This window comes from Bombus bifarius, unplaced genomic scaffold, assembly GCF_011952205.1.
Source record: "Bombus bifarius isolate JDL3187 unplaced genomic scaffold, Bbif_JDL3187 scf7180000008366, whole genome shotgun sequence".
Taxonomy (NCBI): domain Eukaryota; kingdom Metazoa; phylum Arthropoda; class Insecta; order Hymenoptera; family Apidae; genus Bombus; species Bombus bifarius.
The window spans coordinates 176,164-320,342 of NW_022884618.1; the positions used below are offsets into that span (position 1 = coordinate 176,164).

At 34.4% G+C, this 144,179-nt stretch overlaps 1 protein-coding gene and 2 non-coding genes across 3 annotated transcripts; all 3 read left to right on the plus strand.

The window, feature by feature from the left end:
- The first annotated feature begins 638 nt into the window (after window positions 1-638).
- Window positions 639-107,318, plus strand: LOC117212753. The gene is made up of 21 exons (XM_033457780.1): window positions 639-840; window positions 4,835-4,960; window positions 15,074-15,085; window positions 17,844-18,125; window positions 22,537-22,902; window positions 48,618-48,848; window positions 66,714-66,878; window positions 75,644-75,940; window positions 81,013-81,123; window positions 82,098-82,322; window positions 82,795-82,949; window positions 92,798-93,574; window positions 95,149-97,220; window positions 97,789-98,077; window positions 99,073-99,300; window positions 101,198-101,512; window positions 102,566-102,973; window positions 103,055-103,283; window positions 104,066-104,480; window positions 105,420-106,014; window positions 106,973-107,318. The coding sequence occupies exons 1-21, from the start codon at window positions 639-641 to the stop codon at window positions 107,183-107,185; spliced, it is 7,713 nt and encodes a 2,570-aa protein (XP_033313671.1). The 3' UTR covers window positions 107,186-107,318.
- Trnaf-gaa lies at window positions 2,904-2,976 on the plus strand. The gene has a single exon. It is a non-coding gene; the product is annotated as a tRNA-Phe (tRNA).
- On the plus strand, window positions 3,057-3,129 carry Trnaf-gaa. The gene has a single exon. It is a non-coding gene; the product is annotated as a tRNA-Phe (tRNA).
- Window positions 107,319-144,179: the final 36,861 nt, after the last annotated feature.

Sequence of the window (144,179 nt, forward strand, 5' to 3'; positions counted from 1 at the left end):
TGAAAAGTCGGTGTCAACTATTACGTTAATTAATTAAAAAAGGGTATTAAAGGTTATATAAAAAGTCGCAATGAAAATGAGTAGCATTGCGATCGTTATTTTTTAGCACTTGGAATCTACCTTCTAATTGCAATATAATTCTAATTTTCAATGAGTTCAAAATGGTTTTGTCGATGTACCATAGCTTTCCATAAAACTAGAAAATTTTCTTTAAAATGTATCGTTGCACTAACTTTATCACCACTTAAAAATATTCACAAAGGAAGAATTGGGCGAAGATTATTATAATAATTCTGCTCTATACCTTAGTAGAAATTTCTTAAAAAATTTCACAAGAAAATTTTGTCTACTTTCAAATTTCTATCTATTCGAATCTCTTGCTTCCAATGTTCTTCATATTTTCTATGAATATAATTTTACAAGAAATATCTAATCACGTTCTAAATATAAGCCATCTTCTCTTATAACTTTAGAACACCAATGTAATCCTAAGAAGCTATAATTTTTATAATTTTGGTAATATTACAATCCTTAAATTTTTTGTAAAACATTCATCGAATGTAATGTGACAGTTTACAAATATTTTAATCGCCAAATTCTGTTCGTGTTATTTTTCAGCCTCGGGAGGGGGAGGTTCGATGTTGGTCCCTCCCGTGGCCCAAAGTGGGACTGGGGATCGTCCCGTGGGCGACACGGGTGCCCGGGCCCAACAGACGTCCGGCCCTGCCGCGGCAGCAACCCTATGGCCCTTAGCACCTGCACAGTCCAATCAGGTTCCGAACCAGCAGTCTCAGGCTATTCCACCCCTGGCCGCCACCCCCGCGCCGACTCACAACCAAGGTACGCCATTCACCTTGTATTAATCATTAAACAATTATTTTTTACTTTTTTATCCAAACGACTGGGAAACACTTTGAAATATATGCCACTTTATAGAACGATAATCAGTTTGGGTTTGATGGACGTTAATGATCTGAAATTTTTTGTTGACGAATCATTTATCAAAGAAAAAAATTCAGATTTAAGAAAAAAGATTGTCATAAATATTGTATAATACGATAACGATGAGGATATTTTAGAATAAACATTTTTATGAGTAAAATATACCGCAATATAAGGTAGGTAGATCAAATGATATAATTGAAAATTTTGCGAGTAGTTGTATAAAGTTTTATAAAGTAATACTTTCCACCCTTGAAATTCATATACGTTTGAACGTAATAAGGTTGTTTAGACTGTAAAAGAAGCGTCTCATACGGAAGTAAAATTTCAAACTGTAGAATGAGATAATATATAAAATTTCTCGAGAAAAAGAAATTCTTCTGTTTGTTACACGAATTCTTCTGGCAATATCTCGATTTGCAATGTTCCTATAAAGTTAAATCGTCCTTATTTCCTTTATGCAAATTAATTACTTCTAAGTAATAAAAATATTGCAACTTTAGATGGAAAAATATTTATTTTGTAGTATTTAATCATAAAGTATGCAATATATTTATTTAATTTAATATTTGATACGAATGATGTAATATTCTCTGTTATAAAATATCTTTATTTGATTTAATATTTAATATTAATAATTTGATATTATAGAAATTAAATGTTCTGCTTTTTTAATTGAATTTTTAATATCTGCCTGTGAATCATTTGTTCTGAGATTTCCAAAAATGAAAAAAGAATCGATATGAAAAAATAAGATATTTTCTAACAAAAAGAATAAAGTATCTATAAAATTTATTTAATAAGGCGTGGCAATATCTATCATACCTCCACGTAAATACATATATACGCAAATACAGCTCTTTCTCGATAGTACAGAATCTTATCTGTAAGGTGCGTCTTCCTTCTTATAAATTAAATTGGTTTTGAAGCAACTGTTAAATCTAGTTTTCATTATCTTATTATTGTCCAGTGTGATATAAATATCAGTATTTTAATAAACGGCTTAGCGTATTAATTGACAAACAAGCGTTGATAAATGACTGTTTTCCAGTTAAAAAGTAGATTTCCAGCTAAAAAGTAGATTTCTTATTAAGTTTATCGTCAAGTATATATGTATTTACGAATGTCGATCTTATCATCGAGAGAAATACTTTTAACAATCAACCAACGTAGCTAGAATATTAGATTACTTACTCAACAAAAATCGGAAATAATTATAAGTCATAATTTGAATTATTTATTCCGATATGGTTTGTCATTCATACTTAAACTGTAATGTAATTTTATATAATATTACGAAATTGCAGGTAACGTTAAAGATTATCCTCGTAAATGATTGAAATTATTGGATTATAGAAATTGTCATTATATTGCAAAATATATATTTGCCGAATTTAAAAAGCCTGAAATATTAATGTAATAAATAAATTTCGAGCACCAGCATCGCGGTAAATCACGGAAAGCTTGCTACACAAAGTACAAATTATAATCCCAAATTCGATAATAACACAAAATGTCTGATTCGATGTATCGTAAAGTTTTTAATCTATAAAACTTATTATTACATTTTCATACTGGCAATGTGCAATTCATTCATGTACGTATTATTACATAATTCATGTTTTTGCGAATGAAAAATTAAAGAAGGAAGAAAAAAAAAATAATTTCCCGTAAATAACATTTGCAAATCGTATTTAAATCATTTCCGTTTAAAATATCACGATATTCGAGTTATTTTCCAATCAGAAAATTTACAACGAATCATTAATTAAAGATTAACTGCAATTTCATATTGACTTGCCTGATACATTTTTATTACACATTGCAGAAAAAAAATTAGCACCTTCAAAATGTAATATTTATTTAAAGTAAACAAAATTTTATCCTTTCTCCTTTAACCCGATTTTCTTAATTTCATAATCGAATCTCCAGTTATAACTGCATCGCAGTGGTTGGTACGAGCCGAAATAGCTCAGTTGGGAAAGCGTTAGACTGAAGATCTAAATGTCCCCGGTTCAATCCCGGGTTTCGGCAAGTGGTTTTTTTTTCTTGTAGTTACGTAATTTTACGGGCAGGGCGGAATAAGTTGAGTCTAGAAGGCAAGATTCCCAAGAGCCGAAATAGCTCAGTTGGGAGAGCGTTAGACTGAAGATCTAAATGTCCCCGGTTCAATCCCGGGTTTCGGCAATGTGGAATTTTTTTTTCAATAATTTTATATTTTAACGTTTATTATGACGAGCTCTATCTATATTTTAATTTAATGATTGTACTTTTTTATTACAACATTTTTTATTATTTAATTTTTACTCCGAATGATATATGTGTTTATCAATTTCCCGATTGCGTTACAGAAGTGTATATGGTTAATCCTCAATTCTTAGGAAGCAAATATCTTATTTCTATAAATTCATTTATTGTACGAGAATAGCACAAATAACAATAAATACTAAGGTAAATTAAAAAAATTATGTTCGTAACATCATCAGTTTCCTCTACATTTCAATTTATGGAGTCGATCAATATTGCTCCTGAACGATTCATATATTTTCTGTTAAATCTTTTGGATCCTTCTGTTGAACTAATTTATTTGTTTACCTATAATTTGATTGTTCGTTGGATGATTGAAAACCGTAGCAAAATTAAAGCATTCTGCACAATACACAGAGAATTTGTTTTACGAGTTTGTTTAACTCTTCCGTGAATAAAATTTTATTTGTTTAAGGCAGAAGAAATGAAGACCGATTATACTTTTTCATTTTGCCACGAAAATTAGATATCAATGATTATTATTAGTAGTCTGCTTGGTATTAACATATTGTTGATTGGATATTATTCTGTGCAAAAAATTTTATTTTAACGCGTATCGTCGACTATTCTATGCAAAAGTTTTATTTTATTTTGTGACGTGTCACCGGTTATTGTATGCAAAAAAATTTTTTATTTTATTTTTAGTCCTATCACCAGCTATTTTATGCAGAAATTAATATGTGCCACCGGCAACAACGCCTGCGCATGAATGCATGATTTTACTCGTGATCTATCAACAATGTATTAATACAATCACTTGTTAATAAAACGCAATATAACAATTTTATTTATAGAAATTTTCGTTATGGACATTGTATACAAATATGAAATATTTCATTATGAGTAACCTTGATGATATGTACTTTTTAGAATTTTACAACTTACGATAAGGCATTTACATATATTTTGTTACTATGTATTTTGGTATTATAAATTACACACACATATACATATATATATATATATCACAACTTATTATTATAATTATACAACTTACAGCCTACAACTTCCTACTACTATTTATAATAAACCATTACAACTATAACTAACTATATAAACTACTTATAATAAACCATTTGCAATTTACAATGTACAAGTTACAATATATTATTACGATTGTTACTACTACATATTAAGATTAGCGCCTTACGACTTACGATTTCTTATAAAACTGCCTCTATCGGAAAGCTCTTAATACGAACACGAATGTTAAAATGAAATGAACACGAATATTTTTACACGTTCAAATTTCCCAATATGTCAGATCCTAGTTGAATTGCAACTTCGTTAAACCATCCCTATTTCCAATTAAGAATGTTCCGCTACCTCTACATTGTATTCCTTCTTTATTCCACTCATCCGTGCAATCCATCAAATTTTGCTTAACCTCTGAATAAGATTGATAAAATTCACAACTCTTCCTAAAGCGACAATTATCAATGGAGAAACTCGACTATTTACAACGATGTAGCTAAACCGTTAAAAGTAATTCTCTTCCGCTTATCGAATCGAGATGCACGGTTGTCGTGCAACGACCACAATCCATGCTTTAAAAAATAAATTCTCCGTCTGAATGGTGTTACAGGTGTGAGTCGTTACGGGCTATACTCGTTATTCCCAGGGGGTGGCGGGGGCAGTTACGTCGCTGCCACTCCCACCACCCCTGGACCACCCACACCTGCGCGAGCTTACCACGCGACAACACACAAGGGTAAGTTTACAACGATTTCTACTTTATTTTACTTCCCCTCTCCCTTTCTGTCTGTCTCTTTTTATTCTACCTTTTGTCGCGAGTCGAGTCTTCCCGCCTATCATTTACTCTCGCGATTGATCTCCTTATAACTTGCTCCGCGAGATTTATTTTCAGCTCGTAGCAACCCTTTCGATACATGATAGCCGATATATTATCGCGTGCGGTTCGATTGGAATAGGATGAAAATAGCTCGGATGGGATATTTCAGTGAGGCAATGCTTTATCACTTTTGTTTAAATTTAGCAGATGGGAAAGTTACAGAAGTTGTAAGAAGTTTTCGCTGATTTCGCGGTGGGTGGCTGTCGTGCTCCGTTGGCTTATTGTTAATGGGAGAAAGTAGTCTAATTTCGAATTCTGATGGATGGATCGAATGATCGGAGGAATATAAATAATCAAATTTCTTTTTTATTTCTTTCGTAATCGCAACTGCGTTTGTGCTAGTGGCGGGCGAGTATCGTGCTGTTGACACGTTGTTGTAATGCGTTTGACGTGGTAGAAAAAACTAATATAATTAGAAATTCTGATATTTTAATCGAAAAAGTTATAATATTGACACTTTCTAATTCTCTTTGTAATTATGGCTATTGTTTGGGAATATCCTGTATAGAAACTTCAATTGGAATTTTACTACGCTTAGTATAAAGTATTTATTCCATTTTAGTCATTAAATTGATATTGGAAATATTATCAGATTCTAAAGTTGTTTAATTGTGCGATAAATGATATTGCGATTAGTGTATTTCGACTCTATACTCTTAATTTTCAATTTTTCATCTTTCAATTTTTTCTTATAAATAATATATACATTGCGTATTATGAAAACATTTCATTGTTACGATACTGAGAGGATTCCAGATGTAACAAATATTTGGCAAATATGATCATTGTAATTCTTAGCGTGATATTTTGTCTTAAATATATGAATATAATATGATGAATGATAATATAAAATAATAATATAATCATCGATAACAATATAAATTTCCATTAAATTATATGCATGCAATGCACTATGTTCTAATCAGAATCCATTACCCTAATGATGTATTACCTGTATTATATTACGTTACCCGATATTCTGTGGTTTATAAACACATAATATTCAGATACATATTCCAGTACCCTAAATAATAATAAAGCAATATCGTAGTTAAATCAAAATATCATTTTTCTTTCTTTTTCAAATAAAATAATCCTATACAGTAGAAATTACGATAAAGATGATATTTAGTCTTCTGTAATCAGGATGTATCTTGCTTCTCATCTTTTAGTTGCATTAACCACTGACACATGTTATTGAGTACATAAAATTAAATATTTAAAATTATTTAAAGTATTTTCAATAATTTAATAACCCTTACATAAGGTTATTAATATTATTACTAACGACAATGATTCTTATTTGAAGAAGCAAGAGTTGCCGATATTTTTATTTTTCTGTAAATGTTTTAGTAATTATACATTTCCAGGTTGCTACCAAATTTTACCAATATAATCACGATCGTCGTTTTTATCATAGTGCCAATGAAATTTCAAAAGTATTTTCCTACATCCGTAAAAGTTTCCTACGATAAGAATTCAAATACTTTTGCGACTGTGTGTGCATTTACTAATTTCTAAATTATAATGCAATTACATAGCGAGTTAATAAATAATAAGGAAATTAAATAAAAGCATGCGCGAGAAGAATATTTTGGCTAATGAAGCTACATACCACGTTGATTGCCTGTGCCTCTTGTCCATCAAAATATTTATGGGATTATTCTGATTCACCAATGTTTTTCTTTGTCTATCTTTCTTTCCCTTAATTTGTACCTTTCCGAGAACTGCTCCTCATACTACGCTTCCCAGAATACTGGCCCTACTATCGTCTGCTAGGATAGTACGTGTATCGTAGTTGCGTAAACTTGTCGTGAAAATTCGGATATTTACGGAATTCATCGGCCTAGACCGTCGACACTTTGTTCATTGTTCGTGATCAGTCGGACTCACGCGTCTGCTGTGATTGGTTGTCTGATGTCTGTGCTCTTGTGTTTATGCTGCTAGGGAACTGTGCTTCCGGTAGACGCGCTCCACGAGCATCCCCTTTTCGTGATCTATCGTATGTGTAATTTTACTTTGATTTGTTCACTGTTTACGTCGCCTTTGTAATTCTATTGATTTGTTAATCGTGTTTTTAAATTGTAATATAAGGAGGATATACTTTATTATTTAGGCAAACCAGCAAAATGTTATTTTTCGGGTACTTTAAGCTACTCTAATGTACAGTGGCTACAAAAATATTGACGCGTACCTTTTTTTTATCAGGTTTTATGTATACATATCGCTTCCATAGTATACAATTTTGTGGTTGTATGGAAGTACTGCTAAACGATACGAAATTTAACATTATTTGAATCTAATTAATTAGTACGTAAATACCACAATGAAGTGTATGAAAGTGTATAAAACAATACATTTTATAGCCACTGTACGTAACAGAGAATGTTTTCAACTAATATTTCCTAGTAAACAATATTAAGATTATCGATGATATCGACACTAGAGTAATTTGTTAATATCGATGCTACTGCGAATATTGACAATATCGATGTTAGAGTAATGGAATCATTAATTAATATTACTGAAACAGTAATATATTAATTAGAAGTCATCAAAATCGAATCTGTTTCCGTCTAATAAAATATCAATATTTAATCAAATTTTAATATTTGAGGCTCTTAAAGCAGCGAAATAGAAGGCTTGCGATTTTTCAAACGATCCCTACGTGTCTTTTACCATACCATATCTTCAATCGAGCGTAGAACAAGAAAGATACCATTCATTAAGTGCTAAAATCATGCGTGTAAGACGAAAAATTCAACGCTACTGATATACATATACAATAGAACTCCATTTATCTCGGATTTGTGCAAAGTAAATTTTAGTCTGTCTCTGATTAAATGAACTCCTACTTATCTAAACATGGTCTTTATATCGATACGAATTCCAGTTGTATCAACTGTTTGCCTCGCAATAAGATCACATAAATAGAATTGTATCTTTAAATATAACTCGTTAGCATGTTAAAGGCATCAATACGTTAATTCATCTTTTACGTAATATGCAAAAATTAACGAATTATTTTCACCATTAGATATCCAATAGCATGATATGCGTTAATTTGAAATACTACGAAAGAAACAGTAAGACATAGAGTTTTATTTTAATTTCTCTACATTTTTTCAGATACTTCGATACAATCGTCAAATCGTTGATAGATAATTCACTGCCTTAAACGCGTATTTTGTTAAAAGAAAAACGAACGTTTCGACTCGAATGCTGAAATCAAATAAAAGGCCAATCGATTAATATTTATCTGAAAAATTCTTCGTCTATGAGTCGAACCGATCTAGATTCATCCATGTCATTGGAAGTCATTGCAAAGGTTAAGATTTAAATAAAAAAACACGAGGTTCTCTATAATCAAAATGTGCATTATGTGTCTCTATTTTATCTGTGAAAACATTTATACGTATATATATGTAAAAATGTACTTACGGACTTCATGAGCATAACATGAATCTAATATGATAACTTGACATAAGAAGAGGGAACATAGTATTCAACAACAACGTCTGGTATTTAGGAAAAGTAATAAGTCTCTGTCTACGATTGGTTTCTTTAGTTGCATTCAGTTTGAATTTCCACGTACATCGGCGTTCATTTTCCAGCACTGAAAATTTCCATAATAATTGACTTCCTCAAATCATTGCGATAGAATTCGTACGTATATCACTCGTTATTATTGACTTTCATCGTTCGTAAAATTTTGAAATTACGCAACTCGCGTAAAGTTTATGGTCGTTCAACCAGTTTATGCGAAACGCTGCTCCCGCCATATTTGCGCGCATGTTTTTCTGAACGCGCAAATACATATTTTTCTCCTCGGATACGTGTGTTCCCCGCGACTTGCTTCTGTTTCGGACAGCTTCTCAAACCTTACGAAAATTTCTCTTCGTTTGTGTTCTTTGCGCCGCCTCCGCCGAAACCAACGTCGTTTGCATTATACATTTTTATTCTTCTTTTTGCCCAATGCTTTTCCGTTTCACGTGAACATTCAGCGTCGATTTACAACGCGTGATTCGCCTGAGCTTAAATAACCGGTATTTAGTGCCTCGTGCCGAAAATTTTGCATCGAATTAGAGAATTATTGATGATGCGGTATATTAAGAGCTTTTGAGAACAATGGATGCAAATAAATGGTTTCATTAGTCTCGTAAAATAGATGGAAAGGTATTAATAAACATAAGCTTGCGGGTTGTTTATTTATGGGGTAATTTGATATGGTGGAGTGGTTTTAGTTTGGTTTGGTATAATTGCAGATATTTTAGAATACTTGTTCCTAAGAGCTTGATAAGTTAACGAAGTATTACAAACGGAAGAAGATCGTAAAAATATGTAGGAAATGCGAGAATGAGAAATGCACAGTTTTTAACGTTTAATAAGTTGTCGAAATATTTATATGTATATTATTTTCTAGCTATGCGTTAATTTCGTTTATTACGCGTATGCATTGATTATTTTAATTAGCATTTTTAATGGCGCAAAATGGTATCTGCATACAGATTAAAAAAAGGAAAAACTGTACATTGCGGAAATTGTATTATGGTTTCAGGTTTTGCAATGTTTTCTATTCCTTAATGTGTTTTATTAATTAATTAAATTCTACGCGGGTTTATATGTATATTAGGTTGTCCGGAAAAGTTCTTTCGTTTTATAAGGAAATAATAGACGCACAATGTTTTTTGTTTTATATTAGTTTATGGAATTATGCACGAACATAATAATAGAAATAGAACGAAATGGATCATACCTAATTCAATAAAATAATGTAAAACAAAAATTGTTGTTCATCTATTATCACCTTATGAAACGAAAGACACTTTTAGGACAACCTATACGTATTCAATTTCCGAAGAAGCTGTATTTTTCTCCCAATATTTTTAAAAGCGTTTTTAGGTATTCTTTGAAAATATATTTGCAATATAATTCTTCGTCTCGAAGAAACTCATCTACGTTATAATTAAGAAATTTGAAGAAACGTGAACATGAAGCAGAAATGAGAAAGACATCAGACAGGTTAAAAGAGGAACATATGCGTGTGTTACACATAACGTGTAACTGTAATAACTTTCAAAGTATTTTTCAATTTTATGTAGAATGAACAATTCTTATAAATCTGAAATAATAAAATTAATCATTGAGAAAGTGCATCGAACCTTGCAGAAATTATTTCAATCTAGCACATGTTAGTTATTATGAAACTATTTATGAACGTATCAAGTACTTTTCATGCGTTATGCTGAAAAAAGTCACCATGTTTAGACATAAAGTCCTTACATTATAAATGTATTATTTTTCGAGATACACGAGATTCTGACCGCCATTTGCTGAACGCTCAAATTTGGAAATTACGTCTTTCAAGAAAACCACATACATGAAAACACGTTTCAATATCTGATTCATAAAGTGAAGATCTTATGTTCATTGATGACTATCGTTCGTATCGTGTGCACCTTATAATACCGTACGTGCACGAAGCATTTGAAATCTCATTAACACTGTAAAACTTGGCATTACAAGAAAATTAAAAAAAAAAAAAGAAAAAGAACGTTCAATTATTTTAAACTGAAAATTTCCAATCTTTTCAACGTTACTGTATATCGTAACCATACTAGAACCTAGCAATACAATCATGTTGAACCAAAAACACGCAATGTCTGAAATACTACGTCGTTTGAGATGCCCCGAGAAAACCGATAATTATCAAGCGAATGCGGGCGTCGTGCCGGTATCGAACCGAGAAACGAAGGAGTCGATGGTTTCCGGGGAAATAAATTCGAGACGCGAGGCCAGCTGTGTTCCGGTCGCGACGCCTGCTATGGCAGCCTCGATACGTCGATGCTCGAGGAAGCTCGAGAGAGTCTTCAAACACGTGCGTGGCAATAATTTGTCCGTTGAGATGCGATCTAAATGAAATAATACGCGCGGGGCATTAATGATTGTCGGACGCGGACTACGCATCACCTGCTGCAGCTGCATACGAATAATGGGAAATTTCGACGAGGAAATTAAGGCTGACCGAGGGAAACGCTCTCGATTGTACGAACGTACAAATTCGCCTGGTCATTTGTATTGGTTTTTGTTCGCTTTGCATTTGAAGCTGGGAAGATTTTTTGTGATAATTGTGTTCGACTTTAGGCCAGTTAGAGATAATACGTTTATCGTATGTGTAGCATCGTATACATCTATTTTTGAAATTTTTTAATTTCGGTCAATTATAAAATTTTATTAAAATGTAAAAAATTCGTGATGTATTTTTGTTAGGTAGATACAAAAAGAATTGTTAATTATATTAATGCATATATTCATGAATAATAATTTCAAATTATTCCCATTTCTTATTGAAACAATGATTTGAAATATTTTTTCTAGAAACTCAAGAAATTCGGAAATTCCTTATTTTCATTACGCAAAATATTTATTTTTAATCAGCAAATAAATTAAAATAATAATTTTGTAGCGTGGCAAGTTGGAAATAAATTACTGTGCGTGCACCAACAACATAATTACACAATTGATAAAGAAAAAATGAATTATGAAAATGGTTATTCTCGCGAGTGATGGTAGAATTAATTAAATTTTGGTAAACGAGGTCAGTTACATTTAAATAAAACGCGCTGCTATTTCATTTACATCTATATTGTCTTTCGTTTTTATTTTGAATTATGAAGAAGCAGTAAAGGATTCCATTTTTGCGGTGAGGCAATTAATATACGAAAAAGAAGAGACAAGTATACCTAGATTGTCTGAAACAGGCAGCTAATTTATTAAACTTGACTAACAAATGCAAGGTAATGATTTTTCTTACATTTTCTTGCGACGAAGAGAAAAATATCAGGAAACAAATGTCATTTTAATTTCAATTTAATTTTTGATATTTCAACATTTGCTTCTATAGATACGGTTCATTTAAAATTTCCTGTGTTTTTGCGTTTGCAGTTGCGTTTCATGTTTGTTTTCCATTAATTTTCCAATTATATATTTTATTTGAAAACGAAATTACATTCAAATATATTGCATTGAAAAGGTAAACTTTGGTAATTAAAATTTTTATGACACAGTAGCGTTATTTTATTACGAGAGTAAGACCAACTGAATTTTCATCTCTATATAATTATTTTATTTTGATGATTTTCGGAATTTTAGACGAGTGCCTTCTAGATTCGAGATCCTCGTATCATTTAAAATAAACATTAAATTTATTTTTCTTTAATCTATATACATAAATTGGTTTGTCGTATCGAAGGAAAGTAACTTCGATAGTAAACTTAAATTGCTTTGTTTCTATTAGTCACATATCCGGAATGTTCTTGCACGATTGATCTAACATCGTTAGTGAAATCTTACAAATTCGAAATTTTAAGTTACAAGTTACAAAATACTGCTACTAATAAATTCTATTACATAAATTGATAATTATACAAATGAAATTTTGCTCGTAAATTTTACAAATAAGGGTTATTAATTTTTCTAAACGATGTAACATGAAATTAGAAAAGAGAAATCTACAACTTACTACTTCTAACTCCCCGCATGACGCACCTAGGATTATAAAACTAAGAAATTTACAAACAGCGGTTGATCGATTAACCTGTTAATCAATTCTTTAACCAGCAACTTGTATAATTATCTACAGAAGTAAATGCTGACGAACACAATTTCAAGACGATATATTTCCAACAGACATGAATCAACGAGTCGATTATTAACAAATAAGATACTTGCGAATAAAAAGATTTTCAAAGTCGAAGGATTGAAAATCCAAGTGACCAGTTGACTCGTCTCCGTCTGGTTCGTTTTTCAGAATCTCCACCTCGCAATTATCCAAAAACCGACTAGAAAAATATCGCTCTGCGACCCGAAAACGTGTCTCGAATCGCCTAATTAAAACTCTATTAATTAGATCAGAGAGCAATGGCGAGTCGCGAGCGAAAAATCGTAATCGTACCGTGGCTGGCTACCTGGCGGAGTCGTTTTGTGGAGGGGGCCCCTCGGCATTTTTTCTCACCTCGAAAGCTGCCCCCGTCGACGGGACTGGCCTTTCACGGGGCCCCCTCCTTGCTCGCACAATGGCGCAATTATGCAATTAAAGCGGGTGAATGAGGTGGGCCCGGTGGTGGGCAGGACGCGGGGAGGACGAAAAAGTCTCGACCAAATAGAATTCCATCGTAACGTGCACGTTCTCTGTGTATCCTGGCCGGTTCATCGTGCTGCGCGAGCGAGAAAGATCGCGAATTCTACGCGAGAATAGCGAAGGAAAAAGACAGAAAGACCGAAAAGAAGTGGACAGAAGAGCGAGCGAAGAAGGGGAAGGGGGTGGAGAGGTGGTAAGGGTGGCGAGCCGCGTCTTTCTACTTTCTACCTCCTTCGCTCGCCCCTAACGACCTCATTGTTCGAGGTGTAATCCAAAACGCCGTTCGCGAGGACCGTGCGTCCGCGCGAGTGAAAGAAAGCAAAAGAAATTAAAGACGAACTTTTTGGAGGCAGTGAGAGAAAGAGAAGAAGCAGAGACGCTTGGTTGGGGGAGAAAAAGAAAAAGAGAGGGATGAGCTGGTACGTAGAACGTACCGGCAGAAACACCTTAGACGCCGATCGATTCCTCTTTAACGCCGTGGCCGCTTGTCTAAAATCGAATCTCGAGCCGCGGGCGAGATTTCGATTATCCCCGCCCGCCATGCAAATCCACGCGAACAAGCTGGCCCGCCTCGCGTGGCGCGAACGCGCCCGAGTCCGCGCCACGCTTTCCGCCCGCGCCGATCGCTCGAATCCCAAATGAATACGCGAATTTAGTCGAGGGTGGATGGTATCGGGGCTGGCCTTTGGGTTATGGGTAGTTGATGATCTTTTGGGATGGGTTGGAAAGGCTATAGTTACGGCGAATTCGTGTTATGACGAAATGTCATTCCGATGATTACGTCGGAATAATCAGATATGGAAATTACAGAGGAGGAATATGATAAAGTGGTAATTTGCTGTTTTTTTACGGATGAACAGTTTCAAAATTGTGCACATTGTCGATTAATTCCAATTCATTAAACATGTATTGCTTCAGCCTCCTCGTGACTTTTCTAAAAGGCTTATGTATATCGGAGATTTTTGGATTTAATAAATTACTTTTAACGATATCGAAAGAAATTTATAAAACGTGCAAAGGGAATTAGATATTTTATGAATATAAATTTAAGGACTGCCTGTATTTTCGAAACGTTGTTTTATTAAATAGACGACTGACTAACGTACAGCTTGACTTGGAAATTCCTTTCGTAACGTTTTAGTTCATAGAAATGAATATTTAGTAATCGTTTTTCAAATATTCTGAAAGTTATATGAAACTACATACCTAATCTCTAAAAGAACTTAGATATTTAAAATTCTTATGCTTTTCATACGTATACATCTAAGATTTAAATATTTCAAGTTTCAATTCTCAATTTCAAATTCAGTTGAAAATAAACCCTTACTCTCCGTAATCACATGCTACGATATTCCGAAAAAAATCATTTCTCGTTCGTTTTATGCAAGCGGTAGAACTGCAAGTTCAGCGAAAAAAAATTGCAAATTTATGTGAAACAAGTGCAATTTATGTGCAACATATCGGAAGCTCATATTACTTGTACTTCTTTTTCATCGATTAAGATTTGAACGACAATCAATAATGCAATATTGGAAACATATTTAATTTTTCTCTTTAATTAAAACGCTTCAAACACTTTCTACCACGTCATAAATTAAATAAAGGCAACTCTCTAGTACTTTATTCGTCTCGAAATGTCGCTCCACTTGTTTCACTTACCCTAATTGAAGAGTAGGTGATATAAATTACGGCTTTCTTTTTCGATTATACGAGAGACAGATAATCAAAGGTTTCGATTTCCATCTGTGCCTTGTAAGTTGTAAGTCTACGGCAAAGAGTTGTTCATTAATAATTCGTACGTTTCGTTTTTCTTTCATGCTGCGGATGGTCAGCAGAACGAACAGGTGAGTGCAATATTCAGAAGTATCATCACCCAGAATTGCTAGGGTGAGATATCTGCTTGACAACTGGTACAATGGAATAGATTAATTTGCAGATTAGTATTGTTATTGTACATAACATGGTATACTAGATAATACATTTATATAAATCAAATATAGTTACTCCAAATACAGCGTAACATTAAGCAAACTAGGTCATACGATGGATGTTTCCAACATTGATAAGTGAAATATTATACGTGTCGTTTCATTCATATTACCCTGTTTTCTAAGAGACGTGCAACGAAAATGAAATAAATTAACTGTATCGTATACTCGAAACGGTTCAAAGGTTACATCGAAACACAGAAGGATACAATAGCCGATGAACGATCGGAATTATTTCAACTCCATTCATCCACGAAGAAGTTGAAACTCTTAAAAGAGCAGTATCGCTCGTTCGAAACGCACTCTGTCACCTGACGATTTCCAATTGTTCAAAGGTCTCTCAGACCAATAACCGGAAGATCGTCAGAGGATTCCATCGTCATCGGGACAAAACAGCGAATCGAGACAATTTGTTCCAAAGTGTCGCTGTATCATCCCCAAAGCAAAAATACTGCCCGGCACAAGGGTAAAAAGCAAATCGGTGCACTTCCCTTCGCCCTGCTCGCTTTTCGCCCTCTCTCCCCAGTTCTCTGGCCACTGTCTGTCTTTCTTCCGTTCACGGCGGCGAGTGTCGCGTCCGATTTAAATGAATTTGCATAGATTTTCCATTTATCCGTCTGGCCGGTCGTTTATTGCATATTTATCGAAAGTGGCGAAGAACTAATGCGATAAATTTCAATAAGCCCATCGGGTAACGCGTCACACGCCGACTTTAATATTCATACGCGGGTACACAGAGGCTTTGGACGATCGTTCGCGAAATCAGGAAATGCAACAAACCGTCTACAGGCGAAGCAGCACTGGCAGAGAGAGCGTTTCGAAACGTGGAGGCGCGAACGATCCTCGTCGTGAGAGGACTCGATGCCTGATTTACGATCCAAGTCACAAGTCGAGCTGCTAGACGTTTTGCGCTCGCTGGACTGCGTTCCTTCGTGATTTTTCATTCTGCGTATACCACGCCTCGCGCTTCTTTGCTTATTGCTGGAAACGACGAGAGAGATTCTGCCTCGATGGAATTTCGTTGATGAATTGGTTTGAGAATTAACGACTCGTTCGGCTCTTTTTTATATCGATAAGATGCAATGGAATTGATACGATGTTGATTCGGGGTGTCGTATAAGGATTCGGTTCAAACGCCTTCAATGCTTTATATTTTAATTCCAATTGTGTAACGACGTGGCTTGACGCTGCGAATCTTTTCAAAATTACAATTTTTAGTTCCCTCTTTTTTTGCAATTACTAAGTACAGTGTAGATGCCAGTGTAGACATTTGTAGAATTGCAAAATGGAGGATACATATTTATATTGAATATTCTACTTTGAATATTTTGTATATTTTTGCACATGATGTGCATTCCGTACATTTTTGCATATTTAAATTTCTATTGAATATAGAAAGATACACGATCTATTAATAGTAGATATGTATATCCTCCATCATTAATTATTTATGTTTTGCTTTACATTATTACGACATTTTAATAATAAGGATAATCTCTATATTTTAGTGCTTATTGTACAGATTAAAAATTACAAGTGAACCAGTGAGAAGTTATAAATAGCGAAATGTGCTAGATTTTACAGTCGGAATTAATTTAAGAAATAGTTCTCGATAACAATTTCACTGCTTCTGATCTATCGAAACGAAAAATTCGAGAAATCCGCGTAAATTATAAAATGTTTCAAATAGACTACCCATTTTTACCCTTTTGAGATCGAATCTTTCTTTTTGCCTTTGAGAAGAATAGTTTTTTTCGTATCAATTATTAATAATAAAGAAACATCTCGGATGATCTTGTAAAGAGTGCATTATATAAAAAAAATTTGAAACCACTTTTATCAAAAGCGAATAAATTCATCGTTCAGTTAATTGATAACTTGTTAACGCGTGCACGTAACATCGATCGTGCGAGGATCAAATATGTAGACGTATCCAAAATGCGTATAATATGCACAAATATATAAAACATGGAAAACAGAACGCTCTTTATAACGTTTAATACGCGAAACAACTATCTACTTCGATTGCATTTCTGAATATTCATAAAAATCTGAATCTGTATATAAATATTCGGAGCCTACTTGCAAATGATACTCGAAACGGTTGCTGCAATAAGGCACAGCCAGGCACTTCCACTTTACAGCAATTTCAACGAACCAATAAAAAATTAAACCGAAAATCAAGTACTTTTTAAATGATGCTATAAAGCCATAATCAATTGATTGAATCGATTGATTGATCGTAATAATAAACTTTCGCACTTTTTGAATGTGAAACTTTCCAATACGAAACTTCTTTCTCTCTTAATAAATACGATTTGAATATTTGGAACTGCCACTTTGTTGTCGGTGCGAATCCTTTATTCATCAAATTTTTCACTTTGATCCTTCTTATTTCCCTGAGAGATTACAATATATGAATTTTCCACGAGACTGGACGCAGATATGCTATTATGTCTGTGGAAACAATTCGCAATTTGTGCACGTTCTATGTACAATCGTATCGGGAAAATAATTGACTGGGATCAAAGTGACTATTGTGACTCTGAAAGCGGCCCAGTTCCGATTAGGGAGCCAGAGAAGGAGTAAATCGATTAATCGTCGGATTCTGTAGTTTCAGAGAGCGTGTTTTCCGCGGCCGTTGGAGTTGGGGTGGGTGGCTACACCTGGGGTGCTCCCACGCCACCCCCTGGCTCACCCTACAGTCCCGTGCCCGTGACGCAGCTCGAGTTGCTGGCCAAAAATTTGGCTAGTTTGGCTCCTCCGGGACAACAAGCGCTTAGTCTTCAAGGTGTTGGTGTGAACGTAGGCAGCTTGCATCATGCTCAGCACACACAGCATACCCAGCACACGCAACATACGCTAAATCTGACTGGTCTTCATCATCTTCATCATGGTGAGTGTTTTTTTTCTTTTAGTATAAATTATAGAAGAGATATATTGTTTGGAATTAAATTAGTATCAACAAGTTGTTAATTTCAAATGAATAACGTGATGGATGAATTTTCTGGTTTTCATAATTTTTATTATGGTGAGTTTTTTTATATATTATAAAGTACGAAAAGATCTTCTTTTTCTCGTCGTTTGGAACTGAATTAGCAATTAGATTAGTTGTAAGTTGTAAGAAACAAATAATATGATTGATAAGTTTTTCGTTAGGATTATTCTGGATTGCTCTTTGTGAAGCAACTAAGGAATGTTTAGGTACTTTTTTGGTAGAAAAGGAATAAACTTGCAATTAATAACGATACACTTATAATAATTTGTTAAAAAATACCAGGTGCTCTAGAAAAGGTTATTATGTCGCGTGCAAATCTACTTTGAAAATATAAGATATGTATGAATTATGCTAGATACAGCCGTATATTATTTTATATATCGAATTAAAAATCTTAAATGTTTTCGACTCGTTAACCTTTAAACCATCGAGATCATGCTCGTTTGCGCAAAGTTACTTTTAATCCAACTGTGAGAAACATTAATGGTCTCGTGATGCAATTTGATTTTAATCTTAATTTCACGTTTTTAGAATTAAATGTTGTTAAGGGCAAGTAATACACAGAGCACTTTATTTATCTCGACTACTTTATCATCGTTTATCATTGTTACTGTTAAAAATGAAAAATAGAAGGGGATGAACATGACAGTTAGTAATTTTCCTTCCACAATACATTTTCTCTCCAAATTTTAGAGTTATCACTCATCTAGAGTTATTTTCTCATACGCCGTTGTAAAACATGACGAATAACAAGGTTGAATACAATAAAGAAAGTAATTTGTATTAGTATATTATCAGTAAATATTAATTAAAAAGAGATAGAACTTTAGAAAGTAGTAGGGAGTAATCTAGCAAGTAGTTCTAGAAATATGTGGTGCTTCTTCAAAAAGTCGACCAGGAAGTTTTCTAACAGGAAGTTTTTACATTTTGTAAAAATACCACCATAAAATCATTCAATGTAATTCAATACTAATTAACTATTTTTATAACCTCGTCTATTATTCTATTACGTAACTTTATCCAATATTCTATTACGTAACAATATAGGTATCTTGAAAAAGGAGTAATATTTGATGAGAATGAATATAAATGATATAAATCCCATAAATATCTACATAAATATGCAGTGTATTTGTTAATCAAAGAGTTGAAATGTTATGAAATTTTTACTTCTTTCGTAAATGTAAGATAATCGGTATTCTTTAGGACTCCTAATTATTAATTCAAACGTAGCTGACTTAAGAATTATATTTTCCATTATTATTGTTTCCTCATTTTTGCAAATTATTATTCTTAATTTCATTGTTATTTCTACATCGTCTTTCTATGACTAATTATTCAATCTACTAGAAACTTTCCAAGTCTTCATTCTGCCTTGCCAGCCATTTTTCCAGAAACTTCTTTAATTATTCTTCTGGAAGGATAATTTGCATATCTCGGTCAACTGTGCAAATATAATAATGGACATGCTAATGCATATTTAATACGATAAAAAATGACGAAAATTACCTGTCCCACCCAACGCAAACGATAGATTCAAATGACGAAAAACAAACGGAGCAACTTGTTTTGATTTATCGAAACATGATCTCGAAGATATCGAGAAGGAAGTCGTGAAAGTTTTCTCGTTTAACTTTATCGATCGTGTTACCGTAATAAACGACGGAACGAAAAGTTACGCATTCAACAAGTTCGGAAAGAGTTTAATCGGCGCTCGATTGCCGACTAATTCGACGCGAATGCTGGAATAATCTTCGATCACCGCGGAAGTTGACACAGGGTTATTCAACGTTCTCTCGAGTACTTTTAAGGCTGTATCTATGCCGACGAATCGCTCTCCAAGTTCGACGTCGATTCGCCCGTTAAGCAGCTTACAATGTCGGAAAATAAGATGGTCGTGAGAAAGAGTTTCCAAGTTGGAATTCCTATGTATGTTCCTCTGTGTATGTAATTGAAATTGTTTCATAAATCACCTCGAGTTGCTCCCTCGCAGCCTTTGATCCCGCGATTGATGTAATCTATTGGTAATTATTTCTACGTGCATGGTTCGGTTTTATTTCTTATTCGGTATATTTGATAAAAATTAAATTGTAATTGTAGCGATTGGTAGACTGAATTTTTATTCTGTGACGTTCAAGTTAATTCTTAACGTACATAGAAGTTTGATAAACTTTAATTTCAATAAAATTAATGATTTTTTCCCTAAGTCTTTTACAGATAGTTTTCAAGCATTTTTTGTATTATTTATTTCAATACATTTTTACTTTATCAGATTTTTCTTTATATCCTGAAAGTGTCAGAAGTAAATATAGAAATTTTTTCCTCTAGGACATATATTATCGTTTTCTTTTTTTAATTGGTCCTCCGTAGTCGTATCAATACCTCTGATACGTTGTTGGTAAAACATTTGTAATTTTTGGAAAAGATCAGTTTGATTTTACAAAATTCAGCAGCTCTAACAACGAAAAATTTGTCGCAGTATAGAATGTGATTAGTAATTTTTCTGTCGTATAACATTTATATCATTATATCATATTTCTCCGTGTTTTTCTGTATTATCTGAATATGTTTCCTTTTGCTTTACGTATGAAACACAGAGTACAAAATAATCTTAAACAATTTACAATATGTTTTCCTAATACATATCTCTATAATGTATTAATAACAATGATATAATTATTTTGAAAACAACCTCGTTCCGCAAAATTGTTTGATATATTCGACGCTATTATGAATTAAAATATGCAAGAGGGAATGAATCAAATATTTGCATAAAGTTTTTATTATACAAATAACGTATGAACCATGTGAAACGTTTGTCACAAAAGTATAGGTAATCGTACAAAATCGGTTTATCGAGTAGAAGTTTGAAACTGGTCGAAGTTGTGGTTTCATTGCGTTTACCACATTGTATTAATAATTGGCCACATATTTCGTGGCCAGTAGCTTAATTAATGTTATCCGAATCGCGAGGATCTTACTCGCCGATTTTATTGTCTACTTCCTTTTACTATTACTAGCATTAATTATTTCAAAAACGGTTTAAAATTCGTTTATTCATTCGGATTTCGTTTCCTCCTTTATGAAATTACTTTTTTTTTTTTTTTTTGTAGAAATAATATTTTATAACCCAATTAACAATCAATTAATCGTAATTGATAAAGTAAATTGAGAAATTAAAAAGTTGTTACTTTACGGTTTAAATTACTAGACAGAATTAAGCCATTGTTATTGAATAATTCATTAATATTTTAAAAATAGAAGTATATCTACATGTTGGAAAATATTCAAGAATAAAGACGATGTTTACTACAATGAATAATGCATTTTTACTTATTAGTTTGCAGTGAATTTTAATCGATTACGCTTCTTTGAATAATATCATGTACATACTAGTTAACACCATTTTATGTACTTCGTTTCAATTTGAAAATTGAAACGTATATGATTTTTTGTAGAACGAATAAACTTTATCCCTAAATTAAGCGAGAATATATGATCTATTCCATAATTGTTAATTAAACATATATCTGTTGGTAACATTAAAGGTTTATCATCCTATATATACCAACATTTCACACACACATATATATCAACCTCGAACATTTCACGACAAGTAATATTTACTATGATTAACGTATTAACTGAATAATATATAATCATATAACGAATACATAATCCTACTTTAGATGAAACTCGCCAATACTTCAAATTTATCTCGTTTCAAACAGTTTACACACTTTATGCAATATTGCTGCGATTCAAACTCGATAACACCTAAAATTCGTTTCACCGTAAACCGAGCAGTTTTTCCCCTTATTCATCATTCTCGTCATCACTTCCTCAATAATATAACTATATAATCTTGAATAGTAAAATTTAAACGTTTCACCAATACCATAAATCAACCGATCGCAACTTATTACACGCTATAATAAGATCATTCACATCTTTTTCTCAGAGTTCATTCTTACGGCCCATTCAAAATATTTCTTTATGCGTTTTCTAACATTTGATTTAGGGTAGTATCATAGGGTTAGTGTATTAGGGTAGTAGGCTAGGATAGTACATAAGTACAAGAATTTATAAACTAAGAAAAATGAAAAACGAGTGGCAAAGAGAATATCTCAAGATTCGTTTCTATGTAAGTAACATCATATGGAAATGTTCCTCAAGAATGTTTTCAACGGCTCACGAAAATATCTCTAAACGCTAGCTATACCACTCATTTATTACACTAACTGATATTTCACACAGCCAAATGTGGAATCACTGATAGTACTGACATGATAATGTTCTCTGTGAACAGGAGGCTTGCACCAGAACACTTTTTCCCCTCAATTGTCTCTGGTGACCGGGAACGCGCCAACGCTGACGATCAACAGCTTCTCGTCACCGAATTCGACAGGGAATGTGGTACCAACGACGGGAGTATTGCTCCAGGAGTATCAGTCACCGACAGGTTCGACTACCGGATGCTCGGTCGCTGTGAACGGCACTTCGTGCCCTACGAGCTCGACCTCGAGCGCGATGGTGGTGCAGGGTGGCCAGAATGGCAACCAGGTTGTCCAGGCCACTGGCAAGAAACGAGAGGCCTTCCTATCGAGTCAAGGTCAGCCGGTGAAACTGGAGAACAAATCGACGAGGCAGCCGTGTGTTTGCAGAAACAGCAACGGTACGTGTAGCCCTAGCTGATTTACCTTTTTTCTTTTTTCTTCTTCTCTTTATTTCTCTTCTTTTCTCTTCTGCCTATCTGCGCTAAGAACGTTCAGTTCTGTCGCCCATCGACAAGAACTCGTAACCTGTTTACCGAATCGTTTATCGAGCAGAGAATTCTATAATTAGGCAATTAAATCTTTGATAATAATCTGTTAAATAATTGGTGAAACATAAACGAATATCGGTTACAGATTGAAAATTTAGATAGAGTGGTCGTCGGAAGTTTTCGGACCAAACGTACTCTTATTATATTCTTGCAATGAAAAGTTGTGGAAAATTAAAATTACTCACGCAAGTACGGTATATAATGCATCTTATAAACAATACTAATATTGACAAAATTTCTCCAAGAAGGATTATATTAATACGTAATTTAATACATAATTTAAGGCAATAGAACCTTTGTTCGAATACCTTCTTGTTTGGTGATAATAATAGTGATAATTAACATGTTGCAATAAATATGAATAAATAAAGAGGATTATTAAATCCCTGAAAGATGAGTATCGGGAGAAAAATATCAGACTGAATTTTAATATATTTCAGTTGTCAGTCTATTTTTTTATAATTTACAGTTTCATTGTTACGTAGCTACACGAGTATTACATGATTTTGTTTTCTTTCGCGTTATACAAAGATTAACTGCCACGTGGTTCTTCTCTCGCATCGCTACATCCAGTAATAAACATTATCGTCCCAATTCAGAGGGATCTTTACTTAATTACATCTTTGCTGGTTAATACTTGAACGATCCAAAGCGAGGTTGATTGTCGGATCTCGAACTATACGGAATGGTCACGCCTCTATAAGAGGAATTCGAAAGTAGATCGGTTAGGATGATCCTGTGGAACGGGATTCGTTTTTTGACACTTGTCGTTTTTCGTTTAATTGCCGAGTATCGGACAGTTCGCTAGTTGCGAAAGACGAGATCGTTGGTTTCTGGGTTAGCTAGGCCGTTGATCGGCGGACGTAGATCTTTGGATATTGTGAAACACCATTTTTCTACGATACGTGTAGTTTTCAAGCAACGACAGTTTGAGATCAATGTCGCTTGAATGTAATTTTCGATACTTCTAGTAAAAAATAAAGGCGTAAAGTCTTGTTAGAAAATATATCTAAATATGTAAAATTATTTATATTTCCGGTATTTGACAATGATAACTCAAGACTCTTTTGGTCATCAGCTTTGAATTTCTAGAAATATCGAAATAATTCAATGGCGTTGAAAAATGTGATTTTTAATATGTTCTCTATGAAGAAGTAGTATCTTTCATAAATAAGAAATAATATATCAGCGTTTGAAATTAGCTGTACTTCGAAGTTTTTATAATAGATGACCCAATCAATTTTTCTGAACGACGGATTAAAGCTTCCAAGAATCTTCAGTCAACTGAATTTCTAGACCTCCGATATTTCACATTAAGAATGTTGTTATTTCTACCGTCCTGAGCCAAAAAACCTTTATTGCACGCGCTTACAAAAAACTAGGAATAAAAACAAAAAGGCATCTTAAGCCTATCGATTAAATCTATCGATTGTAATTAGGATCATCCTCTAGTTACTATTTCTTATAACTAACGCATCTGCATATGGATGGCGGGCACGAACTCACGTTGTCATTTTCAACAAAGAACGTCTAAATTCTTCGGCCATAAATTTTGAATTTTCAAAAGTATTCCAGTAAATTGATAGAATTTCCACGAAACTCTAGATATTTCCTTCTAACATTTTACCTGAATAAAAATAGAAAGATCTTGAAATTAATTATATTTCCAATGTTTCACAATGAAAGCACGAGTTTAAAGCTAAACAAATTTCTAAATTTTCTCATCTACGAATTTTAAATTTCGAATAGCATCCAGAGAATTTCAATAATTCCTAATATATTGCTTTAAACTTTAAGATCAATTTTATTTCAGAGCAAAATTTTCCTGTGTACCATATACCGCGATACTAAAAAATCTTTCATTAGATGAAGTTGTATATTTTTGATACTTCATATTGAAAGACTCCAAAAATGTTGTTATTTTATTTATTTAAATGCCGTAAATTAGTAACTTTCGAAAGCATCGAAATGGACTAACAAAGTTTCCAGGCGATTCTCAATATTTTACGACGAAGGTCCGAACACGTTCAGAGACACTTCGATTCTAGGCCGGCGTCCAATTAATCCTTGCACAGATTGGTCACAGTGTAGCTCTATCGAAACGTTTCTGGCCGTGGACAAAGATTAACATAAATCACGACACGCTGTTCGTTGCCAAATTTAAGGCCAGGTTTGTCGTGTGCAGTTAGCCTGTCTTGGCCGAAGGAACGCATTAAGGGTCTACATGTACGTGGAAATCCAGTAGATACGTACATCAATCTCCTAGACATTTTTGTGACCAAAGTAAATTTGTCTTGCAAACTAAGTAACTACGTTAAATGAGTGGAGCGGCTAAATTATTATGAGACGCAAGACATATAAAAATTTGATGAATAAATTATTCTGTAACAAAGTGCATCTTAGGTGAAGTTAAAAGTGATAAAAAAAAATGAGATGCAATTAAGATGGTTGCACTTTGTACTTACGAGCGTTAGATAGAAAAATTGTATCTTCTACAGCAGTTTTTAAATAAAGTGGTAGCTTGTTTGAGTGTTTATGAAACTTCAAGAAAACTCGCTGAAGTAATATTTTAGTAATAAAAATGAAAAATTTAACAACACCGGGGCACATGTGAATCACCTGTAGACGCGGTAACAGTGAATTTTATATCGAAGACTAACTGATAATAATTTCAATGTTTTATCGAACAGACGGTTCAATGTTTTCTTGCTTTTCTTTTACCGAGAAAAAGAAATTGATCCTTTAAGAAGATCTTTGGCGTAGTATCGAGGGAAGAAATCAGTAATAACTAGATTGCAGATTTTTATGCATGTACGGGAAATTGCGCGAACAATGTGGAAAAATATCTAAAATATCCAAAGTAGAGTAGCTGTAAAAATATTTACTAGGTGAAACAAATTTCTGCGTAAGTTCCATCTCTTTAATTCTGTTCATAGAGCTACAAATTTGCATAAATATCCGCTCTCCATCAACGACGATTCGTTCTAATTTTTCACAAATTAAGAAACATTGCAAGGATAACGAAACGTAAATTTCAATCGAAAATAATGCAAAGAACGTAGCAGATCTACAATTGACAATTAATTTCTTTCCTCTCAAAGAACAAAAACGACGGAATCTCCCGATCAATTTGATATTTATTTGCCATTACGAGACTCTAAATGTAGTCGATATAGAAATTCTGCGTTATATTGTATATAGTCTTTTAAGTTCTCTCCAGTCCAGTCACTAGAAGGCCTGCTTCCTTTGTAAAAGACGCCATTCAATTCTATTCTACGCGATTCGACCCTGGTAATTTGTCCCTGACACGAAAGAACGATTTCTTAGAAGTCCTTGCGATTTCCTTTTACTTGTTATCGGGATTAGCGAAGCTGGCAGAAGATTTTAAGAGAGATGCCCTCGTATCAAAGCTTCGAACAGGTCGGAGATACGATTGCTGACCTTGCTGAAAGTCCTCTTGCATCTGCATTATTGTCAGGGGGTGAGCTAGAGCGTCCTTTGTTCGAAGGGCTTCTTCGATGGCAACTTTAATTACGAATGGTGATTTTAATGCTTCGTCCTTAGGGGTAAAACGTGATTCCGTTGCGGAAACGTTGAGATGAGAATTCTACAGGAAATGTTATTAAGTCATATATTGACGATTGAAATAGTGGAATATTCCGAGGACGTACTTTTTTACAATTTTTTTCCTAATGGCGTAGCAATTGTGCTTTGATTCAAAACGTATCAACGAATTTGAAGGAAGATAAACGTAGTACGTTTCGATTTAAAGTCATTGTTTTATTAGAAATAATTTTTGTTCACTTTTCGTCGCCTTATTTTATTTGATGCATCCGTAAGGAGAGAAAGAATCTGTTTTATGAAAATGTATATTGCTTCATTTATGTTTGAGCGCGAAGCTTAACACGATGAAAGCACAAGTTTAATACGATACGAGTTTTCAGAATTCGAGTAAAATTTTACAATATAGCTAGGTTAATGCATATTAGGCATGATAATTGATGCGTGAAATGAACGAAGCGGATCACTTAAAATATAATAGGTCAATTATGTTCAAAGCGATATATTTGAAAATTTGTACAACGTTATATTTAAATAAATATTCGTGAAATCTCCACGTTACATCTTTCCTATATCTTTAATTCACTTATATTCGTGTATAATACTGGAATTATAAACGAAATGTAATATAAATGTTAAGAAATGCAAATCCTATAAATGCATTATTACTTTTAACATGACAAGAATTTTACATCAAATTTAGCTTAAGCTAGTTACAAAGCTAGTTAGCTAGTTAAATTTGACTTTGCTACGTTTCTCTTATTAATTCTTGTAGCTATTTTAATCAAATGACAGAAATAAAATTTAATTTCAAATTACACAAATTTTAAGTAATTAAAAAATATATTTTATAATGAACGAACAAAGTATTACGAAATTTGTATTCATAAATTTGATTTAAAAAATCTATTTATCAAATTATTTTGGTTTCTTAATCTTTAAAGGTCCACGGTCTAAAATCTTACGGAATTCGTTTTATTTTATGAGATTCTCTTTATATTTGCTTGAAATAGTTACGATCTAAGAATTTGGAGTATTCTGACTGGAGTATTCTACACTTGCAATTAGTGCAGTTCACTTGTAGAAGCTAGAGATTTATTTTATCGAATCGACGTCTCTTCGACGTCTTTAAGAGGCTAATCACAGGTTGGAATAATTGATCGATTTATAATCAACTAGTGCTCTTTTGTATTTTCTATTGAAAAAACTCGTATTAGAATTCGAAAAACGATGGAAACGTTATCTACGTTAATTAAAATTTTAGCGATTTAGTGAAATTTTTGTACAAAATATTTACCAACGGTATTGAGTTTCTTTTAGACAAAAATGTTTTGACGAGGTTTTAAAAAAATAACGGAAAGAACATAACAATTGAAAAACGATGAATGACGAGTGATAAATGAGGGAACGGAAAGAAGTAAAATTTGAGTGGAAGATTAATTACGTATAAGTGATTCATCTTTTATTATAAATATTCCCTGAACCGACTTCCTTTCTGTCAGAATACTTTATTAATATTTGTAAATGGTCCATTTGAAATCGTAAAGAATATTTAAGATATTATTCGTGGTAATTTATCAAGCACAGATATTATCGAGTCATGGACCATTCATGCGCATTCATTGGAAATAATTAAAAAATCAACAATATTAAAACGAATAGTTGCAGGATAATTTAGATGGAAGAATAATTTTAAGAAAAATATCATCCCTAATAGGAAGAGAGAATCGATTTACCTATGGATCATCATAATTATTTGAGGCACGCGTACAAAGAAAAGAAAATGTTTCATTTTGGTAGCATCGAGATATACATCATTTGTCTTTCGTTCCTTTATTATCGTCTCCTCGCATGTGCACCAAAAAACCGCATGCACGCAAACGGGACATAAGAGTAATTTAAGCGAGAAAAAACAGAATAGAAAGTATTGTACGGTACGTGAACGTTATTTAGATTATTCTACATAATTCACTAATTTTAGACCTTTCACGAATTCCAACAAATTATATTCGTTATATTTATATCGTCGTCAAAGTTATCCTTAAGCAAGGATTTTGTTCTACACTTAGAGCTTCCATTTATATTCAGATTCTACTTCTTAGCAGCTTGTGATTGAATGAGCTGCTGTTAGATTAAAGGAAGTTGCATTCGCCACATTGGACTGTCGATTCGTTGCAATTAGAATGATCAATTCTACTGCGTAAAATGGCTACTTGATCTATCTACGTACTTAAGCAGTGCAGTAATCAATTTATAGTTGTTAAAAAAATTTACTCGAAAGACTCTTCGCTCGTTTTTAAAATTATCGATACAATTACGATTACGATCGTCATCGAGACATTCGATCTTGACACGATTCTGTATTGACATGTATTGACGTAGCATCGTGCAGCAGTGATCGCATCTAATATTTATTAGACCAAGCAGCGCAAGGTTTTGTATATTTAAACGCCTTGTGACGCGTAAAAGTCAGAACGGACGGGATTCCGTGGAAATTCCTTGCCACTTTGGAGCAAACATCGCGGAACTAAGAAGAAGATAAAATCTGAGGATCGGTCGACTGGCTGCATTGAAGTGCAAAGCAGGAAACCTCGAAGCTTTACTGCCGCTTATGCAATTGACGACGTTACTGCCGACTTCCTTGTAGGGTGCACGGTTGCTAAACTTCGACGTAAACTTCATGGTTGCCGTCCCAGACGTGACGTTTTTCATCGGCTCGACGAATCACGTTTCGTTACGTAAGGTCTGTTCGCGTTCGATGGCTGTTCTCTCTCGTCGACTTCTTAGCGAATGCTTATTTGTATCGAATTCCATGCTACGATAACGGATATACGAGAATTCACGGATTTAGAGGATTTTACTCAACTGTGAATGTAGAATGAGAAACGTAGAAGTTACATAGGGCGTTCCATGTGACTAGGACAAGCTGTAAGTACGAAACGATAGAAGATTGAAGAAAATTTCATAAGGAAAAATGAAATAGTTTCGAATAATACACGACCTGATGTAATTTGCAAGCGTTGGCAAGATGTTTTAAAGATTAGATTGCCACTTGTGCGTCATTTAGCATCGTCGAATCACCACATCGTTTGGAACCGTTCAATTTTGCTTAATGAAATTCTTTTCTATCCTTCGCCGTTTCAGGATTATAGTTTGATCCAGTTACGCGAGCCACCCTATATAGCCGAATAAAAGAAAGCTCGAGCGAATTTGCTAAGAACCGGATTCGCGATTTGAACCTTGCTCAATCCATCAGGTGTCACTATTGACGCAACATTTCATTTGCAGTTTCTTTTTTAGGCTGTTTACGTTATTGAATCTTATTCACTAAGGTAACGATTACGAAAGCGAAGTGCAAGATTTCCTAATACTTTTCTCGTTACGCACTCTTCTTCTACTTTGAATTCTGTATCATGAAACTTGAAGAAATCGAAGCACATAAATATTTACAGGATTGTGATAAATTATTCTTTTTCAAATTATGGAAATCTCTTTTGCGTCCCTGATTTACCGTATCACGAACTTTTTTAAAATATCTATCATTCCAAGAGATGTTACTGTGTCAATATTTATGCCAAAACGATATATAAATTAGTTTCTTTTTACGATTTTCAATAATATTTGTATGCTATTTTATTGCTTATATCGTATCTTTCGGTGACTTTTCATTTCACTGTCTAAAATTTAAGGGTTACTGATTTTCATTGTAATTCTTTTTGAAGAAATTATTCGTCATCCTCGGCAATAAATTTACCACACGCGTTGCTATAAACATCTAGTTTCTTCAATTTCTTGCGGTTAAAAATATTTTGCAAATGTTGCAATGAACAACAATCAGATAGCATTCCGTTGGGTAAATTGGACGAATCCGATAATTTCTGTACACTCTTCACTGACAGATTGAAGATTAGTATCAACTTGTTAAAAAATAAATTATTGACCAGTTCCAAATATTTCTCTTTAATTGCTGCATTTAATCGATTCGACTGAGAACAGCATTTATGTAAATTAAGAGTTTTGTTATTTAATTGAAATTTATCATAAACAAGTCACTTCCAATTTCCGATACACAATAGAGCTCAATTACGATAGGAATCTTTCGAATAATATTCGAATAATCAGTTATAGAAAAAATGATACTTAATTTCAGATGTGAATTTTGTCTGTGTATGTGAAAATTATTTTCGATTTATAGCAGCTTAAATTGAAGCGCGAATGTTATTATCGAAGAGCGATGGATGTAGAGAAGAAACAATGATTTGATTATAATATTCGTAAACAAAGATGGTTCACGAAACTACTTTACCATTTAATAGATAGATAATAGAAGTTTCGAATAGCATTATAACACTGAACGGAAGCCATTAATTCCAAGTCCAACATGAACACATAGACTGCAACATGAAACTGCAACTGAACTTATATGACTATTAAAGTTCCGTATAACTTTCTACAGAAATTTAAGGCGTTTAAATCAAATCCACCAGCAATGAACTCCAAGTGATCGATAACAGTATTTTCAGCTCGAGTGAACATGAACAAATTGTTGCTGCTGAATTGAAGTTCCGTTAGAATATCTTATTTGAACATTTTAATTATCCATCTAATGAAATTGGTAGATCGATAAGTAAAACGTTTAAACAGGAGATTTCAATTGGAAACATTTAAAATATTGTTAGTTGTTAGTTGTTAAAATATTGGCAAAATTAATCTGTAAAAGGTATCGAAGGTGAAATTCCATCACACGTAAATACTATCCCGATGTTATTTTGTAACCATCGCAAACAACGATCTTTCTATTTTTTATTTAATATCGCATAGCGATGAAACATTTAAATATACATAGCGTTTGTTTAATTCTATTCATCTTTATTGATCTAAAGTGAAAAGGATTAGTTAAATTTTACCGGTAATAGGATAAATCTAATTTTCTTTGACGATAGCTTTCAAGAGTTAATCTAGCAGCTAGTTGCTTATTTTCTAATATTAAAGCTTTACGTAAATTTAGTTTAGAATATCGAATATGTAAATTGATCGTGTCGAAAAGGTTGGTAACTAGATCTTTAACCGCGATAAAGAGCTACTTTACAAAATACCACCACCGAACTGTTAATAGCTTAAATGCACAAAGCTTCGTATGTGCTCCTACCGTAGTTTAGGGTATCTAAGTTAAATCCAGAAGCAATTAATCCAGACTAATAACGGCCACTTTGCAAAATGTGATCATCTAACTATCAATAAACCGATCATCACGTGTCAAACTTTACGTCCAACTTGAAGCATCCATATCAAATTCCTCAATGAGTTTCGATCCTTAATTGTTATTTATACGGTGCAATTTCAGTTGTACACCTTCGCAACGTCAAATGACAATTTCTTACTCGCGTTTCTTTTAGCTGCATTTACCAATTTTTAGCATTTGAAGAAGAAGTGAAATCCTTTAATAATAGAAAAGCACGATCGAGTGAAAAACGACCTAAAGAATGCTGTAAGGTAAAGTTGCAAGTTTTTGAACTGCGCGAAGTAATTAAAATTGAAAATCACATTTATAACAAAGACTTTCAACTCCACTTGTAAGAGACACCGATAATTTCTGATTGATTCAAGTATATGTGTTCTGTGATTCATATATTCTCGCATAGTCATGTATTTAAAAGCACGTACATATTCTCTCTCTTTCTTGGCTTCTTATAGAAAAATAAATGTTAAGATCTGTGTTACGTGCAGTGGCATTTAAGACGTGAAATTTGTAGTATTATGCCATCTTATTTTTGGAACACGCTGTTTAAAGATTCCAAATTTAAACGATAAACAAATCCTTATTCAAACTCACATTTCACGCAAACTATTCAAACCACATTGAAGAGGTTGCTGCAATAACTCGAGTAAATCAACGGAAAGCATCTCAAAATCGTCAAGTCACTGTTTCAACCTCCCTATAAATTCGTAGTCAAATAACGTTCCTAATAACAAACATTTGCGCTCTTGAATACCAAACCTATACCTCTCTTTTTTCTTCCAATAAATATAATGCAATTGAAATATCGAACCTGTCTGGTCTTATCTCTATGAACTTTTCAATTTCTCAACGTCTGAATTCAGACAACCGAACTTCTTAATCAAATCAATCGATCGCAATCCTCGAATCTACCTCGTTCTACCCTACCACTCAAACCACCATCGATCATCACCCGACAAATTACTCATCAGAATAACGCCTCAAAAAAAAAAAAAAGGAAGAAAAGTAAACTCTCTGCTTAACTTAAAAATCTTCGTTTTCAATTAACCCATTTCCAACCATCGACGATAAGTCGTTTACCCAATCCACGCAAACATCACTAGATCAATTAACTTGCTCTAGCTCGGAACATCACCTCAGAACAACTATAAAATACCGCAACCGTCCAACAGGTCATGACATCTTCTCCTATTGAGCATCGAAAGCACGAGTGTTTCGACGAGGTTTGCGCGGTTGGTTGCCTAAATAGAATCGACTGGAACAAACTGGAAATCGGTTGGTCGTCGTCGAACACAGTCCGCGAGCGATGTAGCGCACGGACAAGAACAAATCATGATATCTACTCGTACGAAGCATCGAAAGCACGAATGTTTCGTTCAGATTTTCGCGGTTGGCCGTCTAAATAGAGTGGACTGGAACGAACTGGAAATCGGTTGGTCGTTGTCGAACACGATCCGTGAGCGGTGTGGCGCGCGGGCAAGAAGAGAAGCAGGAAGCGTGCAGAGCTACCGTCGCTGATGCAATTGACGACCTTGCAGCGACTCCCTCCGGGCGTTCCGCAACACGAAGTCGTGTTTGGAGTCGGCAGCAGGGGAAAGAGGCGGTTACGGGTTGGTCGGACGCGACAGAGAGAGGGCAAAAGCGTCGGAGAACGACAGGCTGAAACAGACACACGAACCACACGGAGAAGCAAGGAGGGAATGGTCGTGAGTTGGAAAGGCAAGTTGAAGGAGTAAAGAAGTAAAATAGGGAGAAAAAGAGGGAGACGGGACGAGAGAATACAGGGTGTCGCAAAATATGTAGGAAAATTTCGAGGGTACAGGAACGAATCGGTGTATGTCAGTGTTACGTTAAAAATGTCTTATACCGTGCAAATGGGGATATTTATTTGTTCGTTGCCAAAGGTTTCAGTTGTCGAAACGGTTTATTGATCACGACATAGTCGTTTTGATATAGCTACAGGAGCTACGAATCCTGAATTAGATAGGATCATGGCACGTCGGTTGAAGGATTTGGCAATGAAAAGCTATTTGCGATCCACATAAATCATTCTTAACGAATGACTGACTTGTACTTATTGGCTTTTAAGCTCTCAATTTATAAGATCGATTGTAGGTACCGAAAGCATGAGAAATGTCCATTAACAAGAATGTCGTTTAAGGCTTATTTTTCAAATTATGTGCAACGCTGTTTTTCGTTAGAAATATATTAGCATAAGAAAAGAATCCTTCTTCGATCTTATTCATATTCTTCGTGTTTCTCATTTTAATGTAACAGTCGAAATCCTACCTATATTCTACATCGGTCAACGAAAGTATCATTTGAACACTTACCATAAGAAACTCTAATATATTGGTGTATTGTGTGTCCTCTATAAAACATCTTGAAATTTCATTGACACTATGACGAGATACAACTATCATAATTGTATATATTGGTAAATTCTGAAAACACTCTGGAACCGCCCCTATTCGTAAGTATCAAGACACAGAAAAATATGGTAAAACCTGTGACAGACTATTAGGAAATCGTCGTCAATCCTCGTTTAGCTCAGACTGTAATGAATCTATAAGTTCAATGTTGCAGTAAAAATGCCAAAATCATGTAATAAATTGAAATATGTCGGTTTTGTTTATATTCGTATCTACGTATTAGGTATCTGATTATAGGTGTACCTGTTAGATATTCTGTTATTGCGTTATAAACGTTGTGAATGCTGTAAACAATTCCATACGTCGGATTCAAACTTTAGGGTATTTGATTCATCTCAAATTCTTTCAACGTGATTCAGATCGAAGAGTTGTATAGATGCTAACATATTATCAATTCATTAGTTACCTTCAAAATTCTTATAAACAGTTTTCACAATCTCATGTTATGTAGTTTCAAGTGTTATCCCGTACTAAATCAACATACGGATGTCCTAATATTAATGGCCAGGGATGTACACATATAGTAATTACAATACATTTTCTACAAATGTATGTTTAACAAAAATATATCATGCACATAAATATTAAGGATGGTTCCACTGAATATTCAAGCTTACTAATATAATGAATAATTAACTATACATGTACCTTTATGACCTCTGTCTGAAATATGTACATCCGCTAAATATCTTGTTTTTTCTATGTAACGTACATTTTCAGATATGTTTCAAACTTGATCAATGTAATCGTCATAGCCGAATCTCATTACGACGTTAATGAAATTCCAGAATGTTTCGTACAAGACACGTACGTGACATGTTCATAAAATATCTCTACAAGTAAGCAACTGTATATGATTTGTTTCGGTTGGTGGATCTCAAAGTCAGAAACCTGAAGCGTGAATGAGACGGAGAGAAAGGTTCAGTCGCTGATTCATTGATGCCAGCACATTTCTACCGTAAAGTAGTAGAGTAGAGTTTTCCATCGTTTTCTGATTTCGAATCAACCCCATAAACGTTACCCACACATTCTGTGACACCCTGTATAAGAAGGGGTAGGGGTCGAGGAAGAAAAGGACGAAATCGAAGTAGTAGAAAAGGATAAATAGAAGGGACGAAGAGGATGAAGGAGAAGGAAGAGGGGGATGAGTAAAAAACGAAGGGACGAAAGAAAAAAGAAGTGGAGGAGGAGGAGGAGGCGAAGGAGGAGGAGTCAAAAAAGAGGAGGCAAAAAAGCGTGGAGAGGTAGAGAGACGGATGAACGGAGAAGGTTGAAAGAGGGTTGCATGTTAGTTAAAGAAGGAAACGACGAGGTGAGACAGGAAAATGAGGAAAGAGAGAGAAAGAGAGGGACGAGCTTACGCAAGATTCTCCCGCTTCTATATTTACTGTAAGAACCGACTGGTCTCTCCGGCAGTTTCTCTTTGGTATCCCCCGACGAGCCAGTTTTACGCTTCGTTTTCATGATTCATTCCTGTCCACCACGTGGCCCAGTCGACGACGCTTCCCACGACGGGCTACTTGTTCGAAGAACGACCGCGACGACTTTGTAGGCCAAAACTCGTTACCCGCGCGTTGAGTAAATTGCACGAAATACCGAGAAACTGATGAGCTCTCCCAATGGGAGGCTTCGACCAGCGATCTAGCCAATTTTTCGTAACATGATCGACGGACATCGCGGAGACAGGCTTCGTCCTCGTTATTGACGCTAATCAGTAATCTAAATTTTCGTGATTGATTGGTAGTTTGCGCGAATTTATTTTGATTACCTTTTACATAGGTTTTATGTGATAGTTATGAATATAACTATGGTAATAGGTTTGTTTATAGAGAGCATTATGGAGTACGTATTTTAAAGGGAATTATAGTTGTAATATTTTTAAAAGAAACTTTAACTTTGCGAGCGTCATACAAGTATTTACTAAATTTATGTTTTTTCAAATTTGTTAATTTGATTGTTTATGCTTCGGGCGACTTTGTAAAAACAATTTTAGACTTGTTTTCTGTTGTGGTTTCATCTAAAAAATTGAAGGTATTGTGCAGCAATTAATCTTGTAGGACATTTTCCGTTCTGCAAATTTAATTACTTCAGCTAAATAATTGAAAACAAGTTTATCCAGGAATAAATTGTAAATCGAGGTCTGGAGATTTTTATGAAATTAAAAAAAAATTATTTACTAAATAGAAATATATTTTACGAAGATCGTATAGAATTATGAAAGAAATAAATCTCGATGAGATATCATAATAATAATTAGATATATTAACTGTCGATGCTGAGATGTTTTAGAATTAATAATTGTTCGTAAATTTTTCAAACTTTTATGTCATTATCTTTTCTATAACAAATGTTTTGCCTTTCACAAATCTCGGTATAAAATTTGATATACGCAATATGGGTAATAAATATTAACCAACGTATATTGCAAGATATACATTAGCTTGATACGTATGCTTTTAATCAAATTAAAATTTTCATATCTTGCCAGAGCGCAGAAAACACGATGCAAAACAATATTTACCTTAATAATTCAAGAAACACGAAAGCTACACGAAGAATACAGCTTAAAATAACTGGAAAATTTCTTTCTCTAGTAAAATAATTAATACTTTGTGAGTAAGTTTCATACCGTGCCAACAATATATTAAAAAGAATTTTACATAATTATATATCTATGCAAATAGGTAATTCGTAGCCATGGCGAACTATAAATAAACAACAAAAGCATTTGCAAAGTTCAAGACAGCTATTAAAACAGTGTGTTTTAACCGGGTTTATTCCTAAGTGATTATCATGCATTTGCATATGGAGGAATTCTTAATAATCGCTTTAGGTACCATTAAATTTTTCAGTTATGCATATCATCTAGGTTAAGCAATGTGGAAAAGAAATGAGAGCAAGTAATAAAACTTCATGTACTCGTTCGTTAACCGTGCAATTTTAAAACCGAGCCAGATATTGTTTTTAATTATCCGGCTAACATAAGCAAAGAAATATGATTATACAATATATCGGAGAATGCGAATAAAAAGCCGACTCGAAGAGACGTTCATAATTACGCGAAATGTTATCAAAAATAACTTTAATTGCTTTGACTCGATGAAACAAGTGCATAATTATTTTGAACCGTAATCGTACTAATGAAAGAACAATGATATAGATAAAAAGAGAAAAACAGAATAAAGAATATGCAGATAAATATATGTTGGAAGAAATCCCGAGCAAAATTTGATTTTCTACAAATATATTATGGAACTCTAAATAATTCATTTTTCATTTCTGCTATCGGAAAGTAGTTTTAAATCGAAAATCATAAATTCGTACTATGTTGCTTTTGAAGTTCCTAAAATTTTTCAAATTGTTCAACATATAAATGACGTTGTTCTTGATTTAATTATTATTTTATTAATACGATCATTTACTTATTTCGAATAATAATGGCAGGAATACAGTTATTAGTTAGTATTAGTTTTAGTTAGTTATGTGATAATTAACATTCGTGTATTTAGTGTTCATAATAAATAGGTCAACGTAAACATTTATGCGGAACTACGGGATTATTACTTTCCCATTCAATTGATTCATTCATCAAACATTTAATTGAAATTCATATATCAAACTCTGAATTTCTTGATAATTTCGACTTCAAATGCCAAACTGTACAAACAAATTCATCCAACGCTTATACCGCGTTGAGTGTATCCTCGTTCTCGTTCCATCACGAACTAAATTCAACAAATCAAAATTATTTTAATAAGACTTTTTTCGATCGTAAAAGTGCAATTTTCATTGATTTCTCTTCTCGGTTTTTAAATAAAATTAATCTAGTTATAAATAACCTGGTATCTTCGATTTCCAATCTCCAATCACATAATCAAATTCAACAATAATTAAAAAATTAAAATTATCTCAACAAGACACTTTACAATCACTCTTCCATTACTTCAAACAGAACTTTACGTTATTTCTATTCCCCGTTTTCACACTTTATACATCAAACTCTAGATTTCTTGATCTCCTCAATTTTCTATTTGCAACCACGCAATCAAACTCATAAACAAATCCGATTTAATTTAAAATTCTTCTCAATAGCAAAAACAAAACTTTCCCCGTTTCCAAACAAAATTTACCATCAGCCCTCGAATTTCTTGGTTTCTGCGATTCGCAATATTCAACTATACAAACGCATCAACAATGGATCCGAACAAGAGTTTCGAATCAAACATTGTTTTCCTTCGATCACGAAAAATGAAACTTTGATTATTTCAGATAAAACCTTCCTTTCTTTCTGCCGATTTTCAAACAAAATTCACCATACTTAATCATGTTAATCTCTTTGGAACGCAAAATTCATCCCCCCTTGAAAATTCGACAAAAAATTACGGGATAATTTTCCATCGTTGATTTTCCGAGACAAGCGAAGAGGTAGGTAAACGTTCTATCGCGAGTGACTTTAACAATCGATCGAAATTAATTCAACTGGCGATCGATTCGCGAACAGGTCGATGTCGCGGCGTGAAATCGCACGGGAACTCGTCTTAATAAGTTTTTAATTCGCGGAGTATTAGCATCGGTCGGCCGGTTTTATGGTCGGTAAATTATGGTTTCATTTATTCAAAAGGTTGAACGCGTGAAAGGCCGCCGGCTCGGTACTTAAACGAGCTATCCATATTCCGGTGCACGTATATTTTAAATACCTGTATAATTTTCGTAGTTTCGGCGTGGTTCGCCACAGAACGCTGAATTAATTTCAACGGAACGAAATTTCCGCGTCGACTTTCGTCCCTTTTTCCTCGATGAAACACACGCGTCGCCTGCAGAGGTATGATTTTCCCGATTTTTTCTCGCAGAAATCGTCGAGCAGCACGCGTTACGCATTTTTTCCTCGATCGTAGTTTCCCTTGGTTTTTTCTTTTCGATTTTTCTAATCCCTGCTGTTTACGGAACAGTTGAGTTAGGAAGAATTGCTCGGCAAAGATCTAACTGCTGTAAATATCGACCGTAAGCGACAGATGATGTTAAACAGATTCAGATTTACATGTGCACATTTAATTCTAAATCTGATCCAACAACAACTTCCGATATTTGCAATTGCCGAATTACCGTTAAACGCGTTCCTTTCAGTTGCCCTAAATATAAAGAGTCCCGTTGCAAATTCCACATCAGAGAAATTCTAAATGGAAATTTCAGTAACGGAAAACAAATGTCAATTTCGTCGTGTCATTTTAAATGACACGGTGTTGTATAACAGGATTTAATCCCCGTAATATTTTCAATCTTCATTGTCGTCTAATAACCACACGTGCGTGGCTAATGCGACGTTAAAATCTACGAAAAAAGAAAGATCTCCGAGCTTTCTTCTTTTTCTCTAATTATAGTTGCATCAACCGTTCGCGCGAATTATTATATGACGACGCAAGAAATGAAAAGTTAGGATTGTACTAAGTTGGCTGGAATGTAATGTCGGCTTTTGATTAAATTAAGAAAACCAGTCTGAAGTAATTAATACGTCACGGTTTACGACGAAATTATTTTATAATTTAACATTAATTAATAATAAATTAAATGATATTAATGTTTATAAAACACTTGATTCACGTTCGAACTTAACAGTCCGTGTAGTTCGAGCAATTTTATTTGTATTTTAGCAAAATTAGACATGGAAAATGACGAAGCCTGTTCTTAGCTTAATCATGTTACACGTATTTGAAAAATGTGTAAATGTAATTACCTGGAATTCTCTTTCATCTTCTCTGTTCTACAGATACGACACCATGACATTATAATTATTATCAGTCACTGCAAAATTATTCAACTAAGGGAAAAAGGGAAATATAAGGTATTGGTTCCATCTTTTCACGTAATTTAATAATCCTCATGTTGATTTATCATATATTTATCTTCTAAATTCTCCTCAACAGCGCTTTTTATATCGAATTGCTATCGGTAGACTCTTTCATTGGAGAATAAAATTTTCTATCGTTAATGTGATATTGCATACATAATTCATATGTGATTTTCTCTTGAGAAAATGAACTAATTTTATGCCTCGACTCTCCTCAAGTCTCTTAGGTCCCAATTCTGCAAATTACAATTTGATCGTGTCTTATCGCAATATATGGTATCTACATTGGTTTTATAGAAATTATTCTACATCGTCTAACGTTGGTTGCTTTTTGTCATTTTTTTTTTTTTTTTCTTAAATATTTTCTTGTCTCTTTGAGAGTTTGAAAATTTTAACTCGAATCGTTCGAATTGTCGTATATGTTTTCTTTCGAGAGGATGTAATAGGATGACTGGGAAAACGGAGAGGATAACGGCAGGTGCTTTCCACCGGCGAACTGTTCGCCGAGGACGCGTTTGTTTGGGAAACGTCGATGAAGACGACGTGCACGGCTGAAAGGATTAGCTCGTGATCCGACGGTTGCCAGATGAGAAGTTGCGAGCGAGCGTCGCGGCCCGACGGTCTTTCGTCCTTTGTATTTTGTCGACCATGAACTCAGTGATAGTATCTTTCATCTTCTTTCTTTTTCAAATGTCTTCATCTATTTAACATCGTTCGCCATTTATTGGTGTTCATTGTAGATTCTTTGAACGCAGTATGATTTTTGTGCGCAATTTTTCTGTGGTTAGGTTTTACAGTTATGCGCTGTGATATTGATCGGATATTAATTTTATTTTTATTGAAGTAATTTAAATATCTGTGATGACGTTATTTTCAGTACACTCTTATTTATAACTAGGAAAACAGCTGATAATTAGTTTTATTTATTTTAGACAGACAGTAGTCTTAAGAAATTTTACAAAATGATAATTAGATACATAATAGTAATGATTTCTTTGAATTTTGGTGATGATGTTTATTACTGGATGTAGGAGAAATGCGGAGTCGGAATTGAGGAAAATATAAGCTAACGAATGAAACGTACGAAGTATAGTCTGTTATTAGGCTTCTTTCGACAATAATTTTCACGTCAATTTTAGATATTGAATTTTTATATTGAGTAGTATAGTCTTATCTCTTTGAAAAAATTAATGGGGAATTATTTGAAAGGCAAATTAAGAACTTACTAATAGTTTCTTTTTAGGAAGTATATTTTTCAGGAAAACATACCATCATTTTCGAAGTTCATGCTTTTATTGTAAATTTCATATTGTTAAGTATTTAGTTTTTGAAATATTGAAATTATAAGTCGATTATTAATCCCTTGTATTACTTTAACGGGTAATTTAACATTTAACGTCATTTTCTTGCAAACGATGATTTCAATAAATTATTTCATCGAAGTCAACTTAATTTCCATGGAGAGCATATCGAATCCACAAATTTTGCATGTAAGCTTATCAAGTTTAGCATACGATGTTTCGTCTGCCTTTTCGATATTCTATAAAACCTTGAAATAATCTAATGTTTAATAATTAATTATTCGTTCTAACAATCTCTTCATTTGTTTATTCTAAAAAATTCATACCTCTAAAAATTTCTAAAAAAAGAATTATCTTCGTGTGTGACTATATTTTTCATAAAGGGAACGACAATAATTGTGTACGTCTTATTGCAAAAAGAGGAAATTCGAATAAGTGATCGATAATCGTATTATGAGATTGAAAATCAGTTTAGCTGTAAAATACCGGTGTAAACCGATGAATAATTGAGGATTGCAGTTTGGCGTGAAAATCAATTCTAGTTGAATAGACTGTTTTGCCTTCGTTTCTATGCTGTTCCGTTCGATGCATACAGATTATTTTATCAATATTATTCATCGAAGAGGATTAAACTAGCGAGCGAAGGTGGAAAGGAAAAAAATAAATAAATAGCTTTGCTTTTACTTCATTTAACGCTTATCAATTGGCAGCGTTTGTCGAGGGAATTTTCGAAGGGCGGCGTTGAATAAAATTTTCAATTTCAACTGATGAATTGAATTGGAAAACGAGACAATAAAGGAAGTTTAATTTTTTGTGAAAAAGTTCATTGATAATACCGCGATTGAAATTTCCAAGTTATTCATTTATTGGATAACGTATCATACACCTATCGATGACTTTTTAATTTAATTGAAGTTCAATATGTTGCGGCACGTAAAAAAAGATATTCCACGGTATGGAGAATGATTTTTATGCCCCTTCTTTTTGATTGGGTCAACATTTTTTTACTCAAAAGTTTATTACGTTATTAATCAGCAATCGCTTCTTTGCATAAGAAAATGGAAAATGGTAATTATACATTTATCCATAAAATACAAGATATGATATAAATCTCTGTCATAAAATTTAATTCTCCATGGTGTAATGTTCACTTACGCGTAGTTAATTCTGCATTGATAGAAAAAACATTCGACGAAATAAAAAAATAAAATTCATTTATAAAGTGGATTAAGTAATACGTGATAAACACTCGTCAATTATATTTATTCGAAAAAGGTATGCGATACAAATGGATCGAAATATCTGACTCGTTGAAGAATACGATGTTATCAAGTGGAATTACAGCGTTAATAAATTAATACAATTCTCGTATCTGAAAACAAAAGCAGTTTATTTATATTAAAATGTATAATAACATGAAATACATTGAAAGTACACATCGTGTGTTTCCTCATTCAAGAAATTTACGATCTACATAAATTTAAAAAATTCCTCTTTCATTACGAAATATGATATTATCGATTAAAATATCTAGGAGTCTCATTGTAAACTCGTATTGGAAAACAATTATTGTAAATATATGTACTTTAGTAAATTTTCCAAACAAGACTAAGATTTAAATGCGCGCCCAAATAATTTCTCATTCGTTGTAAAATATTAATGTAACGACCCATAAAATTTTAAACAATTCGAGAAATTTATACAATTTATTTGTATTAAATAAATTCCAAGTAAAAATATCTACCATCTTATTTGCTAAATTCATGATTTTATATACTGCGATTACAATAATTTAGATTATTTGTTGCAAGCATAATTTAATTTAACTCGGGTAAAATATTAATTTTACCGTAGATGAGATGATAGTATCGATTAAAACGACATTTCGAAAATTAAGCTTCGACGAGGGAAATTTTTCTCCTATAAATATCTTTCTTTTGAATCTTTAATTTTTATTGAAAAAGCTTTCGAGTATTTAACGAACAGTTGTATGATGCATAACAGTAGAAATAATTAATAAGTATCAGAGAACTGTTTCAAATCTTTTGAAACTCTAGAATAATAAATAAATTAGGTTTGACATAGAATTAAATATTAGACTTACTACAGATAGACTTAAAGATTAGACTTAAAAAACATACAACCGATTTTCTCGCTGACATACACACCATCCACAATTGGCGAGCTGAATATTACACTTGTGCAAGTGGAGATATTAAACATTTGAATTTAATCACTGTGTTTCTATTCAGAAAAATCGATCCTAAATAAAAGTTGATCTCATCTTGTATATATTATAATAGATCTTATGGATTGTACGCAGTCTGTTCATCTTTGTATATTAAAATTTACAAATCTTATAAATGCATAAATATTCGCAGTTCGGTTATGACTTCACTCTCGTTTTCGTGACTTGAAAAAAATACAATAAATTCTTTACAGCAACAAACGTAAAATTCATTATTTATTATTATGGGATTTTATGAATTAGTTTATGAGAAATATCAATGAACTACCTCACTATCATTACGATTCTCACCGAGTCAGTTAATGACAATTATTTACGATTAAATCGATTCAACGAATTTCTTTACGATTTTTTTGAAAAACGCGCTATATTTTATCGAATGATCGCTATTGGGTTGGCAACTAAGTGATTGCGGATTTTGTCAATATCACCTAATGACAAAATCTGCAATCACTTAGTTGCCAAGCCAATATAATGAGAAACCTAAAAAAAACCCTCTTGCAGGGAAAAATAAATAAATTGGAAATTTTCTAACTTCTACAACCTCGAAATCGACGAATCGGCGAAAATCCTCTGATTTCGAAGCGAAGCACGATCGCTTTAAATACTTAACATCGCGTTTGACGGAGAGTTAAATCGCTCTCCCGGCAAATCCTTCAATTGTCGAATTAACGCGGCACCGAGTACCTTGCGGCCGGGTTTAAGTTACGCTCGTCCTCCGCCTCGACGCATCACGAGTAACGAGATTACCGACAAACAGGTAAACGCGTTCTGGATTCTAGTTAACGCGTAAATAGGTTACAGCTTCGTGGCAGTGCTGCCTTGTTTTATCCTTTCCTCCTTCTTCTCCTTCCAACACGCGTAAACACCACTGTCTAAAATTATTGGACTCTGAACTAAGTCTTTGGGTTTATCACGTTAAAGGAACTCCTTGCATTCTCCTTTAACTCAAATCTGTCTATTAACCTTCCAAAGGGATGAATGGTGGAAGGTAATATTACACTCGAAGATCATAGAGGAAAAATACGTCGAACGAACAAGAATTTAAAAATCGTTCAAAAAGTTCACTGAGATACATCACACGTCATATAGCATCACACAGATCACGTGTTACATTTTCTCATTACACAATTTAATTTATTAATTAACGATTAAATACTCTATCGAGCATCCCCAAAGCCACTGACACCGAAGTCCACGATAGCGTTGCCTAATCTAAATCCCAACAGGTTCGAATTAAACGGAACCTCAATTCGCTTCAATCGTTAAGCAATGTTGCACGAAAGCTGGCCAAATCGCGGATCTGGGCCATAAAAGTCTCGTTCCAGCCGAGAAGTTATTGGTCGTGTTGTTCGGGTCGTCGCGAGGTGAGCACAAAGAGCGCGGCGCGGAACGACACGACGAAGCTCCTCGGAAACAATAGCGGAAAGAACGCGCTCGCCGGCCATAATTCCCTTTACTTTGTGTTGTGTCACAAAGTGCTGGACGATATAAATGTTTTCATAGGCGGTGAACGAGCCGAGCTGAACGTCTGTACGACGTTCACGCGAACTTTACGCGGACGTCGCGCGTCCAGCCCCTATAAACATTGATATCACGACATGACATTTCAGCGATTCAACGGGACAAAATTATTTTACCCGAGAAATATTAATTTTTGTTAGTTTTATTGGATTTTCTGCTCTTTGGTTTTACTATATATTTTATTCTAGTTTTGCTCTCAATTTTTATATCTTTCGGTTGAGTATTAACCAGTTGTCTGGTTGAGATGGCTGTCTGGTTGAGAACAGCTCATAATTTTTATCATTCCACACTATTTCGTTTTGTTTTCTAAGTTTCTACATTTTTAAGGAACTACAAATCGAATTGCGATTTATTCGTAACGATTGTTTAAATGGAACGTCTTAAAGAGTACAGTTTAATAATGCTGATTTCTAATTTAATGTTCCTTATGGTTGTGGAAAATGACGTTTAAACCGTGTTTGCGCATTATAGATTTTGTACAGTGTTCGTGGATTGGAAAATTAAATTACAGAGAAGACTGCACGACGCAGCGTCTGATTTTCACAGAAACCATAGGATTAAATTATATAAAATCATATAAAATTATATAAAATAGCAGTGAAACTTTTACCAATTCGCAGCAATCCATATAGTTTGGTTTGAAACGGCTAGATTACATTCGTTCAAAAATTGATTATTCTTTACTGTTTCGATCATCAAGAGCCATCAAATATTTACAATTTTTCGGTACAAAACTTGCTGGACCAAATATTGTTCGTCGGTTTGCAGTTTACACGAACCTTGCAAGCCGCATCGTCCAGCTTTGATCACCAGCTTAAAGCCTGATTCATACTAACGGCCAAACGTACGGTCAGATCGCGATCAATCAAAATCGAGGATTTCACCGAGGCGTTCACACCGAAACCACCAGAAACAATCAAATCTCGTCGCAATGTCTCTCATTTTTATTCGTTCGCTCGAAGAAGGAACAATATCGTTTTTCGACTGTACTTTAATAAAAGTCGCGTTAATTTTAATCCAGCAGGATATTGCGTTACAAATTATTACAAAGAAACGATGGTCCTCGATATATCGAATTAAACGCTCGTCCTTCATGTTCCTTTTCGAATGTTGACCACGGCCTTTTGATCGCTAACAAACCGACGCCACGGTCAACAGATTTTCATTTGACTTATTACTGCGTATGTTCTCATTGGATTACGCGTACGTGTAAGCGATTTGGATCGATGGCTGATTCGCCGAGATCTGACCGTATCGTGGTCGCTAGTGTGAATCCAGCTTTAATCAAACGATAAAATCAAGATCGTCCTTTTTTCCCCCGTTGGGCCCCGCGATAGAGACCGTTGCCCGTGGAATTAATGTCGGCGTTACTCACGCAGCTATTGACCTCGTTGCGAATCCCTTTTGTCTCGACGATCGCGAGACGCGAGAGGATCGGCCGAGTGTTTTTTAAACGCGGCGCCCGCTGGAAATTCGACGGAACGGAAGTGGATGGCGCGAGGAAAGGGACGCTGGTGTGCGTTGAATATTATTGTGACGGTTGAATTGTGCTTTGCGCGGAACGAGTGTTGTGTGGGTAATGGTTGTTAAATTGTGAGGCTGGAATTTTTGTTTTTTTTTCTTCTGCTTCTTTCTTTTTTTTTTTTTTTTTGATTCGTGGATGGATGCGTTTGAATCGAAGTGAATGGAGTCAGGGAGGGGACGTTAACGCGCAGTTTAAGTATCTATTGTGTTGTGTTAATAGGAAGATACGAAATGTGTTATTAATGGTGACGTTAATAGGAGGTAATGCGTTGGGTTGAATAATAAGTTCGTTTGCATTTACTTAAAAGAGCATTTAATATCATTATTTTTAGATATCAAAAATTCACAATCAAGAATGTATATATTATTTTGTTTATATTGTTTTCCGTAAACTTGTTAAATGGTCTATTTACTCCGTCGCTGTATAGCTCTTTATTTTTTTTATTATAACTTTTTTTTTCAATTGTTTAATAATTTCTTGTGGAGAGAATTCTCTCAAAATTCAATTAAAAGCTAAAAGTTTTCTTTGAACATTCGAAAGTTGCTTTTATTTATTTAGTATAATTAATCGTTCGAAAGAAATGGATTTCAAAAGACAAAATTCTGTTAATTCAGCAAATGTTTCTCAGTTAATTTATGCGAGTTTGAAATATTGCACATGGTTTTCGTTTTGTTTTAAATGCGAAGAAATTTAACTTCGTTAAAGCTATTTGAAATCCTAGCATTTCTCCTCTCGGATTTTTCTGTATATGCTTCATATTTTTGTAATATATTTAATATTATTATTAATTTTCGAACTAATATTTTCATATTTCCTCGATACACCACTGACGGTTCAACGAACTTATTATTCAATATAATACTTGTTTCTGAACAGATATTTTTATAAGGTTGTTTCAGGAGTTGTGAAACTTTCAATTGATATTAATAAATAGTATTAATAAAAATAAAATCACGTGCCTTTCGTTCTATTGTAGTTAAGACCATTTGAATTTTACTCTGCAAGTTGTGAAATTACTTCTTAAAAGAAATATTTCTTAAATATATAATGATGTACGCGTTAACGCGTATATCAGTGCAGGGTTGTAACATAGCAGCGAAATATCTATAATCTGACATTTTACCTGCGAGATTTCTCAATTCGATAGAGATTGAATTAGCAAAATGTATTTTAAATGGTCGTCAGCAGAGTAGAAAGATTCGTGATAAGTGGACTGCGGATGTTTCAAACAAAAAAAAATGTACAAACTACGTTATAATATGTAAAAGAATCTGCAAGTATCTGAAAGTAGAATACTCGTGATAACGTTTAATAAGTGAAACAAATCTCTATTTAAATGATGCAACTTCAACTTACAGTAGATTTATCGTAACAGCGAGGGTAATACAGTTTTAAATAATCGTAATCGCTATACACAATGTCCCAGTAATTATGGTACAATTGAGAAAGGGGTGATTGCATGTGAAAAAATGAATAAAATTATTACGTGAAAATATAGAGGAAAAATAATTGAGAGATACGTAGAGTAAAATTATCCATTTCATAGGACGTTTCCAAGAAAATCAAGTTTGTAACATTTTTTCTTTCACGGTTTCGTTTCCAAGACATTCGACTCGTTTAATCAAAAAGTTGCACGATACATCGATACACGCAAACTTGAGAAATTTTCAAATTCGATATTCTCGGAAACGCGACTTCAAATGAAAGAATATTGTTCCATGTCTTTTCTATTTTTTCATGTAGAATCACCGCGAATGAGTATCGACGATATAAATTTACATTCGTGATACATTTTTTCCTCGATGTAGCTTCTTATATTTATACAAAAGTTTTTTCTGAAATGTAAAGTGAGAAGATACGACTATAGTCGACTCGTTTTACAAATTTTAGGAAAGACGAAGGCGGTGCATTCCGACGCAGGCTGCAGCAGAACGTTGCCAGTCGCCTCGTCTTGGAACGGACAGGATGTGAACTGCAATGGCAATAATAATGGGGGTAACAACTTGGTAAAGAGGGAACCTTTGGCTTCGGTGCCTTGTCAGGTTGCCGAAGTTTCAACTTCTCTTCATGCTACCACCACTTCCGTGAAAATCGAACCTGTCCCACCGAAATCAGAAAATGGTAAGTTTTTATCATTGGCAATTAGTGTCAATTAGTATACAGTCGCCTGGAAAAGTCTCGGTACATTTTTATCGCAAAAGGGACATTTTTATCGAAGTAAATTATATGTGGTATAATAACATTTAACGTATATTTTATTTTCTAAGGAGGAATAAACAATGTGTTGCAAAAAACCATCTTTTTACAGAGATTAAAATTGAGATTAAAAGAAATAATTGAATAAAATAAATCTTATAGTTTGTCGTTTGTCGTTATATTAAATGCATTAATATTGCAATGAATTTTTCTGGTATTTTATTTTAAAAAAAATAGCTTTTATATAAGGTGTATAAAGACTTTTGAGGATGGCTGAGAGATATCTCGTCTTTTGGGATTTTTTAAGGGCATATTTTTATGTGGTACATGAAATAACAGAATGAAGCGTTACGATAATGGTTTGAATGATAATATGTATTTAACAAAATGCGTGTACGAATTCTCGTGTGTGGATAGAGAGGTATTTCTGAACTTTGTTCGTGTAAGATTTGAAAGCGATGAAAGTGAAAAAGGGAACAAGTTATGAGAAATGTGTGAGTGACATTCGCTGAATATACGCAGGGGAGTACGAATAGGTTTGACTACACGAATATAGAAGAATTTACATACTTGGTTGGACAAAGCATAATTTTCATAGTCATCTCAATTTGCTTTAGATAAATGACATTGGTAAAATTATCTATTTTTCTCTAGAACTCGTGAATCATATCTAATGTAACACTTGGGTAAGTTAATAAAATAAATCAGTAGGAAACAGTTTTATTAAAAAGAATTTTTTTGATGGTATAAAATCTCGCGTTTTATACTTCTCACAATCACCGCCGAACTAGATTTAACTTTCCTTGTCACATTTGTTCAAACATAATTGCTTCATTCGAGGCATTTTATGTGGAACTTTATCGCTAAATTTATCTGTGAAATTTGCGAATTGTCTACTGTCATATCGTCGGTATGTTTGAAACGTGAAGCATCTAAAAAATTGGAAATTTCGAAATATTTCAAGGAAATGACTCTAAACGTGAACTATCTATATTCTGGAATTAATAAAATCGTGCTATTTTATAACCAGAATGTCACAGTTCAAAAACTATTTTAATCTATCTTTTTTTTTTAATAACAAACAATATAATAAACAGTATTTTACTAAAGTTCCTTGAAATTGAAACCCCCTAATTCCCATTACCCGAATAGTAAAAGAAGAGAATTGTTTTCATCGCTAAATGATCGAGTATTTTCTTCGAGTTACTTTTAATTTCCTAAGAATTTTACTCTTCCTTGTTGTGCCAATTTTCCAACAAATAATATAGTATTTTCAAACTATTTTACTTTCTACGAATAACGTTTGTAATTATCGAAGTATAAACTTGAGAAACTAAACCAAAATGGGAAGAAAAAGATAAAATAAGAATCAATGAAACACATGCTATCAAATTATATATAACGTAGCTACTTGCATGTCGTAGTGCAAAGGGTTAAATGTGCAATTAATCGCAATTTATTTTTTTCACTTTGAATTTTTAATTACAAACTTATTAATGATAATTTTACTTTTCCTTCGGTTATTATTTTACGTCGATTGTCGTTCTGTTTGTGCAATTACAGTTACATTTATTTATTAATACCGTTGAGAATTAGATAACTGAAAAGAAATTATTTTTTTCTTTTACAAATTGTTCTAATTTTATATATAAAATAATATGATCTATAGTTCGAACAGCAGACTTCTAGAATGACGCAACTTGCGAAGTTGGAAATTTTTTACGCGAGTTTGATCGTTATAATATTACCGGTGATTGATGATACACTGGCGTAGTTTTTAATTGGAGTTTTGGCAAGTTCGCGATGCACAGGTTTTAATGGGTTGTTAGAGGGAACGCAACGAAATCTTTGATTTCGTTTTGCCGTTGGTCGTGAAACTAATTTGAGGGCCGTGAAACGAGTTTCTTGCTCGATATCTGGATTCTGCTTTGCTTAAAGTAATTCCGTAAGGAGTTTCAAATAGAACTGTTCGTTCAATTCGCGTGGAAAGTTTCAGGTCGCTTCAACGCGCTATTGTATCCGCTCGAATTTATACCTCGTTAATTTACTTTGCTACCCTTGCTGCTTTGTTCGTAAAATAATCCATTTGATTTTCACGATTAATATTCGAAGGTGAGAGAGCGTATGAAATATAGCAGATGAATGGATAAAAGGGAACGGAATAAAATTTCAAAGAACGAAGGAGAAAGAGAGTTTAACTAGGTTTATTAATCCAATCCTATTTGTCGCAAGTTTCGTTACGATTTATCTTATATTACATGGTTAAGTAAATTTTGATACAAAGGTAATTTGTAAATAGAAAAGTTACTACTATAGAATTTTTTTATACGATTACGTGGATGGTTACCTGAAACCAGGTAATTATGGAAAAAAATTCATTTTTTCAATGCCAATAGTAAGTCAATAATTTTTTATAGCGAATATCGAAGTGCATCGATTAATGCATAAAAGAACGTACGATTTTAGTTAAAAGACTGTTAAACAACTTTAGCCGCAAAAAAGTTATTGCTGCCATATTATAGCCTGTTCTATGCTGAGCAATTTTCGTTAATAAGGATTTCTCATATTTCCAAAGGCAACAATTTCAAAGAATATTCAACAGCTAATTCTCATCGGACCACCCTGTATGTATATTTATATATAAATTATAACAACGTAATATTATATACAGAGTAGAATTGTATATAACAGAGTAGAATTGTACGAACGTTCATGAAAACCAGTATAATAGCAAAAGGAGATTTTTCTCAGAATTCGTAGTTCCTTCGAACCCTTTTCTTTCTCGAGCTTCCAGGAAAAAGCGATCGGACAGCTGTTGCTGTGCACACGAGGCGTGACGTGGTCGTATCGTAATTAACGATCGTAATTCAAGCTGCGTGTTATCTTTCGAGCGTCTTATCCCGCATGGACGTTTCTCCAAGACATTATTCAATAATCGAAATTAAGATCCACAGGAACGATATCCAGGGCTATTTCGCGTGGGTCTCGAGCGACTAAGGATACGCGAACGTTGTTAGCGTTATCGATTAGCGCAATTAGGACGGGAATACCTGAGTCGTGTGCCCCTGGCTGGATAATAGCGAGTTTTTATCAATGGCAGAATTTTACTGCGACGCTGTCGGGCATGTAATTAAGCGATTTACATTTGAACGGGAGGTCAGATCGTTTGCACTTATCGGAAAGTTTGCCTCGTCGATTTTCCACTTTTTTCCGCGACATCGTTGCTAAAACGGACGTGAAAATATTATTCCTCGTTTCGTGCAAGTGTTGTTTGAATAAGATTTTTTCGTCTTTTCTTTTCCTCCTGCAGGGTTTTACACGGTGAACCGAGCAGAGTGCGAGAGAATTACAAATTTCTAGCGTTCAGGGTTTCGAAGTGGTTTTGGAAATACTGAAAATTGTGTAAAAAAAGAAAAAGGAAGTTCAGCTTTCGATCGATTCTCTCCGAGGTGAATATTTGATGCGACTTGTTCAGACATTTTATTCTATTCTATGAACATTTGGTACGTTCTCGAAGTTCTCTCTTCTTTTGTTTTATTGGAAATGTTAAAATATTGTCAGTTTCTGGCGTAATAAACGAAACTCCACGTACGTCCTCTAAATTGGAAGTTTATTGACATTTAACTAGATTCTGACAGTCATGCATTTATGAAAAATTCAAAGGCACAAAAATACGCCGAACATATATCATAAACGGAAATGTACAAAGTATCCGGAGTATAGTACTGGCTATGACATTTTAATGGATGAAACAAATCTCTGTGTAGGTTTCGGTACTCTGATCGTATTCAAGATGATCATCGTAAAATGCATAAAATTGCACTTAACCTTTTGAAACTCGGATTCAACGAAACAAAATTCTATGATAGAGGTAAAAAGCGAATAGTTGTTAACAAATACATTAGCCATTATCATAATGTAAATATTAAATATATGATTATAAAATAACTAACTAACAGACAACGTGAACGTAATTTATGTAAGATAAGTAGTTCTTAAATATACTTCAGGAAAATGTGAAACGAGAATATAAGCGATGCTTTTCTTCAAGGTTTTAAATTAGCTCAATCAGCAGAACGAGTTCTCTATGGATATAAGGAATCATGGAAAATATTACGATAAGTTGGAATTCATTCAAAATATATGGTACGATCACGCAGGTTAAATATACACGGTTACTAAACTACGAAGAATTTGCGGGTCATTAATAATTTGAGGCACAAGATGATCATCCTTGACGTTCATTAGTAAGAAGATAAATATAAGATACAAACGAAGTATGAAAGTGGAGCATCACGATCGCAACACTAAAATGTAATGTCATTCGCGGAAACTGCACGCTTCGCTTTTACAATAAATTGTTAAATGCTAGTTTCGTCGACAAATTCGTAAAAATAAATATTCTTAAGATTTACATACAAGATATAATAATTTAGTCAATAGAGTATAGAACATACTTACATAATCGCAGAACGTAATGACAAAGCAACTTTAAATATAAAGTAAAATGTAAAGTAGTAGAAAATGAAGTATTTAGTTATCGCTTGGATTGCTTGGCCAGTTACTCTTTCCTACCTAAGTGTACGTTTCAAAAATTGTTATTCCATGAATGGTAATTATTATACTGTAAATATTTATGCGTCTGCATGATGTTTAAAAATGCAAAAATGCATAGAATGTAGAGGTAACTCACCTCCCCCCACACTTTTATATCTCTTCCTAAAGTCTGACTCTTGAAACTTATAGTGCTTTAAATTCTTGCGTAAAATGTTCGTAAACTGATAATATTATCTGTGATATGAAAGGTGAAAGTAAAAGAAAGACAATTTAATTGAGTTTCAAAATATATTTTATGTTTATATTTTATGAAAATAAGTCATCTCTGGAACATCAGCGAAAGGCCCTTAACGAAAATCATAGAAAGTCACTCTTTGGTAACATTTTCAGATCAGAAGTAAATAAACGAAGCAGATTCTTCTATTTATATACGAAAATCAGACGCATATTTTTTCTTTCACACGATGTGCACTCATCGTGTGCTTTTTATGAGATATAATGAGATTATAATCTTTTTTCGATTATCTTCTTTTAGGCTGTAGAACCATAATTTTCTTTAATCTTGTAACTTTTAACTTACATGTAATTTACTCGTGTTTCACACCAGCAAATCTAGTAGATGCTACACATGACACCATTAATAGCTAGATGTATTCGTTGTGATATGGAAAATCATGAGGCGGTCATATTAACATCCTTTCTTTAGATAATACGGAAAAATGCGAGTATGTGTAGTATACAAATATATCATAGAGTCTATAAAGTATTCTAAGTACACTATTAATTATAATGATAAAAAGTGAAGTAAGAAAAAAAATAATAATGACAATGCGTGGAAGAATATTTAGAGGAGAAAACAAATCGTCCGCTTAGGTTCGATTTTTCCAATTCATAAAAATTTCCAACCTAGTAATCACAACAATTTAAAGGTCTTAATATATCACTAAGTCATAGATAAATTTTATACAATCGAGAAATAAAATCACGTTTCATCATAAATCGTGTTACAACAATTTTTTTGGACTTTCTTTGCAATTGCTTCTTTTATTCGGTCAACTACAACTTCACAAATTTCTCTCTTAAGAAAAGAGGAAAACTACGAATTTGTAGTTTGTACAGATTCGTATGTATGAACTTTTAAAGTATATAAATATTTTGAAAGAATATAGAATGGCAAGTTTCAAATTTAAATCGCAAAAAAATCCGCAGAGGATAGAGCAGAGTGTATGTGCATGTATGTGAATAAAAAATTCGTGTCCGTTCAAAGACATGGCGTGTGCTTTCGAGAGTGAATATTGATTTTTCAAATTATTTCTTTAATGACACACGTCGGTTGGTTCGTACGATTTAAAAAGAGAAATGACAAGAAATGAAACATATATATCGGCTAATTAATATCTTCATTTACATTACCCGCGTAGCATGTCCGGGTCAAATGGAATTATGAAAAATCATTTGATGAAAATTTGACGATTACTTTTTGTAAGATTATATCGTCGCATTAGCTAATTTCAAAAATTCTAATAAATTGTATTCTGTTTGCATATAGAAATCCGAATTTTTCGGAATATTTCGAACTTTTCTTTAAGTAGAACTCATCATTATACTATTTTTATAGATGTTTGAAATAATACTTCTGTATTTGCATAATATCTGTGTATTTCAAGTTACCATCTTATGTATAATTAATATTTTAAATAATTAAATGTAGAATATGTGTTTTTTAATTAGTTATGTATATTTGTAGTGTAATAACGTAGAAGAACAATCTAGACGAATAATCTAGAATTGTGTTATTTTTATGATACCCAACGTTTCATCTGACATAATTTACTCTTGATTCTTATAATTACTGATTTTTATATCTTTATTACATTGTATCTTATCTGCTATTACATTATTCATTCGCACAGTTTCATTAAGAGATCTTACAGTACAGATTGGCATAATAATAGTAAAAATTCTTTAAAATATCATGTGAAACATTATTTATTCTTATATTAAAAGATTAAACAAGTAGATACATTTAATAAACTTCATACAGTTAATAAAATAAAAATTCACAAATGTTGTTCGCAATATATACAATTGCCTGCGATATTTTGACTTCAAAGGAATACGAATTTGAAATAATAGTAAGATACGTGTTTTCGTACAGAAAATTCTTTCTTTGCTCGTAACTTTAACTTTGGTGATAAAACTGTAAGAGAGATACGCTTAATATTATAAAGAAAAAAAATAAACGCTTACTAGTAAAATAGATGTAAATACATTTACAATGGAATCGTAGTAAATAACATTTTTCAATCAACAACATCATCGAATCAATCTCAAGCTAAAACGTCACAATTTTCTCTCACTTTTCTTCGCTTCCGTGCAAATATCAGCGATCAAAGATCGCTAACTGGTTCGCACAAAAAGGCAATCAACCAGCTCCTGTTCTTCATTGGTTCTTAATATTCCGAACTTCTCGAATTTCCGTTCGATCCACGGAAAAGGGCCGTTTCCGGCACGGATTTTATCGCGTCCATACTTTTTAATCGTCATCGTTAGCGTCCCGCGCGAAAATTTCTCTCTATCGATTCTCCCGGCCTATTATCGTCGAATCGTCCTCACAATTGGCGAGATTCTTGTTTCACACTTTACGTAGTTGTCCCCAGGCTATATTTTCCTAATAATTTTTCGTAATAATCGGTACGGAGAAATGTCCACGAATTTTTGTATTAATTTCGCCTGCCATCTATACGTTTGTATAATAAAGGGTTCGTTGTCTTTATAAATATCTCGTTAACTGATTTGATGTTAAAATGTTTTCGTCTTAATCTTAGGATACAACATATAAAGAAGGCATTTATTTCTAGGTACTTTTTATGTTTTTTCATTTTATTAAAATACACCATTGTAATGTTTCAATTTCTTAAACGCAATATAAGGGAAATTATTTCTTTTTCCCAACGTCACAGACTTCTAATACAGAAAAATAATAGACGGAGTAGTCACTCAAACGATTAAGATCAAAATTCACCGGTAATCGATAATTGTTTCCAGTGATACTCGCATGAATCACAATTATTATGATAATTGTTATTTATCAATTCGCGCAACTATTTTATACAATTATTCAGTATTTTAATTTATCATAGTCTTATGAAAATAAATTTCAAAGAATTATTATTGTATGCAGCGTGATAAAAGGAACGCGATTCATTTTTGTAACTGTGAAGAAAAATGTTTCGTACAAGCATATGTAAGAATCCGTGTATTCAAGATCACCTAATAAATCCCTGACCTTACCGTATACTTCATCGTGTATCTTGCGTAGACTCGAATGGAAGCGAATGACCGTCATCAACGTTTGTCGCTCGAAGCGTGACACAAGATTCTTACGTTAGTATAGTGTCCTTATCTAACGTTTCTCCTTCTTCACGATGATCATAGTCTCTGTGGCCTTCGCGTAATGATCGATACCTACTGTGAAACGCCCACGAATTTGTCCATCAAGTTGATACGACCGGTCGGTTTGTTCCGTGACCACGAAATTTACAATAATTTCGTGTTTCGCGATATACCAGTGTTTTCCTCGCGAGCTGGCAAACATCGTTCGGTTGGCAGCTCGCGGCGAGAAACGGACGAAATCGATTTCGTTGGTCGAATTAAGGGATCCTTTGTGGGAAACTAGGTGCTTTGTATATTTCGAGCATTGTGATTTTGTTGCGATTTATAGGGTTTTCAGTTCCACACAGAAGGAATTTCGGTGTTTTGAATAAAAAGTGGAATAGTAAAGTAAAAGTAAAATTTTGAATAGAATAGTTTTGCGATACAATATATGAAACATAGGAATTATTATCCTTCTTGTTCGCACGGCAGTCGTATGACTATATGCAAATATATACGTTTTCGCTTAGAAGTTCGTTTGTCTCTGATAGAATGTACTTTTTAAATTTAATTTAAAATTATAAAGAAAAAGAGCTGGAGTTGTTTCTTCTTGCATTAGGGCTATCCTGGAATATTATTGTACGATCAAATTTATTTTTAAAATTTAATATGCAATAAAAAAAATTACCACCTGTATGTTATACATTTCATTGAAATTACAGGTAGAATTTTGCTACCTGTAAGACTATCGTGATTAATCGAAGTAATAATATATGGAACAGGCACACATTCAATTTTAATTTTAACCCTCCGTCTGCAACCTTATTTTTACTCACGCTGTTTGCATACTGGGTCATTTAAGTTCATGCAGCTTTTTTTTTTAGGTTTCTCTGTTTTAAAAAATCCCAAACAATTCTCGAATATACTCTCAACTTTCTGGAATATCATCCGATAGTTTTTATTGCTGGGTGTTACCTTAATCTTTTTGAACGAAGCAAAATTTATACGAAAATATATAGATAAAATTAAAAAATGTTAAAACTAAAATTACTGGTTGAAAACGACCCAGATATGCAGATGGAGGGTTAATTTAACGCTGACTAAGTTTTAAGTAAACAAATTAAATTTCATATAATGTACATATATGTGTGCATTCTACAATAGTATGTGCCAATAGTGCACGTACATTCGCTGATCTTTTTTATGCAACCATGTCGCTTAACTTAAACACAGACACGCAGCAACGATCTCTTGTATCGTTTTAGGTTTCGTTTATCTGGTTGTTTATATTCTTATTTTATTAATTAGTAATTCTTGGTATTGAAGTTCTATTTAAGTACTTAGTTATCGTTTGTTAATTATGTATCAGCTAGGACTAGTTTTAGCTATTAAGTTCCTAGTAGTTATAATTATTCGTTGATTATTCACTTACTTGCGTATCTTTCCTCGTTTTTATTACTAATGGATTTTCGCGCAAAGTAAAATAAAATTACCTTCGTTCATTAGTTTGCTATTAATTCGTATATTTTTAGTAACATTCGTATTGTTGAAGTACAGACGAAATGAACGTAAGTACTTATGAGCTGCAATGCACGTATATATTCAGATTTATTACGTAGAATGGGTTCCACCTGTCAGACGCTAGTGTTACAAACAGGTAGATAAAAAATATTTATTCATTTATGGGGAAATTAAATATACGAAAGTGTTCAAAATGCGCATAATATCCAAAGATAAATACTCATTATAATATTTATGGCGTGAAAGGAATTTCTAGGTTTCACTCCCTTCATACTTTAGGATACAATTATTTCAACTAGTAGGAGAATTATCTTTCTGTTAGTTATTTACAATGAAGCAAATCTTTTTATGTTTTCGTAAACAGAACATAACGCATTAAAATTTGAGACGAGTTTAATTAAAAATAAATACATTCATTTTCACTTGCCTCATAACTTACTAAAGCACTTACAATGCACGTTGCTCCGAATCAGCGCAACACCGCAGTTTGCAAATAAATTTCATGTAAATTATACCTCAATAATTATTTTTTCTCTAAAACAATTCTTTCCCATATTATTACACTACAAGTATACACAATTTGTACAAACTCAACAAATAACTTTGTTAGTTTCAATGTAGAATTATAGTAAACAATTTTTATGCGTTTCCAAGTATCAAAATGTTCATATGAATTATTTATTTGCCAGAATTAGTAGCCAGAAAAATTACACACAAATGTTTGTTCCTATTAAATAATTTGGGAATGAAAGGGTTAGAAATAAAGATCGTTTTGCACAGTATAATTGTGTGCGTTAGTGTTATAGATGTCAAGTTTTATAATTCTAGTACTTGGTTCCATTCAATATCTCGATCATACTATTCCATTTCTAAAATCAATTGACCCTTCAGGGCCACTTCTTCCACTCTGAATAACCGCACGATCGAACTCCAATTTTCATGATTTTAATAGATACTTCGATCATTACCTATTGTATTTTAAATACGAGATACCTGTACGCTTGTGGATCTTTGTTCCATACTTTGAAAGGAACAATATGCATAAACAAATATTATTATAACGAAGAAAATCTTAAATATGAGCTATTGGAATTAGGGAATGTCAGAATGACGAATTAATCTTGGACGTATTTTTTCTCTTTTTATTGTTGTATTTATTTGTTACAATTTATTATAATTTTAGTTATTTTGCTTTATCAAAGACACTTGGAAAATCAATTAATTAATTGATAGGACCGGTGATTTATATTTATGAATGTTGATATGAAAAAATATGGTTATACATTTGTAAATAAAATTGACAATTTACAGATTTGAAAATGAAATTTGAAAAAATGTTTACAAGCAGAAATTACTTCTTCTGATAAGAATTACGAGTTAGTAAAAGATTGATCAATGTCATAGCGAGTTATAAAAATCAAGAAATGATCGGAATTCCAAGAACCAATTCTACTCTCTTCGAGTACACTTACCCAGCAAAAAAGAATTGCATAATACGTAGCTATATATCCTCTACATATCCCCAAAGTCCCAACATTTTTTGAATCTGCTGGTTTGCCAATCTCCCCTTGTCAAACTGAAGATCGTTCACGAATAGAGAAGCAATCTACAGGACAAATTGTACTTCGAATTGACACACAATCTCTGATAAAGGTTGGAAGAACTATACCAATATACTTTATATTTAAAAAAAAATTTACTTTCATTAAAAACCGTATCAAAAGTCAAATTTTCACCGACCTAATAATAAAATCTCAGTTTGAAAATGCCTGAAATGGTCGCGATATAATACACGCGAGAGTGCAACGAAGGGGTGGATTCTTCGATGCGGAAGACCCGTCGAAAGGAGTTTACGGTGCGAAAACCACGGCGAAAAAGCACCGCCCAGACGAGAGTATCAGGTCCTGTGCACGCCGATTAATTTCTCGCGTGGCCTAGGGGTGGAAAACGAGACTCGGCGCGAGGGGGTTGAATGTTAACCACAATCGACCAATGAGAGGTCGGCTGTTCGAGTGGAACCCTTCTCGAGAAACCCCTCGAAAATCAGTACGAATCGCTCGTATAAAAAGGGGGCCTCGTTGTGGCTGGCTGTTCGTTTTATTCGTGTAATCCACCACGAGAGAAAAAAAGAGAAGTGGAAAGGGAGGAAGAGTCACAGGAAATGTTTAGCAGCAATAGCGCAGCGACTTGCTTCTTTGTGTGAGATTGATCAATTGTGCTCGAAGCTGCGTTTTATATTGATCGATTGTATATTGACGGAGATAGGAATTTGTATCGAAACGAAAAACACTCGCGATTCTTATTATCTTTTACGGTTTTCTTACGTGTCGAACGTCGTATCGTCGTCCTGTTTTTTGAAATGTTCGAGAGTTTGTATTTGCTATCGATTGATAGTGTTTCGATCGAAAGAGGCTTACGATTGTTGCTATCTTATGGATTTCCAGTTTATCGAATGTATTATACCATCGCTTTTCTTTTCGAATTTTTGGATGAAGCTTTATGTTTGCTATTGACTGATAATATTTCGATCGAAAGAGGTTTATGATTGCAGTTATCTGACGGATTGCCTGCTTATCGAACGTGTTACCATCGTCCTTCTTTTTATAATTTTTGAATTTGCCTCTTGGTTTATGAGTGGAATGCTGGCGGCGGATAATTTTGTTCGTTTGTAGATTTTGAAACTTAATACAATATAGTAACAAAGCTTGTAATAAGCGCCTTAATTAAAAGTAATAGACAACATAAATTGGTGCTGCAATTAAAAACGGAGAAGATTAAAGAGTCATATTAAATTTATACATCTGAAGTAATAAAAATTTGAACATATGATTATAGAAGCTACATTTTAAGAATTACATTCTTAATATCGTGGGAGAATATTACATTGCTAAAATAAATATTAAATCGGCTTGTATTGCTAGAAAGTACGTAAAATTCATTTAGCAAAAAATCCATGTTTTAATTAATTCAAATAAATATCATATTGGGTATAATAATAGCAAAATTTGGAAACTAAAGTAAACAAATTTTTTTCATTTCTTCTTTGTATTTGTATGTTGCAAAATTATATAAATTCAGAGAAACTTTGTTAAACTGTAATTTCTTTTTCCAGTTATATCACCATGATTTTATGAAATTCGAGGAAATTGAGATATTTTATATCCCCACGATAAACTATCTTTCTCTTTAAGTTAGAGAAATGATTTTTGTTTAATATGTGTAATAGCCTTTTGTAATGTGTCTAGTATTTTGATAGATTCCTTGTTACTTAATAAAACGGTAATGTGCTTAACGTACGTTCTGTAACAACGCTGCATCTATGCAACTTTCACGTGTTATCTCATTTGGTCCTTAATGATGATAGATCAACCTAATAATTCCAGGATAATGTTTTTATACATTTTATCGCGAAAATTATAAAAAATTTAGACGTTACTCGTTTATTTCCTTATGTAATAAATATTTTTTGACATTACGTAATCTTCTTCACTTGTTCTTCCTGTTCCATAGTTTTATTCGTTCATTACTCTATCGCAAGTTGTGTCAAGCTTGTGCGATTCAACGTCACGTGTTACATAAGAGCACTATTCCAACGTAAAAGTCTTGTGTCACGCTTCACGTGACAAACGGTGATGATAGTCATTGACTCCCATTCAAATCTAAGCCAGCCACAACGTGAAATAAATGACAACGGATTTGTGAGATGTTCTTGAATATACGGATTTTGATATATATGAAACATTTCTCTTTATCGTAGTTGCAAGTGAATCGTGCTCTTATGCACAACAATGTATGTTTGAGCTTTATTTTGGAAAATGTATGATGTAATTATAGATTAACTTTTAATATCTGTATAAAACAATTTATATGTGTACGAATTTAAAAATGATAGCTCTGATAATAATTGTAATTTACGAGACTAACACTGAAAACAACTTCTGCTTACTCGTAAACAGAATATGTAGATATTTTAAATGTTTGATGTTTGACAATGTGTCTTTGTGTAAAAAACAACGGAACGTAAATAACAAGATATAAGTAACACAGGAACAATTCTAAAGGATTACAAGTACTTCGTCATCTCATTACAAATATAAACATTCTTTTACCCATATTTGATTATTTAAACAAACACTGAAATTTCTCGAGAAATATCTTATAACTAAACTGTGTAATTTAAGAGAAGAAATTATTTCGCTTTACATTGTACATTTTTGAGTACCGGAAAAATTACGAATTACGGACATTATAGTCTATTATAAAACATTACATAACAATGGAAGGAAAAGATCTAATTTTTGCGTTTGTTTAATCAATTTAAACCTTTGCCCCTTAGAAAACAACACGTAAGATCATTTACACAAAGCACGTAAAATTGAATAGAATTTAATTAGAAATTCACTCTTCTCGCAGCCACAGTATAAAAACGACATTTCCAGTAACAAACTTTCCTCTGAGAATATTAAATTCTACGACAACCTTGACAAATCCAGCTGAGACAAACTTAGAATACCACCAATGCTAACTAAGCCAGGGTAGAAGCGCGTGAAAAGATTAAGGTTTCCCAAAACGAATATCACCGTTTCCATCGAAAATCATTCGAGTATACACTCGGTAGCGTTGGAAACCGAAGTCGATCAGACTGAAACCGCTTCGTCCCGATGTTCTCAGAAGATGTCGTAATCGATTCACCAAAAACAAAACTAACAAGACTGAGAGGAGGAAGAGACGAGCACGATAAAAGCCTGCAACAAGAAGAAGAGGAAGGAGAAGGGTGCCAAAAAGGAAGTTACGAGTCAACCATGAGATCCAAAGAAAAGAAGTTGAAGAAGGGTGGTGAAAAAGAAAGCAGCAAGTGCTCGAAGAACTCCTTCCAAGGAGGAAGGGAGAAGACAGGACGAAGAAGGGCTGACGTTAAAGGGCTAAGAAAGAGAAGGATGAACCATTGGTAGAAGGGGATGGATCAAGAGAAGGGAAGGAGATAGAGTGGAAAAAAGAGGAAAAAGAGAGAGAGAGGAGAGGAAAGGAGAGAAACGACCTTGTTAAGTAGGAGGTGCGTGGCACGCATGGCGACGCAAACACAAGGCGTGGCTCAAAAGAGTCTCGACCCTATGTGTCTATCCCTGGTACCCGCTGGCACACGTACACTTACACCCACGATTGGAACGATCCACGGCCCACGTTTATCCGCGCGCGTTACGTCATGCGAGCGAGTATCTCGCGGCGGAATAACGACGAGTAAAACGTGAAAGAGCGCCGCGCGCGAGGGTGGGAGAGCCGCCGTGAGAATTCATTCGGTAGATCTGATTCCAACAGTCCGCCGCGGGAATCGATCGTCGGCGTGCCGCGTCAAGAGGTCGTCTCTTTCTTTTCATTTTTCTTCGCTTCGTTTCCCTCCTTGAACATCTTTTTTTCGTTTCTTTTTAGTTTTCGTTCTTCGGGTATTTTCGTTGTTTCTTCTTTGTGACGTTGGGTTCCGTTTGGTTTGATTGGGTCGAGCTTGCTTTGTTACGTTGGATCGTGCGGTGATCGATGGACTTTTAACGTCGTGGAAAAGTCGAAGGAGATGAGAAGTCGCGTTGGCGGTTTGGCCGGCAGATATGAGCGGAGGCGCAGGTAGCGATAGGTGAGTTTAGGGATGAGTTACGAGGACGAATTTTAGGCAGACGCGTAGAGGGCAGAAGCCAGTAACGATAGAAGTTCAATACCGTGGGAAACTTTTGTTCTTTTAAGACGCGTTATAATGGAGGTAATAAGGTGTTCAAATTATGGCAATCTCGTAACAAATTGCTTGTTTAAGGAATACTCTCAGCGAGTTGCCTAAACTCTATTCTACATTATCATAACTTCGTCAAATATTTTTCACAGTTTACGTCTGTTTCTTGAGAATTGAATATTAATCGTGTAATGAAACCTGGGTAACCGAATAAATAAGAGAATTAGAGTCTATCGGATGGATTTTGGAAAGCTCATAGTTATAACGCTAATAGTAAGTGTCTCGTTATCAGTATTTTTCATTTGGTACCTTATAATTATGTAGCTATAGTTACTTCAATATTATCAAGTACTAATTACATTTTAATATTAAAATGACGTTGACATTATATAAGATTTAGACTTTTCGTAAGGTGCCTTAGAACACCAGTGAAAAGTTAACGCTTTTCCACTTTACCATAGTTGTTTGATATTTGATGAAAACGGTTAAGATACTTCGTGTTTACTTTGTTGATACTGCTGTACATGGTGTGAGAAAGAGTGATTGTAGATACGATAGAAGATAATAGTTGGAGAGGATGTTGGGTGCGATCGTTGTGGAAGGTAACTGCATTGATTGGACATTGTTCATGGAAAGAAAAGCGGTAGGTGCCGATAGTTAGGTGTGTGTATGGGTGGAAGAGGTATAAAGATGTCTAAGTGCATGAATTTGAAATTATGTAAGGCAAGAAAGAATAAACGCGCGGATTCCAATGAAGTTATACAGAGTACTTGAGACTTGACAAATAGGCGACTGGAGAAATAGATAACAATTTCAGGATAACAAAATTAAATGCGTGATACCGTGCACTGATGCGATTACAAATTGTAATATTGCACCTGTTTTTTTTAATATGAATAGAATTGTATAATTTGGTTTTCATAAATTTCACACATGAAAGTATTAGAATTATCAAAATTTATTATCAATATCTGAATGATTTTGTAAGATATTTCAAGATTTTCAATGCACATACGTGTCAATAGTCATTTATCTCTACTCATTGTGTGTATATAACGAAGAAACATCTGTGTGTTGAAGTTTGAAGTTGACCTGTGAGGTAGTTTGTCGTAAAAATCAATTCAAATAAATCTATATTGATGTCTGTCTATAAAATAGATAATATTGCATATAGCGTTGCATCTATAAGAAAAATCGATAAATTGAAGTACGGTTTGCTTCTTTATTCCATGTTTTTCCTTGTAGATCTCTTGTGCTTCCAAGATATTAAGAAATGGATTTCTTTTATACGACAAATCGAGTATCTTTACATTCGAGATATATCGCAGCTAAGGCGAATCGTATTAAAAAGATAGAAATAATTGAAAGTTTAAATTCGTATAATTTTCTTAATAGGCCACGAGTTTTTAAATTTATTCAGTGATTCTTCCTGCTCATCATGATTGATAATACAATTAATAAAACAATTGTAAGATGTTACTTGATCGATTTTTAAATTAATGTATCCCACATAAAAGTATATATGTCGTCTTACAATTAGATTTGAGACGAACACTGCCGCTTATAAGTATGTGTACATTTTGATTTATTTATATTTTAATAGTAGGAATGTTACTAAAATGTATGAATTAGTGGCAAACTAATGTTCGAAATGATTGTGAAATCAACGAATATATATTATATGAAATTTTGTATAGTTCACTTAAAAGTTATCAAATGGAATATTGAAAATGAGTGTAAGATGCCTTGATGCGTTAACTTGTCTTATATATCGTTACTCCGATTAATCACGATAGATTTTTTTATCAATCTGGAAGAAATTTTACCTTGAAATGTATTAAGTCATCCGAAAAGTTTCTTTCGGTTTATAAGGAAATAATGGATGCAAAATATTTTTCGTTTTATACTATTTCATCGAATTACGTATGATCTATTTTGTTCTATCAAGAGAAAGATCACAACTTTTGACAGATTAGATTTCATGTTTGTATAAAGATGCATCGTCGTAAAAGACGTGTCTGTATAAGAAAGACGCTTTTCGGACAACCTAATATAACGTACAGGTAACAATAGCTTTATCGTATATTAAATTTAAAAAATCAATTTTATCGTGTCATAATATTCTACGATAACCCTAACGAGGAATAAATCGTCTTAGAACTCTCCATTTATAATGTCGTTATCGAATTATATCCTACGAGCAGAAAAAAAGAAAAAAAAAGAAATAAGCAAGTGCGTAACATACCTTTGAGCGGTAGCGTACGTATTAAAACGTATTAATCCTTCCAATTGGCCTGAATCTTGACAAATTAGCAGGCATACTTCAAACCTATACGCAGAACAAGAAAGCCATAGAAATGACAAAAAAATCGGAGCATTCATTCACGTACACACCTCCTTTTGTGTAGCGGCGTGAAATATCGCGAGCACAGCATGCAATGTCGTTCAAACTTCAGCTCACAGTCGCGTGATTTATCAGGCGAAGGTTCGCATATTGCGAACACCGCGTATCCGCGTTACAGTTTTTCATTTCGCGCTTATTGCCGGCCGGCGGAGTATTCGCAGGGAAAAGGCGCGAAAATGGAAGTGGAAATTTATACGAACGCGTATCTGTCTTTCAGGGATCGTGGTGTCGAATGCAGGAACCGGCGGTGTTCCGGTTGGGATCGCGGTGGCCAGGCAGAGACTGCAGCATCAGGAAACATCCACTTCGATGCGCAATGTTTCCCTGAGTCATCATACTTCGCATCACGCGAGCTATCATCACTTCCAGCCCGACAATCTGGGTAAGTTTTTACGATCTCTTTATGTTCCCACCTCTGTGCTTTTACGACAAGTCTCCGGAAAACGCGCGGCAAATCTTCGTCCTGCTCGTGCTTCAATTTACGAAGGATTTGAAATTTAGGTTAGAAGATTTGGAACTTTTGGATGGAAAGGGTGGAATTATGAAAGTTCCAATTTATTCCGAATCGTTAAAAATAGTTGTATAGTCGGAGAAACGAAGTTTTCATTTTTTGATGATCAAAATTGTGCAGAGAAGGAAGCAGAAATTAATATGATGTTTCTTACAAAGGCTTTTACTTATGCACGGTATTGATATTTTTAACGATTGGTTGGAAATAAGATATTCGAAGATTATTATATCTTTTTACGGTGGTCGTGGTCGCTTATTGTCTTTCTTGTAAAAATTATTCGTTCGATCCTTTTCTTTTGACTTGCGGATTTTTGTAAAATAATCAGTTGCAATCGCGTTAATAGATTTATAGTAGTAAAAATTCCTACGATTAATTACTAAAGAACTAGACAAAATATTTTTTACTATCTGTTATTGGCAATTTGAAAATGTGGCTATCCATTATTTATTGTCGAATATTTTCGCGTTGACTGTCACACGTGAAACTTTAAATTAATTATTAAAATTTACCAGTATGGCAGAATTGTTAATCATTTGTCACTAGGCATGGAATTTATGGGCTACAGAACAATGAATTGTATCGATGGAAGAGATGTATACACTCCGATATATACACTATAATGCTCGAAGTAATTAGGAAAATACGTTTCTAAACAATCAAAGAAAATAAATTATGTATGATATGAATGAAGTAATGTTTGCTTTACAAATGAAATATAAACGGAATTTGATAAATATATCATATACTCGACAATTTAATGTTGTCATCAAATATTATCCCCTTAACCTACGATTTACGTTCGAGAATTTTGAGCCGAAAACGTAAATAAGCTATTATATATTATATTTGGCCCGATCATCGTACTACGGGTTATGCCCGTAATATTTACGTTTGGCCCGATCATCGTACTACGTGCTATGCCCGTAGTTGTAGGTTAAGGGGTTAATTATTATTTGATCTTTTCAAGATTTTCTCGAATATCCATAATCACGTCTGGAAAAGATCGGAATTTTCACTAAACGATTGTATTACTAAATAATGATTTGTGTTCGTTGCTAACGTTTGAAATTTCTCAATGGATTGAAATACTACAACTCGCGAAATGAGTTCTGAAAATATTATTAGAAAGACGCTTGAAGCGACATAACTGCTGATGAAAAGATTGCATCAACCAGACTGTCAATCGCATAAATCAATTATCTGTCACGAAATATAAATATTATTTCTAATATTAAGTACCTATGCTCTCCACTTAAACATTGGACAGCGAAATGAAAAACGAAAGAAAAAATATTGTTGGATCAAAGTTCACGGGGTAAGAAGAGAGCATGGAACACACGACAAGGACTAAGAGGGTGACTCCAAAGACGCCGTTGAGAAACAGAGCGTGTAGAATCGTGGGAAGTGGTCTCCTTTGATTCTTAAAGACGCGTGTCACAATATCGTTTCAACGAAATAATTATATCGCGATTAAATCGCAGAAAAAGAGCACGCGAGGCACAAAGCCGGACTACGGGGTAGTTGAGCGTTTTCGAGGGAACAATGCAACGAGTATTTTCGTGGAGGCTGCTTGCACCCTAAGAGACCGAACGATATCCGTAAAAGCTCGGCCGTTTCGTGGGATCAAAATTCGTCTAATGAAAAACAACGGGAGAAAAAAAGTAAACAAGAACGAGGTAAATTACTTTCTTTCTCTTTCGAGAGGTGGTATGCAGTCGTCGAGTGTCGTTCGAGAAGGAAAATCATCAGACGATTAAACTCGAAGAGACTTCGACGATGAAACGTTTAGTAACGAAGGAAATTGAAAATTTTGAAGGTTGTAAGATATGGAATTTCTGATTCAATTAGCGTTTTCTACGATGATCTACGATAAAAAATGTAGAATAATTTATATCGTGAATAACCTATAGGTAATATCCTTTATGAACTACGTTGCATTGGAATCTATTGGATTTGAAAATTGTATGGAAATTGGTTAAAATGAAAAACACGCAAGACAAGTTTTACAAGTGTGAAAACAAATTTTTATATATTTCATCGAAACGATTGACGATCTTAGCGTCAATGTTAGTTAAACATCTTCTACTCTTTTTAATAAGTTTCAGAAGCTCGTGAAATCTTAAAAAATATCTTGTACAATGCTTGCGTAGAACCAAATTCAAGAATCGCTATAGGAACGTTTTCCTCCGTGACTTTTATCCGCCTTTGATACGCAATAATGCTCAGGGTCGACTACATTCGCGTGTATGAAACCTGCCGAGAAAAACTCATTCTAGGCTAATTACTTTTCATGCCTGTCCGACTGTGTGTTCGTTGTATACATTGTTCCGTGTATCGCGCTTACAGCGCATTCATTGCGTCACCTATTCCTTCTGAGGATGCTTTTTTTTTCTTCCACGGATACTGGTACTTTTGACACAGGCGATAGATTCGAATTATTCGTCAGCGAACGTAGGAGCTATGTTCATCACAGGCAATACACTTTTCGAATTTTTTACGTTTCGACTTAGGGGGAATGTCCGAGCGAATGAATTTCACTCGCAGCGAGCCCGATGGTTGTCGTAATCTAAATTCCGATCCTGGTATTTGTATGTCCGTCTTGATAATGCGGTAACCAATGAATGGAAATTTTTCCCAGGCTATTTAAAGATCGATTAATAACAATTAGATATAAGAACTTTAGATGTTGTAGGTTTCTATATTCAAATAAAAATCAGACGGGTTTTTTCTATCGTCTTATTATTATTTTTCTATCGTCTTGCACCATATGAGTCGGCTATTTCTAAATGTTTTGTTCAATTAAAAAAAAATCATACATTTAAGGGTTAATTTCACGATAAATACATTTCAAACATTTCAAGCTTCTTCCAGTTTTCCTCTTTTTTCTTTTGTTTCAAACAGCAATGAAATCAAATACCCCCGTTAACCACGAATATGCGTTAATCACGAGATGATTCTCATCGTTATCAAAGTTCGTCGCTACAACGAGAGTTTCCCTTTGTTACACGGCCTCACCTGTGGAATATTAGATATATTTCCACGCGGTTGCCTACGCACACGAGGAACAAGCGTTATCGGATATACGGCTGTTTTCATTTGATGCGGTGCTACAGCCATCGGCATTCCTAAAGCGAGCTGAAACATCTGGACGGAATATTAACGAGGGACAGTGAAGGGCTGTCGACGTTCTTCGGGAATTCCTCTTCCGTCGTCCGAGGGGTACGAAACCGATCATCTTTCCACGCGTCCAGATCGACTCGTCCCAGGACAAAATTTCCTCGTGGCCGTGCATTTTTCCTTTCATAGCGAATACTTCGTATACTTTTCGCTTTTCAAGCAAATAGTTGCGCTGTACAAGATACTAAGGATTTTTATTTGGTGGTTGAATTTTCTATCTATTCTTTCTCTATGGTCTTCCCTGAAAGGCATTTTTCTACTTATAATATAAATTTTCTGGACATTGCCGCGATTCCTCCAGGCATTACTGAAAATCTTCTTGTAGAATATAGCTGAATTTTTGCATGGCTAGTGTTGTTTACTAACAAGCTTTTTGTTGTTTAAGGTAGACATAGACGGGTTTCTTTGAAATGATCTTTGATTGTGGTGTGGCATAAAAGCATGCTGTGTATTGAGTATAAAAGTTTGTAAATATAACCAACGATTCAGAAAAGCTACAGGTTAACGTGCACATACAAGTTAAATTTTATCTGTTAAATCTCTTAAGGAAGTTTTCATGTATACCGTGATCTGACCACTTTGTTTGAAGAAACTTTGTAGATATTCGTGTAATCGTTTTAGAAAAGAGGATAGATATTATGAAAGAAGCAAAGGGTTTACCTGTGGGCTGTAAACCTGTTTAGCTGTAAAGCGTCCAACCCTTAAAGAGTCTAGAATTATCGAGAAAAAATATGTTGGTGATTGTGTGGATAAGATTCGCTGAACCTTTTGCAATGTTCATCTCGCGCTTCATTGCCAAAATGCAGATTAATTGTAGTTCGAGTTTTTCTGTCTTATTTGCATCGACACCTAAATGTCTACATATATTATATATATTAACAAAAATTAAGAAATCGATTAATCAGATAATACGAGAATTTTCATAAAGTTAGATGACAGAAAGAAATAACAATGAACGTACAACTTTAAATTAAATCTTGAAAAACCTGGTAAAGCTGGTAAAGTTGGTGTTAAATTCAAACTTCGAAGAAACGATGTTTCATATGCATTGAACAATCTAATATTTTTTACAAGAGACTTCTGTTTTGTATATTCATGGTCAAAGATTGAACATAGGAAATCTAATTAAGGTACGTGATATTGTACGAAAATAAAATTTTAAATTAATACGTGATAAACGTGCTGTTACGATATATGTAACGCGATACTGTACTTGAGGAATTGAAAGTTTTTCCAAAATAATTCCACGTAACGCGTATTTCTCGATACAAACAGCGATTGTCGACGCTATACTGTACGAGCACGCATAAAACATTTGTCTCCTGATATCGCGAGGCCAAGCCAAGAGCTTCCATTCTTACGGCAGGTGCATGATTCAAAGGGGTGGTATATGTGTGGAACAGGCAATGTACAAGGTGATTCAGGTAACTTGTTCGAAACGACGCAAAGACCGCGATAAACCTGTAAAAAGGAAACTTTGGAAGCTTAAAGGAACCACCGGAATATCGATAAAAGTTGCCAGCCGGGATAAATTAATTAACGTTTCGTTGAAATATTCATCGCTCGTCCATAGGACGAGGTCCTTCCTTGCAAATTTAATATTCGTAACACGCGTAGGGTGTTGGGTTCTTGAGTATAATCGCAGGTATAATTAGCTACGAAGCGAGGAATTTTTAATTTCTTAATAATACTCCTTTTTTTTAAAGTCAACGAGCAAAGAATGTCGTAGCGATAAAGTGAGCGAAGCCTGGGAATTTTGAAGCTTCGACTTTTGTTCGAATTATTTTGAATATTTTAGCCGGTGCTTAAAATTTAATACCTATTTATATTCAATATTTATTTTATTTTGAAGGTTTCGACAGGAATTCGCTTCTGACAATGATATGTACTTTAATATGTATTTAAATGTATATAAATTTTTTTCTTTTCATTACACTTATAACCATAACATAACATAGCAATTTCTGACTATCATTAATTCCTATTCATTGTGTAAAACCAAAAACGTATAATTAATATTTAATCCTTTGTTTATTATCAAACAAATTTCTGGTTATCTGGGGCTGATACGATATCGATCCTATAAAGAGAATTACTTCGTTGTATAAAAAAGAACTTGTAAGTTCCGATACGTTGAAATCATCTGCGGCCATTCTGAACGCGTTACAACGATCTGGAAGAGATGATTCTAGATACGGAAACAGTATAAGGAGTAGTTTCGTGTCTTGGTAACAGATGTTCGTTATCACTTGGAGGTCATCGGCGCAGCAGTCTCGGAGACACGAGATTGCCGATTCTCCTACTATTTTTTCGAAAATGTGTGTGTAGGTACAGAGTTAATGGCGCAAGCAAGCGTAATAAAAGCACTCGTGGATGATGTAATTAAATTGTTTCGTGTTCTCCTTCCAGATTATGAAATTGTAGAAACTGATTTTTGAGAAATTTCGTCACAGCAAATGGTTCAACGTAAAAAGCAAGCGCGTGACAAATACGAATCGTCTCTTGAAAGAAACGAAAAAAGTAAAAATATTTGCAATCGTATCGCGCGAAATTTTATTTGTCTCGCGTCTTCATCGGTTTTGTTGTAATTATTCGTGGATTTCTCTGACGATGGTTGCAACTCCTCGTCGAAGGGTGTCCAATCGGTGCGTGGAATATCGATACTTTTTCGCGCGACCGAACCGCGTTACGGGTCGTTCGTCGCAGAACGAGAAGCAGGCGGAATTTTTCTGGACATGAATAACTTTGCAGTAGAATAGCGACGGCGTGCGTCGAGGTATTATCCGTTCTTTTGCGGTAGAAATATTCCTGGTCGAAGGGAAAATGTCGGATGGAAATGATCCGGATGCAAGTGGAATTTTATAGGTAGAAAGGATCTTCTTAGCTTCTTTTTCTAGTAAATTCGTTTGAGAGGCTGAAAATTATGACAATAATGAAATAGCTTCGCAAGATAGCACAAAATAAGAGCAATTTTCCAATGTTCTCCCCCCCCAATAATAAACTAATAATTAATATTTAATACTATACTAATAAAAGAGATTAAGTTAAATTATTTAGACTATTAATTGGATACACAAGACTAAGGCACGAATTTCTATTACAAAGGGAAGCTTCTCCGTGTGAATTGTGCGACCTATCACGTACAGGGCGACACATGATTCTAAAACGTACAAAATTAGACAAACCACGCACACAGATTCAAAATTCCCAAGGAACACGAGGGACAAAGTAGAGAGAATTTCCCAAGATTTATCAAATTTAACAGACGTATGAGACGAGATCAAGATATAAGCAAAACCGTTGCTAATCACCGTGTTGTCAATCCAACACGTTATAAAATACAGTAAGAAGAAAAGTACGTAGATATTCTTGGAAACAAGAAAAGGAGAATGTAGCGAAATTAATGTTCGAAATAGCTTAAAAACACAAGCAGAATGAATTTAATGTAAACTATTATCCGCCTATATAAATATATAAATAAATATAAAATATACAGGATGGTTGGTAACTGGTGGTACAAGCGGAAAGGGGGTGATTCTACGCGAAAAAGGAAGTCGAAAATATAGAATAAAAATTTAAAAATTTAAAAATTTAAATATTTAAAACTTTAAAAATTTAAAAATTTTAAAAATTTTAAAAATAACGTCAATCGAGACAACGATCTACAGTGAGATCCGTTATATCGAGACGCGATAAAGTGCACGCGTACCGAGCGAAAATTCAAAGTCGATTTTCTCGAAAACAAAGCCTCGAACGAAAAATTGTTATTCTATACTTTCGACTTCTTTTTTCGCGTAGAATCACCCCCTTTCCGCTTGTACCACCAGTTACCAACCACCTCGTATATAAATATACGTATTTATACAACGAAGAAAAAACTGGCAAGGTCATTAATAGCTCGGAATCTGGAAGTAGTACATTTAGGTATACGCCACGATCACTCGAATCGATCACGAATCACAGATAATAGTCCGGGTGTAATCTCACCCCAGTTCGGATATGAATCATAGACCGCGACGAAGATAGATGAGAATGAAGACGACTGTTATATCTGACACAGGAAGACAGGAATCTTCGTCGTAGCCGTCACTTGTTCCCTGTCGCACAATGCTGAAATAGTATCCCAAGCGCACTATTCCATTGTTGCGCACCCTCGGCGAACACTATTCCATTGTTACGAGCCAGATAAAATGGCAACGTGAACATATATGGACGAAAATAGGCTTGGCAGCCAGGAAAACATACTGTGCCTCTTGTCATCTACGAATCGTCATTATTCGTCTTTATTATCAATACCTACCGCGTGCTTTTTCTTCTTCCAGCGGATTTTAGATCGAACTTTGATGGTTTTATTCTAAAATCGGACTTTATCTAGGTCAGGAATTTCTAGCATGATGAATCTAATATCATTAATGAAATTTTGCAAGGACACAAATTACAAATTATCAATGCTAATAAGTCTACTTCGTAACAAGTTTGGACACAAGCAAGGGAAAATTTATAAATGAACAAATTGCAAGTAAAATTCTAATATTGTTAAAAATGTTTGTGCAATGAAAAGTACCAAATACTTAGTGATAACCAACAATTTGTCATTTGTTAATACATGAATATTATTAATTAGTAAATTACTGTATAAAAGTGTTCGAACCGTAAATTCGCGAGCATTTTCTCGTGATTGTTAAAAAGAATCGGTCTCATAAGAATCATTTTTCGCGGATGAATCATACAATATATTTCGTAGTAAATACATTTTTAATTGAAATAAATTCCAACTTTTTAGCTTTCTCTCGTTTTATTGTACACAGAAATACGCACGAATTCACAGACCGATCTGATACGCGTCCTACTTTAAATAGTGAAATCAGAATCGCCGCAGCTAAATATCAACTACAAAATTAGGATCTGCTCCAATACTTTACGCAACAAACGTTCAACCATTTCAATTAATCACTTTATCACTCGATCTTGCCAAACCTCAGTCGCTTCTACAAATCAAAGCACGAGCAAACAAATTTTTGGATTTCACTCGAATAAATCCGACACGAGCATTAGACAGATTTCTAACCACTCGCATTAATATTCTTATCGCTCGATCTTTCCAAACTTCGCCCCAAACTTCAACCAACCCCGAAAATTGAAACACGAGCGACCAAATTTTTACATTTCGCGCGTTTCATTTGAATAATTCGTCGACAGTATTAGACGCATCTCTACACACTCGCACTAATATTCTTATCGCTCGATCTTTTCAAAAAGAAATCGAAGCACGGAACAACCCAATTATCCGATATATTTCGATTCTATTCGCGATTCGTCTAACCGATGCATCGCGTGATGAGCATCGAACATGACATGTAATACAACGACAGCCGTGCAATAACAGATTAGCGATAGATATACGACGAACCTAATCGCGTTATTGTAAGAGAAATACATCTGACTGGGCCTGTTGTTAGGTTCGAGCACGGCCATGGCGGTAGGCGGCGCGACCCTGGTGCATTGCGGAGGACCTGGAGGGGAGGACAGACCGGCCCACCTTGCCATTCCCTCGGGAGCCCTGGCACCCTCGTTGAACGCCGCTCTTGGATCGAGCCTGAATTCCAGCCTGAATTCCAGCCTAAATTCCACGTTGGGCAGCATCGGTGCGGCGGCGAGCGCGGCAACCGCCGCCACGGCCGCCGCCACAGCCGCATGGCCGCCAACCTTATGGCAGTACCCCGCGGCGGCCGCGGCTGCTGCAGCTGCAGCTGCAGGTGAGGCCAAATCCCCTTCTATCTTTTTACCAATTTTTCCCGTTCGAAGATAAATATGTTTCTCGGATCGTCTTTTAATTGTTAGTGGATGGGGTAGTGCATGTTTCTGTGAAACACATAGAAATGTATGATTCTTTCGAAAGGTTAAAGAGGATACTCTACGCTTTCTTCCTTTCTGTCCTTATCGGAAAATTATCTTTTTGTGGGTAAATATATTTTTTTGCGTTATCCGCCAGTATATGACGTTTCTCGAAGTAAATAATCTAGAGATAAATATATCGATCCCTATCTATAGATCTCTAATCAACGTGGAGTGAGAAAAAAGTAAGATACGGGCATGGGTGAATCAACAGCATGTTTACCAACTTTCAGATACTTGACCACTTCCACGGCAGGACCTTTAACACTTAGCCAACCGAATAGGGAGATCCCCCCTCTGTAAAGTACATCGCTACGTGATCGAACGGGGAGATCTCTCTTTTTGATCTTTGGAACGTGTTTTCTTGTTTTGTTGTTATTATTAGTTATCGTTTAACTGGAATTGTCCCCAATTAGATGCGTCATTTTCTTTGCTTTTATAAAGTACAGTATATAATGGAATACACCAATTTAGTGATGTTGAAATTAATTAGAAAGTTACACTATCAGTTATGACTAAATAAAATTATAATCGAACGATACCTCATTATAAAAAAATATTAGAATGCATTATGAATTTCTAATTTCACGTTCAACTCGTGTTATTTATCTTCGGACATCTTTAATGTTTTTAATTTTTCCTATATTTTTTATACTTTTAATATATACTTTCAATTTGATGTCTTGCATAAACAATATGTAAAATCGTTAAACAAAATTATCACCGTAAAATATAATTGACCACTTAATTAATTTTTAGATTTCTTTGTTTTTTAAATAGTGAACATTAATTCTAAATACTTGGAAAAATACTCGGTGGAAATAGCATATAGCTCGCTGTGGCACGCACGGTTAAGCGTGCTGTGGCAAAGTGTTAAAATGATTGTGATTGTATAATTTTATGCTGACTGTACAAGTTGGGTTTGGGAACAACGTTTCTGAAAAATAGTAACTCGTCGTATGAGTCGTAGAAGGCTATAGCAACGAGACTGGTAAACTCGTTTTCGAAGTGAATCAATGTCTCTTCATACCGCGGTCTATTTTATCCTAATCGCGTTAGCGCGCCGTTTGTTTGTTTTTCTTGTCTGACTTGTCTCGCTGTACAGATTATAACGTAGCGATTCAAGGAAAAAATTTAAGCAGCTACGTTAAATTTCTTTCCGTCGTTTTTATCACTTTTTGTTCTTAATATGAAATATATTTTGAATTGTTAATGTGACATCGTAGTATGTAATGACTAGTAGTTAAAAGTGGTATGCATATTTTCTTATTTTCTATCGTTTTCGTCGGTTAATACTTAAAATTTTTAATTAATAGTTTTTTGTAATGTTGTAATTCTTACACAAGCTACGTATGAGTTTAATGAAAGTTCCATTTCAAGTGAAAGAAATTGTATCACGAATATTGATAAACAAATGCTTCATAACACGACTGTTAAAACTTGAATATACTTTGATAAAGTGGAATGAAAATTCATAATGCGTTAAGACGGAAATTAATCTTATGTAAATAACTGATACCACAGACGGAACACGATTTCGGAGTATTTATAAATGCCACGTTAATAATCAACGTGTGCAACAAACTTATTTACCTACGTTAATAATCAGCGTGTATAACGAACTTATTTACTTGTAATTTACTATTTAATGAACATATGAATTTATCAATTACGCTTTGGTTGTTGATGCATCGGTTGTAAACAAATACCAAAATCAGAGCAGAAAACGATTCCTTAAACTGTCATCCCTACACATTCCGTTTCTTATCATATTTAGCACATTCCGTTTCTAAAAATGTTAATTTTTATTTCCACGAATCTATATCCGCAATAATACTTTACGCACTATTAGTTTCACCGTGAAACATTTGTTAATAAAAATAGGCTAGAAATAGCAGAGTTTAGCTCTAGGTACATTCTTTTAATGTTTTTTTATTAAATTCAATTGCTAGAGACCGCTCTACTATTATCTTAAATAAAACACAAAAAATAGTCATCGAATAATCAAGCATCATGTACATATAACAGAGAATCTACACAAATGCTCGCGTTCGAACTTAACTGTGCGTAATTGGAAGTAAAGGGGAAAGTAAAAAGCTTGCCGTTTGTCGAATTTATCGTGTGCAGTACCGGCGCGGAGCTTTGCCCCGATTCCGCGAATTAGCAACGTTACAACCGACCCGCTCGTTTTTCTTTTTCGGTTAATTCTCCGGCGGATTGCGTGGCGGAATAAATCATTCCAGTAATCGGATATTTATTTGCAAACCGGTGACCGCCATTTAGTTAAGCCGTGCAAATCTTTCGGTGCTCGATGCGTGAATTGGCGCCACATCGCGTTCGTTGAACGCGTCGTACCTCGCCTGACATCGAGAATATTTTCCGAAAAGTCACCGCCGTTAATTTCGTTTATTCGAGCGATACAAAAGTGACCATTGCAAATTCGAAAAGGGAAAGTTTTTTTTTCAGAGATATTTTGTACTCTCTTGGATCGCGTTTTTAACATTACGACCAGAACAATCAGAATTAATCAAACTAAACCAAAATATCAAAGTAAAATCAACTCGACTATTCGTCAATTTTTCCACTTTATTATATCAGTGCATGATCGATGTTTAATTCTAAAAAAAAAAAAGAAAGTATTATCAAATGTATAAATGAATAATCCAAATTTTTCAGTGAAACTCAAGGTATATCTAACAGAATGTACAGAAAGTTATTCGATCAAAATGTTCGTCGTTGCCTTCTATTACTTTCAACCATCTTTCAGACAAGTGATGAATTCCGTCACGCAAAAATCCAATCGTCAAGTCATTTTTCTATCTCATTCGCTAATTGGAAGTAGATATATTGGATATGACGTGTTCTATCGAACCGAACGGGTAAGAGTCCGAAGGAGTAATGTCTAGTGAATAAGCTAGTTGTTACAAGATGTATTTCAACAATTTATAAACACGTTATAATTGAAATTAAAGACATAATGCCTTTTGTCGTAGAGACAGTGCATGGCCTAGCGTTGTCACGCAGCAATCTCACAGAACATTTATCTTTGTCAATGCCATAATCATTGGACCTTGTTTAAAGACACAACCTTTAGAGTTATAGAAAAGAACGACAAATAGTTCGAAAATCTTGCGGTATTTGTTTTTTAAAACGAACTTTGAGCCTAATACATATTTACTTTCATATGAGCATCTATCATAACGAATAAATTCTAGCAAATTTAAAATAGTGTTTGCAACATAATTTTTCCCCGCTTTTCAATTTATGGTGTTGATCAAATAATTTATATTTATACTTAATTGTATTTTGTACATTTTGTACATTTTTAGTTTGCCTTTGTGTTCTGTTGTGTTTTTACGTTTATTTTGAAGGATCGCTGTGTCTGGATTAGATACTGATCGCTGTCATATTCTTTGATTGAACGTTCGCGATGGATTTATAAAATGGCGAGGCTTTTGGAAATTCAATTAAACTCCTAGTTTCCAAATCCGAATATGTAGTATTAATTGTTTCAAATATCTTTTCCTGTCTTATTGCTTTTATTAGTGAGCAGCATGATATTGGATTTAGCTGGTACCTCGATTCATCATTCAATCGGATTTTTAAATTAATGTAGGTAATCTTTTAAATTCATACATTTAATTAGAATTAGAAGATCCATTTACGATTTTGAACTTAAAATAACTAGAGAACTCTTTATTCACCAGATATATGTCGTACGCGTTCTAAAAAACGCTAACTTTTTCAGACATTGATCTCTCAATAAATTTTTAATCTTCTAATTCGAAATTCATTAAAAATAATATTCATCGATGCTTACCGAATAGTTCGCGTATCTATAAAATTATTTTTCAAAATTGCTTTTTAAATTCTATTTTATATCATCAATAATATATATCACTTCGCAAACGAATCGATTAATAACAAATATCTTTTCTTGGAATTAAATACGAAATAGAAGTTTCGACGCAGTTTCGTTGAAACATATACATTTTCGAACAGCGTGGAGCGCGATTTCGGGTGGAATTTCACCCCTGTTCGGAAGCCTGGCCGACCTCCCTCGGTGACCGAGTGACATTTATCCGAATAACGAGCGTCTATATTCGCTTTGCCTGAGCATTCTCGCGCCATCTAAATCATTCACGATGTTCTGCATTCAAATTGTCGATTTTCTACTCTTTGCTCGTCGTTTATTTCGACCGGCTGTCGATTTTCTTGATCACGATTGAAGAGACGCGAAAAATCCTTCGGGCGCGTTTCGTGTCTGGTAAAAAATGGTTTTTAATTTGGCCCGACAGCGAAGTATCGGGAAATCCTTCGCAGAGGAAAGATTTGAAATTTGCGGGCAATATGGAATACGAGAATGAAAACGCTGTTGTAGAGATTTTATCGTAGACGGTATAAAAACGAATGAGATTTCCCATTTGAACGAAGAGTGCGAGTTGTTCGAATCTTTTTTCCCCGCTATTTTTCCTTTTCGTAGAAATTTGTTTTATACACCTTTGTATCGCACGAAAATTAAGATCTTCAATGGAATTTTCGAATATGCAAGAGACAGAACCATAGTAATTATAAAAGATTGCAATTGGGGAATTGTTGTATTTCCCGCGGTTCATTCACGCATATATCGTTAAATTGGATACTGAATCAAAGAGAATTTTTGTTCACGTAATAAAGGCTTTGCATTTGATAAATTTTCCACATTTGTATTAAATTATATTAAATTATGAATTTTTTTTTTAGCGAGATGCTATATTGCAATTTCTTCTAAAATTTAAAATTCAAAAGTCGATGCTAATTAGGATTAATTACATAAAAATTGAACAGAAGTAAATTTCATTAGAGTAAAGATATCTTTAGGAAATTCATAATATTATTCTTGACATTTTAATTTCAATTCATTAATTTTGTAATTCACTAAATTATGTTACAGCAATGCCAATGGAACCAGTTGGTTTTCCCCAAATGGGTGTTGGTCTCCAAGGTGGTTTGCAGCTGGTCAGGGATCCAACTACAGGTCACCTTCTTCTTATCCATGCTGCTGGTATGTTAGATGGATAATATACATTAAATACAATGTAACAATTGACATAAGAATAATTGAGTATACGTATGAATGTTAAAAAGAGTTCAGTTTCTCGAATAATTTAACACGAGGCTTCTAACACACAAACTTGATTAGAGATCATTTGAAAAATTATAAAATTTCTAAATTCATCTAGGATTCTATTTTTTATAAAATTTAATCGATTTTGAAAACGCATAAAACCAAAAATACCAATTAAACGTCGTATCATGCTTCTTTTTCTCTAGAGAAATTGATCTTTTCCAAAAAATTGTTATTCAACGATTAAGTTGTGTTTTTTTTTTTAATAAATATAAATACTGCATTCTCAATTATTCAGAAGAAAATTTCTAATATCGAAACACAAAACTAAACAATAATCCCATGATGCTCAACGTGCGTCAGGAGGATTGTTTGCTTCAAAACAAGTAATCAATCAACGCCAATGAAACATTCTAATATTATTCTAAGCATTTACAGTTACTTAGCTGTTGAAACTATCTAATATTTGCTTTTATGATTTACACAAATAGTCTATTTAGCATTGGCAATTACTAAGGTTGCTGTGTAGTCTTTATTACACGGACATCACAGGTAGGCAGGCATCAGGTGTGACATAAAACCTATAATACGGTCACAAGCAAATCCATTATGATTAATGGTCATTGTGGCTTTAGTGTGAGCAGTCTCGGTACCAAACCATACAGAGTACATTAAAAGAACAAACGCATTTTGCAGATAAATCTAACTATTTACACGACGATGTATTAAATATATTAAAACACATATAAAGTAAGTTTATATGCAATAAACAATCTCGAAGTTTCGGAATATCGTTTTAAACGTCAACTCGGGAAATATAAAAAATTCTATCCTAGAAAATATATATCGTATACAATAAAGTGTACAACGGAATATTTCTCAAAAAGGAACATGAAATTTTCTGTTCGCAGAACAAATGCAACAAGCCGTAGTGTGGCCAAATTATTCGAATCACAATAACGGAAACGTCGCGCCACCGCCTCTCCTTCTTCCTCCTCCGCCGCCTTCGCTTCAACTTCTTAGCGACATTGGAGGCGCAAGGCTAGTCCTTACGGAAAGTAAACGGAAACAGCAAAGCACTCTACCTATCGTGAAAATAGAGGCGGATTGCGGCACCAGCCCTACGACCATAATCAGTAAGCGATGTGATTTTTAAAGTGAACTAATTATTTTCTAATTAAATTATTGACAGCGTTGAATGAGGAAAAAATCATCAGTAATTCTTTTCTGTTCATTGTTATTGTTATAGAATATAAAGAATTCTAAAGCTGCAAGCGAGTAGATACGTGTCTATTAAAAAAATTCCAGAAAATCTTTCTACTATGAAGATAATTAAAATAGATCAATTGCTTAAACAGTAACGAAAAATACATTTTCGGATGATAATTAAAACTAAATCCTCTACTGCAAAAATACGTTTACGTGTACTACGTACAAACTATCGTACATATATAATTTCAACATTTCTTATATAAATATTCATCAAAATACTAGCAGAAATACGCGTATCTAAAGGAGATCGTACTGTAATCAGTTAACAACATTCACATACAAAGATTCATCGATCGAATGGCTTGCTAGATAACATGGAAATTCTAAATCCCACAGCGTCGACAGAATCAACGAAGGCGCTGCAGACCGTAACTTCGATGACCGGAACTCTTGTACCAGATGCATCTCTGGTGACCACGTTGCACTATTACCCTCATACGCCTGCATTAGTTCAAATCAGCCAGGCCGAACCAACACACTGCAGATCTCAAGTAAGTCCTCTATTTTTTTCCTGTTTCCGCTTCTGTTCATCGCTTTTCCTCCTTCCATTTTATTCAATTCGTTTCCCTATTGTCGTTATACTCTATTGCTCTTTCCGTATCTACGACAGCATACGAAAGTATTGGAACACTGATAGCAACCTTTTATGAATATATTACGTGCGTTACACGAAACATTTTGAAATTTCATTGGCTCTATAACGATATATATATATATATATCGTTATAGAGCCAATGAAATTTCAAAATGTATATAATATATATATATTATAAATTATATATTTTCTTCTATCGATTTTCTTCTGATTTTGTCTATCTCTGATGTTGGCTGTCCGTTACACAAAGAAAGTCGTTCTGTCCGTGAAACAAAGAATGTCCCTATCACCTTTGAACTTTCTGGGGAGTTAACACACACACGCGCACGCACACACACGAACACACACACTCTCTCTCACGCATACTCTCTCTCTCACACACACACTCTCTCTCGCACTCTCTCTCTCTCGCACACATTCTCTCTCTCTCTCTCACACACACACACTCTCTCTCTCTGTCTCTCTCTCGTACACATTCTCTCTCTCTCTCTCTCTCTCTCTCTCTCGTACACATTCTCTCTCTCTCTCTCTCGTACACATTCTCTCTCTCTCTCTCGTACACATTCTCTCTCACACACACTCTCTCTCTCGCACACATTCTCTCTCTCTCTCTCACACACACACTCTCTCTCACACACTCTCTCTCACACACACACTCTCACACACACACATACTCTCTCTCACACACACACACACTCTCTCTCTCTCTCTCTCACACACACACACACTCTCACACACACAAATTTTTTCTATGGTAAATGACAAAATATTTTCGTTAGCTGCTATATGTTTGTCAATCGTACGTCGAATCGAGCAAAGTGACAAGAGAGAAAAGCAAACGCAGAGGAGAGACGACAGTAATTATGCCAAGCTCAGGGCGCGGTCCAACCGTTCGCATAATGCGGAAACGTTGTGGCACATTGTATTAATCATGCGCAAACCTATTTGCATCGCTATCTGCATAGATATTACTAACCAGCTCGTTGTTGACCCTGCAATTTCTGGAACGCTGAACGTTTCCCGTTGGTTCGCCCGACGCGGTCTTTGGTTTGCTTTTCGCTAGTCATTTATCTGTTACCATTTCTATGCTTTTCTATTTTATTATCTTTATTTTGAAGCGACGTGTTATTTTATATTTTGATATTTTTCGATTTTTGATGTGATTTGTATAGCGGAAGAATATGGCTATATGGCGCGCGGTATGGTCACTCGCTTACACTTACTTTACACTAATTGATAAATATTTACAATTGCACTATGTAGGTATAGTTATCAAATAATTTTAATTACGACAATTTTTTATGTATTATATTTTGGTTTTTTCCATATATTACAAAATCTTCAATTTTCTAAATGAGTTTAGAAGTTCATTTATATTATTAGTTAGCATTCAACACAATATTTCAATTTTATTTTGATTTATGAAACTCTCAACTGTAGTAGGAGATTGAATTTTTTATTAACATAATGAGCAACAATAATGGTCGAATATAGATTAAGGAAATACACAAATATTTATGTTATTTCCAATATCGTTACTAATTACGTTCCTTGCTCTGAATCTCTCGTAATTAATAATCTTCGTCGTGTATTGAAATTGCTGTTCAAAATGCGATATCGTGTACAGAATATATATCGCAGATATCGAATGTAAACATCAATATCAATTCTGTACTTAATGCAGGATAATAATAAAACATAAGAAAAAATGTATAGAATTCTCTCGTTTGATCTAATATCATAATCAACATATTTTTAATATCCACTTAAATTTTAGGTAATTTACTATCTAGTATTTCTAAACTTTTCTAAATATTACTGTCTCATTTCAATGTCACAAAACATTTTCTTTGTGCGAATGAAAGAGAAACCAAACAAGCTTTTTTGAATCGCTTTAATTATATATCACGTACTATTTGTTTCATATTTTGTTTATTATTTATAATTGCATCAACCGCGTGCTTGGATTGTTAGCGACATAGAAGAATTGAAAGTATTTTAGGTACTTTTTAGTAGTCCCTGTATCAAAATTTTGTAACCTTTAAATTATTCTCTACAATTTGTAATAATAAACTAATTATCGAAACACTTCTTTCCCATTAGCATTATGTTTTCTGACATAATTAGAAGTAAAAGCTATATTAAAAATGCTTCATACATCTATCAGAATTACTTATTCACAGGTTCAAATTATTTTTCTATACCTACATCAATATAAATTATTGCAGCAGATAAATATTAAATATTGGATTAATCCTTTGAGTGCTGAATACCCCCCGCGGAAGGAGTCCGCGAGTAAGGGTTTCCATAGTGGAGACGGGCTACTATTTTTAATAAAACGTAATATAAATTGCATTTATAGATTGCACTCTTATAACATGCATTTAGGCTTTGAACGTCTCGAGGATTTAGCGAAAATTACCCATCATATTTCTTACGGATTATTGGCAAACAAGTGAAAGATCCGGGTACATGGGATTCGTCATTTTCCTCCCACTGTCCCCACTACGGCGCACTTCTTGGGGGTAGTCAAATTTTCGTACCTTCGTAGTCGTAGTTCGGTTAGTTGCGCTCGTGAGGCCATCGTAGCAGGAACAGAGTGCAAAGAAATATTATACGTCTTCACAACTCTCGCAGTATAACAAGTGTATTTTTCACGAAACGTACAGAAGGTAAACCAACTTTCATTTTTCTGTTGTTCATTGTCGTTCGCTGAGAAATACACGTATATCGTTCATACGCTAATGAAAGAATCTCGAGCGCGAGTGAGGCGAAGAAAATTGATAAACGCATATATATATGTCCATAGTCCACGCGGGTAGTTTTCGTTGGTAGCATATACGCGTGCATAGCTCTCAGAGAGTTAGATTGCATAGTTATATCTGTGTGATACGGTTCTGTTTGCAATTGTAACGATTTCAATGATCTTGAACGATTGTAGCGATCGAATAGAAATTATATCTTGTAACCTTTAAATTTTTCTCTAAAATTTATATCGAATAACTAATTATCGAAATACTTTCTTCTCGTTGGCATTATGTTATCTGATATATTTAGAAGTAAAAGCTGAGTTTTAACGTTTTATATATGTATTAATATTACTTAACGCACGTTGAAATTATTTCGCTATACCTACATCAATATAAATTATTGCAGCAGATAAATATTAAATATTGGATTAATCCTTTGAGTGCTGAATACCCCCCGCGGAAGGAGTCCGCGAGTAAGGGTTTCCATAGTGGAGACGGGCTACTATTTTTAATAAAACGTAATATAAATTGCATTTATAGATTACACTCTTATAACATGCATTTAGGCTTTGAACGTCTCGAGGATTTAGCGAAAATTACCCATCATATTTCTTACGGATTATTGGCAAACAAGTGAAAGATCCGGGTACATGGGATTCGTCATTTTCCTCCCACTGTCCCCACTACGGCGCACTTCTTGGGGGTAGTCAAATTTTCGTACCTTCGTAGTCGTAGTTCGGTTAGTTGCGCTCGTGAGGCCATCGTAGCAGGAACAGAGTGCAAAGAAATATTATACGTCTTCACAACTCTCGCAGTATAACAAGTGTATTTTTCACGAAACGTACAGAAGGTAAACCAACTTTCATTTTTCTGTTGTTCATTGTCGTTCGCTGAGAAATACACGTATATCGTTCATACGCTAATGAAAGAATCTCGAGCGCGAGTGAGGCGAAGAAAATTGATAAACGCATATATATGTGTCCATAGTCCACGCGGGTAGTTTTCGTTGGTAGCATATACGCGTGCATAGCTCTCAGAGAGTTAGATTGCATAGTTATATCTGTGTGATACGGTTCTATTTGCAATTGTAACGATTTCAATGATCTTGAACGATTGTAGCGATCGAATAGAAATTATATCTTGTAACCTTTAAATTTTTCTCTAAAATTTATATCGAATAACTAATTATCGAAATACTTTCTTCTCGTTGGCATTATGTTATCTGATATATTTAGAAGTAAAAGCTGAGTTTTAACGTTTTATATATGTATTAATATTACTTAACGCACGCTGAAATTATTTCGCTATACCTACATCAATATAAATTATTGCAGCAGATAAATATTAAATATTGGATTAATCCTTTGAGTGCTGAATACCCCCCGCGGAAGGAGTCCGCGAGTAAGGGTTTCCATAGTGGAGACGGGCTACTATTTTTAATAAAACGTAATATAAATTGCATTTATAGATTGCACTCTTATAACATGCATTTAGGCTTTGAACGTCTCGAGGATTTAGCGAAAATTACCCATCATATTTCTTACGGATTATTGGCAAACAAGTGAAAGATCCGGGTACATGGGATTCGTCATTTTCCTCCCACTGTCCCCACTACGGCGCACTTCTTGGGGGTAGTCAAATTTTCGTACCTTCGTAGTCGTAGTTCGGTTAGTTGCGCTCGTGAGGCCATCGTAGCAGGAACAGAGTGCAAAGAAATATTATACGTCTTCACAACTCTCGCAGTATAACAAGTGTATTTTTCACGAAACGTACAGAAGGTAAACCAACTTTCATTTTTCTGTTGTTCATTGTCGTTCGCTGAGAAATACACGTATATCGTTCATACGCTAATAAAAGAATCTCGAGCGCGAGTGAGGCGAAGAAAATTGATAAACGCATATATATATGTCCATAGTCCACGCGGGTAGTTTTCGTTGGTAGCATATACGCGTGCATAGCTCTCAGAGAGTTAGATTGCATAGTTATATCTGTGTGATACGGTTCTGTTTGCAATTGTAACGATTTCAATGATCTTGAACGATTGTAGCGATCGAATAGAAATTATATCTTGTAACCTTTAAATTTTTCTCTAAAATTTATATCGAATAACTAATTATCGAAATACTTTCTTCTCGTTGGCATTATGTTATCTGATATATTTAGAAGTAAAAGCTGAGTTTTAACGTTTTATATATGTATTAATATTACTTAACGCACGTTGAAATTATTTCGCTATACCTACATCAATATAAATTATTGCAGCAGATAAATATTAAATATTGGATTAATCCTTTGAGTGCTGAATACCCCCCGCGGAAGGAGTCCGCGAGTAAGGGTTTCCATAGTGGAGACGGGCTACTATTTTTAATAAAACGTAATATAAATTGCATTTATAGATTACACTCTTATAACATGCATTTAGGCTTTGAACGTCTCGAGGATTTAGCGAAAATTACCCATCATATTTCTTACGGATTATTGGCAAACAAGTGAAAGATCCGGGTACATGGGATTCGTCATTTTCCTCCCACTGTCCCCACTACGGCGCACTTCTTGGGGGTAGTCAAATTTTCGTACCTTCGTAGTCGTAGTTCGGTTAGTTGCGCTCGTGAGGCCATCGTAGCAGGAACAGAGTGCAAAGAAATATTATACGTCTTCACAACTCTCGCAGTATAACAAGTGTATTTTTCACGAAACGTACAGAAGGTAAACCAACTTTCATTTTTCTGTTGTTCATTGTCGTTCGCTGAGAAATACACGTATATCGTTCATACGCTAATGAAAGAATCTCGAGCGCGAGTGAGGCGAAGAAAATTGATAAACGCATATATATGTGTCCATAGTCCACGCGGGTAGTTTTCGTTGGTAGCATATACGCGTGCATAGCTCTCAGAGAGTTAGATTGCATAGTTATATCTGTGTGATACGGTTCTATTTGCAATTGTAACGATTTCAATGATCTTGAACGATTGTAGCGATCGAATAGAAATTATATCTTGTAACCTTTAAATTTTTCTCTAAAATTTATATCGAATAACTAATTATCGAAATACTTTCTTCTCGTTGGCATTATGTTATCTGATATATTTAGAAGTAAAAGCTGAGTTTTAACGTTTTATATATGTATTAATATTACTTAACGCACGCTGAAATTATTTCGCTATACCTACATCAATATAAATTATTGCAGCAGATAAATATTAAATATTGGATTAATCCTTTGAGTGCTGAATACCCCCCGCGGAAGGAGTCCGCGAGTAAGGGTTTCCATAGTGGAGACGGGCTACTATTTTTAATAAAACGTAATATAAATTGCATTTATAGATTGCACTCTTATAACATGCATTTAGGCTTTGAACGTCTCGAGGATTTAGCGAAAATTACCCATCATATTTCTTACGGATTATTGGCAAACAAGTGAAAGATCCGGGTACATGGGATTCGTCATTTTCCTCCCACTGTCCCCACTACGGCGCACTTCTTGGGGGTAGTCAAATTTTCGTACCTTCGTAGTCGTAGTTCGGTTAGTTGCGCTCGTGAGGCCATCGTAGCAGGAACAGAGTGCAAAGAAATATTATACGTCTTCACAACTCTCGCAGTATAACAAGTGTATTTTTCACGAAACGTACAGAAGGTAAACCAACTTTCATTTTTCTGTTGTTCATTGTCGTTCGCTGAGAAATACACGTATATCGTTCATACGCTAATGAAAGAATCTCGAGCGCGAGTGAGGCGAAGAAAATTGATAAACGCATATATATGTGTCCATAGTCCACGCGGGTAGTTTTCGTTGGTAGCATATACGCGTGCATAGCTCTCAGAGAGTTAGATTGCATAGTTATATCTGTGTGATACGGTTCTGTTTGCAATTGTAACGATTTCAATGATCTTGAACGATTGTAGCGATCGAATAGAAATTATATCTTGTAACCTTTAAATTTTTCTCTAAAATTTATATCGAATAACTAATTATCGAAATACTTTCTTCTCGTTGGCATTATGTTATCTGATATATTTAGAAGTAAAAGCTGAGTTTTAACGTTTTATATATGTATTAATATTACTTAACGCACGTTGAAATTATTTCGCTATACCTACATCAATATAAATTATTGCAGCAGATAAATATTAAATATTGGATTAATCCTTTGAGTGCTGAATACCCCCCGCGGAAGGAGTCCGCGAGTAAGGGTTTCCATAGTGGAGACGGGCTACTATTTTTAATAAAACGTAATATAAATTGCATTTATAGATTGCACTCTTATAACATGCATTTAGGCTTTGAACGTCTCGAGGATTTAGCGAAAATTACCCATCATATTTCTTACGGATTATTGGCAAACAAGTGAAAGATCCGGGTACATGGGATTCGTCATTTTCCTCCCACTGTCCCCACTACGGCGCACTTCTTGGGGGTAGTCAAATTTTCGTACCTTCGTAGTCGTAGTTCGGTTAGTTGCGCTCGTGAGGCCATCGTAGCAGGAACAGAGTGCAAAGAAATATTATACGTCTTCACAACTCTCGCAGTATAACAAGTGTATTTTTCACGAAACGTACAGAAGGTAAACCAACTTTCATTTTTCTGTTGTTCATTGTCGTTCGCTGAGAAATACACGTATATCGTTCATACGCTAATGAAAGAATCTCGAGCGCGAGTGAGGCGAAGAAAATTGATAAACGCATATATATGTGTCCATAGTCCACGCGGGTAGTTTTCGTTGGTAGCATATACGCGTGCATAGCTCTCAGAGAGTTAGATTGCATAGTTATATCTGTGTGATACGGTTCTATTTGCAATTGTAACGATTTCAATGATCTTGAACGATTGTAGCGATCGAATAGAAATTATATCTTGTAACCTTTAAATTTTTCTCTAAAATTTATATCGAATAACTAATTATCGAAATACTTTCTTCTCGTTGGCATTATGTTATCTGATATATTTAGAAGTAAAAGCTGAGTTTTAACGTTTTATATATGTATTAATATTACTTAACGCACGTTGAAATTATTTCGCTATACCTACATCAATATAAATTATTGCAGCAGATAAATATTAAATATTGGATTAATCCTTTGAGTGCTGAATACCCCCCGCGGAAGGAGTCCGCGAGTAAGGGTTTCCATAGTGGAGACGGGCTACTATTTTTAATAAAACGTAATATAAATTGCATTTATAGATTGCACTCTTATAACATGCATTTAGGCTTTGAACGTCTCGAGGATTTAGCGAAAATTACCCATCATATTTCTTACGGATTATTGGCAAACAATTGAAAGATCCGGGTACATGGGATTCGTCATTTTCCTCCCACTGTCCCCACTACGGCGCACTTCTTGGGGGTAGTCAAATTTTCGTACCTTCGTAGTCGTAGTTCGGTTAGTTGCGCTCGTGAGGCCATCGTAGCAGGAACAGAGTGCAAAGAAATATTATACGTCTTCACAACTCTCGCAGTATAACAAGTGTATTTTTCACGAAACGTACAGAAGGTAAACCAACTTTCATTTTTCTGTTGTTCATTGTCGTTCGCTGAGAAATACACGTATATCGTTCATACGCTAATGAAAGAATCTCGAGCGCGAGTGAGGCGAAGAAAATGGATAAACGCATATATATGTGTCCATAGTCCACGCGGGTAGTTTTCGTTGGTAGCATATACGCGTGCATAGCTCTCAGAGAGTTAGATTGCATAGTTATATCTGTGTGATACGGTTCTGTTTGCAATTGTAACGATTTCAATGATCTTGATCGTTTGTAGCGATCGAATAGAAATTATATCAAACCAGTAATACATTTCAGAAAATTCTATATTTTCATCAGATCTCGACCATTTCATGTAACGCTTTGCATACGAAACGACGCTATAGACTTTCGCTTTCGGTTCTTTCTGTTATAATATCGCAACGCATTGCGGCAAATTGTAACAAAGTTGGACAAAGCATTTTTGAAACAATCAAACCGATCGCTCGGACAAGAAGCGAAACCTTCGTTGAATATATTTGATTATCGTGTGTTTAACCTGTGCGTATTCAACGTTGAGGAACGATATTGATATTTTATTAGCATTCCCTATTCGTTTGGATACCAGAAAGAAAATGTGAATGCGAATAACGTTATTCTTCACGTTTGTTTTTATTATTCTTATTTTTCTTGATTTAAAAATACACTGTTTTTTTTTTAGTAAAATTACGTAGAAGATATCATTAATGTTTCTTTTCTAGCATTCATTTAGTTTGATTAATCAGTGTAATTATAAATCATAATCATTTAATGGTCTCACTTCATTGCTGTTCTTTGTAGAATGGTACTATGGCATCAATTTTTATATGTTTTATATATCTTATAGTGTAGAGTTTATTTATAATATACACATATTGAATATTTCGAATAATAAAATCACGGGTATTATATTTCATTATGTATTATAGATTTTTTTTAATAACAGTAACTTTATTTGTATAATTTTTCCAAGTATAGTAAAACATTTCCAAATTGATATTTTGCATAACATGAAATCACAAAAATCTATAATTTTGAAAGTCTATCAGAAAATTTCATAAGTATGGGAATAACTATATCAAATAATTTTCTAACATATTAATATCGCCTCGGATATGCATTATACTTCTTATTACGCTTATAAATACAAGCAAAACGATGTCATTTTATATTCATATTAACTCTCCTCGTGCAAATGTCTCGAAAACATGAAATTACAAGTGCATTGCCTAATATTTACAAACGTATATAATTTCCATTATAATGGTCAAGAAATATAGATTTAATCAGTGCCGCATACTACGTTCAAATATCAATTCAATCAACGATCCCTAAAGATTCAAATGGCGGTTGAAAACCCCCGAAGTAGTCAATTCGAGGCAGTTGTCCGGAATTGTTGACCCAGTTCGATTTCCCAGCTTGGTCCAACTTTGCCGAAATTCGCCGTTTCCTAACTCACCAATATTTGATCCTGGAATATCCTGCGCGTTGCAGCGAAATTCGTTTCTGTCGAAGGCGACCTCACCGGTCTCGTGTCTGACGCCGCCGCCAGAGGTGACGACGATCCACGCAATCGAGCCAGCTGAAGTGGCGCCGATAGTAGGCGTACAAGACGCGTCGAATCAGACGGACGCACCGGAATCCGAGGATCAGGAGCAATCTTTGATCGAGGCATCCGTTAAACAGGAACAAAGTTTGAGTCCCTGTCAACTACAGAATTCTGCCAACCTAACCACTACCACTACCAACTTGACGAATTTGACCAACTTCGAGATCGTGGCTGCCTCGCCGGAGAAGGTGTGCAACGTTGTTCGAATAACCACCACAACAACAACCGTAAATCCAGCGGTCTGTAGCATAGTGGGTAAAGTGGATAAAGCGGAAAATACTGTTATCAACATGGCAGATTGCCCGAAATATTCTATCACGAAGGAGTGTAGAAGCGTCACGTCGATCGATAGAACGATCGAACACGTGGTTACACGGCAGATTGATAGGGAACATGATGATAGAAATCACATGGAGGAGGAAGGCGAGCAACAGTTTGCCGAGGATAGGATATCATGCCGAGATGTGAGAACTGGTTCGAGAATTATTGAAATAACTGAAGAAAATTGCGATAGTTTTCACGAGAATTTGGAATTCTTTGGCAGAAGACGAGATCATTCCTTGGATAGACTCAGAGACAGGAAGAAGAATTACGCGCAGGAAACTGCGGGTTCTGAACAGGAAAAAGAGCCAGATACGAAGGTTGCCGATGAAAAGAGCGAGGTAAGAATCAAATAATTTTCTGTTTCTTGTTTTTCGACGTTAGGCGAAGATGTTAATTTGCCGCGAATTTTTTTTTGGAGATCGAGAAGTTTCGCGTTGTAACATCTTGTTTTTCTTTATGAGGAGTAATATATTTGATTATAATGATAATTCACGTTTAATATGAAATTTTATGCTGCGAGTGTTATTTGATTTTCGTCATCGTTGATTTATTAGAAGAATGGCATAACTAAGAAAACCATATTTTTCGGGAAATTTTTTTTTATAGAAAATTTTTTTATAGAAAGTAAAAGATGATCAATTATAATTATTTAGTAATGAATAATTTTCTTCTTTTTCTTCTGCGCTTTACTTTATTTTAGATTAATAATATTTTCAATAATATTTTACATTATTGAATGATTTTTAGCTTTCGAGGATCACTAACAAAATATTGTTTGTATACGCATATGTGACGTATTTTTTGTTAGATATAAAGTAAAAACAATAATATAGAATAATACATTATACCTGAAAATTGGAGGTTTTTAACATGTCACTTGTTTAGTAATTCGATTATATGTTATTATATTAACGAAACAGTGACATCGACATATAGAGAAACATCTTTCGTTTCTTGTATAAAATATCGCGTGATAGTCAGTCGACGCTCGATATCGATAAAAAAGAAAAGTATAAAATTTTTTGATTATTAGATGAAAAAAATTAATGTGCAAAATAATGTTATTTGTTAATATATATAATACGATAGTCAACTCTCGATATTAATGAAAAAAAAATGGAAAGAGTAACTTTTTTATACCACACTGTTTAGCTTATATGAACATATAACGCTTATAAAAGATAAAATTGATTATTTCATAACTATCATTGAACTTAAATAAGAAATATCTTATGAGACCATGAGTCTCTCAACGTTACTCTTTATGAAAAGAATAAACCAAATGCAATGTAATTATTAACACTTAGCCAACCGCGCGCGCCACAGCGAGTTATACGCTTCCACCGCGTTCGGACATGTCAACCCATACGCTGTCCAGCGCGCATTTTTCCAAATATCGAGGATTAATTTTCACTATTTAAAAAACAAAGAAGTTTAAAAATTATTTAAGTGGTCACTTATATTTTGCGGTGATAATTTTGTTTAATGATTTTACATATTGTTTATGCAAAACATCAAATTGATAGTATATATTAAAAGTATAAAAAATATAGGTAGAATTAAAAACATTAAAGATGACTAAAGATAAATAATACGATTTGAACTTAATTAAAAATTCATAATGCATTTTAATATTTTTTCCATTGTGATATCGTTCGAATAACTGATAGTGCATCTTTTTAATTAAGTTTAACAACACTAAATTGGTTAATAAAAAAAAAAAAAAAAACGCGTTGCTAAAGTCAGAAAAGGAAATCTCCCCGTTCGGTCACGCAGCGATGTATTTCGCAGAAGGAAAATCTCCCTATTCGGTTGGCTAAGTGTTAAAATCATTCGATTTCATCGACCGATAAGAAATTACAAAGTATCAATTTTACACAACTTTCAATAACAATCACGTTACATTTTACAGGCCGAATTACCTAAACCAGAGGAAATGTCGGCGACTGAGTTGCACAAACATGCAAATTCTTCGGTCGAAACGCCAGAAATCAATCAAAGTCCAAAACTATCGGAGGATCCGAAAGAATCAAAAATGGAGATCGATCCGAATTACGAAAGTTGTGAGAAGAGCAGGGACGAGCGATCGCAGGCAATCGTTCCGCGTCCACAGATCATTGTGAAGTCGTTCGATATGCCGAACATCGATTGTGACGAACAGGTGGTCGAACCAGTCGTGATCAAACAGGAAGCAGATGAAGCAATGTATGAAGATTATTCATACAGATGCGAACCAACTTCAACCACGGAAAAACCAAAGTGCCAGGACCTGTCCAAGAGGCACATTGTTGAAAAGTCTCATCCTGGAATCGAAAACGTGGTGGAGAAGCTGAAGAAGAACGCAGCTGCAGCTTTACAAGAGACGACTCCCCAAAAAGTGGACGACTCGAAGGATAAGAACGCAGAAAATCTTCGTTCAAGGAAACATTCAGAAACAACACCGAGAAAACTAGAAAACGGTTTGAAAAAACACATTCTAAGATCCTGCGAGAACTCTCAGTTCATGGAAAAATATGAAGTGGCACGAGAACTTGAGGTATCTTTTTCGGAAAATGCTCGTTCGGCTAAAGATTCTCAGGATGTTCCTAATTACGTAACAACGACCGAACATCCTTGCGATTCTCCTACGAGTAGCAAGCATCCCCTGTCCAGAAACCATTTCCCAAACAATAATAACGACACGAGAAACAATAACGATAATACGAAGTTAAACGACGATAAAGAACCTGTCGTGAAAAAGGAGAATGTCTCGCCGCCCGAGGTCTGTGAAGTGGAAATGCAATGCACGAACAATAACACGGTGACGCCTAAAAAAGGAAAATTGGAACCGTTAGAAAATTCGGCGGCCTTGACGTTTAATAATGAAACTCCCAAATCTAGATTAATGATTAATCCTAAACCGAGACCTATAGTTGATATTAGCGGATTGGAATTGCTGTCGAACAGTATCGAGGAGTTGGAACGCTTGAGATCAAACGGCAATAGAAAATCTGAATTAGAGAGATCGGCTATCAGGGGCAGGATAATTTTTCCTCTGGAAGAGCGCCTCAGCCACAACAACAACGAGAACAGCCCTTTGGGGGTGTTGTGTGCTTTGGCAGAGCAAAGATTTATGGAGGAAGTAGGGGATAGAACTCCCCGGAGGTCGAATCTGGAGAGTTCCGAAGAAATATCTCATGCTGGTAGACTACTATTGAACCTGGGCAGAGCGAATGTCCCAGAAAATGAAACAAAGACATCGGAAAAGAGAAAATACGTGGAAGAAAATTCCGAAAACCTCAAGAGGCTCAAAACCGATGGCGAGTTGGAAGATGAGGAATTTAAATACGACTCATATTCCGAAGATGATGATTTTGATCAACAGTACGATGAAAATGAGCGAGAAAGAATTGTGTCTATGACGACTGAGAATACGAGAGGAAGTATAGATTTTTCCGAAGAAGACGATATTTGCACCGACGAAGAGAATGATGTATTAAAAGACGCTCCCCTTGGTACTAGTAGTCCTTGCAATAATGTAAACTATGAAAGAAAAGAAGATTTTGAGGAGTATGAAAGAAAGGCATACGAACAGTATCATAGGAGTGAATCTTATAGCAGCAAGGAATCTATTGATGATAATTTATCGGATTCTGATGTTGAAATGTACGACGAAAAGATGTGTGCGGATGATAAAATGGTGGAGAACGACGAAGATTGCAAATATGAGGAGAGAAGACATATCTTGGTAGAAAATCGAGATTGTCACGATTATAGAAATTTGCAAGCAAAACTAGACGCAAAGAAGTTTATCGCTAGAAAAGGGCACATTGATAATGACGCAGACTGGCCGAATATGGATGCCATGGAACTTGACATGAGAGTCAGGTTGGCTGACATTCAAAGACAATATAGAGAAAAGCAGAAGGAATTGTCTAAATTGATCCCGAAGAAAGACGAAAAGAAGAGTCCTGGAAGACCGCGCAAGAAGAGCCATTCTTCTAAGTAAGTCAAATTCTATACTTTATTATTAAATCATTTTAAATGTATTTACGTAGATATAAATTTTGCTATTTCATATATTTATGTTAAAATGTATATGCTTAAAGTATTTTTTATAGTATATCATGTATTAAATTGAACTTTTTAAGGTAGTAAACAAGAAACAAGAAACATAGAATTTCCATTTCTAGCGTTGGGAAAATTTGATTTGAAAAATCATTATATATGCATGCATTTAATTATATATTTCTAGATAACAAAATTTCACCACTTCATACTTTCACAAACGAAGTCTTATATGAAACTCTTTATAAGAGATTAATGTAAAAAGATTTTGTTTCACATTATTAACTTACTTTTTCACGTAGGATCGTTCCTTTCTCGTAACGACTAAGACAATTTTTATAGTTTGAAAAAAATATGGTTTATAAATATATATATGCAGAATAATTTTCTTACTGCAAGATTTCTTGAATAATTTAATAGAAAAAAACCTTGATTAAAATTTTAATAGAAAATCATTGAGTTACCGTAAAAACGATTAATAAACCACTATTAATAATGTTTACAGTTCCGATCACGGTCTCCTCACATCCCCACCTACGCTAGAATCGACGTCTTCACCCAACAAATCTCCATCGCAACCGTCCGATGGAGCTCCGCAGCCATTAGCTTCAGCTGTCCTAGCAATGCCAAGATGCAATGTGAATTTGGTAAAACTGGGTGAACAAAGGAGCCACATTAAATTACTGGATAGTATACCAAGTATTCCCATGCCCGTTGCACCAGTTGCTTCGCCAGTCACCGTACTACCATCAAACAAATTGCCGCAAGAGGACGACGAGAAAGGCGCAGGACGGGTAAATCGAACACTAACTATGAAAAACAAAACAACAGAAAAGACAGAAGCAGACTATTAAATAATTAAAAACTAATAAAACTTTAACAGTTTATATTTGTAATTATAATTCAAAATTTTAGAAGTGAGGGCAATTCTGTTATTTTTGACGAACTAAGATACCAAATTAAAACGCGAGAAATTGTTAAGAAAAAAGGAGAAACATTAGAAAATAAGAAAAGATTTATTTTAATGATAAAGAATAATGACGAAAAATTGCTTATCTGTAATGCTCAAATTAAAAATAGTTATAATGTATTATATATATATATAATACATATAATATATATAATAATATATATAATACATTATAACTATACTTATATATATATATATATTATATATATATAAGTATTATATATATATTATATATATATAAGTAATAATATATATATATAATATATATATAATAATATATATATATAAGTATAGTTATAATGTATTATATATATTATTATATATATTATATGTATTATATATATATATAATATATATATAATATATATATATATTATATATATATATTTTGTATATAAATTTTAGTATATATATATAAACATAATATTATATATCATATATATATAACATATATTGATTATATTGTCATGGTAATTAAGATCTTTATTGATATACTTCATTTATGTGATACGTTTTATTAATTTCATTAATTTTAAAATTTCGAATATTTTTATGACAATTAAACATTAAGATTAGTAGGAATGAATATCTCATAATTGAAATGTATCAGTTAAGTTCAGCAGCACTAAATTGGTTAATAAAAGAAATAGAACGCGTTGCCAAGCTCAAAACGGGATATCTCCCCGATCGGTCATGCAGCAATGTATTTTAAAGCGGGGAGATCTCCTATTCGGCTGACTAAGTATTAAATATAAGAAGCTAAGGAGACTATAACATATGTGTATAAGTAAAGAATCTTTTTCTAATAAATGTCATCAGATCTCTGACAAATGTATGCAACTTGGATATGATACATCATCTCCAGCACCTACTATCGCAAGTTCTAGTTCAGCATCGAAGAAACGGAAGGTTGGTCGACCCAGGAAGTTAATGTGCTCATCCGGAGGTGTCAGACACCTTACGGAAACGATAGTTGCTAAGAAACCTAAGAGCAAAAGTTCTTTGGTGGGCTATCTTTTGTCGAAGAATAGGCATCTTCAAACAAAAGTGAGTTTTGCTTCTAGATTTGTTTATTAAATGCTTCAGATATATTTATAAAATATATCTGAATACACTATATTTATAAAATATATGCAATACAGTATAGAGAAAGATATATGAATTTTGATTTTATTATATTTATCATACACAACGTTCTATCTTATTTCATAATACTGCAATTATAAAATAATTTCATTACGAACTATAATTTTAGAATAATATAATACGTAATTATTAGGTTGTCCAGAAAGTTCTTTTCGTTTTTTTTAATAGGAGGTAAGTACAAAATATATTTCCTACTCTTCTGAAATAATGTATGGTCCTTTCTCTTCTACCATCTTTTGTCATCTCTCCGGGAGTCTCATAATGCCATTTTTCCAAAATTCTCTTGGCTTACTTTTAAAATATTCTTCGAGGCCGTTTTTCACTTCGTTTACTTATTTGAATCTTCTATTGCGAAGAAAATTCTTTAGGGAGAGAAACAAATAATAGTCCGATGATGCAAGATCTGGAGAGTATGGAGGGTGTGATAAAACATTCCAATCAAACTCTAGAAGTCTCGTTCGCACTGCTAAAGAAACATGTGACCTCGCGTTATCGTGGTGGAACACGACACCACTTCTCCACGTTTTGTGATAACGGCTTCCTTAAGTTTTTCGAATTGGGTGCAATATTTTTCACTGTTGATCGTTTGCTCTTACGGAAGTAATTCGTAGTAGAGGATACCCTTCCAGTCTTAGCAAATTAAAAGCAGCACCTTCTTCGGCTGAAATCCAGGTCTTGCTACCGTTGGGGAACGCTTATGTCAATTCGACCAAGATCGCTTGCGCGCAGTGTCGTCGTAGAGAATCTAACTTTCATCTCCAGTAATTAACTTCTTTAAAAATGGCTCTCTTTTGTCGCGTTGAATTAACAAATCGCATGTCGAGATTCGATTCAGGAGATTGCTCTCCGTCAGTTCCTGGGGGCCCACACTTCGTAGCGATCAACGTACCAAAGCTTTGTTAAATGTTCATGAATCGTTGTTCACGGAATGTTTAAAGCATCTGCTATCTCACAAATACTAGACCTTGGGTTTTCACCGAGGTAGGTCTTGATAAGGTCATTATTAGTGGTGGATGGACATTCGCTGCAATCTTCATCTTTCAGATTAAAATTTTCGGCTCTAAACCTTCTAAATTCCAGATTGTTTGAACAGTTGTAGACCGATCACCATAAACGTCACAAATCTCCTTTGCAGCGTTTTTATGAGTACTGTCTTTTGTAACATGTTGACTGCCATGACACCTGTATTCGGGTGACAGCAAAGATTTCGGTAGCGCCGCATCACCCGTATTCGGGTGGCGCTTATTTGACTACTTGCGAAGGGTCGTCGTAGGTATTTGAAAAGATATTCCAGAGGAAATAATAATACTATTGAATTGTTATAAAAGTAATACGAAAATGGTTTACAATGTGCAATGTTCGTTCTTGGTAGAAAAGTTTCTCTGCAAGCTGTAGACATACATTGTGTGCGATGAAAATACCTAACAGAGAAAGCTTGGTACTGCGGCACGCGTGGCCTGAAAGAGATTTCATTGAAAACACGCGTGGCAGTCAACGTGTTAAAGCAGTGAAACATAACATGACGAAAATGCATCTTTTGGTCTTCCATCTTTCACCACGCAAAAGACACTCAATACACTTTCTACTAACATCGAGAACTGTTCTCTTGCCTCACCAGAGGATAACTAATGATCACACGATTGACGGTAGAGTGGTTTGTTTACTTAAGCAGAACGAGGTAAGGCACTGAGCGGCGAACGCGAAAGAACTTTCCGGACGATCTAATATTATATTTTCTAATATATAATTATTTTGTTATTACACATGAGGCATAATTTCATTTTATTTGTATAAACAGTATGTGGGAAAAACTGGTTATACTCCACTACCGTTCAAGACTGGGCTATCTTCCATAAAATCTTCTTCCAAGAGTCACAAATCGACAAAATCAAAGCCGAAACCAGCGAAACAAACTCCTTTACACAATAAGAATGTGATCAGCTCCATTATCGCGGAAAAGGCAAAATTAAGTCAAGAAGTGAAATTGGATAAACAAAGCAAGATGAAGCCGAAATTGAAAGCTGAAGCGAAGGTGAAGACGTGGGAAGATGACGAAACCAGCAGTGTCACTGAAAATATATTGCCAGAAACCATCGCGGAGGAACCAGTGAAGGTAACGTAAAGAGAAAGATTCAATTATCAAACTATTCAACATTAGACATTAATAGAAAAGAAAAGAAAGAGAAAAAGAATTACCCCCTCCCAAAAATTGATCTTATAGATATACGAATACAATTTCAGAGTACGTAAATAGGATATTTTTTGAGGGTTAATAATTGAGATAAAGTTATACAGAATTTATATGTAAAATTTTTTAGAGAAAGTAGTATAATTAATATATCTTCCACCATTCACCGCTTCTTCAAGAAATACAAATTCCACTATAATCAAACGCCATTCCTACTGAGGTGATATGTCGTGATAGGGTCGGAAGGAAAACTCAGATTTATTGAACGATAAATGTTTATTCACTCTAATGTCAATGAGTACACTTGACGCAGGATTCGCGATTATATTCGGTTCGCGAATGCGCGATTATAAGATAGAGCTTGGATAGCTACGATTCGAGATGCGCTGCGAGTGCGGACAATGACTGCACGAAATGTCGAGAGTTTAGATAATTATTCGACTCGAACCGTATAAGTATAACGATCGTGATATGTTGACTCGCGGTAATAGACTGACTTTTTGTCGCGATGCTGCTGCGGAGGAAGACTGCGTTGGGATGTGTCTAAGGATGCGAAGGCATCGGATTCGTTGAGAAAAGCTTTGGTTCGGAAAGTGAGGGAAATGTACGTTAATGTTTATTGGCTAATTCGCGTTGGTCGTTGGAAAAGGATGCTAGCTGCCCTTGAGAGGGTGTTGCTAGCGGGAAGCATCATACGTGAGAGATAGCAGATTTCTCGTGTGTCCCCGTGATAGGTGGTCGACTTCGAGATTGATAAACAAAGACTGTTTGTCTCTTTGGGGAACCTTAGCTAAAATAAATCCTAAGATTTATAGCGGTCATTAGGCTAGCTGGAAATATTCGGTACGATCATCTTGTCCGCAGGTATAGGGTCTTTGTGCCGTGCGTCACGCGACGTAAACTGTTGGGAAGTTTACTGTCAAGTGCCGCCACACTACCAATATTTCATCCACTGTAATCTACTCTCTGATTCATTAGGAAATCCCAGTGGACACGGCCGAACCTGCCGAAAACGAACCCGAGAAAAACAAACACGAGAAATCGAAGAAGAAGAAGCGGAAGTCCAGTTCGTCATCGCCATCGCGACATAAGTTGAGCGATCGAGACAAGAGAGAGTCAAAACGTCGAAAGTCGCTCGAGTGCAAAGAGTGCAAGGAATGCGCGAAGGCTGCCCGAGCGGAGAAGACGGAGAATGTGAACAAATGCAAATTAACGTCGGCGCACTTGGCTATAGACCAGTTGAGGGTCTTAACTGCGATGGGTGGTCTATTTTACGCCGGAAGGCTGAGCGCGGTTCAGGCGCCTGACGTTTATGCGATCACGCTGGACGGCGAACGGGGCAACAGGCCTCACATCCATTCCAGAGAAGAGATTCTACGAGACGCGGTAAATTAACGTTGATTTATTTTACTCTATCTTTCGTCCGTATAGAGGGCTCATGTTCCTGTTTTCCGTTACTGTTTACAGATCGTCGAGGTCTGTCCCACTTCCACGAAAGAGCTACCGCCTGGCACGAGATTATGCGCCTACTGGAGCCAGCAATATCGTTGCTTGTATCCGGGTACCTCGGTCGAACCATCGGAACCTGACCCTGAGCTCGATGAGAAGTTTGTTAGCGTGGAGTTTGATGACGGGGATAGCGGCAGGATAGCTTTAGATGACATTAGACTGTTGCAGCCTGATTATCCAGTTGTCGGTAAGTTTGGATGTTTTCTAATGTATTAGGTTGTCCAAAAAGTTTTTTTTGTTTTATGAGAAAATAATAGACGCGCAACGTTTTTTGTTTTATATTATTTTGTCGAATTACGTACGATCCATTCTGTTCTGTCGAGATAAACACCGCGACATTTCACAGACTTGTGTTCCACGTTTGTATGAAGGTGCATCGTCGTAAAAGACGTGTCTGTATAAGAAAGACGCTTTTCGGACAACTAATAACTACTTACGCAGATTTGAATTCAGAGATGCGAATTTGAAATTCAGTTTTGAAATTTTTATGGTATTGGCTGGGATATTCTAAAGATTACTGGTTTTTTAAATACATTTTTCTTTGGGAATTTTAAATTACTGTATTGGAATGGTTTAAGGATTTTTTTTAACTTTTTGGAATTTTCTTGGATTATTAGTGTTGACTTTTGTGTACGAGCACCACGAAATCTACCATCGTTGAAATTGTATTTCTAAACAGTATAAAATTGAACTCAATTTATTCAAACGAAACTTTCATTTAGTATCAGGTTAACTGAATTTCTATCGATTAAATCCACTTATTTGCACAAGCAATACCTAGTTGGGAGAATCGGTGAAAGCTTCTATTGCTTGAACTTCAGTTATATACATATACGTATATAAAGTATTTGTTCTCAGATAGTTTTCACGAAATTGAATGAAATTTCACATATATGTATTTATAGTATTTAACAATTTCTGTATCATCTGAACATACTCATGTATATCGAATTTTTTATCAAATTATAGAATATGATCCCAATCCCCTGTTGTCGTTGGGAAAACGTCGACGACAAACGTCAATGTCGACGGAGGATAAACGCTCTTCCAGTAACAGTCAACCTTCTACTTCCACGAATGCGAATAACGCGTTGACTCCTGTTTTATCCACAACGAGTTGTTACGTTTCCCCAACTGACGCACAGTCCCTGGATCGACAGAAGGTGGATGACGTAGATGCAAAAGTCTTGGAAGAATATCGCGAAAGGAAACGGATGAAGAAAAGGAGAAAAGACAAATTAAAGAGATTGCAGGAGGCTCAGGAAGGGAAGAAGAAGCACAGAAGGCACAAATGTTGCGAAGAACATAGAAAACATAGGCACAGAAAACATCGTAAACACAAGCACAGGCATAATCATCACAGCAGCGAAGGAAGTCACATTAGGTTTGTTCTTTTTCGTGTTAAATTCTGGTACATTGGATTAATTTTTTAATTTTTTTTATATATAAGAAGGTTTGTTTTGAATCGCCGTTTGAAAGTATTAAAAATCTATATTTATTCGATAACAATTTGAGATCTATAATTCTTGTCAATGACAGTAGGATATGCGTAAATATAAGTAAATACGAAATAAACTATAAATTAATTGAAAAGATTTTATTGCAATATACCTTTGATATTTTTTAAATTATTAAATATAGTTATACAACAAGATTTATTCAGTCTAAAAATACTATTATCAAGGAAATTTATTGTATCATTATTAATATAAATGAAAAACATAAGACATTAACTCATTAAGGGCAAACGTAGAGTTAACGGGTGTTTCAGTTATAACCCCCCCTTTTTTAAATTCTATATTTTACTATTGTTATTACAGCAGAAAATTGTAATGACTTAATTGTCTATCCAAAATATACCAAGGCACACGCTATACTATCTTTCCAACATCCGTACAGCAACTCGATGGTTCGATTTTTCACTAAAGTTATTAAATCATACTTTCAACAATTATCTAGCTCTTAATGGGTTAATCAACCTTTTTGCTGCGAACAGCGCCTATAGGCGCTCAGTCACAGTATCTTTTTCGGAGCATCGTGCCATCCGCGCGACCGATCTCCCATTGTCCCGCTGGCTGCTCAAAGAGCAATTCCTTTCTGAGCGCATCGCAGTGGGAGGGTTAAAAATTTAATCAAACTGGAAGATGTTTCTTTCATACTTCTTTATTACTCTCGTTTCGCGCAATGAAATTTATAAATGAATAGAAAAATATTGAAGGATTTGTAATAAAATAAATAAGTAAATAAATAAAATAAAACTAAAGCAATATATCTCTACACTACTTTTTCGATCTTAATTCGAATGTTTTTAAATGCCTCTTAGCAGTGGGGAAAGTTGTTGCGGGCAGAAGAGCGAAGAAGAACTGCCCAAGGAAACGGTAGCCACAGTAGAATGCGAAGAAGAACCAGTCCAAGTCCAAGTCCAAGTCCAAGTCCAAGAAGAACCAGTAGCGCAAGAAGAAGTAGCCCCGGAACCGATCAAAGAACCTATTCGCGAGGAGAAACCCGAGAAACCCGAAAAACCCGAGAAATCCGAGAAACCCGAAAAACCCGAAAAACCGAAGAAAACGGACAAAAAGTCGAAAGTGCGTGAACGACAGGAATCGGTGGAAAGTCGAAGCAAAATGGCAGCTTTCTTGCCAGCGAGACAATTGTGGGGCTGGGCTGGAAAAGGTTACAGACGACCCGGTGCCAAGGGAAGAGCCAAAAAACAATTCTTCCGAGCTATTCAACGAGGTAGCGAGACGATCCAGATCGGTGACAGTGCGGTCTTTCTGTCGACTGGCAGACCCGATAGACCCTACATCGGGCGCATCGAATCCATGTGGGAAACTTCAAGTTCCAATATGATCGTGAAGGTGAAGTGGTTCTATCATCCTGAGGAGACCGTGGGTTGCCCGAAGAATTTGAAGTACCCGGTAAGAATATCATGGGATGTTTTAAATAATCACACTAACTAGAAAAATTATTCCTATTCTTTAATGAAGAGTCTTTCTATCAGATTTTACATATCATTCGTATAGTATCAAATTTTGAATAGTCATACGAAATTATTACTCAACGATACGAAATATCGTTACTTGTGTACTTGGAGTTAATTGATTAGTATGTAGTGACTATGATAAGTACGACGTGCGAATATCTTCTGCAGCCACTATACTTTGAAACAATAGAGATTTGTTATCACTCTTACATCTCTTTAATTATTACGTTTCTGCAAGTTTTGGCGTGGTTAGAACAATAAGAAGAAAGCAGATATCGAAGAAAACATTGTTATCTATAATAAAATTGTTTCTGCTGAAAGAAATGTGTTAATTCGATAGACAGTGTCGGCAGAAATAATTTCAAATTTGTGGTTGATAACAGATAATTAAGTTGCACAGTTTGATAAACGCGAGCACGCTGCAGAAAGAATACTTTAAGGACAGACACATTCTCAAAAAGCATTTTACACGCACATAAGATTTTTAACATACATACATTTACTATATGTTTTACCATACATACACCATACATGTACATGTACCGTAACGTTCTCCATATTTTATTCTCATATTATCTCAAAACAGTAAAAAAAACTCAAACAAATAATTCAATTGCAAATAAAAAGCAAAAGAACAAATAATCAAAGAAAGATAAAAATAGCGAAAAAAGACTAATAGTGCAAGTGAAAATGTCATTCCACGTAATTCACATCCACACACAAGTCCCCAACAGTAAAACTACCAGTCTTTATCTTTCACTATGCCACAATTGTTATATCAGTATCAGTATCGTTATAGAAATTTTCTACACTGCAAGACACGAGCCTCGAACGTTTAACTTTTTAACTTTTCCTCTTATATTAATGAAATCTGTTCAAACGAATGTCCCTAGGGTGCCCTGTTCGAGTCCCCTCACATGGACGAGAACGATGTTCAAACGATCTCCCACAAATGCGAGGTGCTGCCGCTTCAGGAATACACAGAGAAGCTGGGAAAAGAGCCGCACAGATATCTGACCATATACGACAACAACGACATTTACTATTTGGCTGGATATTACGACCCCACGACGTACCTGTTGACCATGCAGCCAGGGGTTGTTTGAGAACAGCTTAAGCTGACGATTAGGTTAACTGGTGTTACTTAATTGTTGTCAGCCAATAAAATATTATGCGAAATTAAATGAAATGCCATGACCGTTAACGCCATGGCCATTAACGCCATGGCCATTAACGCCATGGCCATTAACGCCATGGCCATTAACGCCATGGCCATTAACGCCATGACCGAAGCTGTTACGTCTGCCAGTTTTCAAAGATTTGGAAACGAGATGTGAAGATGATACATGGACGAACGAATCAAACATTCGTCGATCCAGAGACATTAGAGTTTTACATTGTGAATAACGAGCGAGTTCAATTTTGAATCTTAGCTCGATGATGCGATCGATGATACAAGCTTTCAGAGAGGCATTCAGGATCACCACAAGGCACAAGCATTATTTATTGTCACAATGGACAAGAGATCGTTCCCATTTATACATCGATCATATCTTGTCTTTTTTTACGGTTATTATGTATTGCATACATTGTTACGATCGGTTTCCTTTTGATCGAGCATAGAATCCATTCGAATCTAGTTTCTCATTTATATACATTGTTTATGCGAGATAATCGTTGTTGATTTGATAGTTTTCCATTAATATTCTTGCGTCTTTCGCGTCGCTCACAGATTCCACAGGGTTGTATTTCATTTTTGGTGCTGAACGATGAATGGAGAATATATTTTCGTGAATCGCGGGATATTGTTGTGACCATGTGATTCGCATTTAAGCGAAACGCGAGTGTTGTATATTTTTCCGATGGAATATGAGGCGAAACGTGCAATGACAAAGTTGTATCGCTGTTCTTGACAGGGATGCCTGATTATTTGTGCGTTAGCATGATAGATATGTACGATGCACATGGGTGGTGCAATTTTTTCCGAGATTTCTTAGGATCCAAGAGCTTGTAAATAAGAACCGAGAGAGTTTAATATTTACCGTAAAGAATTTTCGAACTGGAATAGAGGAGGAGGCTTGTGCCTTGTGTATAACAAAGTTAAATGAAACAAAATGAATAGTTTAATTTTTTTGATGCCTACGGGTTGCGTTTGTCGCTACTTGGATCACATTGGATTTCACACCAACGTACATTGATGAATAATTACAAAGAACGCATTTACATATAAATATATGTATATATATATATATAAATATAAATATATATATATATTATATATGTAGAGGACAGATGCAATAAATCTATGAGTGGCATTAACGAAAAAACGTGAAATCAACTACGGAGATATTTATAAAAATCTGTTTTATCAGTTGTAAATAGAAAATACATAGTATATATACATATATGTATACTGTACATAAACGTTAAGTGCGTATATATCTGTAAGTGTAAAATCAGATTATTAACCGTTAGACTAGTGTTATATATCGTTGTCTAACCGCGAAAATACAATACATTGTATTGTATATACAATCACACACATGTACTGATATTGAAAAACAGAAAATCGAAAGATTTTGTGCGAATCTTGTAGCCCGATCACGCAGACTCTACACGTAAAAATAACAAAATTTCAAGTTGCGAGACGAAGTGGCCTGTTCTGGCAGTTCGATTCTCGAGCTTTGAGACTTTCATTGCTGTTTCCTTTAATACTCTAGCGATCGGCGTTTACAAGACGCGATGTACTTAGATTAAGAATCACCTTCTCACGTTAATTTCTTCATTTTCGAGTGTCGCTCATTTACCTTAGCGTTGTTCGTAAATAGAAACTTAGGTTTTATAGTGATTCTTTTTATGATTCCATTGGTATAAATAAAAAAATCTGTATGTACTTGTAATGTACAATACAGGCAGTATTCTATATTCAGAATGAACCTTTCATTCAAAATTCTTAACAAACATTTCTTGATGAAAGTAAAACTTTTATTATAAAAGATAAAGTTTGATGTAGAGTTTAAGTAAGATGTTAGCAAGTTAGCACAATCGATAATTCTTCCTAATTATCTATCTATTACTGAAATATTCTTGTGTCCATCGGAACTGCTCGCTTACAGCAAACAAAAAGATTTAACGTATCAAGAAAAATATTGATATAAAATTGAAATGAGAAATTACGTATGTTAACGACAATCCTTTCGTATTTTTCTCTAAATTCAATAAAATATTTGCTCATAGAAAGACACGTTGTATCGAATATAAGTCAATGGACGTAGAAAGGTTCTGATATTGATTTTTCATTCAAATTGAAAATTTCGGCAGAATGATTATTTCTCAGAGTAATGCTAATCATTTAAACATGTTTCTAAAATAAAACATTTGTAACAATTTGTATTCTCCGTTTGAAGGGAAAATCCGATAAATTAGTTTCAGCAAAGGGATCAATTACTACTTAATGGAACAAGAATTTTCATTAAATCTTTGTTGCTTATTACCACATAGATACTCAACCGTCTGATGTTCTCTAGCTACGATAAAAGAGACAAAAACAAAAAAAGTTTTTATAAGCTTCGAAATACAGGTTGCACGGCACTGATACGTATGATAAGATGGAGAGGTTGACGTGAGCGGACGTTCCACACTTTGTATATTTGTCTTTTTTTATTTTCTCGATACGAAAGAAGAGATTCGATGGATCGCGGCGCTCGGAACGATCGAAGCGTCTGGAGCGTCGAATCCACAGCGAACCGTTGTCGCTGGTGATACGATATAAGGTGCTACATACAACGTTTTTGTTTGTTGCGAGCGCGTATTAAACAATAAGTTGACACTCGCGAATCATTTTTTCATACTGTATACGCGTTCATTTTGCGAGCATTACGCTATCATGCTAGAATTAAGATGTTCTTTTTTGATTTTTTAATCGTTCTTTGTATCTCTCCGCGGCATTCGTTTCGTCGACAGAAAGAAAGGGAGAGCTGACCACTTTCGCCCACGATTTTCGATCACTTTAACGATCAAACAACGATCGTTTCTCTTCTAATCCGCGACAGATCTTCGTAGAGGAACGTTAATAACAGATCCATCAGAGACACACGTACGCATAGCTCGGATGGTGATGGTACCAATGACGCTCTTCGTCGATCAGCAACGGATCGAGAAATCGCCGATTTTTCGCCGATTCTCGATACCTTGGCTACTTATTACGCGGATAAACGTGTCGTTTCCCGGTTCAGTCCTCTGATTTCCCTTTTAAAAAGAGGATAACCACCCGTAGGGCGAGAAAAACACGATCCTAGTACAAACTGCAGATACAATAATTATCATGCATTTTTTCTGCTGACGTTCATATTCATATGGGCGAGATATAACGGGAGAATAAAGCGAACCAGAGTACTTACGTCGTGGCGCGTATGATTGTTCGCGTGTAAATAGATCATGTAAGCCGTACAAGGATCGGCGAGTCGCCTGTCTTAGACACAAGCTGATCGATCTCCATAGATTTCTATCCCTAGTGTACATTCATTGTTATCGTCGTGCGCGCACGTTAGCGCGCGGAGATGTCGTGGTCGAATCTTAAAGACCACGACGATCGACCTATCCCCAGATAGGTCTCACGCAGCGCGTGCAATCTGTATATTGCATAGTATTTTTCCATTAAGGTAGAAAACGGCGAGGAAAAGGCAAAAGAAAAAAAATGAAAAAAAAGAAAAGATACTGTCGATGAGTCGCTATCCTACGAGCGATCTTTCATGTTATTCGTTGACTCGATGGTTTTCCATTTTGATGGTCCATATTGTTCTCTCGATGAAAGATGTTCAAGTGCGTTAGACGGAATGACACGAACGAGAATGTACAGAGAAAAGAAAAGAGATTTTAGTCGAATCATTCCGATAAACGTTCAGAGAATAAAAATGGAATACGAAGAGAAAACCACGCAGTCGACGAAACCGATTGCTCGAAGGAGCGAACGGTTCTTCGTTCAGAGATGTCGTTTCTTCGACGACGATTTTTTCGATGCTTCGATTCTATGAGGAGTAGCCTACCGGTAGACAACGTAGACGAGGCACGTTCGCTTGTAGATTTGTAAATAACGTAGACTTAGGTAGATCGAGGGAAATGTCGGTGTCCTCGGTCGTTTTTTTATACGTCCCTCAAAAAATCGATTTCTTGGTCGTTGCATTCGATCCATTTTGCTCCTCTACGTCATCCAATGTATCTTCCTACGATAATTGGAGAATGGGAACAGATAGTCGAAACGATGCTGCGTTTCGCGTGAAAAAAACGAGGAAACAAAATGTACGATAATGACGAAAGTTAATGAAAAAAAAGAGATTTAATAAGTGACCACTGTATATACACACGATGAATAAAGAGACGCCGACATTTCGCGACGACACTCCTCTTTCTTTGAATTCACATGGAATTGAGGCGCTTCTCGTTGAGGACTGCGATCGTTTCTTGGAGGAATAAGTCGAACGAACCACCGTATATCGACAAATCGATTTATATCGCGTAAAGATGAACCGCGATGTGACGTTTCCTTCTCGAGGAGACGAGGCCTCCTTCGCTCCGGCAGATACGACATTATTTTCCTTGTCATTTTTCGGCGAGACGATTCAGAACGAGCGAGAGAATCCGTACGATTTAAGCGTATACCGTTCGAGCTAGTCTAGCCGCTACGATAAGGATAGTTTGTAAGCGTCTGGTCAAGGTAGCGGATGAGCGAGAAATTCATGTCTCCGTTTATAGAAGAACTAAAACGAGCAATTTCTATTGAGTTAGCAATTAAGTGATTGCAGATTTTGTCATTAAGTGATAATGAGAAATTACCACTTAATGACAAAATCCGCTATTACTTAGTTACTCGCCCAATAGTTTTATTTTATTTAGAATTTTTATTATCTTTCCATGTAGAATCTTTCTTATTTCTTAGGCTTGTAATAAATTCGAAATTTGCTTGTACAATAGTTTCCTTTGGATTTCATAGAGAGGTTGACTAGTTAAAAAGGAGACCTGAACGTTATCGTGCACCCGGTACCACGAAGAAGGATCCCTCTTTCGTCACGTTGCGTACTCGATTGCCATTTGTATCGTTCGCGCGAGATATAGAGAAGAAAAGAAAATCGTAATTATAGTCACGAAGCGTCAAGAAAAGGACAACGTATAAGCGATCTAGCTAAGGTTAGGAGATTATGCGAGCCTGTATATTTTACGATATGTATAGCCGATGCGTGGATGATTAAGGCAAGTGAGCAAGAACAAGAGCGAGAGAAATAGAATGAACGAGAGAGAAAGAGACGGAGAGGATGAAGTTAAAACAGAAGAAGATAATATTTTATCGTAGAGAATTATCGAAATTATTATATTTTAATAACGGAGCTGCGATTTAAAAGAAGTAAAAAAAAAACAAAATGTGTAGTACGAAAGATACGAGACGCGAGAGAGCGAGTAATCGTGCAAATGATAAGCAACAAATATGATAAATGACAAGCAACAACAACAACAAAAAAAAAAGATATAAAAGACGCGAATAAAAAAAAGGGAAAAAATGAAATACGAGTGAGAAGAATTGTATGCACGAGTGAAGGTGATGTAAGAATGAAAGAGAGAGAAGAAAAGAGAGTAAGAGAGAGATAGAGTGAGAGAGAGAGGGAGAAAAAAATTTTAAAATATAATGGAGCGACTGTTTTTTCGAACCCAAAAGTCTGAGAAAAAGAATTCAGGATTAAAAACAAAACAAAAAAGAAAAAAAAAAAAGAAAAATGAAACAAAAGAGAGATACAGTTGAACTTCATTTATATTTTCCTACGCGAAACTTTTTGTATGGCGAATGACGCGTGTGTGCGTGTGCGTGTATGGAAAATCTCGGTTGACGTTTGTTTGTAATAAAAGCGAAAAAAGAAACAAGCGACAAAAAAAACCATGCACGAAATTCAAAGACCTTGGTCAAACGTGTTATATGTAGGAAAATATGGGAAGAGCAGAAGAAGCGGAAAACGTTTGATGTACTGCGTTAAACGTGTATATAAGTATTTTGTATTTCTCCGTGTTTTGGTTTTTGCAGTATTGTCAGGTCGACTGCTTTTTCCCGTGATCGAACGACACGTTGCATAGATTTTCCTTTTCTTTTTCTACTCGATATATACGATTCTCGTATTTACATTGCGGAAAGTTTCAATAAATGCAGTCCTTACTGGACATGATAACGAGATTTCGTTCAGATTTCTTTATATTGTTGGCGACATTTTTCATCTGAGCCTAGCCGCTCAGATGGTCATGCGTGCCTCGATTGCGTTTGGGATAAGGATTTCCTTGGCTTTCCTGTACGATTATTGAGAAACAAGTTTCTGTGGAACGGATAATAGGTTAATATTAGTACTTAACGTAAGATTAGATCAGTTCTATGAGTAGATTTTTCTCAAATTAATCTTCCATTTAGTAGAGGGTATGTAGCTAAATTTATAAGTGGAATCTTAAGAATGAAATTTAGAATGTAAGACTGAAGACAACAATGACTTACTAACGTAAATTGAATAAATTCCAATAAAACTTTAATTAAAAATTCTAATTTGACGGAAATATCGAAGAATATAACCCGATCTAACAATTCAATAATTATTCAATATTCAACATTCTTCAACATCTTTTTCTTTCTTGTAGGATTTAGTTTTCAAATTTGCAAGTTTAACAGCATGACATTATACTGTATCAATGGTAGTAGGATATTCATTTTCATTTAACAAATAGTATTATTTTTGAAATTATATTCCGTTGTAATTTTGGTAAAATTGATAGAAAGATAAAAGTAAAGTATATTTCATACGTCAGTGGAAAGTAAACTTCAGGATGCAATTTTTGAAAACTTATTCGTTTAAAATATGTAGAAAAGTCTATTCATTGGACGAGCGTCATTAATCATTCTCAACTTGGAATAGAACAATCTGTGTCATTTTCTTGATATGAGCTTATTGTTAATGATATATTTAAGACGAATCATAAATTATAATAGTAATCTATATTTTCCTAAAGTTATGAGAAGAAACAATTTATTTAGTGATGTATGTACATGTTATACGTAGTTCCATCACTATATATTTTATATCACAGTAGTCGTATTTTCTTAGTAAGTATACAAAACTGAAAAATTCACTATTGTTCAGATTCTAAAACAGTATAGCGACAAACGCACTAATTGTCAATCTATATCGAGTACGTTAAAATTGTTGCAAAATATTTTTCTTCGCTATTAAAATCCTTAATATTCTTATTTAACTTATAATTTTAATCCAAATATGTCATTATTATTTTGTAATATTTTTCTATTATTTAACTAGTGTCGTTTTTTCGCTTTATTTGAGATTTAAATTGAATATTTTCTTTGAACTTTTGTATTTTTGACAGCTACTAGTCGTAACTTAGTCTTCAAGTAACCAGTTTTCTAGAAATGGCCACTCGTTTCAAAGATTTTGAATGTTTACACATTTACGAGTAGTTTAAAAACATAAAAATACACAGGAAGCTTATAGAATATACAAACTATTTAAAGTGTTTACTGAAACGAAACAAATCTTTGTTTAGGTTCCATTGCATTACTTGTATCCATGAAAATACGAATTTGCATAAACATCCAGTGTTATATAATGTTAGTTATCGTCCAGCGTTGTAAAAGCGTCACAAAATATGAAACCTACTTTCAGCTATCCCATTAAAAGGCTAATAGACATGATATCTGAATTAAACTTCTTATTTCTCGTCTCATTCTTCGATTGCATTAAAGATATAACGTCAGCTTCGTAAAAAGATGAATATAATCAACGTTTGATCGCAGTAAAACGTCAAGTATCTGACACAGGTTCCCAAAAACCAAGTCCCTTACGTGCCAATCACTGTCACAGAGGCTTCAAGTCGAAATTTGTTTTATCCATCGTACGGAACGCTTAGGACCTCGGACTTCTTTCGCTTTATCGGTCCTTTTCTTTGGAATCGAGCGAAGTCTGTGAACCTATTTCCTATCGCTTAAAAAATAAAAAGGAAAGAAAGAAAAAGAAGAAGGGAGAACCTGGCAAATCTGTGATAGAATTCGTCGTCGATAACGACGCTTCCATTCGAAGCAAAATTATTGATCTACAACGGAGTACCTCTGTATGAACATTTATCGATCACACGTGGTTGTACACACGAGTCATCGTAGAAAATTATCATTGATTTTGAATTCGATCCTGTTCAAATGAACGTCGTAAGGATGGATGAACCTCGCCTATTTTGTCAACTTTTCTGTTCTCATTAATACCTAGATGAATGATTGATATATCGTGATCGTTTGAATAGCAGATGAATGTATAACAGGGATTTTTCGAAAATGGCGAACGAATACTTTTGTATTTTGCGGGGAGAAGTATTGTGTATATATTGATAGACTAAGTTTTTTGAATTACATTTAATTATTTTCTAAGCGACAATTAAGTAGTTTGATGTTGAAGACGTAGATGAAAAATAATGGGTAATGAAATAAACGAATTATTACTTTATCTTGAGTATGACAGTGTTTGTGGATTGAATATTTCGAAGATGCAGAAGAAAGACATCGTTCTTCATTTCGGAATATGTATACGTTCTATTGAATAAGATACATGGACTCGATCAAATGGATTCTGTAATATTATAAATTTACGAATAAGTACGAGATATAATTTTATTAGATGCACTAGGCATAAGATAATCAATTTTAAAATAAACGTTATACACTTTCGAGTACGTGAATAGATTTTTAAAGAACTATTAAACTTCGTTATAAGGTATTATCATACTCTTAGTTTATATTCATAAAAAGGCTTTACGCTTTGTTTAAGAAACTTTCTTAACATCTTTATTTTCTCTCTTGAATAAATACTAGAAACATTAATATTAGCAATACTTCTAATAATAATGTATTTATGTATGTATATAACGCAAGAATTAGGAAACAGACATACAATATGATCTAATATAAATAAAATTCAATTTTCATACATATATTCCCATTTGTCCTATTTCCATAAAATGAATAAAAATTTCAAATAAAAACTGATAAATGTTCATACAGAAATGTAGAATATTTTCATTTATATATAACCTGGACCAATGCATATTTATTTAATAATGATCAAACCTCTCTTATAGATTTTTAAACGTTTGTCACATTAATCTAATAGATTTTCAATATCTTTGATTTCTCTATTGCAGCTTGTGTTCAACGAAAGATTTTTGACGCGTTCAATGGAAAGATTTCTTCTTCTGTGCCTTCGAAAAAATTCGATTTTATTTGTAAAAATGAGATATTTGATAATGAGCAATGATATAGGAATTATATCAATTTAACTACAAAAGAAGAAATAAAAAAAAGATAAATGATATCGTGCAGAGCACAAGAATACGAATCGCCATTTTGGCAAATTATTTCCTTCGGCTCGATTTAGTTGGAGACAATTTCGAGTAAATGAAATCCGTCATTTACGAGTACATTATAGATAATATCTAAATTCATCACAAATTCATACAGTGTTTCCTAGTTCATACATTGCAATTCTTACTGCTAATTTAAGAGTAAGTTGTAAAATTACAGACTTAACGTAAGATATTGAAAATAAATTACGTAAATTGGATTATAATTATTCCATTGATATACTCGAAAGAAACGTGTATTCTCTTTCAGCTTTGTGCCTCTCGTAACATTGGTTGGAATTTAAAATACATAACACTTAATATAAGTTTGAAACCTAGTTGGAAAGTTATTAAACTCTGAAACACGGTTCTAAGCTATTAATAATACGAAGATATAGGTATACGATATTTCAAACGTCGTACGCTTTCAAAACAATTAATTCAATTCATTATATAGGAATATTGATAATTGAGAAGGGTATTTTATATCAGTTGAGTTCAAAGTAGGCTCGAAATCCAAGACAACTTTTGAGAAAAAATAATACTACGTTTAAATCAGATAGATTTTATATATTATATATAATTTTATATTATAAAGAACCATTCGACTGATTTCGTTATTTCGCCTGAAAATATTGGTAATAATCCTTCGAAAAACGAATTTAATAAGTCAATTAAATATCTATCTAAATGTACCTCTCGAAATTATTTCCAACGATCTTCAGAATTCCCATCATAAAATAGGCGGGCGTTCATCGAATTGGTAGAACTTCCGCGAAGAAAATTCGATTCGAAAGTGGCGATGCAATACGCGAGGTAAAGTGAAATTGATCGATAAGAAACCAACCGTGGATGTTCGATGATCGCGTCTGAATAGTATTAATATCGGTTTAGAATATCTATAGGATGTTCTGCTGTTTGCCTCGATTGTAACGCGGTTGAGCGCGAAAGGAGAAGGAGCTATTGTTGCGTATACACGGAAAACAGTATATTTGTGAGAAGGAACGAGAGAATGAAATCGAAGAAGGTGTAAACGTGTGCATGTAAGAGTGATCAAGCAGGGAATGAGGAGAAAGGCGAAGCCAGCTATCGATTTTCATTTATATCGTGCAATAACGCTTTCTAAGAACTCGAACAAAAAGTAATCAGAATGAAAGTTTTTACTTTTCCATTTAAATGTACCATTTTTTCTTTCATCTTTGGTTCAAATTCCATAGCGAAATTTTTAGTCAAAATGTTGCTCCAATGATAACTAAATTGGAGTAAGGTAATGAAACAAAAAAAAAAAAAAAAAAAAAAAAAAATAGAGAGAAATAAAATAGTAGAATTAAAGTAATTATTAGACTGCGGATTTTTATGTATTTATGGAAAATTTAATGATTAAAAATATATGAAATATGCACAGCGCAGTATTCGTTATTATTTTTAATAGGCGAAATAAATATCTATTTAAATCCTGTTATTTTAATTGCATTTAGAAAAATATAAATTTGCACAAAAATCCGCAGTCTGATAACGATAAACAACGTATCGAAAGAAAACTTATTTTCAATGATATTGCTTTTCTAAAGACGAAAGAGACGAAAGAAAGAAAATATTGAAGTAAAGAATGACATTTAAAAAGAAATGTCTTTCGTGTACTAAACTTTACGTGGGATTAGGGAAATGATTTGAAAACGAGTAACAACTGAATAGGTGTTTCGTATACGAAGTATTAAAAAAACCTATTACGTGCTTCTTACAAAGTCGATTATAAACCTCAAGATGATACAGAAAGTTGATGTTCACGAATGATACGTGAAGTTTATTTCTTCAAGTTATAAACACTTTAATTTTGTGTTAGAAATGCTTATTGTATTGGTAAAATTTGAAACAAATCTGAAAATGTACATGAGAATTACGAGATATTTCTTGAAAAACATATATATTTAGTAAAAAATTATTATATGGCGTAAATACTCATCTTAAATATATAGTAAGTGTTAAAAATCGTTCCACTGAATATTGAGGCTTATTAATGCAATGGATAATTCATTTTTATAATCTCTGCGTAGTATATGCTTGTGTTAAATATTCTATAGCTTCCGTGTACATTTTTAGATTTGTTTCATCCTGTAACAATACTATAGACACGAGTCTCGTTATAGTGTTAATAAAATTGCAAAATATTTCTTATAACGCACATAATATATTTATAAAGTATTTCTACAAGTGTTAAAATATTTCCATGAATTATAATACACGTACTTCGTTACATCAAATTTTTTAATCATTCCATCAGTTCGTTATACATGGCTTTATTGCACGATATAACTGTACATTTCCGGCTGTATAGTTTTACATAGATGAAAACAAATGAGTCGCAGTAAGAATTATTACGAGAGAATGAAAGAGAAGAGATTTCTAAGCGTGTTTTGTGCTAATGCTTCTAGAAAAGTCAGTTGCCTGTAATGAAAATAGAAAATCTTCACCATGTACTACCCACCGTCTTTTAATATTATACGATTGTTTGACGACCGATTAGTTGTCGAATTGTCTACCGATTGATTGATTGTCGAACCGTCTGTCCACGATGAAAGGAATATTTTGATCTGTCGAGGACTTAACGCGCACACACGTTACACGGTCAGAAAATGAAATTAGGACGATGGGATGTGATAAGGACATTTATATTATTACGCACGCAGATTTAACGAAAAAAAGAAAAAAAAATGATAAAAACTAGTGGAAGTTGCGTGAACACGATAACACGGTGATTTTGTATATAAAATATATCGATGATAAAATAGAACGCGCGTTCTGTCGCGATGACGAAGATATACGATAAGTGCAAATGACAGAAAGAATGGGCCATCGGTTATAGCGATAAGCAAGAGAACAAAGAGAAGCATTCTTGTTTACTTCTATTAGCTAAGTACTTGGCCAACAATAAAATGCATATTAGATACAAATCAAACCGAGGGACACTCGACGTGATTTTATTCCAAACTTTCATCTCCTCCAGATCCTCTTTCTGTTCGTACGATTCTGGTGAATTCGACGAAAATCTTCGAAAATTTGAACCGTCTTTTCTTCAGTTTCTTGAATCTTTTCTTAACTAGTTTATAAATTTAATTACCTTATTAAAGGCTAAGGTATACTCGCAATATTTAATTTGCAATTTTTTTTTCAATTAATTTACAAACTATGGAATTTGTCACTGTGAGAGGGAATTCTAGGAATTTTCTGAATATTTCTTTCATTTACTGTGATATTTAATTTGATTCGATAGTTGGAGATTTGATTATTTAAATGTCGAATAAAGTATTGGAATTGTTTGAAATAATAAGTGGGATTTAAAAAATTTTTTAACTACTATGTCTACGATTTTTAGCTCGGTTTCATGTTGAATTTTCAATCAAGACCACGAAGAATAATTTAAAGATTTATAAATTTATTTTAAAAACTTATATTGTGAAGCCATTGATAAAGCTAAAGATAATGATATTAATGATTTATGTACGATAGTTCTTTCAGATATTATTCTAAGATATATCTCCAAATATTCTAATTTCCTAAATGTTAAATTACTCTAAAAATATTTTAACAACATCGTATAAGAAATATTCTTACTATATAAATGTCCCCCCTAAGAAATACTTTTATTTTATGAAACTCGCAAATGAAGTATTTTCTCTACAAGAGATTCTAAATTCTATATACAAATCATTTACGTTAAAAAATATATCTCCCAGAGAGTGATTAGAAAAGTGCAATAATAAAATCGATCAAATCAATAAAAATAGGAAAGAAGCTACATTGGATCAACCAAATCTCATTGCTACAAAATTCAATAAATGTTCAACATTTTCACGACAGGCACTTCCGTTTAAGCTCATGGAACGACACAGACTAATTCTAAAATTATGTGGCGTACATTTATGTTATGGCGTAACCGTAGAGGAAAGGGCAAATATTTTTCTTATTTTTTCACTGTAAAAGCGGATTTATATCGATGGAGAAACATCGATGAAAAATGAAGTCGCCCACCAGTCGTTAATCCGACAGAATATCGCGAAGAAAATTGGAAGCAAAATCAGAAAGAGAAAATGGAAGCAATAAAAGATACTCGCTTCAGCAGGCAATGGCCGACAAAAATGGCCCATAGGAGAAACCATTTCAAGGCTGTGCTTTCAATACGTTCGCAATGGGAAACCCAGCTACTCTCCTCGAATCGTATTCTTCTTTATTTCCGCTGGAATTCGTTTCGATGATGTTTTCAGTTCTCGATGAAAAACACTCGACTCTGATAAATTAAGATATTCCCGCACGTTTGTTGCTTTTATTCAATTATCAACGATTCTCTTGTGGCCATTCTGTGACTCTAAAGTGGAACGAAAAATCCCCATTCCCTTTTTCGCAACTTTCTAATTATAATAATTGCTTCCTGTAAATATTCATCCTATTAAGCAGTTGCGTAAATTGAACAGAATAATTGACGAGCTTAATGAAAGACTGTAAACGTAAATTTATATCTATTTATTATTAAAAATGTTTTCATTTTCCTCATGGTAGCATTGAAAACGAGTTTCAAATCATATTTTTGTTCCTGAACTTCACTTTCGTCATTTTAATGTCTAGAATTGATCCTATAAATATTCCACACATATTTTCTGACGTTCTGTAAGCAACAGAAGAGAAAAAGAAATCCTTTCTAACAATCCCGCGTCCACGTTGACGGAACAGAGTGTCGTCGGTCTACGACTGGCTGCTAACACAAGCCAAATTGGAGGATCGGTGCAAAGGAGACGAACGAAACTCGTGAAAAGGCTACTCGAGTAGCAGACGGATCGTTTCAGGAGCGGTAATCGTTATTCAAGACACTGACGTAACGGAGCCTCGAAACGAGGAAATTAAAGCGGGCTAAGGAATTAAAACGAACGGGAAAAATTCCACGAAAGCGGAAACACGAGGCGCAACGACCGCCGGAAAGGCAAAGATAGATACGACTTGCGTAGCTCGTCGAGGCACCCTTGGAAGATGGTCGACTCGTCGTCGACGACGTTTTTCGTAACGATCGTTGAAACGACGTATCCAGCCATTTAGAACGTCGAAAGTCGGAAACAGGCAAGCCGGACGTAACAAATTCAAAGAGACATAGGGAAAACAGACGAGAGAGGCGGCTTTGAGCGACTCGTTTGAAACGTTTCAAGGGATAGACCAAGTTTACCAGGGTTAGTGAACGAGAGTGTCGATCCTGAGAACCGATAAATTCAATCTAAACGCGAATCGAAGTCGAGGATCGAGGAAAATGTTCGCGGAATAAGAAGTGAGATGGGTTTTTGAAGTTATCAGGTAACGATGCTTCTTCGTCTGATTGATTTTATAATTTCTGGTTGGAAATTATTGCATTAACTCTTATGAAAGTAAATGTTTCTTTGGATTATGAGAATTTCTTTTTTAATCATCGATAATTGAAGTACAGATATTTATGTATTTATGAGAGATTTAAAGATATTAAATTGTATCAAAATGAAATATCTAATATACTTGTTGTATTATAGTATTTAGTAGGCGGAATACGTTTTTCTCGAAATTCCAGGTTTTTCAGTCATATTCCTAAAGATACGTACTTGGGTAAATATTCTCAGTTTATCGACGAGAGAAATATATTCTGTTCGACATTTCTGTAAAAAGGATATTATAAAGTAAAATTAGGACCGTTGTTATTGAGAACAGATAGATTTATCGTTCACTTAAATCGTGAATAAATTATTGGAGCAGAATGTTATATATACGCTTCGAATAACTTTGAGCGTAAATGTGTTAAAATTGATATAATTGTATTTGTAAACTTGATATAAAAATCTTTAGATTTAATTTTCATCAAATTGAATTTAATCAATTGTACTATTAAATTCGAAAAGTGGCGTTCATTGCACTTTTTCATTTCCATGAAATGAAGTTAATTTTCGAATGCAAATCAGTCGGTTTTCCAGTTTCAAACTTCAACTTCGAATTTCGAACTTTGCATTTTCAATTTTAAATTGATGTTTCAATCATTTCCATCTAATTTCCTATTTTTACAACAAGTTAAAGGAGATTTAATTTGCCTAGAGTTCTAGTAAAAACTGGGATATTCGATAATTATCATATTAGTAAATAAGACGATACTTTGTGAAAATATTTCTTGCGTATTTTATAACATACGTTGAATTGTCATTCACAATTCGATTAATTTCCCTTAGTTTTTTTTTCTATTTAACAGAGAACACCAGTTCTCGTTTGGTTATTAAAATTAGACTATATTAGACATAATTGATATTTAGATGTGCAACCATTTAGACATTCTGTGTGTTGTTGACGTTGCTCTCAAGTGTATTAAAACTTTAATGATCAACATTGACCGCTTGTAGATTAGGAAGCAAGAAGCGACGACAAATGAGTTAAATATAAACTGAATAGTTTTGTTATTCGAACATTTCCAAAGCCAAAATGATCAACTGTCTTCCTGAATCAATTCACTTTTTATAAATTTCTTAATTTGTTTGCCTAAGTACGAGATTAATTCAGTGAATTTTCAAGAAACAAATTTTATTTTCAAAAGTTCATTCATTACAAGAAGAATATATTCTAAGATAATCTTATAAAACAGCGTTTGTCACATTATTACTTTTTTGTACGTTTGCATTTATGGAGTTGATCGATGTGACTTCTGAATGGCTAAAAGGTGCGTAAGGAATTTTATAAATTGTATCCTAAATCGTATTCTCATTCTAACGATTTTTCTCTAAACTCGTCAATTTAAATTTGCGAAAAATCGATAACAAACTATAAAATATGTACGATTTTATTCAAAATTAATTAAATCAGAGAAAAGTAATCAAATAAATAAATGATCGATGAAAGGTATTTGCGTATTAATATAAAACAAGATAATATATAGCGATAGAATGAAAACATACAAAAATATTTTTCCAAGCTGCAACACGAGAAAAACTAAAGTATACATTAAAGTTAACAAAGCAATTGAAATTCTCCAAAAAGAATATCCGGATCCTGACAAATCCAAAAGTCATCCTACATAAATGATACGCTGTCGTAGATTTTTTCGATCGTAATACCAACAGTTCGACCAAATGATGCATCTGTTTTGACGATAGAACATCTAGTCAAAGCAAACTTTCGAAATCGGCTGGGAGAAAAAAGAAATTGACGAATAATTAAAATCGGAACGTGACTGGAATATTCGAAACTGAAACGCGGCGAAGAAAAAAAGTCGGCAGGAAAACAGCGTCCACGGAGAGAACGAGGATGTTCACGTTCCAAGCGTCATCGAACAATCGTCAAAACAAGGATCTACAAGCGGGAGAAACGATCCCCGTTTCCCGCAGTCCCGAATATGGAAAAAGCGCTTCCGCTTTGTCTCCCTAACGATCGTCCTATTTCGGTGGCCGATTGGGACACCTATTGTTTCCAATTGGATTTTAATTTAACGGCTTTACAAGCGCGTGACACGGTCGGGATAACAGAGCAGCTGTAAACGGAGTTCAAATGGACAACAAATTTTCCTACGCGGTCTGCATCCGGCTCTTTTTTATCGCGTTTTTATCCCGCTCAATCGAAGCGGAAATTTTTTCGCTGGAAAATTCAGTTTAGATCGCTAGATCGTCGAATGTTTCTCGCAAGCGTGTCAAGTTTCGTCGCGTGCAACACGACAGAGCCAACGAATTATGGCGAATATTGATTTAATACCGTGCAGTGCCGCGCCGGTATTGCGTGTTTCCTTAGTATCTTGCAATTAGGCCCTTTTAACGATTCTTTGGCTGATACATGGTTTCCAAAGTCGATATAGAAAGCAAATATTACGTATGAAGGATTCACGCGAAAAAGATCGCAAAACTTGATTCTCCTTGATTTTTTTTTATTTTTATGTCATTTACAATTAGTGACTAATTAATAGTATAGTAAGCATTATTTGAGTCCTTGAAGCTTTAAGCTTGAGCCTCTTAAAATTCAATCCGTATTTCCCCAACCTTCTTGGTAACTTTAAAACATTGCTTGTTCCGCGTCAAGGAATAAAGAACGTGGGAATATTCGTAAATATTTTTGTGACACCCGTGTTCGAATACAATCGAATACAATAATCGTAGCTATTTTATTCGTTGCTGGTGTATATTCATTGTTGTACGTATATATGCATTTTATACCTTCTATGTTTGTCGTATCAGAATAGCCGAGGTCATAAATTCGGCTTTTCCAACGAATAAATAGCATCGCGTGAATGTTCGATCGATCGAGGGCCATCCGAAGAAAATTCTGCTAATCTTGCCTAATAGTTTCCATCGCCTCACGTCAGTGCTATCGCAAGGGTGAGAGTGACATTTAAAGCATGCTGATTGCAATTTTCTTCAATCAGTGAAGCTTGGAGGAACAACAAGCCATTCTATGATGACATATTTATGATTTATCGGGTTTCGAAGAGAGGTCTTTTCAGGTCTATCACCGAAAAATATGAACTTGTAATGTTGGCGAAATATCACGTCGAAGGAAACGAAATGTACTAATAACACGATTGGAAGCCGACGAATCACAAATTTGTAATTTATTCACCGTGAAAGTTAAAAATCTAAGATATTCTATGATGCTTTTACTTAATCATTCTCTTTTTTCCTCTTCCGAGATGATATATATTCCTGGCAAAGTGGAAACTACATCAGTGCATACGTCAGTGCATACACAACACAGTTGTAGTAAAAAAAAAAAAGATATCATTTCAAATCAACATGTTATTCACCAACATCAGCGAGAGCAGAAATAAAATTCAGGACTTTACGCCTTATCGCTCTATCGTAGGATATACATATTTTCAGTTTATTTGTTCAACATACTGAAACATAGAGGAATTACATGTATTACATTTACCCGAGGTAATTGCTTAAAGCAATATACTTCATGTTGATAGATCTTACACTCATCGATTATACGAACCGCTTTCGTGCATAGCGTTTTTCAACCCTTACTTACCCTCGAGTCCAGCTATAAATTTTATATAGCGGACTAAAGTTGCCTGCATTACGAGACAAAGTATCGGTTTCTTGTTGGATGTCATTTTACTTATCGACGAAATTTTGTTAATGTCAACGAGATTACGATCCAAATTAATAATGGATCGATATTGAAGTTAGAAAGCTTCGAGCTGTATATCAGAGTAGAACTCCATATTAGAATTCTATTGTACTGAATTCCATTTGAAACGAAAATTTCGATAGTGTTCGATTAATTAAACCCTCGAATGTGAATTTCTATTGCGCGAATGAAAAATAATAGTGGGAAGAATTGGTGAAATTCTATTGTACGAAATCCAGTTACACGAACTGTTTATTCCTTGATATATTCAGACAAATGAAATTCTATTGTACCGATAATTGTGACTTTGTGTCGTGTTCGTAGAAAGTTAACTTTGATGATAATTAAGATTGATTGATACCGGTAGAAATAATTTAAATTCAGAGCGAAATAGAGAAAGAGAAATCAAATTATGCAGAGTTATCGTATACACATTATTAGAATTATTGTGTTAAGAAATATCGAAACAATAATATATATTGGTTCATTGATTGTCAATTGATATTTCATTATCTGAAAATCTATTTCGTTTAATATTTTAAATATCAGTACGAATCGAATTCATCATATTATAAATTAGAAATGGGAATTGAAAGAACATTTCTTATTTTTTAGTTACTTTAACCAACAGTTTTTTTTTTTTGCTAATAAAATTTTATTCAGAGTTTCAATAAAGATCATGTTTTGTAGTATCTTCACGAATACATAAATATTTGCTTCCCAAAAAAATATTCTCTCTTAATACGGTATATTTCGACTAAAAATTTCTTACAAACGGAAGTTTCGAAATCAAAATAAACAGAAATTTCAAAACACAATAAAAATACTCCTCAGGCATTTGAAACATTAAAACGATACTGGGAAATATTGTTCTGGAACAAATTCCAGAAAATTCATACGAAGAAAACTTTTTCTCTTTCCATTATATTCATTTTAAACTAAATCGGTTTATGAATTTTATCGTAGTGGTAATTGAATCACATTACACTACGCAGTTGCCATATTTTGCAGGCTGAATTGTGTAAATTTGACAAGAACTAGATAAAGTAGGAACACTATATTGTGTCGCATATGGTAGAACGTGAACGATGATAGTGATTATTATTTGCGAGGAAGTACGTCTGACCTATAATGGATGACTCTACTTTCGGAAATTTATGTTCAGTTCCTTCGCGTACACATACATATGTATGTGGCCTTAGCAAATGAATGCATAGTACTGAAAGAAAGTGGAATAATTTTCCAGTGCGCAGGCTATAAACAATTCCATAATTACATTACATTCATCATATTTAAATTATTAAAAGTTAAACATAGATAGTAGTGCTGCGTGTGTAATTTCAGATTTATAAGCGTATCTTATAGTCTCCAAATTTTGTTTAATTATTGAATTACTTTTAGTATAATCTGTTCTGTATTAAACAAATTAAATAATACGATATATTAGAAAAAATTACGAATTGTTCTTTTAAGTAAATTTGAAGATAAAAAATATTAGACAATTTTTTCAATGCATCCGTTCAACCTAGAAAATTTCCAAGAATAATATAAGTCCCAATTATAGTACATCCTAAAAAGATCATTTTTATTTATTTATTTTTATTTTTTTCGCGAGTATAAAAAGAACAAAGTTGTGACCTTCCAGATTATTATGATTATCAATTCAAACGTAGCTCATATTACAAAACCAGTACTAACATTTCTAACGAAATTTACTATATTCACCACCCTATCGCATGAACTCTTTTCCCAGAAAAGCTCCCCCCCCCCATTATACATACAGAATCTTTCAAAACACGGATCCCAATATACTTTTCCAGACTTTCCCGACTTATAGGTCATGTTACGTTTCCTTATCGCACAGTCACCACTGTAAGCCGTTGCTCTTCCACATATTCCCATGAGACCCTATATTAGTTTGACAAGAACACGTAGCACAATTAGCCAACGTCTGAACTGATCTCAACAATGACACTGTTGGCACGTTTCCGGTCGCAAAGCAGCCGCCACGAAATCGCAGCAGCGTGCACGTGTGCGTCGGAGCTATCACGTGTGACCCCTGACTAATTCCCAGCCACCAATCGGCGTGTCTCTCCGCGCAATATTCCAAAGCGAATCTGCACACGCGATGAATCGCTGAGAACACCGAACTCCCAAATACGCTTTCCATGTACCCCACATTCCATTATATTACGTAGAGATGCCACGCTGTAATATCGGTGCTTGCTCCGCCCGTCTGACCAACACCGAGTTGTTCTACTTCATGCTCGCTGCCGCCGCTGTCTCCGCGTTGATTAACCCACGTAATTTGGTTCATTGAATAACCGAAACATGATCTCATGAAATACCTGCCCTTTCGATATTGGTACTGATCGCAGGATCTTGGGGCTAAATCAATCCTGAGTTTCACTGACACTACAAACGTTAACACGTTGACTGTCGCTCTTTTAGATATTTTGCCCTGGGAACCGTAAATTGCCCGCAGCAGTGAAATATTAATTCCAATATTAATAATTATTAAAAGATATAAATAAGATAAAATAAGTGAGTAAATAGAGAAATATTAATAAATATCACAGCATAAAATTTAATTTTTTCAAAATATTATATCGTATCTGGGCATTTTTCTTTGACGATGGATTCATCTAGGTCATTCACATTGTTGGAAATTATTATTTAGTTCATACAATTTATTTTAATTTAATCATTCTAAAAATTTTAATAACGTGGGTCACCGATGACTAACCTCGTGGTCGACGCGTTAAACGCGGTCGTGTTATACCAGTACGGGTTTCTGAATCGGTTGAAAAGTAAACATTTTTAGAAAATGTATTGGTGTTGTGGATAGATATTGAGGCACGTGTGTGGATAAATATTGGAGTGTTTCTGATTGAAGTTCGAGGAAAGTTATTTTGTAATTTCGTATTCTGTATCTGGAATAAAGGATATTTGAATAGAAAATGTTAAAAAATTGCAGTTTCTCTAGTTCGTTTTTAGTTTTAATCTGTTAAGGACAATCTGCGTTAAATTAATCTATTGGATTTTGTTTTGTTAATATCGTGGCTCTGAAACGTTCCTTCATTCAATGTTCAATTCTTTATCTGTATCTGTGCATGTATAAATTTGCATAAGTGATAATAAGTACTGTTTTCAGTGATTAATTTGCCATTCATTTGTACGTTTCATTATTATCCACGTATTATTACTACGAACCAAGTATCGAATGTCACGAGTAACTAATATTAAATACGAAAGCTTTCAATGGAAACTATCAATTAAAAAAAAAACTCCTGCAGCACCTGAAGAGTGCAAAGATAAAATTTCACTCGCTTAATCTGAAAAAGTAGTGGTAAGTTTCCTTAACTGTTAGAAAATAGTCATATAATTTCGATTTCTTCGTCCCACCTTAATCAACATATCACACGACCGGTCTTCTAATTCTTCATCGACGGTCTGTCCCTGTATAAGCGTATTTACTTAACCGAGACCGATGTTTCCGCAACAACGGGGGCAAATATAGGGATAGCGATTCGATCCGGTTCGATCGATTAAGGAGCATTACCCGGTTTGGCAAATATTTGTGTGTGCCGTAACTGCAAGAATCATTTCAGGGACGGTGATAGAATTCGAGCGGCCACGAAATTGGCATCGATCCCTGTTCCGTAATTGCGGTTATCGCAAATTCTACTCCTCCCTTTCTCTATCCCTCTCTCTCTCTCTCTCTCCCCCCTCTCTCCCCCCCTCTCTCTCTCTCCCTCTCTCTCTCTCTCTCTCCCTCTCTTTGCTTTCTTCGTGGTATCCTCGTCCGAATCGACGATCGTGGGCAATTTTCAAGACGCTCCAACGTACAAGCTGCTCGCCTCCTATTTTATCGCGTGTTCTTCAACGATTCGTTCCCTGCAAGAACGGTCCTCTAAGAGGTTGTACTGCCATGGGCCATGTCGTCGCTACCGATAATTAGGAATCGTTTACATACACGCTTAAGTCTCGTGGTGGACGGGCCTCGTATTGCGAGTAACCGGAGCGTAGAAAACGAGAAGGTTCTGCATAATAGCCGACCATTGTTACCCCCGTCGTTACCATCGCCAACCCTCCCTCATCCCGATCGCCTATTAAGCCGGAACGCCGTTCTAGATTCTTGCCTCGCTCCTGGCAACCTCGTTGATTCATCGATCGAATTTAATAACCCGCGATCAGCTATCGTCGAGAATTAATTAGACTACTTTTCGGGGACGAGCTTTCGGGGGTTAACGATCGCTGTGTGCCAATCGGCTGCGTTTGATTTCTGTTAGTTTGTTAGTTTGTTGGTTCATTTAAGTAGGATTTGTTGGTATTTATTTTATTGTTTATTCGGAAAAGTAGAAATCCTTATCGTAATGTCTTTAGTAGGGTGGGAAAAAGTTTATAAAAAATATAAAATAATGAAAAGTTTATAGAAAATACAAATACAATGTCAAGCGCATGTTTTTTTATGATTTCATAGAGATGAAACAAACTCATGTATAAATGTATCGTGAAAGTTTATTTTGCATATTTTTTAATAGATACAATAGATTGTTATTCTTTTATGAACGTAACTTTATTTATACAAAATTTGATATCAAATGTATTATTAATATTGACGTTTTTGTCATAACGTTTGAAAGAGAGGCGTATGTAGATTTTTGTAACTGATTGTGACCAATCATTAATTATTTACAATTCTCACAATTAACTGTATGTTAGTCGTGATATTAATCATGTTATTGACTACTGCGTACTCGAAATATTGTTTCTTGCTCGAAAACGTTCTTGTTCGAAAACTTTTCTTCACACTTTTTACACATTTTTGAATATCATGTTATTGCTGTTTCTATCTATAAATTTTCCACAATTCCATAAAAATATACACAATTTGTTACGCCGCGCGACTCTCTGCCTGGCCCAGGTCACACACCGCGGGCCAGACGGACACCAGATGTCCGCTCTTCCGTACGGCGTACCCTCAATAGCCTAAGTACCCGTCATAAACCCGAGTAATTTGCTCGTTAAGGTCCTTCAGACCCAACAAATGTCCTTTTCTAAATCAGTTTCTAAAGACTATTGTTTACTACGGCTTGGCAAGGGAAAGTTGGGTTTTTCCACGTACGATGCTTCCTAATAACAACTTTCTATCAAGGGCAGCTAAGACCCTTCCTAATCCACCAACCTTCGTTTAACCAATTAACAACGAAGCCTATTTCCCTCACTCTCTTAGCCAAACTCGTCACCAACAAATCCGATGGTCCCGTGCGCTAGACACTGATCCTTAGCCTTCCTCCGAGACAGCATCGTCTCCCAAGAAACACTGATTCTACATCCTTCGAACGGTCAACATCCTTCGAGCGGGTAGACACACCCGCAGATCAGTCACTCAATCATCTCGTACACACGCACCAGTGTAACTCTCCTCGTTAGAAGTTGTGGAATAAACGGTGAAATATAACTTACTACTGTGTCAGATTCATTCAACCACCTCTGTTATCTTAACCGAAACAGGGGAACGACTACTTCGCGGCGTCGATTCACCGAATCGTAGCGAGAATTTACGCCTCTCGCTGACGCGTTTTCCTCGCGACCGCGTCTCTCCGCGATCGGTCGTAACACAATTTAATTATAAAATTTCTAAAATAAATCCTCTAAATATCCTCTAAATATCTAAATATCACAACCATTTCGGTATGAAAAAATGAAATTGGATAACATAACAATCTTGCCGAAGGAAAAGGAAAAGATGAAAGATCAACGAAAATGACATAAATTCAACAAACAAATGTCTTTCCAGTAAACAACTCAATTAATATTTTCTTACTAGCATCCCATAAACTACTAATACAAAATCTCTAATCTTTAAATATCCGATATTACCATCTCTTTTCAGCATGGAAAAAATGAAATGAAATCACAAGAAACGAAAAGAGTCAAAAGTGAGATAAATTTGGTTTAATATCGAATGAAATAAATGACACTCGAGCAGCAACTCGACTAATATTTTCTCACTAGTATCGTATAACTATGCCTGTATGAAGTCGCATGAAACGAAGTATAGCCTTTTAAATGGATATTGATTTTTCTGCAGATACATAACCCATCTCGAACGTACAAATTCGTTTGGCGATTGTTCGTGCCTCGTTCATCGTCGAAATGTAACATTTTGTACTTTGCTACGAGTATAAAAATCCATATGGATCTGTATTTATATTCCACATTGAAATCAAATGGGCAAACCTGTCTTCATAAAATTCACGTGAAAATTTTACGCGAGCCATTGGATATAATTATTAGTTCGCCAATTTATATCGTTCGCAGTTTGTCGTAATTTCGTGATAATTCTCGCTTTACATTCGTTTTCTAACGGAACGTTACTTTGTTTAATGTACTAATTCGGAGACAAATTGCTGTAATATATTGATCGTAAATTGATTACTATTCGTACTATACATAGAACAGCTCTGAATTTTCTGACCTGATGCGATTCGTTTGCATCGTGGATATGTTTATATTATCTAAAATAAATCACGAAAGTATTGAAACGCTTGTTGAAACCTGTCAGAAATTTATCACGTGTCGCACAAAATTATATTAACATTTCGTTAACACTGTAATGAGAATAATATAACTTGCAGGGGTCTCTTACTTTCGTACGCTACCTGACAATTGACGTAGATTGTTGAGGAGATAATTGATATGAATTTTGTACTTACCCAGTGACAATAATAATGGCAATAATTTAAAATATGTGCCAAAATATATAGAAAATTATTTGTAAAATTTTTAAAGATAAATAATGATTTAATAATATATTAGCATCGAACATAAATTCTCTATATTTTTTTATGTTTATATATACATATATACATATAAGTCAAACAATCCAATTTTTTTCATTGTACTTCTTTCTTATATACATTTTTTCTTAAACGCTAAATCTTTTAAATGTATTTAAGTAATTACTCTAAAAAAATTTTTCTAATTAGAATACACTAATTACTCTAATTAGAAAGGTATCAATTTTCTATAATTAAGCGATGCAGTTTTATCACTCGAATTTCACTTTTTCGTCAAAAGTTTTGCTAAAGTATTTCAATATATAACCTGTATTTGGCTATTTGGATTCCGACGTTGTTGGGATAATGGATCGGGGCCCGAGGAGTTCTTACGGTTTATTCCCGTTCAAGACGTCAATTGACACTTGTCAGGGCAATGAGTCTCCTGAAAAAACAAGCTCTCGCAGAATCCCAGTCGAACGCTAATTGCGTCTACGTATAACGAGGTTATACTTGTCCCCTTTTCCAAGAAAATATCATGAAGATTATCACGAAGATGTAAAAAAGACAGGCTCTTAGAAGAAATATCCACTTAGGTATTACGATAGATTTTTTTAAACCAAATAGAAACTCGGAGCAATAAAGATCAACGAAAAAAGTTTCCGAAGATTGTAATGTTTTTGCGACTTATTCCACCTGGCACTCTCGTTTCCTTGAAATTAGTAGGAAATGTGATTTATCGTGTTCTTTCTCTGAATATTTGTTATATTGACTCGCGTGAATCAAAGTTACGTAAAAGGATAACATCATACCAAACAAGTTATTTTATGGAATTCTTTCGAGATTTCTCTTTCAGATATACAAATCGTTTCACGAAAGGGCAAAAGCTGAGTATCAATCCCGATCCACCCAATCAAACAGTGCCACAACGAACTCCCACGCGTAGGCTTCAAAGGTTCTAAGAGACGCGAGACGAGCGATACAAAGCTGAAAGAAGATTCCTCGAACGCGATCTTATTGAGCTCTCTCTTCTTCGACGATGGGAAACAAAACGTTTCTCGAAGAATTTTTCGAAATTCCAGCAAAGATACGGCGAAGTCGATGAATTGAAAGGACTCGGGAAAGAATAGTCGGGAAACCATCGAGAAAGACGTCAAGACAGAGCAAAAGGACTTTGTCGCGTGTAGGAAGGAAAAAGGAAATAAAGGACGTAACCGACGAGGAAATAGGAATCTCTTTCCCTTTTCTCGATGCAATCGTTGCTCTTCTCCACACGGCTTCGAAGCTTAAAATTTCACTAAAGCTGAAATCCCGCAACGATCGCAGACGCCCGGCTGAGACTTAAGAGCGACTTAACTCGATGGCTTCGACGGAATAAGACGACGACCACCGCCGTTACTGCCACGTCGAGAACCTTCGAGCAATGGCTGTAAAGGAAAGGGAGGGAAAGTAGAGGAAAGGCGGTTGGTCGCGGGCTCGCGTTACTGGCCTAGTTATTTCAAAGGAACGGAAATAATGAAACGACGACGGTCGTGCCGGCACTGCTGCGCAAACACCGATATCGAGGGATTTAAGGACTTTACGCCAAAGACATTCGCGTCTACGTTTAGAGAGGCCTGCTGTAAGATCACTTTGTCGACCAAGGCTGGAAAAGCAAGGGCTACGTTTTCTCATCTTTGGATTAAGGTCGATGAGCGAAAGAATTCTCTCGGGAGTTCTCTGTTCTTTATGTAACGATGTATATGTATATGTAGACCTAGTAGACCTTGTAGAGAGATGCTTATTAGGATGAGATTCTTGTTTTCTTTGATTCTTGAGATTTGTTGGGTCAGGGTTAAGGAAAGAGGATCGAAATAAACTTGGGAAAAATGGTATCTGAAGTGGTACGTTGGAAATAGGGTAACTACTGTTCCATTTTCTTGGTGAAATAGCAGAACCAGACAATTTACGTAATTTAAAATTGGATTAGCTTGCATAATAGTTTCTGTAACTGAAAGAATTCCAAATCTTTCTCTCGTTTGATGTATTTTAAATTATGTGTTTAAATCGAAGAACGTTTTTCTTTAGAGTAGCCCTATTTTTTAAGGTACAATGGAAAAATACTACAAGAATCATCTTATAGTTGCTGCTATTGTTTCTAAAACCTTGAAAATTTTATACAACTTAGGTGATATTGTATTATAGGCAATATTATTGTATCGTATTATGCGTAGAAAGTTTGAAATTCGAGATTCTAAAAGCAACTGTTTTCGGAAATAATTTCTCGTATATTATTATCTTAATATAATTGAAGGAAATGAAACTCTGGTTAAATTGTTTGTATCATAATACTTTACATACCAGTTTTGTTCAAAATTGAAATGAAAATTAAATAAAAATTGAAATTGAAATATACATATACATATTCCTGTACCAAAATTATACGTTTAATAATAATAATAGAACTATACACGTTTATTCATTTCGAATATAAAAATATATTTACCAGCGTGATATCATTTTATCTTACACTGGTTGTGACTCTTTGCTTTAAATTGTATTTCATTCAATTTTGTTCATTTAAATTCTGTTTCTAAGAGATCGCTCAAACCATGTTAAAAGGTAATACGGTCACGGAGAGTCCCTTTGTACACCGATTCTTTGAGTCTCTGAAAAGGACGACTAGACAGCTGAATTCACAGAAAAGATGACATAAATACTTAAAAGAATCTTCGGTTATTCTCGACGTGGAAACAAGTATATAAAAGAATTGAAGTACCGACTCTTTGATATAATAATGCTTTTACTTTTGTAATGTGTTGTTTCATTTTTTTTTTCATTTTTGACACGAATAAATTATATCGTACTTACATTTGCAATGACTAAAATCGATTACTACTCGAAGTCGATTCCATGAACAAGTTAATTTTCAAAGTTTTTTCTCCTTTGAATTGTATATTTAACCCTTTCGATTTCCCCATAATCGTACGACAACATATTTCGAATCGAAGGGTTGAGAATGAAAATTGACGGAAAATATTTTGTTACCATTTTTGAGATTACCCATTTCGTCTCTTTATTTTTTATAATATTTCGTAGTGATAGAAATAAATGAAAGTTTATCGGTACTAAGTTTACGAAAACAGGATAAATAATGTAATAATTTTCAATTCTATTACTCTACATGTCTTATTTAATGTTTCTCCTCTATGAAACTGGCGATAGTCATAATAAAGTAAAATTCTTTCTTAATTTCATACCAATGTTACTTGCGCTCTTTCTACTTCTTAACTGTAAGCTTCAGTAGTTATCACTTAATTTTACTTTATAAATTCAAGGCACAAAAGAGGAGATGTCGTTACTTATGGAGAATGTTCACGTTTATTTAAATTCTGTTTAGTTGCGCCCATAAAAATACGAATTCTTATAAATATTTACAGTCTAGTTGTTATAATTGCATTGTAAGCTTCATAGTGTTATCTAGTGCCGATCTCAACTTTCAACACATTACAGCCTTCTTTGAAAAACCAGTGAAAAAATGTTTCTGCTATTAATAATTAATAATAAAATAGACTAAAGATTTTCTCACTGACTAAATAAAATTCAATCCTGAGAGGATTAAGATGCAAAAATACACCGAATGCATTATATACAAAATTATATAAGAAACGAATAAAGATATAATAACGAAAAATATGCAAAGTATGTTCCTAATATCAAAAATACTTAGTTTCCATATTTTTAGCTATGTCCGTAAAGATATAAATGTATGAATTTGCACGTACATCCACAGTCTAATAACAAATTGTCTTGGAGGAAAGATCAGTAGCTGTAAACATCAATTGCAGCCACGAGGGTAGCAGTAACGACAGCAACAATGGGGACGAGCTGATCAGAAGACAAAATATCACCAAAACTCCAGGGACCGGCGGAAGCTTCGTTAAAAGCTATCGAAGCCAAACGTGGTCGCGGTATTTCTGGCATCCGTTTCTCTTTGGAGGATAAACGAACCTCCAGTAACTACAGCTGCAACATAACGCTGCAGGATAACGCGTGTATCAGCCGCTGTATTTTGCGAGAAGCCTCGAGCCAGATCGATTTTCTGCTAACAAAAACCGCGCAGAACACGACCTGTAAACCGCGCCGCTGAATTTCGAACTTCGTAACGCACTTATCGGAGAGTCGATACACATGGTTAAGATGTTCGTAAATTTCGGTTACCTTCGATACTATCGATATTCTTAGGATCCAATTAGTGTTAAGTACAGTTACTCTGCTATATAGAAGTGGTTCACGGAATTATTCGAATATCTACCATACAAAACTTCGATATCCACGTATTGTATACGGTATATAAAGCAATATGGAATTTCATTTACACTACAACGATATACAACTGTTATGACTACATTCGTAAAATTATAAAGCAATCTGAAAACGTATGTAGAAATTAGGAGATATTTATTGTAAATATATATTAGTAAAAAATTATTATAGAACGTGAACAGACATCTTAAATAAATGTCAGGTATAATTCCACTGAATAATATGGTTCATTAACACAATGGATGATTGACTATTCAAATAGTTTTGGAACTTTTGCAAAATGCATATACATATACGTGTGTTAAATATCTTATGACATTCATGTACATCTTCAGATCTATTTCAAACTTTACCAATATAATTATGATAATCGGATCTCGTAACAGTGATAATAAAATTTCAAAAGGTCTGCTATGAAATGCATAACATATCGATGAAAGATGTGTACAAATTTTGGAACACTTTTACGAGCTTGTATACACACGAGAGAGGATAGTATTACAGATTTTGCTACTTTAAGTTTTATTCGATGTAGATTCTTTCTTTCGCTTCTTCAAAAACGATTGTGTTATAGTTCTCTATCGTGCATTCTAATGTCAACGTGATAAAGCCTCGCCACACACTGAGAATCTATCGTGATTATTCTACTTACAGAATAATGTGATTTTATTCCGTTTCCTGATGCCTCAGTTGATGTGACTCGAATCATACTATAAATTCTCCGATAAAATAAATTTTATTTCATTTTATTTTACGAGTTTTCCCTATTTACGAGACTCCAACGATATTGGAACGTGGATTTCAATAACCTTTGTCAACGAAGAAATAGGTACTCGAGCGTTTACTTCTCAGCAAGATTTTTACAAGTCTTGAACGATTTAAAAAGCACTAGGAATATTAATAAAGAAAAATACAAAAATACGAAACATTCGAAGAACAATATTAAAAACAACTCGTGGTATTTGATTCAGTCTGATTGATTATCACTAAAACTACCAACTTTTAATATGTACATAAATATGTTATATAGAATTAGAATTAAAACGATATTCCGACGATATATAATACATGTAATCATGTTCTGTTGTCTCAAGAAAATGAGACATTAATATTACATTAATATTAATATTATATCTTTTTAACCATTCCAAAAATAAAGGATTTAAGAGAATTGTTTTAACAGGCTAATAGTTCTGGCGTTAATTTAGTTTATTTAAAATAGAAAAATCTCCCGAATTATACGATACTAAATCGATATAAAAATCTTCAAAATTTGATAATCTTACAAAAAGTAATATTCTAAAAGCGTTTCGCGACTTTTGACCCTATCTGACCGACTAATTTAATTCAGTTAAATAGAAAGTATATTCTCCTAAATTATTTGTTAATATATAACAATTTTCGAAACCAGAGAATCTTTCTCAACTTTCAGTATCTCGTAAAAATATTTATTCAAAATCAAATTAAATTAAGAATGGACCTTCAAGCACAAAAATCTCACGAAGCATTCTCAAGGCCTCTTAAATCCCGGCCACTCTCGAGCATCATCTTCAGTTTGCCTCAAAAAAGACCAGTCGATCTTTCAACCCGTTCCCTCGCGGATTCCCGAAGTGTCACGAGCGAAAACAAGGCGTAGAAAGTCGAATGCACAAAGACAAAGGGTTGGCCTTCTTACCAGAAAGCCCCTTTTATCCAGCAACAACGTTGCGAACGTTAAATATCCCTCTCCTCCTTAGTTAGAAAATATACTCGCATCCGCCCACGCTTGCCTCATATAAATCACCATCGACTTTCCCGGCCGATACTCCACCCTCTGAAAGCTCCATTGTTGTTGGTCTCTTCTCGTAACAAGGAAATTGTTTACGACGCTCGTCGCGTACTAGGCGAGCACCCAACGCCACCCAATGCCGCCCAATACCATCCAACGCCACCTAATGTCGCCAAACGCTACACAATGATCTGGAAAGCGGCATTTCGTAGCTAAAATCCAATCTTTCAGCTGTAAGATTAAGACGGTAATTCGTTTCGATAATTATGCAATTTAATGACTTTTTCTAATTTTGATAATTTGACTATTTCGATTATTTTATTGCAGTCAAGTTTTTCTTAAGGACTTTATCGCCAATAATAAATGAACAAATCGATAGAAGATGCTCGCGAAACTAATATGCTTCTTATTATTTTCTTTAAAAAAAGATGTCTTTAACCTTTAAGGATACATTTTCTTAAATTATTCGCTTCAAACGCAAGCAAATGATGAAGCTAAATACAGCATATAAAATTATGACATAGAGTAATCATAAAACAGATTCGACGATGAATTCCGTGCCACAAACTTAATTGAAATCTTAATATCGTTCTTTGACGACAATCGTGATTTACAAAATTTTTGGCTCGTTGTCTATTGACGATCGCCGAATTCAAAGGATTAATTCAATCCACGAAATGCAGATTCCAAGATCTCAGTGTTCATCACTTAGTGGTAGTTACACCCTCTCGAAACGTGAAAAGCGAGTGGCTAAGACTACTCATAGCGTGCCATTATTTCCCAACAGAACTACACTTCCGTGTAGGTGCACCATTATATCCGTTACGACAATAGCGTTCGTGTGTCCCTCCCATCTTATCACGAGGAATTCTGTCCCTTTTGGCCCAGCTGCTATTCTACCGGCTCCTTTTCGTTTCCGACAAGGTGGATCCTTCCTGGCCGCGCTTTTCACGCCTGCCAGTGTTGCGGCTTCTTTCACCCCTGTCCGCGGCCGTGAAACGCGCCTATGGAAAACTTATCGGGCAGAAGACGGCCGCGAGAATAGCTAGCCCCTTACTCCTCTTTCTGTCCTGGCTCATCCACTCTGCTTTCTTGCGGGATGACCGTACATCTCCGCTTAGAATAGGGACAATCGATTTTATGCAACGCGCCTTGTCACGTCATGTTACGTTGAAGAAGATTCTTGGTTATTTTGAAAATTTTTTGCTTTTATTAGCGTGGGTATTGTTGAAAGAAAGGTTAATGCGAGCCATTTTTCGAAGGGTAGTTTGTGATGATGCAAGATGCATGTTGGATATGTGTTGAATCTACGCAAATAGATTCGTGGCAGGAATTGACGAAGAAATTAATTCGTTATTAATTTATTACCGGCAAACTCTGCATTTTACGTTCTTCGAGAAGGGAAAGGTGAATTGTTTCAACTTAATTAATTAGTGAATTAATTAATCTCTAACACGATGCTTGTAGATATTCAATTATTTTCACGTTCATTTCTGTTATTAAAATATTCCGTCGATGTTTCTACAATTTAATACCGAGTATCGAGCATGAACTCCTGCCAAATGTTTTCATTTTTGTTACTAAAATATTCATACAGTACTTTCAGAACCTACTACAGAGTACTATTGAACGTTTCCTATGTCAAAAAGTTTTATGGAAATCTAACCAAATTACCAAACTAAAAGCACTGATTTCTGTAAATTATTCTGTATAAATTATCCTTTGGTTTTCACTTTTCATCAATGAAGAGAGAAAATTGCTACGTATAAGTACAGATTAATGGATATTTATAATCTTCTTTCTCGGAACGTAACTTATGATTTCGACAAGCTTCAATTACTGGTCGATTATATTAAAGAATTCTTGGAGTGCAAAGCGTTAAGATCGCAGTTTGCACGATTTACGATTAAATTGGATATTTGTACATTTACGACGATGACATTTACTTACTTACATTTCTCGTTATTTACGTATGTACTTTTTGATATCGAATAACATAAAATATCGAATTAAGAATAATAATAATCAAGTTAGATTCAAATGAAACAACAATATGTACAAATGTACATAATTATGCACGAATGCAAAAATATATAAAATATCAGATGAAAAGTACATATTATTGCATTTGGACAATAAAATACTCTTTCACGTTTAATTTATAATTCTTTATCTAAATCTAGAGAAAATATGAATTTACATAAACATATACAATCTGTTTACAATTTTAGAGAGTTTATTGTACTAGAAGGAAGTTTATCGTTGCGTAAGAGAGTTAAGTGTTAATTTCTAGTAGGGAGGATCAGGTTGAGAGTATTGGTGGAGGATAGGATCCATGGTATGAATTGTTGCATATTGAAGATCAATTGGCTGTTCAAAGCAAATTGTAGTACTCTGAGTGACGTCATGAGTGATCCTTTATGGGCAGAGCGTACGCATGTAGCTTTGAGATACAGCAGAGTGACAGGACGGTTAAACAGCATCGTGGGATTTGCCCGATGACTTGGAAATTCAAAATGCAAATGTTTCAATATATTTCAATATGTTTCAATATATTCACGAAGATATCATTTCATTATAGATATCACTAAGATTCGCGGGCAATTGCTGAGGTAATGAATTTATTATCAAAGGATAAGAATATCTGTTATAGATAAATATTAAATCGATTGGAACATTCTTGTTTGATTTATTCTACTTTAAAAGTTGGGTTTCATTGAAATATTTATTAATCTGTCTTCATTTTAAATACAAACGCTCTGAGAGGAGCTGTTTTTTAAAAGAACTGAATAATATCGAGAATATTGTTTCGTTTAAATATTAGAAATTAGTAAAATTGTTAGAAACGTAATTTTCAAAACAAACGACATCATGCTAATTGTCGGTAGTAATTATAATATTTCATATTAACCAGTGATTATCTTCCACTTATCTGGTAACTAAGTTACCTCTGTTGGTTGCTGTTCAATTTTCCACTTTTGTCATTAAAATATTTATTAAATGTCTTTATAGCCAGACTAAGAGTAATCAATATTTTTTTTCTGTCGACAAATATGACGAACGTCAAAAGGAATTACCATTTTCTCTTGTAAAAGCCATTGAAAATTCTCGAAACTTTGTTATGCAACAATTTACCGATCAAATTTTCAGCAACAGATAATTTCTCCAGTAATATTACACTGTCTTTTCGTAATATATGTTCTGACAGGTAACATATACAGTAGAATATCGTTTACCCGCACCACTCGTATACGAACGAATTAATGCTAAACCTTTATTATCCGAACTACTGTCACACGTAATTTTGCAATACATATAACCACTTATTTTTATAATGATTATACGTGCTCCGTTATTGGAACTGTTCGGTCCGTTTATCCAGATAAACGAAGTTCTTACTGTATGTACATACAGTTTGCATACAATATATCGATTAAATAAATTCAAAGAGTAAAAGGTAAAGATAGTCTTAAAAATGTCAAGTATAAGCCAAATCCAAATATACTTTATAAATTCCCAATCTTTGCTTTTTTCGAAAATTAAGCCTCGACGGAAAGATTTTATTCTACATTTTCCTATCTTTTCATAAGGAATCACCTCATGCTCGTTCGTACGTGTCATTTAGCCGCACCCTGTATTTAATGGCCTCTGAATGGAGTAATTCTTTGAGCTCTTGACAAATCTATGTATTACCTAGCTTTCTTGCACAATAATTCACCAGTTAATAATAGATTATGGATTTATTTTCCACAAATTCTAACAGGGTAACTAAATGCCTAATATGAATAGAATAACTTAAATGTTTTTTGCTTTGTAGAATTTAACTGTAAAAATTTGCTATTTCCAAAGCCGTTGCTATGCAAAAGAATTTATTAATGTTAAGTTACTATATGTACGTTTTAATATATTAAGAACTTATTAATATAATTTGTAATCCCTGGTTTGCGGAGATTCAGAATTTCATGAATAATATTAGCTGCATTGTGCGCGAAGGTTCAGATGTTCTTGACTTTCCTATTTTTATTCACTAGGTTGCACGAGAGTGAATTATTTCGTTTCGTTTCATAACGTGACCCGTTGCCTCGTTGGCCTGCGCAAATTACATTGATTTCTACCGGATAATCACAAGGTCTTGTGTCCTCTGTAATCTTCGTTTCTCTTGCTTTCGCTGTCCTTTTTCATTATTAAAATCCATTCTATCGAAAAGAACATCTGGGTGTTGTAAAAATTCGCGAAGCATTTTATCATGTGAAATGCTTCGCATCACGTTATCGTTGAAAAAAACGTTAAATTGAAAAAATATTGGAAAAGACATTAAAATGAATATCTGCCGTTATCAAACGCGAACAGTCGATATGTTTCTACATATTTCGACCTTTACCGTTTACTCTAAATTTCAGTGAAATATGAAGAGAAAAATAAAAGTACGTGTAATAAATATAAAAAGAACATTGATCTATGCCTGTCAGCGAAACTTTTATCGATTAATATTACAAATCCAGGGTTCCTCATACATAATTTTTACGATTAACAGATTTACAGCGCAGCAAGGAGATAGCTTTAATACACAAATTGTATTTATTATAAATATTAGTTGACTACGAATTCATAGTACGTTTTAGAAAGTGATTTAACGTTGGTTGATATTGAGTTGGTTCTCGTTCGTTTATTCAAATTAATAGAAAGAGCTTCTTATTATAACAGGTCTTTCAATTCCTTTAAAACATCACTGAGCAACATTAAAGTATATTCAACGTTAAAACGTGGAAGATTCTTCTGCCCGCGATTCACCAGAGGCGAGCATTATACTTTTAGTATTCGCAATTGTAGCGAATTAAGAAGATAGGAATACTTGTATCAATTATCATTAATTGTCAATAATATACAATTATTAAAATAAAAAACACGGCACAAGAATATCTTTCATACATATTAATGATCTCTTTGTTATGGTATGTTCAATATTTTGTACGCTATGTAAATATCAATTAAAAGTCATAATTAAGCTATCTTTTTGGTTTTGTATTATTTGTATAAAATTAAGACGATGAATATGTATTTTATTTCAGGTACAATAACGACCCATACTAGTGAAATTTCACTGGTTGCGTATGTATATTCACATGCATATGTATATACGTCAATGACGTTTACTAGGTGTATTGCATATATGCGCTTAGCTTAAAGGGTTAATATTTTATCATATCGAGCTTTCATACATTAGTAAAACAGAAATCTAATATATCGATTGAACATTACAAATTTAAACAATACGTATATCAACGTTTACGAAAAATTACCATTAAAAGAAACAATTAAAAGGTTCTCTAAATATTAACAAAAAGCTTGACTATAATATTCAATAAAATGCGAAACCAATAAATATGGTTCGGAGGATACATTTCTACGTGTTGCACTTTGGAGGAAATGGACAATAGTTGTGTTAGAGATATCGCGAAAAAAATAATTATAAATGTTCCCTAATTTTAAAATGAATGAAACAAGACTTTGTCAAAAAGTGACATTCACCGTACAAGGATGTAACATTTTTATGTTTTCTACAAATATCATCATACTTACATAAAGAGAAGAAGAGAAAGGAGAAAGAAGAAAGAATGTATGAAAGCAAGTTATAGATTCGTTTAACACAAATTTTTATATGGAAGCAGTCATTTGTACGTAATAATTTACGTTTAAATGGTGAACGCCAGC

What these genes read in the sequence shown, in the direction of transcription:
- LOC117212753 (XM_033457780.1), top strand. Translation starts at nt 639, where the DNA reads ATGTTGGTCCCTCCCGTGGCCCAAAGTGGGACTGGGGATCGTCCCGTG. An exon ending in TGTTTGCAGAAACAGCAACG is followed by an intron (nt 22,903 to 48,617) that starts GTACGTGTAGCC and finishes TACAAATTTTAG; the next exon opens with GAAAGACGAAGGCGGTGCAT. An exon ending in CTTCCAGCCCGACAATCTGG is followed by an intron (nt 66,879 to 75,643) that starts GTAAGTTTTTAC and finishes GCCTGTTGTTAG; the next exon opens with GTTCGAGCACGGCCATGGCG.